Genomic DNA, 121,896 nt, shown 5'->3' with positions numbered 1-121,896 from the left:
AGGAACTCTGAGCAAGTACAGTTGCATTTCAATTTGTCCTCTCACCTCAGTGTTTCTTCCTGGTGCAAAACAGTCAAGTGTTGTCCTGTATATATGGTTCCCTGTGACCATATGAAGTAGCCATTGTTAGGCAGCAGGGCAGTAAAGCAGAGAACAGGCTTATAAAACAGGAATTCAGTCCTTAGCCATGTGACACAGCTTATTCCTGTGGAAAGGTTTAACTCAAGCTCAGTAACAAAGTTAGGAAGTTTGAGAGGCAGTTTATTTTTTCCTTCTCCAAAAGTGCAGCAGTGAACAGGGTCCTCTGGAAGGGCACTTTCTAAACAGACATTCAAAACAGCAGAAATATGCTCACAACATGCTACAGCAAAGTATGCTCACATACAGAGAGAGTAATACAAAGAAAATTAATTTTAATCAAATCACAACAAATGAGAGCTGTTTCATTATGTTGAAATATTGTATTCAGCTTGTTGAATCAGTCTCAAATTTAACTTTATTGAAAAGGTATTATAACCTGCTTTGGCTGTGTGCTTCCATGTATGTGTCTCTGTTACAGCTTTATTCCTCAAAATGAAGTCTGCTTTACTGGGCTGATGCTGGGTAAGCTGTATTCACTTATGCTGAAGTGATGATAATGTTTTTTGATTTAGGGTAACATAATGAAGTTATTAACTGCATTTCTCCCTGTATAGTATCTACCTTACCAGATCAGCTCACTAAAAGTTCACAGCTCTACTTTCACTAATAATGATTTTTAAAAAAGTAAAAAAAAAAAAAATTATCACATTTTATCTAAACCCAACTCTGTACCAGTAAGGCCCTTTATTTAAAACTGTACATTTAACATGAATGCCTTTGGTAACGAGGTACAGGTACAGCTGCAGTCAAATAACACATGAAATGGAATATCCCAAAAGACCATTTAGTTTTAAAATAACTTAGTTGGAAATTAGATCTGAGTAAGAGTCAAAAGTTCCTTCATAGTGGTTTTTTAATCAAAGATAAGAATTAACACTGTTCATTTGAGGCTCTTATGCTTTATGGCAACAGTTATTGAGCCTCATTATAAAATGCTTTACAGGTATGTGCAGATAGCAAGAGTATTAATTTGGGTAAAACATCTGGTTACTCATACTGACTAATCTACATCTGCATCAATTCTGTCAATTTTCATATTACTTATTAGGCAAAAAGTAAATTTCAAAAGAAAGTTTCCTTCTTATGGCTTAAGATTGCTTTAAGAAAAGACTGTATAAGAGTTACACATCTGTACCCATAACAAAGTTTTCTATTAAGGAGCAACAGAATGCACATTACTTGCACTAAAACTTAATTCAAGCAGAAACTTGACATATGACCCAGATTTGCTAGAACTGTTGAGGGTTTAATGTGCAGCTGTTTCACACTAGCCTCCATACCACTACCAAAACAAAATTCAAGCAAAGAACAAGTCTAAGTTGCTAGAATTCTCTGAGCAAAACACTACATACATGAGCTTTAGGTTTAGCTCAGTGTGCAAGAGAACACTTGAAAACAACTTTGGGGTTTTTTTCTAAAGACAAAACAGTTTATGAAGGATACCAATGGGCAATGCTAAGGTTTAAGAAACAAAAAACCAAGATAAAGCTATAGTTGTAGTTAAGGAAAAAAAACCCCAGTCCTGAGTATTTGAAAGCATGGAAGTAGTTTACATATCCAAAAACTTCTGTGTTTATACAGATGCTCCAGCTGAAAAGTTACCTTTCAAGCAATTTTTTTCCCCTCAAAATATTTGGTCACTTTTAGAGATTTGAAATAAAAGGTCTATAATATCTAACCTGGAGACCACCACAGAAGTTTGCAGCTATAAGCTACATGAAGGACAACTGGGGTATGCACCTTCACAGTTTTGAAAGAGTCATACTTTGTTGCCTACTTAATGATTACTTACTACAAGGTATTATGTGACAGAAGTTGAAATAATCATGCTCTTCTGGGGTAAGAGATGTGAAATAACTGAAAACTAAATAATTTCGCCACGCTTTGTTTGACAAGGGAACAATTATCTTGCTGATAACACAGTTTATTTGCCCACAAGCAACAGGAACTTGTCTTGCAGAAGACCCACAATTCAGTGTTTCCAGACAGTGTTTTGCCAATGAATCTTTACAGAAGTAGTACGGTAATGAAAGTTTGGGTGTTTTTCAAGATCTAGAAAGATACTCAAGTTTGGGTACATGTGATGGCTGCATTTCAAATAAGCCTAATCAGAAGGTTGAAAAGACAGCATACTTTCAGAAGGAAACAAAGTGATTTCTGACGTGTAGACCTTTGGTGTGAAGGCCACTTATTGCAGGTTCCAAGTAGTCATGTCTCAACCAAAAAGCAACACTGTGAAGCACTTAAACTGCCTAAAATAGCTCTCTTAGCCTAATGTCTAGTGAGCAATGATTCTGTGAGTTACTTTTAGCTAGTTTGCTTTCAAAATAAATTACCTTCAAGAATCTAATCAACATAAGATGTTAGACAATTTAAGACATTTGGAAGTTAAAAACAGATCAACTCTACTGTGGTGCCCTGGTTGTTGGATTTTGTTTATTTTAGTATTACTTCTGTTTGTGTATTAAAAACAGACTTAAGAGTTAGCTCAAAGCACAGGCACACTTACTTGAATACTTACTAGCCTCAACATTCTCTTGTTTAAACTAACTAGGAAGCCTATCTTAAACAATAAGAGTTTTTTCAGTACCCCATTCCAGCATTTCAAACTAAAAGGAGCCTGACATTACATTCTTGTTTGCAAGCTACCAAAGCTGTCCTACAAAATTCATTGGTCTCATTTGAAGTTGTCTCACTGAAAGAGACTACTTAGCAAACAGATTTTAATTCTGCACAAGACACTTGCTAGTCAGATCCTACAGTTTTGACTAATGCCTTCCTACTCTATTTTGGGCTAGTTTGCTATTGTCATTAACAGCTTTGAGCTCGATACAGGAAACCTATAATAAAGTCTGTGACACTGAATATGGGTGAGCATTACTGTGCAATAGCACCTGCCTATCTAACCTGACTCAAATACACGCTTACTGATTTTTTAAAACAAAATCAACTGTTCAGATTCATAGGCATAGGTATACCTCTGTGCCTGTGATATGAAAAGGTACTTGAAAGACAAAGGTGATAATCAACTATTTGAGCAAGACAGATTAGCTGTGTCTAACGATTTACAGTTAGAGTTCAGCTGTAAAATATACATATTGCACAAGGCAACCAGCTAAAGACAAGGGGTTTTCTTCCAAACAAGGTTTGAAAAGCCCATTAAAAGTCTTCCAGCTGTGATCAGCAAGAGTTAACAGAGACAGACCTGCTGCAGCCACTGGAGAAACTGGTCAGTAGGAGCTGATTGCAAGAGGCTCTTGATGGTCTTATAAGGACTGTGTAGAAAACCTCCGAGCACGTATGCCGTGATTGCTGAACATGAGCCGTGGGTCAAACCTGTACCTATAGGAAGGAACAGTCAAGCCTGAGCTAGTTGTCCTGCAGTGACCAGCACTTTTAGAAAAAGCTTATTGCTAGAATAGCTCTGGTACAAGGCTACTGAGTAGTTGCTTTCTCAACTCTATGCAGTAGCAACAATTTCTGTCTGTAAGGAGTCTTAGGCAACCAAGGAGGGGATGGTCTCCAAAGAAATAAATACTAGCTACAATGTACCAACAGCCTACAGGCACGTATAACAAACATTGAGGAGCTGCATTCTAACAAAGCTTTGCTGCCCCAAATTACAAACTTCTGTAGCACAACTGTAAGGACATTTTAAATAGTGCTTAAAAAAGCTTTGGTGTAAATGATAACTGACTGAGTTTTGAGGCAAGAAGTGCTATTTACTTACAACAACTGACTAATACATACAGCTTAAGTCCTGCAGGAAATGTTCTTGCTAAGAGCATCTCCAGGACCAATCAGAGCAAGTATTTGGAAAATGCCTGCCTGTAGAAACCAGCAGAGCTTTTCCTGGTTTGCAGGCAAACCCAAGGTCACTGTCTCTGACTACTCAGCACAGCTGTACTCTTCAGCTGTTCTAAGTCAACAATGGCCGACAACATTAAAGTAGTAGTAGTCATACCATCAAAGTTATGTTTGGTAAGTTAAATTAAAATAGAGATTAAGCATTAAAAAAATAGAAGCATCAAGAAAACGTCTCTATTAAAAGCAGTACTTACATCAATAATATATTCCATCACAAATACCCTTTATAAAAGCTTAATTTTAAGAATATACAGTTATATTTAAAAGTATTATAATAATTAAGTGGAGCAGTGTTTACCCGGGATCAAAGACACCTGGTGTTCGGCAAGTTGCTCCTGAACAGGACTGCAGCATCATTAATCGATAGTTCATCTTTTCTAGAATTTCTTGATCAATTGTTTTAGCAATGTTATTGATCTGGTGTGGATCTGCAGTCAAGTTGTACACTTCCACAAACACCTGTAGAAGAAAGTTCTTGCACTGTATTAAGTCCTGAATGCTAACTAACATTTAGTCATATTATTTGGGAAAAATGCTTTATGGCAGCACAGTCTCAAATGTTATTTTGAGCTCCACTGCAGCAGCCCCACACATAAGGTATGTTTAGCCATGCAGCTAAGTGGTCAAAGACAGTGTGCAAGCAAAGCAGAAGTGTTGAAGTAACACAGTATTGTTGGAAAAGTTTTCACTTTCACGTGAAGGACTCACCTGCTTCACTGCAGATTCTTTTCCAACACATAAATGGAACCTGTCTTATGACTGTAAGACCACAGTAAGAAACCAAGGCTAAGCTGGCTGTCTTTTCACTAATGGATCTCAAAATACACACTTTTATGACCATCACATCACCATTCAAGGTTCATCAGATACTCAGAGCTGTCAGACCCAAACAGGTGTCTTGACTTCATGTACAAAATATGCTGAACACAAGTATGCTATAGCCACAAAAAAGAAAAGCTTATTCTGTATGTGTGTGCTTTGAGGTTTGTCTGGAGGATTTTAGGGCAGATTTGGTTTTTGGGACATTAAATCTCTAGACCATTCTGTGGGACAAATACTGGTCAGACATATGTCAAGAATTCAGCTGCTGTTTTGTCTGTGCTAGAGTAGGAGGCCTGACCGCAGATGACATTGATAAAAATTGGTCGAGTTGTGTCTAACATAGATAAAGACATATCTGGACAGACTTTGGCTGCAGGCTTTTACAAGGTTCACTTTTACAAGGTCATAACAGTCACATTGCTGCACCTTCCCAATACTGTTGGTCTTACTTTAGCTAACCCAGGTAAGCAGTGACCCAAAAATGCCACAGCCACACCTCCTCAGTAGAAAAAAAAAAACAAAGTGACATGAATTGTATTACTGAATCAACTTTGGAGTCTACTTTTACCAAGAAAGCTGCAAAACTTATTTAACTTGATCATGAGTTGTCAGAAAGCGGAAAAAAAAAGGGCAGGGTCTGCTAATTGGCATTTTGGTCTCCTGTACAGTTTTTCACACTATCTAACTGCAAAAGCATCTTGTGGGATTTACTCCCCTGGTTTAAGTTGCTCATTGTAGACCACCATAAAATGTGTTTGTGGTGCACAATTACTGGGGATACCTGCTGTTCATGCTGTTATTGCACATCTGCTGACAATACAGCAGATCTGTGACTCAGCTGCCTCAAACCCAACATGCTCTAGAAATAGAGCAGCTGTGTGCAAATGGGCACAAGTAATGATCAGCTGTGTAACACACCACCTTTTGTGTGTACAGTGTGTGCTCCCCTAGTGAGATCTGTACAGTTTCTGAAGGGGGGACACTAGGTCCTTTATAACCAAACAACTTATGATAAGCACAGTTGTAACTTAAGTACCCAAACAAATGAGTAATAGAAGACAAATTATTAGCCTGGAATTTCAATTCTTCACAGGTAAAAGAGTTGCAGCTGAACATAAACACACCAGAGGTACAGTGGAGCAGAAAATATTTATAGAGAAGAGACTGCCATAGGGAACTAAGCTAAGAGAGAGAACTGAACCCGGTCCAGCAAAGCTCCCTGAGAGGCTATTAGGTAATACCAGAAGGTGTTAATCAGAGTTTAGGCCTCACTTCCTTCCCACACAGCCCCTTTTCTTTTTCTTTTTTTTTTTCTTTTTCCCAGAACCTCACTACAGTTTTGGTCAAACATTCTCACCAGGAGATAACTTTACCCTGCAAGCAATGCTAGTCTGCTTTTCAGGGTACTTCACAGAAACCCTTAGAGCTGATAAGACAGACACTCACACAGCTGTGAACAGCTGACATCTGCTAGTCAGACAGACTTACCTCCCGGTCATCAAACTCACAGTACTGCAGATCCCAGGAAGTAGACAGTGTCCTTACACAAGCATATGTGTTGTTATAGGAATCTTCACAGACGCAGTCTGGGAAGCAGTGCTGTGAAGTGAGCAGGGAACAAAAACTTCAGAGCAGGAGAAGAAGGTGAACTAGCAATCCTTTTCCTAGAGACTATACTATACTCATGCCAACAGCAGTTAACTGACAAACACCCAGATCTTAATTTAATACACACAAGTCTCCACTGGGGATTTTAAGCAAAAACTCAGCTCTTCTGAATTTGAGAAAGTGTTATTAGAGCCAGTATAATTAAGTGCATTATGTACAGGAAGCTAATGTACATACACTGAACAAAACAGCACAACACGCTACTAAAGACAACACCAAAGATATGCTTTACTTAAGTAAAGCAAAGCAAACCTGCTTTGATTCAAAGAGTAGCTAGTGACTGAAATAATAGTCACAGACAAGAATTGTGCAACAAGGTCACTGCAAGTTTAGAAAGAACATTTTGTCACTGCCACACACTTGGCTAAGCCCACACCTTCCTGCATCTTTCTCCAGCCCTGGGGCCCAATAGATTCCTGTTGAAAGGGTTGCTGTGATCTCCATGGTCATATGGAGATGTTAGTTCCGCATGGCTGGATGTCTCCCTCCAATTCTCAAGTGCTGCAGAGGACCTACAGAGCTCCAACTTACCAAGACACTTGGATTATGTACAGAACCAGGTTAGCCCATACAGCAAACAGGTTTAATTCAGCAGCTATATCCTAACATTAACAGATCTTGTCTTGCTTACTGTGACTCCGGGTCCTAGGCCAGGACAGGTAGGATCACTGCCATTGTATCCTTCTCCTTGGTACTCCACCAGGAAGTCTGATCTCCATGTGACATTTTTGTCTCCTCTCTACAACAAGAGGTTAACACAACTTAGTATCTGCTGCACTGTGAAACAGAATAAATTCTCCATGCTTGGTATAACACTAACACTGCTTACAAGGCAAAATCAGTCTTAAATAATTGACTTTAAGGTTAGAATGTCTTGTGTAACTGGAAGACAAGAATTCAATTCCAAAAATATTAGTGCACCTTCTTGTGAGGGTTTAAAAATACTACCTTCAATTTATAAAGGATCATGCAGTAATACCAAGTAGGAGCCACATGGCCAGATATTACAATCCTGCAGACAATATCCCTGTAAACAAGGTTGTTTCTCTTTAATTTATATCACACTACCACAACAGATGCAAAAGGATATCCCAGCCATAAGAAAAAAAAACCACCTTTAAGAAACAATTAAGTTTTAAGCTGGTCAATTTGTAGCTGCATTTTAAAAGACAAAGGAGACGAAACTGTAAATTTAATATACAGCAGCATCTCAGCCATATGCAGCAAAACACTGAATTTCAGTTTTGATTCCATCAGTTTAAACTAGGTGCTTTTTACCTGCTTCTGTCTAAAGAACAGCTTAAGGTTTTGGATACAAGGTTTTAAAGCAAAGCACAGTTTTAAATCTGGATGATCTTTCCAAGCTTACTTTCCAAGTAAGCTGCATTCAATTTATAGACTAAATTTAATTAAAACTAAACAGATCAACTGCAAGCAGCTTTATTTAAATAGGCTTCTGCTCACCTATTGGAAAGGTCAAGTTTACTTTATAAAACCACATGCATTTTTCCAGAGCTTGGCAGGAAACACTAGCTCTACTGAAAATGGAGTCAAACTAAAGATTTAATAAGAACAGTCTGCTGTTCTCCTATGTCTATGCAGAGAAATGCTAAGAAAAGAGGAAAGAGGATGCAAGGTGGAAACAACTCAAAGGCTTCAAAATAGAAATTACTACAAATGGCAGGATTAGCCAAAGGATGAAACAATTTTCTATTATAAAATGATCGCAAAGTTGTAGTGCTTATGAAAATACATCTGCATTTAAACAACATACCCACTTTTTCCACTAATCGACGAACATCCCATGTGAAAATTATATCAAGGGAAGAATCTGGGTTATGAGTTAAGCTAGTCTATCAAAGGAAGTAGTATTCACTTTGAAGAATTACCCCTGCAAGAATTATCAGTTACTATCCCTGTTCATCTACTTACCAACAGTGGCAACAGTGACATCCCATCCATCTGGGTTTTATTCAAGTCATATCCCGCAATATCCAGAATAGTGGGACCCAAATCAATATTTGCAACAAGCATCTGCAGAGTGAGAAAAACGTAACTTCAGAAGATCAGTATCTAACAGATGTAATAATAGGACTTTGGTATTACAAGTATTTGTAAATTTAGGTACATCTAAACACTACTTAATTTCATCTTTATAGGCTAATGGACCCTGTGACATTCAAAAAGCAACGGTAGGTACTTTGGAAAGTGAGTTCAAAATTCATTTACTCTGTAGCTTGGAAGTGCTTAATTTCACTGATTCAAGGAAGAACAGATAGTTTTTTATAATGAGGTCTCTGCACTTTCTACCACTGTGTATTTAATTTCATTGAGATATATATATATATATATATATGCAGGAGGATAAACTATTACCTGAAGTTGATAACTGTGAAACAATAATAAAAATAAATCTATACTCTTGATTTCACTTCTTTCTTACCGTGTTTGTCTGATTTGGTTTTACCCCTGGTCCTCGAACTAGCAGTGGAACTTTGATATCAAACTCATAAAGCTGCCGTTTGTCTATTGGCAAAGAAAACTGGCCTATACAACAGAAAAATGGAAAAAGTTAAATGACTGTTTGTTTCATATTTTACAAGTCTTTTGTTACATAGAATCACAGAATGGTTTGGGTTGGAAGGGACCTCAAAGATCACCTAGTTCCAAACTCCCTGCTGCGGGCACATAATTGCCAGCAGCCAATTTTTAAAGAAGTCAGAAGAGGTTCTTAACCTGAACTGCATTAACAAATTGGAGGACAGGAACAGACAACTCCAAAGTATAAGCCATATCTTAAAAAGTTTAAGAGCTTACATACTGCACTTTTAGTTGTACAACATGATACAGATAGGTCTTCAACAGATTTTTATCTTATGCCAACTCTTTCTACAGAACATAAAGACCCTTCCTCCATTTCTGTTCTAATTTTATGTATACCAGGATACACTGGTAGAGATTAATGCTGAAAACCACAACCAAACAAAACCCAACCAAACTATAAAATCACCAAACACCCCACACTGCAACTCCAGATTGTTTTGCAACTCAAATCAGTACTTCTTCTGTCTATAGTTTTCCAGAGCTGCTTTTCCATTTTCTGGAGTGGTCAAGAGGGTGAAATGTTACGTGATTCCTGGATCTTCTACAAATATTCAGTAAGCAGTAAAAATTTTACCAGTGTGGAAGCCATTGTCTGATGTGTAAAAGATATATGTGTTGTCTAATTCTCCATTCAGTTCCAGTTTCTTCACTAGTTTCTCTACCAGATCATCTACTGACAGCAGAGTTTGCCACCTATACAGAAAAAGTACTTCATATTAGAGTATGAAAAATTTAGAATAACTCTGACTGCAGGTAGGCCATTCATATCCTGCTTCCAGTTAACAGTGTATGCACTGTAATTGAATTATTTTGCTTACAAATTCTGAAAACAAACTTCATAGACTACTACACTGTTCTTTTTGAGGCTGCAATTAAAGATAGAAATAAGATTGTTTGTCTTGAGTTCTTGTTAATTTTATTTTGTAGTGTCTGCAAAAGACACCAAAATGCCGATTACTTCTTATCTGGCGACAGTGAAGACCAACTTTGAAGCAACAATTATCTCCTGCAAGGTCAGTTGTTATTAGTTCTTTATATGTAGTTTAATATTAAAATGCAAGACTGCCATGAATTCAGTTGTCTATAAGAGATACTTTCTGTTTGAAAACTATAACAGCTATTTTGTATTACTCATGTAATGTCAGGGTCTACTATTTCAGGGTATCTAAAGCCTTCAATAGCTACAAGTTCTTTTTTTCTTTGTCATGGGGTTTGCCACTGAGAAAAGCTTCCATAAGCTTCCACAGACTAGTATTATGCTGAATTAACTACAGCTATTCAATACTTGGATGCTGTTTTCTCCAGGCTTTATTTAAGATTTTGTTGCATAATTTTACCTTCAGGTTTTATAAAGCAAGAGCCTAAAAAATCTTGCTTTTCCATCTCCAAAGTCCCTGATAACTGCTCAAAATGAAGTTCAACACTTAAAGTTAAACTAATGTTTATTTCAGAACTTTTCAAGAAAATACACCTGCAGTCAAAGCAAATGCTCTTCGTTTCTATTAAAAAAGGAAACAAGTCATATCTAGACATTACTCTCCACATCCCCTTTTATAAAAAGGAATCAAGCACCGCCCTTGGCGAGGCAGGTATTCCCATGTAAGACTACAAGCCGAGGTTAATAAATGAGATTAGCTGGCAGACAGATCAATCACATTCGATGTACATTAGGCAAGAATCCAGAATTAAGTGAAGTAGAAGGTAAGGCCATTTTTTAAATAAAAACCTCTAGTGCACTGAAAGAAAAGCAATAGAAAAACGAAGTGTGATTGGTCTTTTTTGCGATAAATAGTGGCACCATTTGTGAATAAAATATTTCTGAAGTCAATGACAAGTTCATTTGCAAAAAGTAAACAAAGTCAGGTTGGCTGAGACAGATGCCAGAGAACTATTAGAGGTAATATGATTTTGATTGTCAGACTTACTACAACATTTTTAAAAACCCACGCTTTTTAAAAAAAAAAATTACAAGTTCTGATCAGAAACCTTGACAACAAGAAAATTCTTACCGCTTTCTATAAGCATCATCAAGAAACTGTATTGAAGAGTTAGTCATTGGAGTCTTTGCTTGTCGAATTAACCAGTGCTTGTTCTAAAGGGAAAAAAATAGAAAAGATTAGTGTAGGAGAGAAATATCAGGTTTTAAATCTTTCTTAGACCAATTAAAATAGAAATTATTCCTGTGAAACAGCCAGGCAATGCTACCAAACTGACCTGTCTCAGATTTTACATGAACCAACAGGGAAGATCAAAGTTTCAAGAGCAGAATGCATTACATTATGCTCAGCCCTTGATGAGAAGAAAATAGCTGTGGATCTTTTCAAAGCAGTTCAGGGAAGAAAACTGTGAAAGGATTTAGGAATGCTCTCCTAGAGGTAAAAGTGTGATAGCCAGAGACAGGTCTGATGAAAACAATCTAAAGTATTGAGCATCTTTGTAAGACTGGACTTGGTTGTCAGTGATGGACCTTTGCGACTAAGATTAACGAGCATCCTAACGAGTAGAGAGGTGGGAAGAAACTCCTGCATCAAAAGCAATTGGAACTACTTAAGTCATAGACAGGGGAGGACAAATATCTGTAACAGTGACACTATCAGATTCTTGGCAGCCTATGAACTTGGGGTTGGATACTATGGAGAGGACCAGAACATTACCATTTTATTTGGATTTTGACTTCAAAGCAGGAGCATTTATTTAGCTGCAGCATCATCAATTCTTCTAGCTGGATCCCCAACTTTCAGAAACAGCCTCTCCCTTTCTCCCCTCATCCACCCCCCCAAAGTAATGAAGACTATGTAATTCATATAAAATATGATACTCTCACATTGAAGCACCAGTCTGAACCGGGTCAGCTGCTGTACAAATACAAGGGAAGGTCTGTTGTGAACAACCTGAAGGTTAATATTAGTGGGAATCAAAACAAAGAAGAAAGTCATGTCAATGCAGCTTTACACTTTTTCATTTAGTAGGTCAGAGATGACCCACACATCATCCTCAGCTTGAGCCTGCATTTAGCTGGTCCCTCCTCTCCGTAGAGCCTCTTGTTATGCAATTTCCCTTCTGTCACGAGCAAATGACTCTGAATGAGCTCAGGCTTTAGGGACTCACAACGAAGCGACTCATCTCCTGCAACTATTCAGTTCCCCTGTTTTTTGTTCTTGACAATCAAAGGAACGATTTTTGGCATAAAGACTTAATGCCATGTCCACTTTATTTTAATTCAGTTGTATTCAGATTCTCTTTTACAGTAGTTGTAAAACAATTTTCTGGTGAGACACCATGTCACTATCTCAACAAGAAACACAGCATAATCAACACCAAACATCTGGGACTTGTGTGTTGGCTGAGAGAGGAAAAAGGGAATACATCACAAATCTTATCTCCAGCTCAGCAGAAGTTCTTGCAAGAACAGAGGAGCTGGCAACATCACCTGTGCACCAGCCACTTTTCACAAGGGTGTACTTTGGATAGGAGCTTCATAAGGCTGGAAAGTCACCAACTGCAGTAGAATCCTCCTCTTTCACTTGAGTATTTTGTTTTTCCTACCTTTCTCTGAAATTTCAAAAACTTCACACAGAACCTAAACACCTTTGTGGATTTCAATAAACTTCACACTGACTCAGAGTCCTCAAATATGCTTCCCTGTCAAGTGTCTCAGCATTTACATACAAAGCTGTCCACCAGTCCTGCTGCCTCTCTACGTTCCATTCTCAGAGAAATTTTAGGAGATTGAGACAGTATACCATATATTGTCAGCAGAATCTGAACACAGCTGTGCTCTGATTTTGCCTGAAAAACAATGCATGCAAGAGAAATACCCAACACGTATCTTAACTTCTCTCTCAGAACAGCTTAGATAAAACACTCATTTGGATATTTAACAGTCCTGCCTGGGAACCCAGACAGGTGCCCATCATTCCCCACAGTTCATAGCTGAGGATCCGAAGCAGAAATTCAAGTCAGATTCTGAGCAGTCATGTACACAAGAGCTTAACTCCTATTTTTCATGCAGAGATTCTGCCTAAATGGCTCCTTTTAGTAGTCCTTGCCCATATACTGCATAAGGAAGTGAGGCAATATTCATTTAGGAGTCAAGACTGTACAATGCAAGACTGTCCAGCAAGCATTACAACATCAGTGAGGATCTGAGCCTATGTACATGTTTACTGCTACTGCAGGAATCATGCTTGCCCTAAAAAACAGTGAAGCTCAAAGAAGAGTTAGGCTTCAAGACTACAGCACTGCCAACTGCAGAAATGTACATTGTTAATGACCTTAGCTACTGTGTCTAGGAAGGAGGGTAATGCTACTTTGTTCCTATAAGAAAACTGCTGTTTCCACAGATATTAATTACCAAACATTAAGTCTATTGTTTTGCTTTGTGTGATACAGGCATAGGCAGAGCTTTTGCACCACATAAGGGAGCTCCACACTGTATACTAGCTGCTGACTTCACTGACCAAGTTATTTCTAAGTCACTATTTTAAAAGCACTCAATTATTACAGTAGTGGAATCTAAGCCAAAGTTAAGGATCCTTTTACAAAGGAAAAGATCCCAGTCTGATTCTTACTCTCTAGTTTGAAACTTAAGAAGTACGGCTGAAGTATTTATTACTGCCTGCAGCCCTTTTCTCCCCTTTCATTCATGTTTTTATATCATACTGATAAGTACATGGTCATTTTGCAAGCTACAATCCACAGCAAAAACCAAGTTTCATTCTGTATCACATGAGTCACAGTGACCTTAGAAGAAGTACGACTGGGCTCCTGATAGGCATTTCAGCAATGTTATCTCTCAGTCTTGAGATTAGAAGCAAATCTTGAAGTGAAATAATTGAACACTGAACAGTAGTGGGTTCTATATTTCAAACTACTTGAATCAAAAATACAAAACTTCTGTAAATTAGGTATCTCACCAGATGAACTGTGAATTTCACTTATTGGCAGAGTAAGTTGCAGCAGATTAGTGTGAGCTAGACCACAGCTGGCCAAGTTTGCTGGCAGTGGAAGATACTGCCCTGTCCCAAGGATGTCTGAGTTTGTAATATTAGGCTCAGTAATTCTGTTTGCAGGTTATTTCAACAAGTGGAAGTTCTCAAAGTCCTTAGTGACCCTGGGGCCTGTGGTTCATGATTTCACTAAGTCCTCTGGTTAGTCTGACATGCTTGTCACCTCAGGGCAGCTTTACCATGAGCTCAAGGATTGGAACACCCATCCACACCAGCAGATGTGCGTAAGGAATTCAAGGCTCTCAACATTTTTCACCCGAGCCCTTGAGTAGCATACTACCTAAGTGTTCTCCCGAACTCCTGGGAATAAGAAAAGAATTTTTTAAGAGCTTCACAAGAATCTGGAAATTGGACAAGGAATTCACTTTTTTCCATTTATCAGTCGTAATTCCATTGTACTACCATATAATTTTGTCACTACATTTTTTATTTACAAGATATTGGTATGCAAATATCTTAAAAATCACAATAAATGTATCTGACCCTGACAGACTGATCAGAATCATTAAAAACCAGTAGTCATGGTATTGGCCTATTCTCACTGTTTAAACCATCAAGTTAGGGCACTGCTTACTGCTCTCACAAAGTAGAACAACCTATAGAGATTCTTGCTAGTTAGCTTACCTTGCCATGAATATTAAAATAGTTAGCTTACCTTTCCATGAATATTAAAATTGCTGTTTCTTGGTGCACTGACATTCTGAAAGCTCTTCGTATACTGTGGAGCAGGTGTCCAAGGGGAGTGTGGTGCTGGGGTTGAGATCATCATAAAGAAAGGTTCGAAATTAGATTTGTACTCTAAGAAGTCCAATGACATGTTGGCCTGCAAAGTGTTGTTGGAGGAGAGAAGTCATGCCTCAAAGGAAAACAGTAAGTATTTGAAAAATCCAAACTAAACATTCGTAACTCATTTAGGGCTTGGTAATACTGGGAACTTTTAAACTATTTCAAAAACTTACTGTCTGCTCATCTACAAATGTCTAGAACAGCAGCTCATAATAAAACCAATCCCAAGTGCTCAGGTTAAACAAATAATTTCTCCCACAACTCTGAACAACTTTCTGCTTCAGAACTTTGCATTATTTAAACTTGGAAAGCTCATCAGAAGTTTGCGCCTATTCCAAATATCAACAGAATCCACCTAAACAGGTTTTATCAAGTAACATCAGAGCTTTCTTTAATACAATCAGAATCCTTCTGAGGCTTTCAGATGCCACTTGCTGTTTGACAGGTACCAGTTCAGCAGCTTCAATTGTCTTCAGAAATAGCAATAGTTCTGGGAAATAAAAATGTCACCCCCACTGTTTATAGCATATGCTCATTCTACAGCAAGCTCCTAGATCACAAGGGGTGAAGACAGCAGGTCTGGTGAAGAACAGTGCCAAACTCCACTAGCTCGTGCCACTTCACTGCACTTTCAGTTTCATTTCAGCCTATACACAACTTCAAGTAGCAAGTTAGAAGAGATTGTGAGTTCCATTTTGGTCCTCCCTTGGTCAGCCTTTAAAATTAAAGCTTCAAAGATATTACTCGTAGATGAGTTCTTCAGTATTCAAATCTTACAGCATTTTTCTTTCCTGTCTGATTAGTATACCCCATTTTGGATATCCTTTTTCTTTCTCTAGAAAAAAACAATACACTAGGAATTCTCCCTCTTCCTTCCTCCTAACTTGTACATCTAAGCAAGTAGGGCTTGACTTCAGTTATATGACAACAGAGTTAAGGAAGGATAAGAACCATTCAGAAACCAGTATGATGTAGGTAAACTCATAGAGGTAGCCTTTGATTTCATTAGGAGCTTAAACTGCAACATGTGAGGACTGCAGCAGAAAGATTCAGGTGCCCTTAGTCAGGACCAGAAAGCTTGTACATCACATCACATCAAGCACAGGAACTCCGCACAAGCAATTTATTCCTGTGCACTGCCCAGCACGTGAATTAAACTCAAATACATCTCTGAAATGCTGAATACGTGTTTGGTAACTACAGGCAGAAAGCAGAATGCAATACACTGAAAATCATAATACACTGCTGTGCCAATACGTAACATACCACAAGTAAGCAGTTTATGCAACAATGACCTGTTGGACAAAATGCTTACGAGCTGCTGAAGGATCAAAAAAACCCAGTACAATGCCAGTAATAGGATAGTCTCACTTCTGGCCTATCAATTCCAATCTAGCTTTAGAGCATGTAAATCTAAATTTAATCAGACAGCTGTTCAGTACCCTAGGAAACATCAATCAGTGCTGTTGCTAGTAAGCAGCTGCCTGTTCTAGCACCCACTGGAATGAAACTCTCCAGGGTCTCCGTGAAAGACTACAACACTGCACGAGGAGACATCTCAGAGAAGAACTTTTGCAAGTGCTGCATGTGAGCTCCCAGCAGTACCAACCCATACACTGTAACAGCAAGTCAGATTATGACTCCAGCTGGGCAGGAAGGGGCAACATCCTCCCTTTCCCCCCCAGCTACCACTACTTGCCAAATAGGGCCTTAAGAGAGCTAAAGTAACTCTTCCAACTTTCCTTTAAGTCTTTGAAACCTTTGTTACTTCTCTATTTTAGGAGGGTAAAGAGGCGACAAACTCCCTTGGTCAGCTACACATTGCCTTCTCATAATATGAAAGACTGATTAGTCTCTAATAATTCCAAGTTATCAGACCGATGTAGCTGGAGATTACAATACACTAACACATCATAATACCTAAGAAACAAAACATGCTGTAAAGCTATTCTTACATGCTTAACTTCCTACTGAAATCTTGGCCCAGTTAATCTGTTACAGAAGTTGTATATATATAATGAAACATCTCCTTTTATGAAGTAATTTAAATCACTGCCTATGTGTTCCTCATGCACCCCAGCAGTAAGTATTAACCTCTCAGTTAGGCTACCGGCTGGCAAATGGGCAGCTGGAATCCCTTTCCTCTCCAGAGCTCAAACACAAACCTGTCATGTCTAAATATACTCAGAATCTTGCTCTGCTAATTAATGCCTACCCATCATCACGACAGCATAATTGTGCATGTATGAAGTAATACAGCCTAACAAATTATCATCCCACCCTTCCCCAAGCCCTCAGCATGAGGCATTATCTGGTCATAAGCAGCTTCTGTACCAAACGTTGCAAAATTTCTTACCAGGACATCTGTCAGATAATCTACACTGTAGTTCTCGCCATGCCTTCGTGCTTTGCCATTTACTGAAAGAGTATAGTTGTAGTACTTTGAATTTTTCTCCTGTGGAAAAGAAAAGTTATATGGATCTTTATACAAAATAACATGCACATTGATCACTTGAAGTAATTGAAGTGAGCTGCCCACAAGCATTTGTCAAAAAGGTTATGAGCATTTGCCATAAGGTTACTGCAAGAATTCTCAGAAGTTTCCAACACCAAAACTTATTTTGGTGCAATCTCACACTGCTTTGGCTTTACAAACCAGAGTTTTCAACCAGGCACTCAGTAGGAGTAGCCTTTGTGAAAGCCAAGGATCTGATGTGCAACAGAAGAAAAAAGGGAAGAAAATTTGCATTGTTAGATGCTCTTTGCCTGCTCTTTCATGATCAGCAAAGTTAGAATTCAACTAGGATTACAAAACCAAATTGAATTACAAGCAAAATTAAGTATTTAAAAAAGAAAAAGTCACATACCAAAGCATACCAAAAACTCCATCCAGGAGGGACGTGACCTACTCCCCCTGCATCCTCTGCTCCGTACTGCAAAAAGACAGACCATGACTCACAGTTTCAATTAGGATGAATAAAAGCTAGAAATTATGTTTCATATTCATGTGCTTTATTCAACACTAGTCAGAAACCATGTTAGGACAAACTCGATTTCAGAATGGGGAAAAACAAATATATACACGTATAAAAACACATGTAGAGCCAGTTAAAGAAACTAGGGTTCAGTAACTAGAAAGACAGTAACTGAAAGCTTGGTAATCACAAAGAAATTTAAGTGTTATTCCCTTCTCTATTTTCTTGTGAAAATATGCAGAAATCCTGGAGAACATCTGGTACGCCATCAGGTAACGAGAAGTGATCAAAACATCTACATGACAATCTTAGGCTTTGTGACAACAGTTCATAAGATACTAGAGAAAATTTCATATAGACCAACAGCTTCCTTCATTCTCCACAAATGGGGGCGTAGCCTCTTATCACCTCAGTGCCAAATAATCTACAACAAGCAGCCTTTAAGACAGCAAAAAAGGGAAAGTAGGTGCTGAGTCAGTGCCAAACTCAAAACAGAGGGTGCCTCAGAGCAACACAACGGGTTTTCTCAGGGCTGCCCTCTCCCATCTTCATGGCTTGCCTAACTGCAAGGATGGGAGACTGCTGAGTCAAGGGATGCTCAGAGGAAGACAGTTAAGCTTCCCTTCCCCTTGCTGCCTCAGGAACATCAGCAGAAACAAATTCGTGCATTGCTATGAAAATTCACGTTCCATCATTCTATTACACCACCAGCATTTTCCACCAAGAGATGCAAGGAAAATAATGCTGTTAAGAACCCTGTAACTCATCTAGCTTCAAATCCAATTCCATCACACAAGAGGAATACCTAATTTTAGAGCTTTCGGTGCTGAATTTTACATCTTACCATAAACTACTAGAAACCATAGGCTAGTTAAAAAAGAGAAAAAAACAAAAGCACACATATAAAAGTGATTTAATGATAAAGTGTTGGGTAACTGCTATAAAGAGCTCTAAAAATATCTGTTCTCCCAATGAATTTACCTCAGTGGACACTTAATTTTTAAAATATCATATTGACTGCTAAAAAGAAAATAGTCCTCTGATGGAAGAGGATATGTCAGTCAGGAATACTGAGACAAATCAATTTTTTTAATGTTATTCTAACATCATGCATGGTCTGGCATTGGTTTGATGGGTTCTTCAGTACCACAGGCCAATCATCTATCCATTTCCTCCAGTCATTAAAATCATCATCTCTAAAAATTAACACATTTGAACATACTAAAAAAAAGTTTTTGGATTCCATCATTCTTTCAAAATCAACTTTAAAAACATTCTGATACAGAATGATACAGAACCTGAATTTAACCAAATTAGAGATCTGAACTTTACATCATATTTATCTCATCTGAGCAAAGGGAAGCATTCATCCAAGTTACATCATATTATACATTTTGGGGACCCACGAAATAGAAAAATCATGGAATGTTTTAGAAAGATACACAAATGCAAATGAACTGTAACATTAAAAAAAAAAAAAAGGCACAAAATACCTCATTTAAATACTTCCCAGCAAAGAAAGTTTGATAACCACACATAGATTTGAGCAGCGCTGGGAAGGTGTATGGTTCTTGAATCTTCTGCCATAACTTGCTGCTACAGTTCCCTTCCAGAGTGTTATTAACAACATGATGATTATGTGGATATTTTCCTGTTAAAATGCTAGCTCGACTGGGACAGCAAAGTGCACTGGGAACATACTGGAAAAACAGAATGAAGAGAGATAAGACTGGCATAGTAAAACAATTTTATCTCAAAATTTGTAATTTTTAAATATCAGCTAACAGGTTGATTAACATGTTCATCAACATTAAAACCTACTTCTTTCTGGACAGACAGAATTACGCTCCAAGTATTTTCACTAATGCAAAGCTACACATGAAACCAGTTTCAGGTCTGTAGCACATGCCCTTCAGCCCCTCAATGCAAGATTAGATGTGGTTCTTACACAGGAGCAATTGCCCATTGACTCACTCCACTATTTTAGCCATGGAGATATACTAGAATATGAAAAGAGTGAAGCGGATTTTCATCGGGCATGAAGCTGATGAAAGTTTCAAGTAGCTACTTTTAATGCTTCTCAGTTTGTAATAAAAATATTCAGACTACATGGCTTTACAGTTAAAGGAAGTTAGCACAAGTGTTTTCAGGAAGTGAAACTTTCCTTCACAGATTTTAACATGGCCTTAAGTTGTATTCATTCAGAGACCTAAAAGTAGTTAGAGATTGAATTTAAAAACCCCTACAACCACAGGTACAGGCTTCATAAAACTATTACCAGCTTTGAGACCTCAGATGACCTGAGATACAGAGTACACAAATGCATGCAACCTCAGAAGCTCAGAGAGTTAATGCAAACACTTACTGCATTTAGGAAGGTTATTCCCATCTGTGCAATGAGAGCATTAGTCTTCTTTAGGGGAGTCTGGAAGAAAAATACCCAAAGGGTGTCAGCTAAAAAGGCAAGGATGCCAGGTAAAGCAGGGGACTTGAAGCAGACTACGCGAAAGAAGTCCCACTATCAGAGTTTTCAGGCACCACGCAGGCAAGACACTAAGTGTCCTTTCCTTCTTGCCGGGGCCTGGAGCGGCCACAGCGGTTGCGCAAGGTGGGCCCAAGGGAGCAGAGGTGCGGGGAGTTTCCAGGGGTACTCGCAGCGGCTGCATTGGAGACGCCCCAGCCCCAGCCCGATCGAGCTCCAATGGCTCTGCAGAGCAGCTCATCCCACCCGTGGAAGCCCCACCGTGTCGCTCCTTCAGCAGGGCAGTTCGGCCCGAGGCCGCGGGAGCCCATGCCCGGGGTCGGGCCGGGCCCAGCCCACCGCCCCTCGCGGCCAGAGCGACCCCTGCCCTGCCCAGCCCCCGAGCCCGGTCCCGCCGGCCGTCAGCCCCGTATGCGCCTCGGCGGCCGGGCGGCGAGTCCCCCTCTCTCTCGCCGCGCTGCCACCGGCCCCGCGCCCGCCGCGGCGGGGTTACCATGCCGCCCAGGCAGACATCCTGGTCATCGGTGAGGATGAGCACCACGTTGGGCCTCCGCGCCTGCTGGGCTGCCCGCGCCGGGCTCAGCACCAGCAGCGCGGCCAGCGCCAGCCCCCGGAGCAGCGCGGCAGGGGTCATAGCGCGGCGGGACGGACGGGCGGGCGGAGGGACGGGACAAGGGGTTCGGTGCCTCCCGGCGCCGCCGCCGGTCCCGGAGCAGCAGCGCGCGGGCCCGCCCCGCCCGCGGCATATGACCCAGGAGCGCGAGGGGGGGCGGCGTCACGTGGCCCGGGGACAGCCCCGGCCCCGCCCCGTCGGGCTCGGCCCCGCCCTGGACTGCGCGCGGGTGCCTTTTCCAGCGGGGGCCTTTTCCAGCTGGGACCCTCGCGCTCCACTGCAGGGATGTGTGTAAATGTCTATAGAGCGGGTGCCAGGGGGATGGAGCCAGGCTCTTCTCAGTGGTGCCAGGCAACAGGACAAGCGGCAACGGGCAGAAAGTGATGCACAGGAAGTGCCACCTGAGTACGAGGAAGAACTTTACTGTGCGCGCACTGGAACAGGTTGCCCAGAGAGGTTATGGAGTCTCCCTCACTTGAGATACCCCAAAACCGCCTAGACGCATTCCCGTGCCGTGTGCCCTGTTTGAGCAGGGAAGTTGGATCATTTGATCCACTGTGGTCCCTTCCAACCTGACCCATTCTGTGATTCTGTGAATTTCTGACCTGAATTACCGCGGCTGCCTCGCCTGTGGCCGGCCTGTAGCGCCATCGGTGCCCAGCGAGCCCAGGCGGAGCCGTGAGGATCCCGCCATGCGCTCCGGGCCGCGGGCTGTGCTACAGGGACCCGCCGCAGCCCAGGTACTGAACTGCCGCAGAACCAGGCCGCCGCTCCAGCTGGGAGCAGGAGCAGGACGACGGGCAGGACGATGGCGCCCGGGTACCGCGCCCAGTGTCACCGCCCCGAGGCGGGGCGAGGTCACTTGCCCCCCACCCCTCCGCAGGTGCAGCGCCCTCCTCTCCCCGCGGTGTGTGCCCGCGCCCGCGGTGCGCGGGGAGGGGGCGGAGCCGGGCGCGGCGCTTCTGCGGGCAGGGGAGCGTCCCACCCGCCTGGGCTTTCCTGTCCGCCCCCCTTTCCCCTGCCCGCCCCACTCCGGCGTGTCGCTGTGGAACGGGCCGGGCCCGGAACCCGGTGGCGGTGTGGAAGATGGATGCAGGGGAGGCCGGCGCGGGTGGCAGGGCGGGGAGCAGCGCCGACAGCCTGGCCGAGGAAGAGGAGGAGGACGACGACGAGGGTGGTCCCGGCAGCGGGCGGTCCAGCCGCACCTCGTCGCTGGTGAGCGGGCTGCTCACCGAGCTGTACAGCGCCGCCGAGGCGGCCGCCCCTTCGGGCAGCGCCCGCTCCCGCGCCCTCCGTGAGCTGCAGCAGCGGCCGAGCCAGGTCAAGTACCTGCGGCTGAAAGGTACAGCCCGCCCCGCCTGCCCTGCCCTGCGCTGCGCTGCCGGGGCTGGGAGCTGCCCCTGCCGCCTCGCTTTCTCTCTGTGCCTGCTCGGAAGTCCTGACCAAGGGTGTCCTCCGCTCGCTATAGTAGCCTTTCTGCATGGCCATGGCTCCCAGAAGCTTCCCGTGCGCTGTTAGCTGAGAGCTCCTTCAGACCAGGGCCTCCCGTGCTGTTCCTTCCTCCTTTGTTCCAGGTGCTGTAGGAGCAAAAATGGGGTCACCTGCTATTAGTTTCTGTGACAGATTGCACAAGCTTTTGTGTTTCTGCGAGTTCAGTGCTTTTCCTCACAGTAATGAATCAGTGACCAGGTTTCATTTCTTGCCTTTTTTTTTCTTAGTCTAGCAGACATGCTAGGCATATGGTGTCATAAGAGGTAGTTGTTTTTTCAGGTCCTTTTAGTTCTAGTGAACCTAAACTAAACCAGTCAGTTGCAAGGCTTATTTGCAGGTTGGCATGTCTTCCAGAAAAGAAATAAGTGTAATAAAAGGTGTAAATGCTATAGTCAATTAACCAAAATCTAAATGAAATTTTCATAGAATTCTCCTGAAAGCTAAGGAACCTCAACAGGGCATGTTTTTGAAGGAATAAGACTTGCAACTCCAAGTTGATCAGATGAAGAGGGCGGCACAAAGGCCTCTTGTCTCCTGATGTTTAATCATTCCTGCAAAAAAAAAAGAGGTGAATAAACGCACCTGTTTTTCAGACCTGTGCAAACACCTGTCTGCTTCCATGTTTGGCTTCTTAGTGAGATGAGACACCATCTGATGTTACTAGGACGTAGCTCACGTTCTTCTTTGTGTCCTATAGCAACTTGGGACTCAAAAACCCCTTGTTTGTTGAGGAATATATTTTGTAGTATTTCAACTCATTACTTTTGCTGCAAAGTTAATTGTTTTTACAGGGACAACTAACTGGCATGAGTGAGAAAGAAGAAAACTCAGCTCACTGCTTGTGTGGTGACTGTAGAAGTCAATAGGAGTGCAAATTAATTTTTTTGCTCTCAAAATCCACGGATTTATTTTTAAATCCCCTTGCCTGGTACAAGTGATTGGGAGTTTCAGCTGAGCAGCAGGTGCTGAAACAGGGTAGTGTCTATAAAATACAGGTGTGGTTTACCACTGGTTCCGCTCCCCTTGCAGTCATACTTTGCTCTTCACTAGCCCATGATTGATGGTCATTTCAGCCTAATTTGTCCTTTTCTTTAAGCTCTCCAGAATTACTGAAAAAGTTTTGCCACATGAGCTGAGCCGTTTACCATCCCACTAATAGTAGGTTTTTCTGGGTGCATAAATATTTTTCTCGTTAGATCAGGTTACCAAAGTATGGATTTCTTGCACTGATTTTCCTTCTAGCATCAGGGGAGCATGGTTGCATTGAAAGTGATAGGATTTGAAAACTTAGCTGCAGGGAGCACACCTCTGTGTAGATGCTGGTGACAAGCTGTGCCAGGCTATTACAGGGGAGAGCTGAAGAGGTCAGCGTGTGATAGGCAAGATCCAGGAATTTCACTGGTGGGGTGAGCCTCTGAGAACAGAGCAGAGGACGCAGAAAAATAAATGGACTTAGGATATCTCCCCAACAGCTCCCTCTTCTGGACCTGAAGCATGTCACATAGGGGGCAACAGGAATATCAGAAGTAAGCTAAGACATTTTGGTGAACTAAGAGGCGTCTGGTGACACTGTGACTGACCAGTGGAAATAGCTGAGGCCTGGACTGAAGCTGTCCAGTTGTGTCTTAGTGGAGATTCCCACTTTGCACTCATTCTGGACTCGAATTTGTAGCTTTGCAGGCAGCTTCTTGAATGTGTTCCTTTGTTACAAATGCACATCTTCCCCATGCACAGGCAGCTTTTTGAAGATACTGTATTTAAAATTTACCCCCGGTTGCACTATTATTGGATATTCTGGCTACATCTGTCACAATTCTATGAATTTATAATAGCATAATTATTAAGATTCATATGCTGTGCAATAAATGGAAGTAGTTTAAAAGAAAATTAAAGACTTTGGCTCAGATCCTGAAAATATTTATAATTGGGAATTACCCCAGTCAGTAGAACTTGTAATTTATAGAAAGCTTGTATATAGATGTCCATGGGGCACGTCTCTTTGTACGTCAGCTACAATGGGCTGTTTGTAAGTGTTTTGGCCTGTACTGAATTTGTTTTCTCTGTTTGTTGGCAGATGTTGATGAATTAACAACTATAAAGCAAGAACTGAATTACAGAATTTCTATTCAATCAGAAAAGTTGCTTCGTCTTCTGAAGCAGAAAGACAGGCTTGTACAAAAAGTCCAGAAGAATTGCGACATTGTTACAGCTTGTTTGCAGGCGGTTTCCCAGAAACGGTGTAAGTACTTTCTGTGTGCTAGTGTAAGTAGTTTATTTCATTAACATGGGCAGTATTTCATTCAAGCCTTCACACTTCATTTAAAGTCAGGAGGCCAGGCTGTGCTATTTCTTAGATATGACTGGCTCTTAGTGATGTCAGTGGCACCTGGAAACAGTCAAAGTTCAACTACCTCGGCTGGGTAAGCTGCCGTAGCCTCAGCTGTGTGTAGTGCTGTGGCACCCTCGCTGTAGGTTGTCTGCCAGGCTTTTTCGGCTTTAATTAAGCAGACAACCTGAGCTGAATTTGTTTGGTGTGCTTGCTGTGTGGAGCTGTCTGCTTTCATAGTGTTATAAGGGAGATGCTAGAAATAGAAATTATTCTCACTGGCAGCTATAGACAGCATATGGAATTGTCTTCCCAGAGCATTGTTAATAGCGTGTAACTCATTTCTGTCACGTTGATCAAAGACGAGGAGTATTAATAAAAACAAGCCTACTTCCCTCAAACCCCTTTATCAGTACCAGTGTTTTGGGAGGTTCTGCGAGAGTGCATGTGAAAGAGGAGAGAAGTTACTCTTTAGTTGTTTAGCCTTTTTTTCCAGAACAGTGAAACCTTTTTATTTGACTTGGCAAAGTTGTCATCTTAAGATAGGCTGAAGTGCTTTCGATAGTTCTGCTAAAGTAAAACTGCATGTAATGTCATGTGTAAAAATAAATAGGAATTATGCCTTTAGAAGGGACATGTGAAAATAACCTAATATTCCCTGTCTTATTTTTTCATTAACATGCAGCGTGACAGGTACAGAAATGTTCAGGTACAGTAAATAAAGCATGGTCTTTTCATAAAAATGTCTGCAGAAGCTTTGAGATGCATGTAAAAATTTCGTTAAAAGAATTTTACTGTAGTGGCATGTGCTAATGTAGTTTAGTTACGGGCTTGTCTGTTAATGTGAAACTTCACTTTTAAGCATTTAAAAGTGTTCTTTTGTTTTACTTAAACCTGGCACGTAAGTTCTTGGCTATCATGTGCTATGTAGGCATATTTCTTCTTCTCGAAAACTTTTTTTTATTAACATCAGCTTGATAACCAAGTCCTCAGTGCCGTTAGCATCTAAGCATATACTGTAGTCTCCTTTTAAATGAGACTTCTTGAATTTTGTATATGTTTCAAGTATTTAGAGGGTTTGACTGTAAGTTCTGGGGGTCTGAGCCTCATTTGTTAGGTAAAAAGATGTTACTGAAAGGGATGTGGATTTCATGCTAAATATGAATGTGATTTTGCAAGTTTCAGGTACCATTTTACACTGAAATTAATGGGGCATTATGTTTATGGTGTGCTGAGATAGCTGAAGTAATGTATTTTATTGCCTAATATCCATGCATATGCATGCAGGTTTTTTAAGACTGTGTAGATTTGGGTATTACATCTCTTTGAGTGATATATTTTGATTATTAATATAGCATATTTACCTAGTGGTTATTTTCAGCTTATATTTCTCAAAAACTAGATGCATGTGTTCCACAGCACCAAAAACTTAGTTTTTTCTTGCCTTAATGTCTAATCCAAAGCCACTGGGATGTGGTGAACAACTTCTGATAAATGCAGTTGCTTTGGAATAAATCAAGACTGTGTTTTTATTGCCCAGTGTAGATGTGCTAACATTCCTGCATTGTCTGTATAATAAGCTTTTGCTGTAGGATGTATAACTTGAAATTTCCTGGTAATCCTGCCTTTGAGGCAATGTTTGATAACAGCTGTCCAAAGGCCAGCACAACTGATCTTCTTCCCTCCAACTGTTTATTCTTGTCTTTGTACTATTTCCTGTGTAGCAGTAGGAACCCCTGTATTGGAATATAATGAGTCAAATTGGAGAGGTGACTGGGTAAACTAATTTCTTTTCTGTAGCAGTTCCCTGTTTCCAGTTTCTTCAGGGCGTGGTGGAAGTGGCTGTACGGGAGAAGTGATTGCTTAGAGTAGCTTGAATATGTAATTACGTTCTAAAGTTTCCACAAAACTTACGCTAACAGTGGAAAGATCTATTTTCTCATCTCTTAACCATAAAAAAACCCCCGAACATTTAATGTGACGGAACATTAAAAATTGCATACCTCCTCCTCTGCCTCAAAATGTAATTTTTCTCTTCACTAAAGCCCATGGAAACTAAATATCCTATAGACTGCCCTCTCACTTTTAAAAATTCAAAGCATTATTAATTTCCTGAAGTTTTCATTGTTCTAGGTTTTTCTGATGAAGGTAAATACTTGCAGCATAATGTTATGTGCTATAAAGCTTTATAATGTGCTTTCATGTTGAGCATTCTGTAGAAGTGACAAATAATATTTCTTGAAGTTGCATTATCATTAATTCTAATGTTTCAAAATACAAGTGATTCTTCACCTGATTTATATAGAGTTTCATGGTATGTTTATACTATTGTCACACTGGGAATTTTTTTCCCCCACATAGTGAAATCTCTGTGTAGAGCTAGAACTCTAGTTTTCAATTAACCCTAAGTTCACATCCTTATGTTTGAGTGCTACCTTTAAGCAATCTGTACAGACCCATTGCAAACAATACTTTTTCATGAAGTTATGTCAGACCCTTTTTGAATACTGCTTGACAAATTAACTCTTAAGGGTAACTTCAGTTAGTTTGGAAATTACAGGGCTGATAAATTTGATTATTTTCTGATGAAATGTCTATTCTGCTTTAGTCTGCTTTTACAGAGAGAAAAAACCCAGGTACTGTTTAAAAAACTATGCTTAAAACGATGTTCAGTGTCCGAAAGCTCAGGGTCTGTGAGTTTTACAGCCCACAAAGGAAGGCATCCACTGCTCAGGCTTTGACCTCTGCTGGCTCTTGGTCTCTGCTGAGTGCACAGGAGAGGCCTGCCCCCATCTTCCCCCCGGCAGCTTTGGGAGCCCATATCTGACTTGCTTGCCCTTCAGACCCACCAATACCCAGCACAGGGCCTGCAGCATTTCAACCCCTGAGTGGATAGAGTAAATGCGGAGGAACAAGCAGTTGCCAGGAACAACTTCATAACTTATTGTGTTTCTCATTACACTGTTGACCCTTGTCCCTGGTAGGTGATGTGCGTTTTGCATACAAATAGGTATTACCACAGAAGATAAAATTCACTGCAGAAATGCATTTTGGTCAGATGCATGAATGGCTATGGCTCTGAGGGAGGATAAATTGTTCTGCTGGATATGTGATAAAATCAGTACACTGTGCTGTACTTCTAGTTTGCAAGATATATGACTCACTAGTTCCATTTCAATAATAATTTTTTACCCAAATTTAAATAAAATACTCCAATGAAGAAAATCAATAGGAGAGAAATCACAGTCATGGCCTCATGACAAACATGGCACATGTTTCTCTTACTCTTGTGATTTTGACTTATTTGGAGTAAGAAGATATAAGTTTGTTCTGGAGCATTGTGAACTATTTCATGTCTGCCTTAAAATCTAAGCAGAGTGCTCTATGTACTTAATTATATCATTTGAGAAAAGCAGAATTCGGTAAAAAAATAAATTCAGGTTTTGCAGTTGTCATCTAAAGAATATGCAAAAGGCATCTCTGTCTTTTATCTCCCTGTATTTTATATAGTGCCAACTTGCCTACATTACTAAATATATTTTGACTGATTGAATTGCAAACCAGAAGTTCCTTGAATCACAAAATTTCCTTGCCTGTCATTTTAATTAAAACAAACAAACAAATAAACCCCAACAACCCAAACTAAAAACATGTATTATCTATAAATTATTTAGAATTAAAATAATCCAACTCAATTGTAACTCAGTCTGGCTGGAGGCAAGCAGGAATGCTTAAATCTGATTCAATATAAAATAAGCTGAAGCTACAGTAACAGAAAGTTAATTAATATTCTCTTGTATTTTTAATGAAGAAATAATTTTAGTAGAAGATTTCCAAAATATATCATTAATTTGGTGCTGTATAGCTATGGTGCTATGTACCTATAATAACTTTAAATGGATTTCATGCCATGTTCAGAAAGACTCCTAGTATTGTCTGTTGTAATACTTGTTTAGAAACTATGATTAAAGTATTATTCTTCTGCTATTTCAGCATAGCGTCCTGTATAGATTTCTCTAAGATAACAATAAGCATTAGCTTTCTAGTTTTTCTTTTCCTCCTCCTGGTTTGATTTAATGCAGAGCCAGTAGAGGGAGACAGAATATTTTATTTTGTGCCGGAATAGAGGTGTATCTCTGGTTTTCATAGGTTGATGGCTTTCATATCCTTTCCTTAAACATGAAGAGAAGTGCTTTACAAATGTAGTCAGGCAAGAATTGAATGAAAAGATTTAGCATCTGGCTGTCAAATAAATGTTATTCACAAAGGAAGTATTAGGTTCCGTATATGAAGTGGTTGAAAAATGGTGACAAATGGATTTTTAATTATAACTGAGATCATTCATTCCCACATGGTTGTGAATGTTATTTAGAAGCTCCTGATTGAGTGAGCTGAATATTTTGGAGTCCATCTACAGAAATTTAGAAGGTTATGTTTATACTTATTAGCCCTGTTAGTGGTCTCTTTGAGTGCATCTTAATTGCACAGAAAGCCAGCGTGAACTGCGCCATCTGGGCACAGATTGGTACCCTGCATGTCCTCGAGGGGTGGACAGTTTCCTGGTAGAAGATTGGACTATGAAGCCTCCTCAACTTCTGAGAATGAATTACTGTCTCTGTAGCATCAACTTTTCTCACAGGCTATGGAACTCGGAGGAAACTGGGAAAGCATTGCCTGCTGTTGTTTGGTTAGGAGAGAACTGGGCAAGGTCACCACGATCACATGTCTCTGGATAAGTGTAACTTAGATATGTTAAAGTACTCACATATCTAGATTAAACTTCTGTTTTCTATCTCATTCCCTTCCTCCATTTAGCTGTAGTCCTGCAGCATTTGTGTCTTGCCCTATGTTTTTTTTCCCTTCCAAACTCTTTATTAGCTTTTCTTACTTGACTCGGTCTTTAAATATTGGACTCCTCGGCCCTGTTCCATTTTTTCCCATCCCTGTGTCTTGTCTACCCTGCAGTGTCTACCCAGATGACTCCCCAGTCTTGAATTTTCTTCACATTATTCCTTGGTTGTCTTCATATGTTCTTCCTTGTCTTTTTTCTGCATGCACTAATTATCTACTCACACATTTTCTCCATCCCTCCTCTTCCCTCAGCATTTGTTACAAAACTAAGGCAGAAATTCACAAATTTTAGTTCATAGGATAAAAGTTTGGTTAAAGGTGTGAAAACAACTTTAACACAATATACTGTGGGCACAGCTAATACTGATTTGATTGAACGTGAACTTCACAAGGTTCTTGGAGGAGAGGAGAATTTTTCACAATGAAAACAATCAGCCATTGAAATAACCTCCCCAGGGAAGTGTTGGATTCCTCAAAAAGGGATGCTTTTAAGATTCGGCTGGACAAGATGCTGGGCCATCTTGTCTAGACCATGATTTTGCTGAGAAAGGTTGGATCCTTGAGGTCTCTTTCAACCTGGTATTCTGTGATTGATTTCGCTCTGGATCAGATGCCTCTTAACATGGCTCTTAACAAGCACTTGTGTATATGTGTAGTGGGTTTCTGTGGCTGGGTTTTTGTTTTATTTATGTGCAATAATTCATGCAGATCAAATTTTGCCTGTGTCTTATCTGTCTTTTCTCACTCGTTTCCCAGTAATTTGATGTACTTTCACAGTTGTATAAATATACTTTAACCTGGAACACCTCAATTTCTCTGGTTTAATTTTTTAATTTCTTTATGAAGAGTTGCGTTACTCAATGAATGTTGCTACTATGGCAGTTTTGACCTACCCTTCTTCCCCTGCATCTCCACTGTTATAAATTAGGGGGCTATTTTTTAGCTCATATTTACTTTTCATGTTCTTCACTTTAACATCTGAAATATATATTAAAGAGGAGGATGTTCTCTATTAAAAAAAAAAGATATTAATGTCTGTGTGATTTCCAGTGTTGCGTTTGCAATTAAAAGAGAGACTATCATGCATGTGCTGTGCTGATCTCCAACTCTTATTTAGATTTCCAAGTGGCTGTGAAACAGGTCATTCATTTAAAAAATCATTTGTCATTTTCAAGGTGTTGATATAATAGATTTTAAATCTTACTCAGTAGCTCTGATGTTTGAAGGCAGATGAATCTGCTTCAGTAACTTTTTATAGCAAGAGCCATTTAATTGATCTATCAAAAGTGCATTCCTCTTTTGATGCAGTTAACATAGGAGGTTTAGTTCTTATGGAGTCTGATTTCATGTGAGTCATTCTCAAATGACTTAGTTGGCTGCATGTTTCAGTTCAGTAGCTTTCCTATTACCTCATGTGTATTCGTGTGCTTGGCTACATTACTAGCCTACCCTTTGTGGGTGCTAATGAATTTGATCCTTTAAATTGATGCTGTGGCTTTCTGAAATGCATGCTTAAGAAATGTTGTTTGTGGCTACTTCTTTTTTTTTCCTAATAAATTGTTGTTAATTTAGTTCTACCTGATCTTTTGTCCTTTGAAGTCTTCTGGTGGCGAAAGGGAAATGGAATGAAACATAATCATGAGCTTGAAAATGTCATAGTCATCTTGTTTGTTTAAATTGTGTGCAAAGATAGGCTGAATTTTCTTTATGGTCACTTGCCTACTTGTAGCAATACATGTGGAAATAAATAGAATATTGCTATTCATTTTTAGTTATTGCTGTTTTCATCAAACTGTTAGTTGTGCTGCAGAGAGCAAAGGCTTTCTCTATTTCTTATGACTCCAGATGTGGAAGCGGTCTGAGCACTGGTTAGCAAGGATTTTCTGATCTGTTTTGTGTCCTGTGCTGGTTTGCAAAGAGTGAAGTTATGGACCAGTTAGAAAAGGAGAGAACCTGTATTCAGGAATGCTGAAGCTTGGCTCAGCAGGGATGGTAGCTATGTGCTTGGTCCATAAGATGCATTGGGCCACTGGGCAGGAGTTCTTTTGATCTGGATGGTGAAGTTCACCTGCTGGTCCCTTGGAATGGGCTGTGCACAAGGACAAATGGCTCTAGATGTAAGTGTGATCTTAACTGACTTGTTCATTGTTATCCAGTATTATTAATAAATTGTGTGATGTTAAAAAATATTACTGGAGAGCCCTTCAGAAGGGCATAAAATTGGATGCCATTTGACTAACATGTTTCATTCAGCTTCAGCAAGCCAAGGTTTTGGGAAATGTGAAAGCTTATTCTGTTGCAATGGGAGCTGGACTGAGAAGGATTATTTTCTTGTTAACACTAGACTTGGAGGAGAAGGACTGCAAACAGTAACACTCATTGCTGTGCCTCAGGTCACGAAGAAATGTTTCAATGAGTAGGTGTGTGTCATGTTTAGTATTTGCTAATGTAAATTAGATTGTATATTCTGGGTATCAATCACTCCGGGAGAAAGAAAAGTGTTATTAAATATCATACCAGCTGTGTGGATAGCAGACTGACAACTAATCATTAATGGAATAATCCTGAGGAGTTTTTACTTAGTGAATTCCATGGTTACTGTCTTTTGATGAGAGTATCATCTTGGAACTGGACTTTGAGAGCACAGCCAGGATGCTGGGACTCAGGGAAGTAGTTTAACAGAGCAGCAAGTTACTAATATTCTGGTACAGCACTATCCCTCTCACAGGATATTCTTCTGGAGAACTATCAACTAAGTTCCCAGACTTAAAGTGTATCTGTGCTGCTGATGGGATGTGCACACAGAGCATGATCTTGTAAGTAATGAATTTTGACATCTTTGATCATTTGATGAGCAGTTGCGTTGGTAAGCCCTACAGGGAGAGACCACCCTGTTTCAGTCTCCAGCCAGCTCTTCATGATGATGTGTGCTAGCTCCAGAAAGCTGACTGATGTGTGACTAATTAAAAATACTTCATCTGACTGCCATCTTCTCTTGCCAGTATTCTCCACTGTAAAAACAAAGCCGTAATATGAATTCTAAATTGACAAACTGTCCAGTCAGTTTCCTTGCAAACCTGGCAAATTTTGTGATTGTTCAGGTTTGGTATCCGTCAGTGGCCACTTTGGTGCTAATTTCAGTTTCTTAACTCCCAAGATGAAGCAAAATTTCTTTTCTGATGTTGAAAAGAAACATGTGGTCTGTGCCACTGTAGAATATCAGATTAAAAAGATGTCAAGAACTAAGTGATTAGACCCTTACAGAACCTGGAATCCTTACTCTAAGGGAAATTTTGCTTTAAGGATACAGCAACTAAAATATATTATTCCAGCATGAAATAAAACACCCACTCACAAAAGTCAATTGCTTATGAAGCAAAATTCTGAAAGCTTATATTTAGAACCACCATGGTTTGTTCAGATGCCTTTTTCATTTCATGTTAGGTAATGAGCCATTTTCAAGTAAGGTGATAAAATGTTTAATCCTTAAAAAGAGTCAAAATTATGCTTTTAGCATTTGGAAATATGTTTTAATCAAAGATGACAATTTGCTGTAAAGGACTTTGCTTTCCACAAGCTGTTATTTTATGGCAGAGCTTTTCATTAAAGTGGTTCGAACCAACTTTGTTACAGAGATCTTCCTGGGATTGTGCAGCCAGCCATCTCTGCAGCTCATTCCCTGACTGCTCAGCACTGGGATTGCCAGGCTGGTTATGGAGCTGAGGACCCCACATGCATTCCTACGCCATATATTTTCCTTCTGAGTCTTTAGGGATTATATGAATCCTTACTTTTTTGTGTCATGTACTTTCCTAACTTCTTTGTTCCTAACTCTCACCACTGAAATGTTTTACCTCCATGAAAAATACCTCCTGGCTCCCCCAGAACAAATATCATATTCCATCATTGACTAAAATTTGAACGGTTCTTGAAAATGGTTTTTATTATGGGCTCCTTTGGCTACATTCTTCAGGATTTAACTAAGCTAACTGTCCTGGTGGCTGCTTCAGCTGGTGTCAGGAGCCAGAGATAGGATTGCCTTTGCTACAAACCCTGGGAGTCTGTTCAGGATCTAGGTGCTTACAGTTTCAAGTGACACTGGGCAGTGCTCAGTATCAGCATGGGGGGTATAAGACTATACCTGACTGACGCTTTTTTTCTTCTAAGTATCATTCCACTGCTGCCATTAATAGGAAATTGTCTGCATTGGAGTTGGGGTCACTGCTGCTGGTAAATTCCTGGAGACAGTGTGGAGCCTGCTGACTAAGAGACCATTATGTCCTTGAGGAATGTGCTGCCTCCTGACTCACTGCTGCTGTTCCTTTTCCAGTCCAGTAAGCCACTGTGTCTGGAGAGGTGAGACTTTCATGGGAAAGGTGTTTGGGACTAGTTGGAAGCTGAGCAAATGAGCATCTGACCTCAGGCACTTGCCTCTGACAGGAGAGAGCTTTCAGTTACCTGTTCACTTCTGCCCACTGAGCATCAAACTTGGCCCCAAACGTGCCTCACACAGAAGCAAGTGGACGTTGATTGCAGTGACTTACTGTTTGGGACATACCAGCCCTTCACCCAAAGGAGCGTGGTGAGATCTGGGAGACACTGGTCAAACAGCTGTGGTGTCCCACTTCTGTATAAGCTTGTGGGCCCTGTGAAATGGAGAGCCATAACCCTGCATCCTTCCATCTCGCCCCACGTTGAATGCTTGTCCTGGGAAATGGCAGACATCTGGGGTGAGGGTGAAGTGGGGCTAAATTGACCCATCTGAAGTGTGTTGTGTAGGTGTGTTCTGTAGCTGGCCCCAGCTGCTGAGGTGGAAGGGGCACCCTGTGACAGTCACCTGAGGTGGTGAGAGAATCAACCACTGCTTACCTAACTACAACTAGTTTTATTTCTTCCCTCCCTCCCTAATAAATAGTTCAGCAGTATTTTTTAATGATGTAGAAACTTGATGGAATAGTAATAGCTGAATGTGGTTACAATGTAAAAAATTATTCTTGCAGAACAAATATTTCATTGTGTGCAGAACAAATATTTCATTGCTTATCAGGGAACCAAACAGTAAATTCAGTAAATCGTGCTGTAAGCACTAGTCTGGCTGCTGAATCTAGGCCTAGTTTGCAGCATAAAATGCAGATTCTTCAATATAAGGATGTATAGATTGCAGAGTCACTATTAAATTCTTGTTCTGCAACATTTGGTATAGGTGTTGTAACTACTCTTCGTCAGTGTGCTAGCAGCTGTGACAACAGTGAAATTGGTTGAGTTAGTGCTACACCCGAGATTGTGTTTGTTTTGGGTATGCATACAACTTGGACATTGACTGCTTAGCTTCCTTTCTGTATTCTTCTGTGTGACAGTAATCCTGTCACTGTTGCAAAGTCATAGCTAACTTTACAGGATTAGTTTTGTAATTAATGAAGAGTTTTGAGTTCGCTGAATTACACTTCTCACAACAGCTGTGCCATGAGAACAGTACTTGGGACAGTACTTGTTACATAAAATGCTCCCTTAGTATTAGAAACAGGAATTAATGTGATAGATTATTGTGCGTGGGGCTTTTTGTATTACTTATCAAGTACTATTTGTAGTACTTATATACTAATATGCCTGGGCAAAGTAGTTCTCAAACCAGTGATGTCTTATTTCTGTAGTACTGCGGTAACTTTGGAAGGTGGTATTTGATTAGCTCAAACTGAAGAGGCATGCAGTCATCTGGAGCAAGGATGCTGCTGTTTGCTGACAACAACCAGAACAGCCTGTTCTCTGTCTACAGTCCCTGTCAGTCAGTCATGACATCAGAATTAACTGTCAGACACTGCTGTGGATATCCGATCAGTGGTAAAGTTTGGTTAATCTAATAGTTCCCTGAAAAACTGGAAAACCTTTTATGTAGTCACCTAGGGATTATTGTAGTTAAATGAGAGGAGGTGCCAATTTCCACATAGGTTCAGGAACAGTGTGAAACAACTCACCATCCTGCAGCCCAGCATGTCTGTCTGGGCAGGGTGAGTGTTGGCCATGGAGGGAGGAGTGGGGTGCAGGGCCCCCACTGAGCAAAGGGCTCAGCCTGAAAAGTGCTTGTGTGCTTTGCTGGGAGGCGTTGTCAGCATCCACAGTATAACCTAGGAGTTCATTTTGTTAACTGGGAATTTGTGAGGAAGCTGGCTGCACAACCACTGGTGCCAAAGGCCACGTGGGAAGGAGTGTTGCGTGAGAAGTGCGCCTGAGTGTATTCACATTTCACAGATCTTTAGACACTTTTGAACTGACGTAGATCCTGCTCCAATTCCTGCAGGTAGTGAAAAGCCATGGCATCTGTGACAAATGTTGGACAATCAGGATGTTAAGATTGCTCTTGTGTATAAGCTCGCAGCAAGGGTTGCTGTGTGAGCTGCATAACTACAATACCATGTCATTGCAGTCTTTAATCTCCCTCTGACAAACATTTGGATGTAGAAACAGCCTGAGAGAAAAAGTTGTGTGATTAGATTGTATGCATAGTCTTTGACACTTGCCTAGCTTAGCACTACTTCCTCTTTTATTCTACAGGGGGTTACACTTCAGTACAAGTAACTGCGCTGTTCTTTTTCCCACTGAAACAACCTTTCTTCTTTTTTTTTTCTTAAACCATTGTGAACTTGTAGGAGGGTTAATGGGGCTTCACTGAAAATACCCAACAGGGTACATGGCCTTTAAGTAACACAGATGCATTTTATCTCCAAGTGGCACATGCTAAACATTCTTTGGTCGAGTTAGTCTTTGAAGAGAAGATTTCCTGAGTACTAAAGATCAAATGGAGGATAACAGCTGCCTGGAATAATTAGTGCTAGGAACAGACTGATTTATGGAGCATCAGGCAGTGCCAGCAGCTATGTTTCTGCAGCTTTGTGAGATAAGCTTGACATTTAAAAACAAGGTGCTAGAAAAATGGGCTGTGAACTTGGGCTATTTGGATCAATAGTCCTGCTTATAGTTAAGTGCTGGAGCATCTCTGGAAGAAGAGTTAAATGAGAACCTCAGATTTTAAAATGCTTTTCTGCTTGAAGCTGTTAATAACCTGAATGTGACTTACTGAGCAGTAAATGAGTGCTCTTCATATATCCTTGGAATTTGCCAAGGAAGTCAAGTCTATGTTCCGTCTCCATGTTACATCATCTTACTTGCAAACCTATCATTTGTATCTTCTTTCTTAGTAAAAATTGGAAACTTCTTGCTATGTTTTGCCAGCAGTGAAACGGCCTCTAAATTTATTTCTCTATAAATTATTGTTACCTTCCTAAAATCACAGCAACCTGGTACTGATCAGTGTTTTCCCTGCCATCCATACAATACATATGGCCAAACTACAGAGCATGAACAGTTTTTGGTTCTTGGGTTGGATTAGGCATCATTGATAGCTAGCTAACATTTTAATGTGGTCTGGGGTTTTTTGTGTATGGTTTTGGTTGTCTGGTTTTTTTATGTTGTCCCCCCTCCCCCCCATGTGCTGGTTTAAAGGTAAACCGGCAGGGGAAATGAACCCAACTCAAAAAAGATTATAAGTCAGAATAACAATTTAATAAAAATAATACAATAAATACAATTACACAGACAAACAATTGGTTTTAACCCACAAAACCCAGATGTATAACCCAGCACCCTGGGGCATGAACAGAGTGGTGTTGGTTGGGCCTCCCTTCCCATGCTGAGCCCCACGTGGTCCTCCTGAGTCCAAAAGTAAAAGGAGAGGGAAAACCTGTTGGTGAGAGTGGTGATTGCAGTCTGGTCGAGAGCAGTGACTGCAGTCCAGTTGGGAGTGGTAGTCGCAGTCCAGTCAAGATGCTCTCAGTCTGGATGAGAGTGGTGGTCGCAGTCCAGTCCAAGTTCTGGTCCTTCTTTGGATCCCATGGGTGGTACAGAAGTCCCAAGACTCCAAGATTATATATCCTCAGGTTCAGGCAGGAATGCCCAGTACCTCCCTCAGAGCAGGGAGTTCCACAATGAGTGTGAGGACAGGAGCATCCTCCTATCTCACAGGCCTCTTAACACCCAGCTTATAGCCTGAGGAGTCAGGTGTGCTCTGGGCAGCTGCTGCAAATGGTCTATTGTTAAGTGTTTCTGGGAAATGACACAGAGGTTGTAGAATACACAGTTTAGGTTACACCCACACAGTGATGAACTGGTCCCAGCTGTTCTAACTAGGACACCCCAGTATGTTACTGCCAAGTTCTTGTCTTGTCCAGCATTCATTGGCAGCCTTAGGTCCTGAAGGAAAAATAATTATACAGTGGCGCTAAAGGAAGTGAGAGTGGGGGAGTAATCAATGTACATAGCTGATATATTTTTAAAACATATACTAATATGAATAATTGAATATTATTAACATTTATAGTAATGTCAAGAGAGGTCCAGTGAAGTCAGGAACCTGTTGAGCTGGACAAATTGGACATCATTGGGCAAACACATGGTACAAGGCTCTTTGAAAAACATAACAAGACAAGACCACTTGAAGGCTGGTAGGAGAAGCACATAGTCAGAGAAGTGAAGCGAGTCTTCCAAAGATACGCAGTAGTAAATAAATGAACAGAGCTTTACTGTTAGCAAACTCGTGCTTGTATGGTGTTGTACATGCTCAAAATCAATTTTAATGGCTCAAGGCTTCAGTACTAAATGAGCCTTTGATTAATCCTAAATACATATCCAGTTCCATAAACTTGTCCTGTAAGAGTGGGTTATGAACTGAAATGTTGTCATTTAACTGTTGAGTATAAAAGCTTGGTGTAGTAATGTTGTTGGAACTGATAACTATTTTTGCCTCTTCATCTCACAAATTTCAGCAAAAAACCCATCTGTGTCAAACTTGCTTAAATGACCAATGTATGTACTTTTTTCAGGAAGGAGAGGTGGTAGTTTGAAGTTCTTTTTCTTTGTTAGTTGCTTCTGTTTCCAAGATATGGGAACAGAGACCTCTCTAGACATTACTATAAATATTAGTAATATTCAATTATTCGTATTGGTTAGTATATGTTTTAAAAATATATCAGCTATGTACATTGATTACTCCCCCACTCTCACTTCCTTTAGAGTCACTGTATAATTATTTTTCCTTCAGGACCTAAGGCCTAGTATCTATTGCTGCCAATGAATGTTGGACGAGACAAGAACTTGGCAGTAGCATATTGGGGGGAAGGGGGGGACCAACTTGGAGATATGCTCTGTGAAGCTATGGCCCATGTGGGAGATGAAAAGAATTATGTCATCTGGAGGACTTGGGGTTGCAATAGCTTCATGTACACACAAAACTTTCTTTTAGGAACTATTGGCATCTGCAAATGGGAACTAATGTATATGTGATCAAAGAACTTGAGTGGTGGTGTAGGACTTCCTGTTAACTGGTCAGGGTTTGTGGTTCCAAGAGCTTTTATGAGCTTCTTTTGGAGTCAGCACCATTACCCTCCCCAGCCCCAGAAAGGGTCTTGTTTCTGTTTCTGTGTAACAGAGCTCTGTCCATGGAGGCCATGTGTAGTGGGAGAGGGAGGATCTGTGCTGGAAGCTGGACTCTTACCCTTGGGCAATGCAGGACCAGTCTGTCTCTTTGCTTTGTGTCTAATGAAAGCCTTCCATGATTTGAGCCTAATCATTGATGGATGACCTTAGTGTTACTGCAAATAAGTACTAAACGTATAAAACCATCTATGTATAAAAGTGGTCCTGTTTCCATAATGTTTCCTGGTCCAAAGCAAAGACATTTTGTCATTAATAATTTTTCTGACTTTGGCAATTACTCTTTAATCTAAAATCTTTCAAAGTGTTCAGTCTCTGAACAAATCTTGTCTTGGGGACATAGGATTTTTTTGTTTTCTTTCATTATGTTGGGGGGATTAGAATCTTGCTGTTTCTGAAATAGCAGTTCAGATCAATGAAGCTGGCAATTCACACTGTAAAATTCATTTTCTATACTAGGTGCTAAGCAAATAATCAGATTCTAATAAAGGAAGAGCAGTTCAGTTTTAGAGCTGGGACCTGCAATGACTTTCATTTTTCTGCAACTATTATCTTAACATAACTACAAATCAAACCTGTCAGAATTCTTTTTTCATGTATTGGGTTAGATTTTCTGCTGACTTGGTGATTTATTTTTTTACATTACCATATAGCATTTAAACTGGATTCTGGGGTGTGAATACTGGCCAAGATATGCATTTACTTCATATTGTTTAGCAAGGTTAAGGAACAGTTCTTAATTTTTATAATCATACTTTTCAATTTTTTTTTTTTTATATAAGCCTATTCAGCAATTTTTTTTCTTACTATTTTGGTAAGGAACATATTATTTTTAATTCTGTGCTTTGGTAGAGTCAAATAATTTCTCTGACAAAAAGAAGGTAATTTGCTCTTTGAGACTTCAAATCATTGCTTTGTATTTAATTTTAAAAGTGTTTTCTCTATATTTTATCGATCGTGTAAGTATTGCTGTGGCTTTTGTTCCAATTGGTAACTCTAGACTTTATGGTACTGGTTACTGCAGCAGTTAAAATATATTGTTACTTTAGCATTGTGTGACATGTCTTTTACCTTGTTCATGAGATGCAACTATCAGCTTAATGTAGCTGCATATGATCTGCTTTACTGTTATAGCTGGCACATGAAGGCAGTAAGTAAAATAAATTGATTCTCTCCCTCCTTTTACTTTCTTTATCAGAACAATACAGATCACTGCTCCTCAAGTGGCAATTATAACTTTAGAGTTTATTTATGCATTTGAAGCAAAGTGGAAAAAGATAGTAAGAAAACTAAATGCTGTTGTTGAATTGCACACACACCCAATTTCACCACGTGGAAAGATCTATCCACTTACTTGTCTATAATTTTTCTCTGATTAAGAGCTTGTTGGGAGCATTTGGGACATAGAAAGCTTCTGAAGTTCTTTTTTTGTTGGGTGTACTTTTGTCCTTTTGGAAGACAACATACAAAGAATTAAACACAGAGGTGAACTTCAGTGTTTGATTAATCACAGGTGTTCACGAGTGCTTGTGACTTTATTATCATTTTAGATCTATTCTATGTCTTCCTCTCATTGCTTTAATATCCAGAACTCTTCACACCCTACTTTTCTCTCTTGTCCCATCCTTATAATTTCTTAGTATTCAAGGTTAGCTCGTGCCTCCTACCTCCATCCCACATGTTTTAAAACAAGTACCTTCTCAATTTCCCCCCATGTTGGCATTTTCTTATAGATGTTTAACCATGTTAAACATGCTAATGATTAAAACCTAATCTCTCAGCCTTCTTATTGACCTTATGCCTTCACAGTGTCCCCTGGTACTCAACTTTGCCATAAGTCTACAGAAACAATTGCAGCTCTTTTGTTAAGACTATTGCCCACCATGCTTTTCAATATCATCTGGCTGTCTAACTGTGCTCCTCTATATGCTAATGTGTTTTCTTTTCACTTATTTACTTTCTTTTAAAGCAGGCGGGCTGCTTTTCTGCTGTGCTTTTCTACTGTGCGTTGCAATACTACTGCAGCCCAAAATTAGGATTCATGGGCACTGCAGTGAGTACAGATAGCTTTTATGGAATATCAGGCATACTCAATTGTATAAGTTTGTTGTCCTCTATTATTGGCATAATAAGGTGAACTTACTTCTGTCTTGTGATCAAGCAAAATTATATTTAATCCCCTTTTTGTTTCCCTCATGGATAGTTCTGCGTTAAATCTCTGCCTTGTCCTTTCCATGCAGCTGTTGAACCTTACATTAAGGTAAAGGTTTCCACATCACATCTGTTTTGTAATGTCAGTAGGGGGTTTTTTGGTTGTTGTTTTTCCCTGAAATATTTGAGGTGCCTGTGATCTGTGGTGCACGATGTTTTAAAAACAGGAGTCAGTTTCTACTTTTCAGGAAGTTTTTCAATTCTTTCCTTTTAAGCTCTGGGAACAGCCAATTCTCAGTGATGGGCCTAGAGTGAAATAGGCCACCCTTTCTTATTACCCAGCACATTGACACGGTTTGCTGTTACTTGTGTGCTCATGGTTATTGAATTATCAGCAATTTTAATTCTTCTATCCTTAGAACCAGTTTGACATAGGAAGTCCAGTTACTATAGAATACTAGCTGATTAGTTGTGTGGCGATGAGAGTTGGTGGCATAGGAGAGTTAATAATTTGTGATGTAAAGCATTTGAATATTAACATATTCAGTGTTAGGTTGATGTGATTATCTTGTAGACAGGTTTAAGACAAGCTTCTGGCTTACTGCTGAGTGATTTTCTAAAGAACTCAGGAAAATAGGGGCTTTGTGCTCTACTGGATTGAGCATAGGTCTGGGAGATGGGTTCATGCAGTTCTGCTGTTGCTGCCCTTAGACCTGGTACTGTAACAGATGTCAAGTCTTTCTGCACCTCCTTCATTAATTTAAATAGTGATATATCTGCAAATGGAGAGGGGTTATGGGCAGGTTTAGGGGGTTACAGGCATGTGTGTACTTCTCTTTTGGCAACCTGCAGTGCTTTTGAGGGCTTTCATATTTTCACCTACGTGATCCAATGGCATAAGCATCTTGTGCAACTCTGTGAACAACCAGTGGATCAAGGGACTGCAGATGGCCTTACCTGCACTGATTTACTGCCTACGAATGTGGTGCCTCCCTAGACTGGAAACTGGTCATCACAGGTCCACCCCATTGTGCTGTAAACTGCCAGAAACTGCTTTCACAACTGATTAATGGATGTATTATATTTTCAAATGTTTTCACTAATGCTGGAAAATTTTGACATACTTCTCAGGGCATATCTGCCAAAAATTTCAAGAAGGGATATGACTATGAACATTATTCAACTTGTAAATACACTTACTAGTTGTAACTGTCCATCAGTCCGGAAGGATAAATTACAACGTGCACTTGTGGGCCAGTGATGCTGGGGTCAAGGAGACCTGGCTCTATGGAGGGGACTTTCTTTTCTTGTCAATCCTGTCCTAGTGTATGCACGTGTGTAGTACAAAAGGCAGGAGTGCATAGTATGTATGGGAGGAAGGTCTGAGAATTAGAAAAAAACCAAATCAGACCACTGCAACCAAAGATCATAAAAAAGAATCTTGAGTATGAAGTTGTCTTGGCTGAATCCTGATTAAGATAAGCTGAAGGATAGTGCATATACAGTAGTGAGCTTTTTGCAGGAGTTACAGTCTTGTAGAATAATTTCCTGTTAAAAGATATATACTATAGTGAGCAGTACTATTGTAATGATGGTCTCTGGATCAGTCTTTAATAGATATGGCTAAACAACGTGCAAGCAATATTCTTTTTCAGATATCTTAGCTATAAACAAAGCCCCATGGCCAGAGATCACTCTGTAGTGAGAGAATTCCCTGGATCCTCTGTCTTACACTCTCCAAGAACAAGTGGGCTGTTTTAGGGCTTCCTTCAAAAGAAGACTCCGTTAAAGAGTAATTATTGTGCCCACAGTTTTTGAAGGGGGAAATAAGTAATGAGGTTATGTGCCTGAAGTCTAAAGGAAGAGGAAACATTTGACTAGCTGCACTCTTCCTGAGGCTAAATCATGCAAATTTTAGCTCTCTGTTTCTGGAAATCACAGATGTTATTTCCTGTCCATTGTGTAGCTTAAATTTGCACTGAATGTCTTTGTAGGCAAGGATTGGCTCTGTGCTTTTTGTCTCTGATATCTAGTATAGGACAAGTGAGGTCCTGACCTTTTTTGTGACATTTTATATACAAAGTGATACAAATGATGACTAACGCAATGGAAAAGTTTAAAATATTAATGCTGTGTTGATGAGACTGTAGCTTGCCAACAATTTGTACCATTTTCACGATTCCTACTTGTTGAAAGTGCATAGAATTAACCTTCTCTAGGCACAAGTACAGTAGCAAAACTTCATTTTTTTTTTTATTGGTTCTGGAACCATCCTCTGTGCAGTAAAGACAACCCTGGATTACTTGTCTGACAGCAGTAACCAGATTGGTGGCAGAACAGAACCTGTTAGTCCAAAGTCCCATTTCTCCTTCTGTATAACACAAATCTGCCCAGTCTTACTGATGGGCTCCCTTGTCAGGTGCTCATGCTGTGGATATGCAAAACAGTGCTACAGACTCTGTGCTTGGCGGTTGACACAATAGCTACAGGCAGGGGGTGGATCACAGCACCCGCTCACCTGCACTGTCTAAGGTAGCACGTGAGTACCAGAGCCTGCAGACAAAGAAGTACTGGCAGTGCAGGAGGGCGTGCTCTGCTTGCAGGCTGAAGTGGGAGGTGTGCTGGGCTGTGCCACCTCACAGACTTTTGTGGTCAAGGGACACGTGCTGTAGCATCTCTGTAGTGCCTGTGCCCCTGCAGTGTCAAAAACCCAACAAGCCAGAGACCTCTTTTCAAGCTGTCAGAGGTGGCTCCATCTTGTGCGTTGGAGGCCTGTGAAACTCCAAGTGGGTCGTACTTGTTTTTAGGCCTCTAGGATCAAGCAGAAGGAAGCAGGGCTGGTTTTGACAGAGGGGATATTTATTAATAGAACACAGAATTGGGTAAGATAGGAATCTTGTGCTCCAGTGGTGAAGATGGTTTAATGGGCTAAATGTATTTAAAATAGTTTTGCCTCCTGGGAGAATCTCGAATTGCCTTACCCTTTCTTCCTTCCAACATGAACATATTTCGTTCCACGTGTTTTCTCTTGTACATTACAATTTGCAAGTGAAATCCTTTTTTCTTTTGAGCTCATGATGAACTACAATACACAATACAATCAGAACATGTGTTGGATTTAAAATGTCTTTATTTGCGAACTCTGTAGAGCTATTTAAAACCCAGTGGTAATGGGGTCACATTTTCTGGGTACATTTTTTGGGCTCTTAAAGGTAGCATATGAGGCTATGATTTGGTCAATATAACAGGTTTTCCCTTGTGGTTACAATACGTTTTCCCCCTTCATCCTATTGATAGATATTTCTTCCTGATATTTGCTGTATTGGCAGCTGCTGTAGTGATGCTGCCTAAGCGTAATTTCTAAAATGTGTTTGGACGAAACATATTACAATATTATCAGACCATATATTTACTATAATGGGTACATGTTTTTCATGAGTACATGTTGCTTTAAGTATTTTTACCAACATATATGTCCAGAAGTGTGGCAAACAAGCTTTTTGTCCCCAGATTTTGACTATTTTACTGGGATGTTGTGATGCAAATCAGAATTAAGGGAGATCTGTATGCTTTTTTTGTGAAATGAAGGGGAGGATGTGGACTTAATGAAATACAGTCACCCAGCTAAAAAAATGTCTTACCATTTTTAGTCTTGATTACAGTAGTCTTCTTAGCACACATCAGAAGAGAAGCAGTAAACTATGGCTTCCACTAATCCTGGGGTTGGTAATTAAAGCTCCATGCAAACAGATATGTTCTTTAAAAGCAAGATTGATCTGTGGCCCCATTTCTGCTACTGTTCCTGTCACTGCCCCATCTGTTTGTGCTCATTCTCCCTTTCTAGCTGCCTCTGTTTTACCTTGTTGTCCCAGTGAAGACAGAAGAGGGCTGAGGAATAGAGAGGTTTAAAGTACATGGAGTTTGTAAAATCCTGGCAGTGATCATAGGACCGACCACCATAAGGTTGACTGTAACAAAGGAACAAGTTATACATATGAACTAATATTTCTTAAGTTCTCTGGCTTTAAAATGGCATGGGTAGCAGATGGTGGTAAGACTGCAAAGAGGTACTATATGAGGAGGTAAGGTTTTTCAGAAAGTGACTCTATTGTGTGGGAGGGAGTACATGAACTACGGGGCGGGGGGAGAAACAAAGTCTCGGGTTGATTCTTACGAAATACTGGAGCTGAAATATCTTGCTTAGCCAAATGCTTTGATATTTTTTTTCCCCTCAAAATCCTTTCTGAATGTCATCTCTCTTGTCAGTAACTGCAGGTGAGGACTTGTGGATGTGAGAAGACTTCTGTGCATTGGCGTATCAAACTAGATTTGTGATGGCAAACATGTCTTGCCAAAGGCAAATTAGAGGCTTTGACTGATCAGTGGTTAAAATCCAGTGCCATCCACTTTTCTAGAAACTAGGCTCTAGCCCTTAAGATATGTATATGTATGCTTAATGGAAGGGTTATCCCTGTCTCTAAAATCCATCTGTGCTAATGATCCAGTGAGTCATCAAACCCATTAGTATGGTTTGGCTTCTTCATTTTGTCTCCTGAAGTTCAATTTTGCATTTTTTTTCTTCAATGTTGTGTTTATTGGCTGGCATGCGGGAAAGCTCCTTAATGGTATGCTGGTAGACTTGGAAGTATCCATGTCCCGAGTCACAGAATGATTGTCCTGATTGTTTCCAGTATTCTTATAGCAACAAGATGACAAGTAGGAGAAATACCAGTAATGGGGATACCTAATTCTCATTTTGAGAGCTGATTATCCTTATCAGTTAAATATTGATGTCTTAGAGCTGATTGGTAATTGTTTAAAAATTGAAGGTAACGTATGATTATGTTCAGTTTAGTGTGATGACTGATTCTCACTGTATGGATAAGGAGTGGTTTCTGAAACTTTGGCTATGGCTCCTGAGACTTTGGGCAATGGCATGTGGTGTTGAGTTAGTCAGTCTTGAAATGATCCAAGAATGATATGGCGCTATTTGTGGATGGTGCTCAAGCAAGGGAAGAATAATATTAGAGACATAATATGGCTATTTCTGTATTTAAATGTTGCTGGTACAGTCCCATTGGTCCATTCAGTACACCTAGGGAGACTAATTGATTTAAAATTTGATGCTTTAACTACTAAATCATCATCTCCAGCTGGCACTGAAAGAAAGTGATTTGCATATCTACATCAGCAGGGAAGTGTCACCTTTGATAAAAAAAGAACCACCGACACACAGACTTAATTATCTATTCAGAGTGCAAGCTAGCAGCTCAAATGTAGTGACTTTTCTCCAAAACTGAAACAGATATTTAAAGAGTCGTGATCAAAATCACGCTTCTCTGAAAACGTAACAGTGACTTCTAAAGATAGCTATAACTGATCTTAAAAAAGGCTTGATTCTGTGTTTTATATTGTGTATCTTTTATGTAATTGGCTTCACTGCTTATCTGTTGCCAGTTTTCTCCTCTCTATAATGCGATTGAGTAAAACATCTTTTTAAGAAAGGAGCAAATTGTTTCAAAGCTACAAGTTTCTGGAAGGTAGACTCAGACTTCTGGTAGTTTGGTCTTTCAGCCTGACTAATGTGGTGTGATAAATCTGCTCTCCTTCCACAGAAACACTGCATGGTTTAGGTTGTAAAAGCTGTGATTATTTCAAATGCTCTTCTTTCTTGTCAATCGAACCACTAGTTTGAAATTCTGTATTAAACCCTTTTAAGATGCTGTTAGACCAAATAGTAATGGAAAATGCATCTAATAAAGTGCTGTTGAATAGCTTCTTTTAACTATTTAGTGCATGGCACATCATTGCTTGTAAGTGCAGTTGCAATTTAGATTCATAGAAAAGGCTGTTATTTTAGCTGAGAATGTCCAAAGGCTCTGTGCTGGAGAGTCAGAAACAGATACTGCACAGCCCACTTGCTTGTGCTGCTGCTGAGGCTGTCCATAAGCAGCTCTGGCTGCAGGACCTGATCCAGCTTGCCCTGGCATTGAGATGCTGTTATATTCTTCACTCTCCCCCTGTTCCGTGGTCTGGTAGTGCTTGTGGTATTCCTTCCCAGGACAGCTTTTTGAAAGGGGCATCAGGACTATCTATATGTGTCCAGCTGTAGCCCAGAGAACTACACGAGAAGACTCTTTGGTGGATATTTAGCTAATTTCATTCTCTGGAGAAATTTCAGTATTGCCGCCTGTTAACAAGCGTCAAGCGAGCTGTGTCCGTACTGCTGTCGAGTGTCTCCATGCAGCCTGGGGGGCTGTGCAGCTGTCCTGAAGCCCTTTGCCAGCGCTGAGCCCCACCACCGCCGCCGGGGCTCCCTTCATTTCTAACCAGAGCTCTGCTTCCCTTTGCGCGCTGCATCCCAGGTGGTGCTGGAGGAGGAGAGGCTGCTGCTTTACTCAGGCAGTGATGCTACGATTGTGGGCGGGAACAGCTTTTTTTTTTTCTTTCCCCTTTTTTCCTTTCTCCTCTCCTTGTCCTCCCTCTTCTCTCCCGCACTTGGACTTCGCTGTCTGCAGTGCAGATCCTCGCCTGCCATGCCCCCGGCCCCGCCGGCCTAGGGCGAGCCCCCGGGCACCATGCGGCAGGACAGGCTGACGGGCTCGCTGCGGCGCGGGGGGCGATGCCTGAAGCGGCAGAGCTCGGGCGGCGGCGTGGGCACCATCCTCAGCAACGTGCTCAAGAAGCGCAGCTGCATCTCCCGGACCGCGCCGCGCCTGCTGTGCACCTTGGAGCCAGGTACCCGCGCGGCCGGGCGAGGCAGCGGCTGCCGCCCCGTAAGCGGCTTAGCGGGGCGGGGGAGCGGCCGGGGCCGCGGAGGCGGCGTGGAGAGGAGGCAGGCGGCCGGAGGGCGATGCGGGCTGCGGGTAGGCGCGGCGGGGCGGGGGGCAGCGCCCGGGGGCAGCCCCGGGCCGAGGCAGGTGCGGCGGCCCCGGCGGGGCCCGGCCGGCGTGGGGTGCCGCGGTCGCGGCCTGGGGCCGGCGGGGTGCGCGGAGCGCGGACTCCGGGGCCTGCGAGGGGGGCCCGGGCTGGGGAGCGGCGGAGCCACCGCGGCGGGCGCGAGGAGGCCCCGGCGGGAGGCCGGAGGCGGCCGGGGCCCTGCAGGGAGGCAGCTCCGGGGGCTCATCCCGCCCGGCCGGCGGATCCTGGATCCGCTCTCCAGCTCTCCCATTCCTTTCCCTGCTCCTCCCGCCCGGCGTCGCCGCCTCGCAGCGCTTTTGTGTCGTTTGTCCCTGCTGCCTCCCTCCCTTCTCTTCTCCCCCGGGCTCGGTGCCGCAGCTTTCCACCAGCCTCTCCCCGTGGTCCCCCTCAGTCTCCCCAGATAAACCTACTAACTCTTGACCTGCCGAAGAGCCCTCCTCCCACCCAGCCTTTGTCTACTGTAGGGTATTGTCTAAATTCGCAACCGTGCCTTTCCCAAGGGAAAGGCATCAGCTGTGCGGCTATTTTTCTGGATCTTGCTTCAGCACTAAAATCTTTTAAGAACCAGGTGGTCAACCAACAAAGTATGTTTGCTCCAGAGAGGTGGGCTCTCAACAGAAGCATTGATCGGTGATCATTACTGAATGCTAGATTCTAGTTGCCTGCCATCAAAATTTTGGATTTTCTTTTTTATGAAATATTAGAAATTTAAATTCAGTTTACAGTGTTAGAGCTGTCACTTGTGGGTAAAATGTTGTTGATCTGTTGCCTAGTCATAAACATTTACAAAGCATGGAAGCCAGAGATCCACTGAAACATAGAGCAATACATGGAAATATGTGAGGATCACTTTCCATTGTGCTACCTGTGTGTGCATCAAGCACACAAAGCTGACTACTTCCGTGTCTGAGATGAGTTTCGGAGGCTGTTATTAATTCTGGTACAGGTTTATGGGGTTGCTGTTTTCCAGATTTCCTGACTTGTAATTCTCACAGTCCCCTGCTGCAACAGTAGTCTTATAATATCCCAGGTTATCTGGATAATGACATTCTTTTATTTACACTCGCACAAAGACCAGGGGATGTGATCAGAGGCATAACCACAAATGCCATAGTCTTAAAAATCCCACTGACTGGGGTTTCCATATGTAAGTAAAGACAGTAACATTCAGGATGCATGCTTCCATAGAGTGATGGAGATGGGGCACCTGATGAGCCCTTAAAAAATATGCTGGATGAAGTTTCCTTCAGATTTACTTAGTGTCTGTATTGAGAAGTTTCTGTAGACTGGAGGTTTTAGATTTGCTTTGATACATCCCAGTGAGCTCTGGCTCCTGATAGAAGTGATTTCATGCAGAGTTACTCAGAATGTTACTTTTCTTTCTCTTTTTGCAGATGAAAACCTACATTTAGAGATAAATTGCAAGGCTAAGAATCTTCCTGAAATAACAGGCAACAGTACGGTGGTAGTTTACATGGTCACTTTTCTTTTCCCATGTGTGGGCTCCCACTGCACACGAAGTTGCTTTAGGCCTTTTTCCTCATATGTTTTTTTATAAAATATTTATGGGCTTTCTGTGGGAGAGGTTTCAACAGCTGTGAAGTACAGCCAAGAACCTATAGTAGTGTACTTTGTAAGTTTAGTTTAAAGCTATGGCTTTATAGATCACATATGTGCATCAGAACAGATCATCTTCCTACACTTCTTCTGGTTTAAAATTTCTCAAAAAATCCCAGAGTTTGCCTCATCCTTTTCTTTAATGTTGCTGCGGGAGAACTGGGTATTTGATTCCTTCACCCAGGTGCTTTTCTCCCCTCTTGTGGTTCTGTGCTACATTTTGGTCATGCAGTGGAAGACAGCTAGGGTTTGGGAATCCTAGGGGAATAATCTTCCCTCTTACAGCCTTTTCTTGCCAGGAGTCACTGTATATTTTACATGGAAAAGCTAATAGGACTGGGTTTTGTGGGGTTTTATCTTTTTCTCATTTTTTTTCTTTTATTTTTTACATAACTTTTCTGCAGTGGTTTCTGGTGACCTGCTTGCAAGAGCATCGAACAGGCCTTATTTTAGCATACCCCTACCTTTCAGAAATTTGGTGCCAAATTTACCTTTGTGAGTGCTTGTATTCGTGGAGCTAATAATTCAAATGTGTTCCCAGCATATTCCTGCTTACATGAGCTAATATGCTTCTCAGGTATGAAGAATCAGTTGAAAGTGTATGAACTGGTGGTGATGTTTAATATGTCAAATGACACTATAGCCTGGCTGGTTTGATGTAAAAGGGCTGAGTTGTACAGACAGCACTTAGAGTAGGAACTATTGCCGCGTATGTGGTACATTTCTGCCAGGCTGTCCATGTAAAGGAGCTGGGAAGAAAAGTTTTCCTAAGGCCCCAAAGGGTCTTTTCTGCAAAAAGCATATGTTTACATGATGGAGAGGAATGTGACCCAGAGATGGAGGATTGTCAGAAAGGGGAAAATCCAGTGAAAATGGGTGCAGACCTGAGTAGGGTTCTGTGGATGTGGGGTACTGAGGGGGAAGGAAGCTATTGGGGAATCTAAGTTAGTTTGTGGAGAGGAGGCAACTGAATGCAGAATTAAAGGGAGTTGCTGGTAAGATGTAGCAGATGATGGAAGATTGTATGTGGAAGAAGCCTCTGGGGAAAGACTGGCAACGATCCAGGCAAAAGTAGACAGGATGAAAATGATAGAACAGTGCAAAAAAAAAAATAAAGTTGTATGTGCAGGGGTGGGGGATTTGTTAGGAAAAGGGGAATGATGGAGAAAGGAGGTTTAGGAAACCAGGAGAGATTGGAATAGGGATAGGCTCTCATTTCCTTGAAGCTCTAAAGTCCAAGGACAAATTCCTTGAGAAGAGCGTAGAAACTGCATGTAGCGAGATGGTTCTTGTGCCAGAAGTAAGTGACAGACAATGAGATGCTGCCTGCAGTTTGCTGGTTGCTGTCCTGCAGATGCCCTGAGTGGGCATAGCCTTGCTTTGCTCTCTGTACTGTTTGTGTTCCAGCTTTTTTTACTTGCTTACTCGCTGTATTTTTTTATTGAACAAGGTTGTAATTTTCTGGTTTTAGGAAATTTATGGGTGGGAATGAGGAACCATTCCTGTATGGGCTGTGGCTCACTCCCCATGGCAATTCTCCTCTCCTGTCACAAAATTGTCATATAATTTGATTTTGAGAATATTTCTAACAGGGAACAAATAAGGGAAAACAGATTCCATGGCTTCTGCAAGACGTCACAGTGCATGGCCCGACTGAGATGTTCCTTGCCATACTGAAGACAGTGTACTGTGTAGTCTGGTGTTACCATGTGATGTTATTCTCATTTATTGTAATTTTCACACCTGTCTTAATTGTCTGCCATAATTTAATAAACTTTTGTAGATGGAGGTTCAAGAATCTCATTTTAGTCTCATTTAATCAAGAGAGACAGCTACCTGGGCCCTGGTGTGAGCTCCCTGGTCATGATGTTCATGTAATTATAGATAGATTTTTCCTTACTCTGAGGTTTTGTCTTACTGTGCTTGATCTTTTGAAGACCTGGCAGGAAGCTTATAAGACAAAGAGAGAAGTTGTTACTGGGATCTTTAAGTCTTAGAAAACTGTGAAGTGATTAATATTTGGTTGCTGAGTTGGAAACAAATACATGGCTATTTTGGAAGGCTGTTAGTTCTTTGCTACAAGATAGTGTTAGATAATGTCAGCATATGTTTCCTTAACAAAAGGAGTTCCCTGTCATGGTATCTTTTTTTAACGTATTAGGGTCTTTTGCAGTACTTATATTTTTTTTTTTTGCTTGGGAATGAGACTCACTTTTTTCTGATTTCAGCAAACGTGATACAATTTACTTTTAGTGGGTTACTGGCATTGTTGCATTGCTTTGAATTACTTTGAAGAGATTTATCTTTTTGGAGTCCCTGCTGAGTGCCTTAGCGTTATGGGAAGGAATACTAATAAACAGTTACTTCCAGGATTAGCTGTTAATCCTTTAATGTTTTTCAAGACATATATATTATGGTTATAAGCCTTTATTTTTTTAGATCTAACAAGCATGTCTTTTAGATCTGAAGCAGGGAAATGAGAGCACCAATCCCCAGGTCTCAGTGATGCAATTCTAAAACACTAAAATTCTAAACAATATCAGGGTTCATGTGATTTTTTTATTTTCTTCACTCGTGCCCAACAAAGAAAAAAAGAAAGCCTTAAAGAAGGCAGCTTTGTCTTCAAATATATATTTATCAAACAGCAAGGCTTTAAAATTACCATCACTTCAGTATGCAAATGCTGAAAGGCATTTTACATTCCATAATTAGCAAATGCCACTACAGTTTGGATTTCTGTCAGACTTGCAGGCTTAGTCCTCTAAAGCACTGAATATTACTGGTGAGTTGGTTAGCATGGATTTTATATACTTAAAACCTTGCAGGATTGTAGTTTGGTTTGCCTATATGTGTGTATATATATGTATATATGGATATTTATATATTTAAAATGTTTGGCTTCATATTCTGAAAAGATGAGAAGCTATGCATAATATGTTTTTAAATATGGAGCAATACATTTTATTAAATTATGGAGGGAAAATAAAACAAGGCTTTATTCTTTGTGCCAGCAGACTGGAGGGAGGGGATGCAGTGTAACACTGTGTTCAGCACCTGAGCTCTGGACAGCGGCATTTGAAGGACCAAAGAATTGTACATTCAGATTGTGGGATAGAAAGCAAATTAAACGTGTTATTCTTTGTGTTATGGCATACTCTGGTGCCATGTTGGGATCCACTTGAGATCCTGGTATTTTATGTAATATTTTATGAACTATTAGTAGGCTTGCTTTATAACAATTAAAATTATTTGTTCACGTGACAAAATAAAATCTAAGCTTAAATGAGAATACTGACAAAATGTGCTTTATGTTCTGAAGAACTATTAAAAAAATTACATCCTGAACAATAATTTTAGCATCCCAAACTTATAAATGAGTTTTGAGTGACTTAATGTCAAGAAGTTGACATAGATGAAATGAAACTGTCTCTGTACATGTATTTTTCTGTGGATGCGTATGACAGGTTGTAGGGTACTCATATAGTTTGTAGAATAGTGGACTACACAAATTTTATTGAAATGAGTTGTGCCAAACCACATCATTAAAGAGGATATTACTGCATTTTAAAAACCTTCGTCCATGTACTTCTTAATATGTGCCTTGAATCCACTGTAAGGACAAAAATTCACAGAAACCAGTTGAAATGTAATTGTTGAAGCAGAATTTTGTTTTCTTGTTTCACCTGTGGGGTTTTTGTGTGTATTGGTTTTTTTCCCCTTTTGAGCTAAATGAAAACAATGACCTTTTTTTTTCTTTTTGTTTCTAGGGGTTGATACAAAATTGAAATTCACTCTTGAACCATCTTTAGGTCAGAATGGTTTTCAGCAGGTAATTTGATTCATTTTCCTCTTGAGTTTGTGAAGGACTGTGTTCTCTGCAGTCAAGGTGCTTGCCCTAGTTCAGAAGTGCACCTGTCATCATAATGTCAGCATATTATTTGCAATTGCATCAAAAACTATTCCATTCATATTCAGAAAATGCAATAGGCTTTCATTGTTTACTTGAGTATCTCATAAGTCTTTGAGTCCAAGAATGTAATACTTCTGTTACATCATTAAGTAATAAATCTATATTTTCCCTGTGAGTGGATTAAGCAGTTAAACTCTGAAATATGTGCAGTAAGATGAAATGAATGTGCATGTCTGCAAGGTTGTAGATGTTGATATACTGCTGCATTAAACTAATGATGAATTTCCTACATTTTTGGATGCTTTTGCTTTTAGTGGCACGATGCGCTCAAAGCAGTGGCCAGACTGCCGACAGGCATCCCAAAGGAGTGGCGGAGAAAGGTAGGTACACCTGCGTGCTTTGTGGGCCATATTGCCTGTAGGTTTCTCAGGACGGGTGAATGACATCATTATTATCTGTTGGGATATTTTTTAACGAATATTTGGACCTTTTAAGTTGTACTGAGGATTTTTCCTAGTTTACATTCTTCACTGATAACCTTGCAGGACAGCTGGAGAAACAGAGGTGACAGTTAAAGATGGTGTTTTCAATGGTCGGGTTCTTTCTGCTTGAGGCTTAGGTAACTTAATCTGGTGCAGATATTATTGCTTCATTCTGTCAGTCTCAAGGAATCGCTCTGGTGAAACTGCCCCCACAGCTGAAGATAACTGAAAGGAGAACAAATCTGCAGTGTAGGCTGTCACACTTATGGAGGTGAAGTTGATAGATGCTAATGCTGGCAGAATGCTCATAGAAACATTTGATGGGGAAAATGAAGATTGTGTAAATTAGGGAAGTTCAGAGTCAGGAGTGATATAGAATGGCAGAGTGCACTGTTAGTGGGAAATTACACTGAGTTAGTGTTGTAGGAAAGGGTCCATTGGGAATTTGCTAAACTTACTTTATTGCTTTCTTCAACAATGTTTGAAGTTCCCTAGCATAAAAAGAGGCATGTCTATTCAACTTTTCTTTAAAACTGAGTCACACAATCTCAGCTTTAAAAACACTATTTTAATAAATAGAATATTTTTTAAGCTTTATAAAATATATGTAGTTCCATACATCTTTGATGCATCAGCCTAAATTCCTTTTTCAGTTTTCTTTTTGCTGTCTTTCCAACCTGAACTGCATCTCCTTACAAATCAGGGGAGAAGGAAGCAGAAGACTTAGTGGCATTGTTTTCCTCACACCACTATGAATTTATTTTTAACCTACAACTAAAGTGAATCGTTATATCCATCTAACAGCCTTTTTTCTTTCCTGAAATATTCTTTTCCCATGCTCTAGAAAGTGTCCAAGACACTTTACTGTGGTACATGAGTGGCACAGATTGCAGAATCACAGAAGGACTGAGGTTGGAAGGGACCTTGGTCCCTTGGTTGGAGGTCATCTGGTCCAAGCCCTCTGCCCAGTCAGAGGCACCTAGTTGCACTCTGCCCAATCAGGGGCACCAAGGAAGGAGACTCCACAACCTCTGGGAAACCTGTGTCAGTGCTCCGTCACCCTGACGGTGAAAAAGTGTTTCTTGATGTTTGGAGAAAACCTCCTGTGTTTCAGTTTGTGCTCATTATCTCTGGTCCTGTCATTGGGCACCATTGAGAAGAGCCTGGCTTTGTCCTTCTTGCACTCTCCCTTCAGGTGCTTATCCAGGCTGTTAGGATCCCCCCTGAGCTGCCTTCAGTCCGAGTGATCCCAGCTCTCAGCCTTTCCTCTTGGGAGAGATGCTTTGCAACTGGGTGGTCCCCAACATATACTGCTGCCTGGGATTTTTTTCCCCGGATGCAAGACTCGTTGAACTTCATGAGGCTCTTTTCAGACAATTTCTGCATCCTACTGAGGAGCCCTTGGGCTTAGTGTAATCAGCAGATTTGCTGAGGGTATGGTCTGCCACATCATCCAACTCGGATCTCTGTCTTTCCTTCTTGTTCTGCCTGCCCATCTCTGTGTTTGCTCACATGTGACCACACGATTCTACCCAAAGACGTAGCCTTGAGAAAAGGAATGTGGTCTTTTCATTGCCATTCCCTGGTTTCCCAACGATTTTAAGATAGATACCAAAATAAAGGAAGGATTTTGTGTTGGCAGCATGCTGATTGCCTCCTTTGCTGTCAGCAGAAGGAACAGGATGACGTCTGCATTATTGCTGTGGCATGTGACATTCGTTTTTTGGAGCTGGCAGAGAGAAAGAATCCAGTCAAACAACACCATAGGATGTCAGCAGAGCCAAAGCTGCTGGGAGGCGGAACAACAGCATTCCTCTGCATGGTGGCTTTGCAAAAGTGTGGGAAGGGACATTTAAATGCAGAAAACATGAGATTCTGGGAGCTGTCTATAAATTCCTTCATCATGCAGCTAAGTGTTTAAATCTGTGGGAAGTGTCTAAATTGCTTTTCTCACTTGAGTGAATTAATGGCTGATATAAAACTTTATCAATTTGCTTTCATGATATCTTTCAGTTACCTGGAGAAAGATCCTTTATTGTTACTTGTTGTCATTGTATGATTTGTCATGTGTCTTTCATGTTTCAGGAATTTTTCAAATCTTTAATAACGGTCCGGCCTTTGTCATAGGTACACATGCATAAATCTGTTCTGGTAATTATTAGGCTTTCAAAATAGTCAAATTGTTTGTTTCAGAATTCCCTGTAGCACCAACAGGTTAGGAAGCCCTCTTGTAAGAGTAAGTTACTCTGATCCAAGTGATGCCTTTAGATCAATCCCAAATGGTTAATATTAGATACTGTTTCTTCTGCAAAGTTGATCAAAAGAGAATTCTGGTAAAGAGAAGCACTAGCACCTTTAGATTTCTTTTGTGGAGTTTCCAGGAGATGTATCCATGGTTGAGTTTGAGGAAAACCAGCAGCAGTGTTACCCTTTTGTAAAACTCCTTGTAGGTTATGAGGATAGAAAGGCTGAACTGAAAAAGAGGGTCCTTGCCTTGTGCTTCCATCATGGAGGGCCCCTGTGGTTTCAGTGTCTGACAGTGGACTTACATCTTTGTAAGCAGTTCACAGATCTGGACACTTAATGCTGACCTTTTCCTTCCTTTCTGATTTAGGGATCGAGGTATTATTTTAATGATGCAAAAATTGTTGTAGATATAGTCCTCTTCTGCATATTTCAAGATCACACATGGGTGAAGCTGATGAGGTTAATCTAACAATATATATCAAAACTTTATATTTTAATCCAAGAAATAATTAATTTTGTTGACTTTCTTTGTGTATTTCTAGGTTTGGCTGACCCTAGCTGATCAGTACTTACACAGTATAGCAATTGACTGGGACAAAACCATGCGTTTCACATTCAATGAAAGAAGTAATCCTGATGATGACTCTATGGGCATCCAGATAGTAAAGGTAGCCAGTAATTAATTTGTTGTTGGTGGTTTTTTTTAGTGAAAAGTTGAAATTTGAATTTGGTTTTATTTTCTTCTCTGCAACTGCTTTGGCAAAAATTACATCTTAATTCCCTTTGGCCCATCAAAAAAAATTTTTTTTGGCTGCTTTGGGCCTTCTGCACTGGTCTTGTTAGTGTCAGCTGAGAAAAAAATGGCTATTAGTGATCTTTGTTCCTCAATTTTTACTTTTTTTTAACTTTGAAAGGGGTACTGGAGTTTAATGGAGACAAAGAAACACAAATGGTTTTTTTCTTTCTCGCTAAATAAACACAAAAATTTGAGATTTAAAAGCATGTTTCATAATATAGCAATTGAATGTTTTTCAGTTATTTTACAGGAGTGAAACATGCTTGTCCGTATATATTTCTCAGCTAATGGATGTTTAATATTTAAAGCAGACGGCAGTTTTAGGGAAGAGCTTAAGAGACTTTTATTGCTGCAGTGATTTAAATATTGGTCTGTTTACCTATTTAGGGAGTATTACTCTGTTTGGGAGAGATTGTGTTCTACAGTCGCCCTAATTAGAGTACATGAAGCAAGATACTTTTTGTTCCTGATTATTACAGTTTTTGTCTGTACTTGGTAGTTTGAGCTTATAGATAATACTTACTAAATATTAAACATTGTAGTAGGTGTTTTGTCTTTCACTTATAAATCGCTTAGATCTCAAGGACACGATTTCTGATTTTTGTTTTGAAAACTTAGTTACCCAGTACTTCTTTTATGCTTTGATAAAAACAGCTGCTCTTTTTTGTTCAATTAAGCAGCTGTTATGTCTTGCCTCTTTGAAACCCAGAGATCTGTTAATATCTTCTGTGACAACTTTGCATGAACATCTTTTAGGTAACTTGTTTACTTCAGAGCTTGCTGAAACTATTTCTCTTGGCTAAAGATTTACAGATTAAAAAAGAAGCATTGTCATCAACTATGAGAGTAGGTATTGGGAGGGCAGAGGTGGAAGGAAAACTGGGATAAGCAGGAGAACTAAAGGAATACACATCTTGTCTGTCCTTGTTTGGTTTGTTTGTTTTTTCTTTAAAGGACCTTCACCGAACTGGTTGCAGTTCTTACTGCGGCCAGGAGGCAGAGCAAGATCGAGTGGTATTAAAGCGTGTTTTGCTGGCTTATGCCAGGTGGAACAAATCTGTTGGCTATTGTCAAGGATTTAACATACTAGCTGCACTTATTCTGGAAGTAATGGAGGGCAATGAAGGGGATGCCCTGAAAGTGAGTAAAATATTTTTTTCAGTGTTGAAGATTGCTTTTAATTAGTGAACTTCAGAATAAGCCAGTAGATGAATTTTGTAGTCAGCCTAAAAGAGCAGCACTTGAAGGAGTTAACCAGTTTGTATCTGCGGATTTTTTTTTATCCTATCTGAAATGAACAGTTTGAATGTTATCACTGTTAATTTTTTTTCCAACAGAAACAAAATATGGGTTTGGCTGTAATAAAATAATAAAAATTAATGAAATAATAATTAATAAAAATAAATGGCAACACTGCTACTTGCTTCAAAATATCTTATTCCATGCTCCCAGGTCTGCTTGCAGACATCATAGGTAGCTGAAACTTTAAAATTCTAATATCAACCTCTTGTGTGGCATGCGAGGCAGTTAATAAATCTGCTATATTTTAAAGCAGATCCTAGGAAAACATTGAATATTTAAAAGACAAGTAAATCACCTTGAAACTGATTTCTGGGCTATCTTAGTCATACAGTGGTTTATTTTCTTAGGCCATTTTTATTCTAATTAAAAGAAAGCTTTATGAGATTTATAGTATGTCAGAAAATGGAAGTACAGTTTATTTTAAACTAGGAAGTGGTTTAAGGTTTGCCAAGGTTATGTGCAAATTTCCTGAAGTAAACTCGTGTGTGAGTTGGGGGTCAGATTAGTAAAACATAACTATGAGTCTTGAGATACTGAGCTGTTTGCCTTAGGCAGTGATTTAAATTTTATAAGTATTTAAATTCACTCAGAGCTCCTAAAATTTAAAGCTTGTGGTAGTAGAGTTCAAGTAGCTGGTATTTGTTCCTGCATTCTAGAGAGCTGCCTGTAATAGGAAGAAAATACCATGATATACCTACTTTATATCAAAAATGCATTATGGTAATATAGGAAATAGGATCACCTGAGGTTTATGAAGTCCCAATTCATTGTAAGAACTGTGTGCATCCTTATGTTATTGTATTGTCTTTTATTGTGAGTGGTATTGGGCTCCTTGTGGGAAGGAGACAATGGAATGGTGCCAGACTGCCCCAGGGATATAAAGCACTGGAGGCTGTTTGCACTGAAACAGGTCTTACCTGATAAAAACAAGAATGAGAAATAGTGTTTCTTCTCCAAACTTAGTGTGTGGGCTTTGCAGGATTGGAATTTTCCCAGAAGAGAGAGGGAAGAAGGAGGAAGGAACTGGGGGTGTGGGGGGAGGAGTAGAAAATAGTTGGGAGTTAGTATGTGACTGTTTTGGTGTAGTCACTGCCACCTAAACCAAGCGATGAGTGACTTCAGAACAGCTACAGATGCTGCTGCCTATAAAGGTGCCCTCAGGTCTGGAGCTATGGAGTAACTATGTTTGAATTATTGTAGAGTCTAGGAGTTAAAGGAGTAAGGGCATTCTCAGGGCTTGCCAGTCAGGTCCCATTTCTGGGAAGGACATTACAAACAAAAGCTCTGTGGGAAGTGTCTTCCAGAGGCTGGGAAATGGCAGGTACTACTGACACCATGAGGCTTTAACAGCATAGGACCCAAGGTGGTAGCTTCAGTGAATGCTTGATGCTTGAGCCAGTGATGCTTGAGCCTTCACTAGTTAAGGTAAGCATGTTTAAGTTAAATCCCTGGAATTGCCTTAAAGTTAGCCTACGGAAATTAGGGTAAGCAAGAAAATCACAACTTGCATGTGTAGAAGCTATCAAAGTGTGCATATGAGTCTCATAGATACTGAAACTTAAAAAATATTTTTTCTTGCACATTATTGTGGGGAAATATTACAGAGTCAAATAATAAAAATAAATATGTAGAGATGTGTAATGAAGAAAATATCTATTGCAAACTGGGAAATACATGAATCTGCTTTTTAAAAAAGCATTCTCAAAGCAATTTGCATGTTGATGAAACAGAATGAAGTTCTGTTGAAGTGTTGAAAAAAGATTTCTGTTCTTTTCTATACTTTCATATGTCTGAGATCTGTTAAGTAATATGATTCAGTGGGAAGGGGGCAAAAGCCTTTATAAATTGGTTTCTTTATGGCTTATGTCATAAGTAGTTAATGAAAGCAGAAATAGCATAGTTGTCAGTTGATGTTGCTTTAATAAATTATTCTTCCATTGGTTGAAATATATCTGAACAAAATAAAGCATATTTTTACAAGTGCATGGTAACACATCACAGTAAAATATATGAAGAATCTCTTTTTAAAGAACAGTATCTTGCATTCTGGGGAGGGAAAAGAGGTGATTTGGACAATCAGTCTTCTAGCTGTGGCAGTTAACCAGAGAAGGGACCCTGAAACTGTCCCACAGTATGGAGAATGTCATAAACACATCCAACATCGAAAGTGCTAAAAGTTGCCTTTGATTTGATTAATGCTGCCAATTTGGCAGCATTAGTGTGACATTGATTTCAGTCAGTCACGGTTCATAAATTGTGGGCAGCTTTAAGAGGCCTTTGCATTTTGATTGCTTGTGAATACTTAAGAGTACTTGTAGATGCTTAAAATGATAATGTTTTCTCCCCATATAAATGGAGGTGCCAGAGGCATGTGTTGTCACAGGCTCTGAGCTATTCTTTAGTGAAGAGAACTTGCAAATTCTCTGGTTTTATTTTTGTTATTCCTAGAAAATAACTGGCTCTGTAAGTCTTACATGATGATCTTTCATTTTCCCACAGATCATGATTTACTTGATTGATAAGGTGCTTCCTGATAGCTACTTTGTCAATAATCTCCGTGCTCTCTCTGTGGATATGGCTGTTTTCCGAGATCTTTTACAAATGAAGCTTCCTGAACTGTCCCAGCACTTAGACACCTTGCAAAGAGCTGCTAACAGAGAAAGTGGAGGTATGTTCAACAGAAAATGCTATTAACTCTGTCTTGCTATTGTTTCATCTGAGCACTGGTTTAAAAGTACAGTTTGTTTACATGAGCTTATTGCTTAGAATATATTTTAAATTGTTAAGGTGAAACACAATGGTTTCAATTATTGATGATAACCTTAACATAAATAGGTGGTGCTTTCAGGAAAAAAAAAGGGGAAATAATTTGGTCCCACCACTAGATGCAAACAATTGTGTTGATGAGACTATATAATGCATGGAGTGACAACACTAACACATAGTTTAGTACAAGGGCTATGTTGAAAAGGTCATTTCTTGCCTTAGCTCAAAATACCTGTCCTACTATTGCTCCTTGTAGCTGCTGGCTTATATAGCTATCCTGGGAAGATTTACAGTGGGAGAGCCAGTGGGGGTAGGTTAGTATTTCTTCACCTAGATGCTTAGCAATACACAGCTGCAAAACTGAGAAGTACATCTTGAGTTGCTACCTGGAAACTGGCTTTTCACTGTGATTTTTTTCTTTTACTGGTGTAGCACTCCCTCCAGACTTTCAGTTTTTTTATTTGGGAGTGTTTTGGGAATCATGTTTTGGTTTCTTTGTTAATTGGCTGGGTTCCTTTTTCAGTCAGGAAGCTAAGTGCACCCTGAGTTACATCTTAGAAAAGATCTGCTACTGTGTTCCATGTGGCTATGTCCAAACTATAAAAAACAAAGAAAGGGTGTCAAGGAAGTATTTGCTGTTTGAAAGTGTTTTCACAGACCAGCCTCTCTGGTCGTGGCCTTCAGCGCACCAGTTAATACTGGGATGCACAAAGGGTACTCTGAGCGTAACAAGAAAGTAAAACTTCAGAGTTTCAGGCTGAAATACTGCATCTTGTTTGAAACCTAACAAGTGCATGAGGATATTAAAATTATGCATAAGACTTTACACAGACAGTCATCTTCACCTTGATGTAGATAAAGACTTATGCTGTCAATTGCTGAAGAAAGGCAGCAAATGTTTTGGGGGGAATTGATGGGTTTTGGTTTTTTTGTTGTTGTTGTTGTTTTGGGTTTCTTGTTTGTTTGGTTTTGTATGTTTAGGTTTTAGTTTTCTTTTTAATAAATGTTTTTATTTCATATGGCTTCTGGGAAAGACAAGCAATCTTTCTGATACAAGGGAAAAAAAGTGTGGTAGCTTATTCCAGGGTTTACAGTCCAAACCCAGTGTTGCTGCTTAGTTTTTGCAGCAGCAGAATGAAAGGTCACTGTGTCATTTTTCCATTGCTTTTCTCAGCTTATCTTTGGACAGCTGCAGCCTAAGTAAGTTTTGAGTAATGACAGAGGTACTAGAATGTCTGGTGGATTTGAGAGTGCGGTTTATACTTCTTGTAAAATAATAGTAAATTGTAGTATTTCAAGTTTTTTGTTTTTTTTTTTGTTTTTTTTTTTAACTTCAGGAGGCTACGAACCCCCACTTACAAATGTTTTCACAATGCAGTGGTTTCTGACACTCTTTGCCACTTGTCTGCCTAACCATACAGTTCTGAAGATCTGGGATTCAGTATTCTTTGAAGGCTCTGAAATTATCCTGAGAGTAGCTTTGGCTATCTGGGCGAAGCTCGGAGAGTAAGTGGTCATTTTTATGTGATTTTTCTTTTCGGTATGAGCCGCGTGTAACTTTTATTTTCCCAAAGAGCGTGTTCTCAATTCTAAACAATATGGAATCTTTCAGGAGAATGATTTTGTTTTGAAAAAGCTGCACAAAGGACCTCTATGGTTTCCCAAAAACACATTATTCTGACATCATATCAGAATGGGCATGATAACCAACCTTTGCTGCAGGAAATGTCTCCAGTTGTTTGAGTTGTCTGTGTATAATGTCTTCATGCTGTGCTAAAAGGTTAGTTGGACTTTCCAGAACATAAACTTCTGAAGGAACTGGTAAATACTCTCTGGAAAAACACACACAGAGACTTGAGGGTGACTAGCTAACTTTATTGGGTACCTGGAGATGTTAATTCTCTTGTTTTCACTTAAGGAGACATAGGGATTTGAACCCATTTGCTACGCCCAATAAAAGAGTTCAGTGTTACTAAGGGAATGACTTAGTGGGACACAGGTCTTTTCTGTTAAGGACTGAAAACAAATTTTCCTGAAATTCCCTGCTTTTAAGCACATTTGAGCCAAGTTTCTGTCATAGTCCTTTAAGGTCTTGGAAACTCACCACATAGCCAAAACACAAGAGATGGTTAGTTCTTCTAAACTTCTCTGTTGTCACAGCAAATATTTGCATTCCAGAGAGTTTACAGTGCTCCCAGAGAAATGAGTTTTGTCGCTGGCTTCAGTGGGAGGTGTGAGCTCTGACAGGTCAAGCAGATGTTAGTTCAGCTGGAAACATTTTTCAGCTGGCATCAGCAGCTGCCTCAAATTTTCCTTGTGATGCCTTTTAACACTCACCTTCCTTTTTTCCCTGAGACCGAAACACTGGGATTTATGTTCGGCTCTGTTCTTGGAGGTTTTGCTTCATTTTTCTTACTGAATAAATTAGCACTGCAAGCCAGTAGCATTGTAAGAGGCTTTGTTTAGTACATTTAATTTTTAATCTGAAGAATAATTGTAATAATAATTTCCTGAGAGCATTTTTAATGAGTTCATAAATGAAACTTGCACAAATCATTTGCTTTAGGATTAAGCTATATGTAGTCACATAGGGCTTTAGACAAAAGGTCCTATTGCAGTGAGTCTCTGTGCACTTAAAAGCTGTAACTGTGAATGTTACAACCCGTGATAAAAAAGGAAGTTACTGCTTTGAAGATTTTACTGTAAAGCTTGAAGAAAAATTTAACATGTTTTAAAAAATGGAAATAAAAAGAATCAAGAAATCTATAAGAATATGTCCAAAAGAATAAGCTGATCAGACTGCACATTTTGTAACTGTTGTTTGTGGTGAATGGGAGAAAGTCTGGTGAAAAACTGGGCATTATGTTTTTGCTCGGAGAAGATTGTGGTTTTTCTGTTTCTCTTTGTCCACCATTGGAAATAGAACAGGGGAGGTTTAAAGAAGCGGGGCCTGAAATAATGATTGTTGTCTCATGATCTTCATAGTTTTCAAGACTGGTTCTAGAAATGAAAATGTGGTGAGAAGTGCATTTTAAAAATCTTGGTGGCTCAGTTGTACTTCTGTTTTGAGGGAGGCTGAAAGAACAGGGAAGTTAAAAATAGATGCAGTGGAATAGGTGCAGTATGTGGAGGTCATGAGAGAGAAAAGGTATCGGGGAAGGTAAGCAGTAAGTTTGTGAAAATTGGCTACATACCATATTAATTTTTTAATTATTTTTTAGCTACGTAATCATTATTTTAACTAAAATATGTTAAGATTTCATTAGGAGTTTCACAGTTCAATGGTTGTTCTGTACAGAGGCTGAGGATCAAGGAAGCGTCCTCTTCTAAAGCTCAAGAAAAATGGCACTGTATTTTTGTCATCATTCAAGTAGCTGTATTTTAGAGGAGCGGCTACGGTATGTAGCCATCAATGCAGTTCTTTGGGATAGAAGAAAAACAAATTTTTCGCTTGACAGGAGAGATTTTTAGCAGCTGACCCTTAACATGTAGAACACCAACTCATGAAAGCATATTACTCATATTTCTCTTCCTCTAGTAGACACTGTGGGTGATTCTGTGTTTTTAGAGATTTAAAGAAGACTTTGGGGGAAAAACCTCAACCAATTGACTCCTCTCCCTGTCAAGAAAAACCCCCAAGACGAATAAAAACACACTAGAAAGCAGACAAACAAAAAGGCAAAACAAAAAACTCGGCATCTTTAATTTAGAAATAGGATTTGCAAATATGATGAGGGAATTTTCTTTTATTCTGCATTATGCTAGCTTAGTTCTTTTTGAACACAATGACATGTATATATACACCTATACTTAATTTATTCCACAGGAATGGTTTCTGGTCAGAGAATATGTTCCTGTCTGACAAAAAGACAGTTCAACCAGTGAATTCGCCATCTGGTGCATGGTGAAGAATGGGTGATGAGGCAGTCAAGAAATCCTTATGCTCCCTTTTTGAGCTGATGAGAGGATGCCCTTGTGCTAATAGGAGGCAGGATTTACTGATTCTTGTATTGTAGAAGTGAAAGGGACGGAAGAATAGCCTGTCTGGACATACATAAATACCTTATCATGAGCAATCAGGACAGTAAGCTGTACTCAGTACGTCCTTTTTTTTTACTGCACCAGCTTTTCCAACATCATGTGTGCAATTTTATTATTTGGAAGTCTAAGCAGGATTGCAAATAAACTTAAAAGTTAAGCTGACTAATGGAAACGTGTATTTTATAATGATAAAAAGGCAGGTTTGGTTTACATATAATCATATGTAAAAGTAAAATAAAAACCAACATGTATTCTGATGTAGGCAAATAGAGTGTTGTGAAACTGCAGATGAGTTTTACAGTACCATGGGCAAGCTGACCCAGGAGATGCTTGAAGACAGTCTGATTGACAGCAATGAACTTATGCAGGTGAGTAATTGTGATATAATTATAGTTTGTGGGTTTTGTGTCATCCTTCAGATGTTGACTCCCAACAAATTCCATTTTTGTTCAGATACTGCAGAAACCTAAACTCTCCCGAGAATAAAAGTTTCAGATAACTGGGTTGAGCTGGCACATTAATGAAACAAATAGATGACCTGCAGTTAAAGCTCTTATTTTATGCATTAAATATAGAGAACCACTAGACTTCATTTGATAAAAATTGGTTCTATGTTGACATCTGAAAGTTTGTTGTGCTATAATGCCCAATTATAAAAATCCAATAAAGTACAATAAAATTTGATTTACAAAAGTGAGATATAGAATCTTTTAGTAGTCATCATTTTTAGGGTGTTCTTTTGTCTTATTTTGATGTTTTGGTCAGTTGTTTATTACACTGTGTGCTTTTCATTCTGCAGACACTGTGGGAAGCAAGAGTTTATGCAGTGAAAAGGGAATAAAAAATCCTTCATGATTTAAAAAAAAGCGAAAGGCCATGAACAGTTACATTAGTGAACTATAAACAAAGACATTTGTAGATAATTGCAGTCCCTGAGTTTTCATAGCATACATCATTGTATGAGAATGAAGATCCACATTGTTCTGGAAAAATAAAGAGCCTTTAATATCGCAGATAAAATTTATTTATTCATGGTTACACTTATTCTTGTGATATCTTTAAGGTGTTGTTTACTTAGATGTTTTATGAAGATTTCATGCTACACTCTTAGAACTTTCCTTTTGATGAGTTAGAGCATTGTGATTTAATGGGTGCAAGTACAGAGCAAATAATAAACCTGAAATTTTGTACCTACCTTGAGGAAGGAAAAAAGTTGGCCTATGAAGTTGCATGAGTTTAATAACAGTAGTTAGCAGGTGACTTCTGTTACCTGTTATTGGAAGCAAAACTTACTGTCTGGGATAATACACTTCCCTAGTCTGGTAAAGTACTGCCCCGAAGTGTAAAGGATTATTTTCAGATTTATTATTTTGGTTATTGTTCTTTTGTCTAATGAGAAAGCTCTAGGAATGGGAGAGGTGAGCGCTGTGGCTTTGTTTTGCTTCAAAAATGGAAATGCAGCTGGTCAGAGCTACTCACATGCTTTTTAAAAGGAGTGTTCAGGTTCCTCTCAAGACGGTTCAGATACTGAGGATCTGTGAGGAGAGCAGTACAAGCTGAAGCCTTCTCATATTCATTGTGTTTCAGTTCCTGGTCTCCAGTGTGGTACAAAATCAAGATGTGATATTTGTGACAGAGAATATTTTTGGGAAAAGTGGACTTCAATGGCTCAGTGTGGATTTCTTTCTTTGCAGTTGTGTGTAATAGAAAATAGGGCATAGTGAACTTATTAGTTGTCGGGATGGAAGGATCATTTTTGTTTTTTAACTGTTGCAATTACAGGTACACTAAATTAGCAGTCTTTTTGTGCTTCAGCAAAAAAATGAGTACTTGGTGCAAAGTACGTGTGTATTCATAGCATATGTGTGTATTTTGTGACGCTGACAGGAATGCTAAGGTAGGAAGGCATTGCCATTGATATGGAGGGTGTGGCAGGTTGAAGTTTTGTCCATAGAGAAGAAATGTGTTTGGTTTATGTGTGTCCTCTTAGTTGAGGAGACCACAATATAGTTTGATAACATTCTTCAAGTCAAAGGCAGACACTGGCAGTGTAGCCATCTCTGAGGTCTTCACTCTAGGCCCTCTTTACCATAAGTGGAGAGAAATAGGTACTACAAGAGTTTACCATCAGGGTAGATGAATTCTATTTATGAATGCTATATTTGTCTGGTTAGAGAAGAAAATTAAGAAATATGAATCACTGCATTAATGAAAAGACCTAGGCTGCTTGAACACACTGCTTTTTAAATTTCTTTAAATTTTTTCAGTGGAATCAGACAGAGACGAATGTTTGGACTGCTTTATTTTCAATTTTTTTTCTTTTCCCCTAATAAAAATCAGAATTATGAATTTACATCTAATACTTTTTACAAGGTGGCTCAAGGATTAGTAGCCTACTGCAGGAAAGGACTAATATCCCACTCTGCCTTCACTGTGTGTTTCAGGAAAGCTTGCTAGTGGCAATCATCTCGCTTTTCTTTAGACTTGCATACTTACATTTGCATCTGAACTACTTGTCCAGGCTCACTTAAGCCAGTGAAGACTAACAGGCACTTCTCAACCACTGGGAAACAAATTGTGCTTTAAAAGGCTTGTTTCCTTTGGGAGTTAGAGGAGGGAGAGATAACTGATCCTTCAAGGGAAGTGTTGACAGAGCAGATGTCTAAAGCAGGTCAGAGGACTCTTGTCCTCATTCTCTCCACCAGCATATATAGTTGCTGTAAGTTTATCCCTCCTATGCAAGCAGTACATGTACCTTGGATTGAGGGCTTAAAGCTTTTGTAGATTTGGCCGTTGTGTTGCAAGGGTTATTAAAATGTTTTACTGAGTGGAGTGTGGAGGGATTGGAGGAGGAGGCAAGCCTACAGCTTCTTCTTTTTTCAGATTGAACAGTTTGGGTAAGTAAAAGGTGAGTGCTATACATCAGATTCTAGACAGAGTATTTATTCAAGAGTAGGAGTTAAATACAGTATTCAGTAATGTAATTTTATTGGCCTGTTTATAAGGGAGACAGAAGGCTGTACACCAGGTGTCTGCAGATATTCTAAACAGCCTGCACTAGACTGAATCCATGCTTCCATGCCTTCTCAGAAAGCAGGCATTTTTATAAGCAGCTAAACTAACTCAGTTTGTACAAAACAAAAAGCAAATGCAAAAATAAGCCCAAAAGATAACACAAAAAGTGCTTTTCAAGTAGGAAGTTAACAGTGAATACCATCAAATCAGGGTAACTGTCTAGGGAGATAGTCTAAAATGCTCTTGAGATGAGTGTGTTTGAGCTGTCTGCAAAACAGCTTACTCTCTTTTGGAAGCTGCAGCCTACTGTATGGTGTGCTGCTGAGGGTGCAGATGCCTTTGAATTTTTAGAGTAAGGCAGAGAATTGTAAAATGATTTAAGGTGAAAATAGAGGTTTTTTTCCTTGTCTCTTTTCTTATTCCCAGAATCTGTCCCCTATCACCATAAATAAGATACTAAGCTTGGCTGCGTCATGCTTTGTGTATATAGGCCAATTCCCTCTGACGCAGTTTTCACCAGAATTAACCAAGTGGCTTCCAAGGCTGTGTACAAACTAGAAACAGAATACTTTGACACTGAAATGTTGCTGGGAGGATATCACAGGTGTTGATTGACAATAATTTTTTAATTTCCAGTGGAACTTGCATCAGCATAAAATTTGTTTTGTGGATCTCTTAGTCAGGTGGCAAGCAAGGCCTACAGTTATAATCTGATAACAAATAATTAAGCTAAAAATGTGTATGCTAAATGAAAAAAGTTGTAGAGGATCTAGAAGATACACTGAGTGGAGACAAGCAAAAGCTAAAACATAATCTAAAACAGTAGGTACAAGGAGTAAGTGGAAGACTTGGAGTCAATGGTTTCACTTAGAGGGTAACTATCCTCTGAAAAGGTTACCTGAAAAGGCCTAAAGAGTAGAAATAAATTCCAGACAAACTTCCTTCTCTATGAAGGGAGAGAGTTGAGACTTATGGAAAAAACAAACAAACAGGAAAGTATGGTGGAGATCAAACGAACAGGCAGAAGTGTTGGGCCAGAGGTAGGTCTTTCTCTGGATCATAAAATGCCTTTGTCTGTTAGACTGGCAGGCTATCACTGTTCAGGCCCTAGAGAATATTTTTCTTTCACAGTAGCACTGTAGTTTAATGGAGTGGCAAAACTTCAGTTCATGCTCTGGGTTTTTTCTAGTGAGTGAGTCTTGCAGGAAGTACTGACTGAATCATAAAACCTGACCGTTTTCTTAAGCACGTGAATGTGCAAGAATGTGCATCCTTTAATCCTGCAAGACTCTGAAAGTCTTTTCATGGAGAAATCTTTTGTGGGACTGTTTGTTAAATCAACCATTTTAAAAGCTGCTTTTTCCCCCCCCCAGACTGTTTATACCATGGCTCAGTTTCCCTTCCCACAACTGGCAGAATTAAGGGAGAAATACACATACAACATTACTCCTTTTCCTGCAGCAGTAAAATCAACTTCATTTTCAGGGTAAGTTTGAAATGTACTGCTTATGTCATATAGGGTTATTGTTTATGTAGAATTGAAAAGGCAGGTGGCACCCTCCCTTGTATGCTCTTAAAGAAGATAAAGATGTTTGGCAATGTTCATATTTAAGAATGTCTCTTTCTTAACTTCTCTTATGTTCTCATTTGACAGAAGGTTAGGCAGAACCAGAGACAGTGATGAAGAGAATGACTTAGATGATGAAGACTCAATTGCAAATGCAATTGGCTGTCTTGGACCATTAAGTGGGTTTTTGGCACCAGAGCTGCAAAAATACCAAAAACAGATGAAAGGTAAAAGTGATTTTGTTAATTTTGGAAAATGTGGTTAAATCTGCATGGCCTTGCAGAAATTGTCTGTACCTTCTTCTGTGAAAGCTGCTATGGAAAATGTGTTTTATATGCACATAGAGGTTACAGCAGGTACCAAATGACATGCTCTGCAGTCATTGAAGATGTCCTCAAAGTCGAGTTGGAAGGCTGTAGGTATACAGTAAATGACAGTGTGAATTAAGGACTTGGCTACAGTAATGGTTAACAAAACAACCTCATTATGTTGCCCACCGACAGAAAACCAAAGCATGGAAAACAGTCCACCCTAAATCCATGCATATTTCCAAGACAGCAGTCAAGTAGTCAGCATTTTCTGAAGAGTGTACATATAATAAATGATCTTGACCTTTTTTCATATATGCATGGCTAATACTGGAACCTCAGTATTAGTATTAGTATTCACAGTGAGTGAATTCTGCAGGTCATTTCACTGCCCTTTTGTCCAACCTTCAGATTGTTTTGGTTTTTTGATATATTCACATTTTTTAAAAAGAATTGGTATGATTTAGGATGTTCTGACAAAATGCCACTACTTTTCCAATCCCTCCACATTGAAATAAAGTTTCTTGACGGAATTGTATGTATACCTGTGCATACCTCCTCTACAAGGAGAACAAAGTTCTGATCCATACAAGAAAAGCAAAGATGATTTGTTAACTTGTAGCAACCTTTCTGAAATGGTACTGGATTAACAGTGATTTCCCAATATCCTGGGGGAGGCCATTGTTACTTATCCTCAACTCACCTCCACCTTACCACCAAAAAAAGCCCAGACTGATGTAGCAGTTGCTGTTTTCTGATTACACTTCGTTGTTCCTGTGTCTTCGTTTTGCTGAGACCTGTGAGCTGCAATTTTCCTCTTGATTGCTGTGGTGTTTTGTTTTTCCCTTCCGGAGGGACTGTAAGACTCTACCTGCTGTTTCAAGCTAGCATTTAGTCAGAACATCAAACTGCTGTTGCAAACTAAGCCAAAGACAAATAAACATCCCTTGAAAAGAATTATCCCCCTGACCCTGGAGCGCCAGGTTGGTGATGCATCAGAAACAGCTGCGAAAATAAATTGCCCTGCTGCTGCTGCTCTGCAGCTGTTGATTAGAGACGCTCTGAAGTTGTCTGACCCTCAGCTGCTCTGCCCCTATCCCTTTTGTTGCCACTAGCAGCTTTCACCCTGTGGTGGTGTAACTGTTTCTTGATCCTTCTTGATGGTATCACTAGGTCAGTTGTTTAAGCTCATGCCTGCTTGACTGTAAGGTATTTTATAACTTGCATTGTTGGCCTCTTCTTTGACCAGTGGAGTGTCTTTAATAATCAGTTACTGAATTACTTCAGTGATGGTTTGATATACTTTTGGATATTTGAAGAACTGTGCTTATAACTTGGCATTGCCATGTTAATCAACTTTTGTACTCTTTAACCTCCCCTCAAACCCTTGCTATTCTTAACCAGTAGTAATACTACTTATTGTAAATAGCACAGCTTAGTTAAATGTACGTATTATAATAACTTTTTAATTTAAGAATACAGTAAATAAGATGATAGGAATCAGATACAGAATTCCCCTGTAAATAATCTGTGGAACTCTCGAGTAGGCCAATTTACTCCTCCCCTTTATTCCCACCTTGTGCAGATCAGAATGAAGAACAAAGTCTCGGTTCCAGTAACATTGCAGAGTTAAGTCCAGGAGCAATAGACTCTTGCCGAAGCGACTATCATGCTGCTTTTAACAGCATGATGATGGAGCGTATGACCACTGATATTAATGCACTGAAAAAGCAATATTCCAGGATAAAGAAGAAGCAGCAACAGCAGGTTCACCATGTATATATCAGAGCAGGTAACATAATCAAAATATGCGTCATTTACTGATTTATTGCAGGCTAGCTTCATCAGTGGAGACAAGGCAAATGATAGTTTTTTACATTTAACCAAATAGACAAAACAAGAAAGACTGATGGAATATCTAGCACATTAGTAGTAAAGTGGGTATGACTTCATACAGACAGAAAATGAGAAGGTGATGTTTTTTCTTCTTTTGTCAGGATCTGAAGATGATGACCCTGGGATTTTTTTAGGTCCCAGGGACCAACTGAACAATGGTATTTAAAAGTGTCTTTACTATGTGGGTGCACTGTGTTGATCTCTCTGATCAAAAACTTTAAATCTTGGGCACTCTTGGAATTGACATACTGAAGCACTGAAAAAAAGTAAATGGAGAGATGAGGATGCTTCAGACCATGTGGTCTGTATTATCTGAACTCTGAATTTATCTGGGCCTGGCAAATTATGCAGCTCAAGGAACAGGCTTAGGTGTTCCGTTGTGGCAGTTTACCTAGCTATAATGATACTGTTCTGAGGGCTGAGCTGGATGTCAACCTGGACTTAGCAATCCAGGTTGCAGAGTCTATTTCCCTTATTGGTAGACTCAACAGTGCAGAGGTTGGCATGAACAGCACAGCTGATGGTTTTAGTGGGCCTGCAAGCTGAACACAGCCCACTCCACTCATTCTACCCCGCTTGGGTGTCATCTTTCTAAGTCAGGATTCAACCATGCAAATAGGTCACTGTGGAGAACTTTAATTTCTATTCTAGATTGTCTAAACCTGTGCTAGCAGAAACGTTGCAATACATGGAGCTACAATTTTTCATTAACATAATTTGTAAGGAATTTTTAAAAAATATTAATGAAGTATTTGCTTTGAACAAAGGCTATATCCAACAGAAACAGTGCAAACAGTAAAATGTTGATTCCCAAGGATTGCCAACCCTTACCTTCCAAATACAAACCTTTCTAATCTTACTAATCATGATACAGGGCTGGGCTTCTACTTTAATCAAACTTTCATCTAATTTCTAATTCTGAGTCTACTCCTCTGGTTTAATAAGATATGGTTTATCCATTAAAAGTACTTTGATTCATTCTCTAGTCACACAAGCCTCATGGAGAGGCTTATTTTATTGACCTTGTATGGAGACTGAATTGCCTCTTAAAGTTGGAAGAAGTGCAATTCCAAAAATCAAGAAGCTAATTTTTTTATGATTTATTTTTATGGTCTTTCTGGCTCAGGACTTACCCATAGGTGCAAAGCAGGGAGGGAGAACAGAAAATCTTTATCATAGAAGGTACAGCTTTGTGTTCAACTCCAAGACATTAGTGAAATTCAGTGATGATTCTTAAGTTTGGGTTTGTTTTTTTTAAGTAAGCACTTAGTCCTACAAACCTTTGCTATATCTCAAGAAAGGCTTACAATTTCGTGCTTAATCCTTAGAACACTAATTTGTTTTGTTCTTTAACAATACTGTGCTTCTTTTAAATGCTTTCTTTCAGACAAGGGGCCAGTTACCAGCCTCCTCCCTTCTCAGGTAAACCATTCCCCGGTGATAAACCACCTCCTTTTAGGAAAGAAGATGAAATTAAATAACAGGTCTCTCAAAAATGCTGTTATTCACATCCCAAGTCATGCTACAGGGAAGATGTCTCCCATTCCCCAAGAAGATCTTAAAACAAAACTGAACTCTCCATGGCGCACTCACATAAGAGTTCATCGGAAGAATATTGCTAGGGCCAAAGGCCAGCTGGGCTATGGGGATACTGTAGGACTGATAGATGAGCAGAGTGAGAGCTGTAAAACAAATAGTCCTGGTGCAAAGGAGGAGACTTCCGAACATTCTGACTTTGGAGAAAGAGAAGGAAGTGGTTTGGATAACAGGACTACTCAGAAAGCTGATCAGCAGTTGTCTGAGCAGCTCTCTGTGGACAGCAGCACAAACATGGCAGTGATTCAGCTAAAACTGGAAGCACTTGAACTCACCTCAGATAGCAAAACCGATGCTGAGTCAACACCCTGTCAGTCCAGCCAGCCACGTTTATCAGAGTCCTCCACTTCATCCAGAGACAGTGGAAACCTGGCTAAATTGCCCCAACCTGGGAACCCAAAGCCACAAGTCTTCAATCCTTTTCCCAGTGTCAAGCCTCTTCGAAAGTCAGCTACAGCCAGGAATTTAGGGCTGTATGGCCCCACTGAAAGAACACCAACTGTACACTTCCCACAAATGAGCAGAAGTTTCAATAAGTCTGCCAGTGGCAACAGTGGGACCAGGAAACGATGAATACAAAAACTACAAAAAAATTGTATTACCTTTTTTTTTTAACGTATGCATGTGTTGTGTATCCCAGAGTGTTTCTAATCTTTAAGTAACGGAGACAAAAGTGGTTACCAGATGCATAAATAGGTGTCTTTGAAAATTGTGTTCCTGTGTTGTTTTGGGATGGATTAGTGAAAATGTGCTCTGGCACCCTATTGTCAATTCTGATGGTCCTGTGTAAAATAAACATTAATTTGCAGTGCAAAGCATGCCGTTTCTTTAAATCTAACTCAGATATTAAATCACCAGCTGCCTTTAGCCCTTCAGCCCCCCATGGCTGCCTCCTGTCTTTCTGAGCTCGAAGGACAAATTGTCCAGTGCAGCAGACGGGTATAACAGTTTTCCTGACTGTTACGCAGCTTTCCCATTAGACCTCATCCTCATGCTCCATGAGAGCCAAAGAAGCCATGACTTAACAGAAGCACAAGCAGTCCTAGCAATCAAAAGTATCACTTCATGACATCTGGCTTCAGATGTTCTTTAAGCAGCATTTTGTGCTTCTCTTCCCACAGCAATTCTCTGCTGATACTGTTTTTAATATAAATGTAGTCAGTGAGCATGAGAATAGCAGACATAAGTCCATCCGCAACACTGATTTGCTCCTTTTCTGTTACATGTGTACATACATACATTTCTGTTACTTACTGCTGGTGAGTTGCAGCACTGTAAAATTAGGAATTAGGTACAACTATATGTGTAGTTGTATGATTATTATTATGGCACATCTTGGCTTCAATGGATTTAAAAGCTATTATCTAGATTAGATTTGTAGTTAAATAATAATTGCCAGCTTACCAGTAGGTAAAATATATGAATGTTCCAAAGTAGTTTAGGGTTTTAAATTCTTTAAATAGAGTGATTAGATACTTAGAGTGCCGCTTCCCATTAGAAGCCAACACATCAGCCAGTATGTTAATGGGATGGACCCACGGGCTTCCATGGCTTGGTTCCTTTTTGGTGTGAAAGAGAAATGGCAAAGTGATAAACTGAATGTTTACTTCCAAATTAAAAAGTGCAAAGCTGGTGAATATCATAGGACAAGTACTATGTATGTGTATATATACATATATATATGTGTGTGTGTATGTATATATATATTACAGAGGCAGGCAGAGAAACTAAATGTGGATAATTCAACTTCAGGGTTGCAAAATCAAGCACTCAAATTCCAAGAAATTCAGATTGCTCTTAAAATGTTGTAGCTCTGCTAAATTGTGTGTACTGACTGTGATTCATTACCTTACTTCCTAGTTTTCTGTGGCATGGAAGGGCCATAATTTGAAACTGGAGTAAAAGCTGTAATGATGAATCAGCCCCATTGTATGTAATATCTTACTTCCTTTTTTAAAGTCTTTGTTAAATTTGAAAATTAATTTATTATTGTGTATTTATTAATGTATCCCATAACCTGTAGGATGTGATATCAATTTTACTGTATACCATAACTTATAAGCTGTACAATATACCCTGTTCATTGTTGTGGGGACAACAATTTTGCTGTTTTATGCAAGTGTGTGCATAAAAAACAATATTCAAGAATGAACACTATAAATATAAAGCAGATGTAGATCAGATCTTGCCCCTGCCTTATTTCCAGGTTATAGTGGTGTTGTCACTAATGATTACTTTTAGCGCTAAGTAAATTTAAAAAAATGTAGAATTTAGTCCCTGATCATGAACTGTATGTGAATTGTTTCTGCATTGATTTAGAAGAAATGGACTTCTCAAAAATTTTACTTTGAATCATCCTCCCCAGTTTTTCTTAGCTTCAGTGTATCATGCAGCTGTATGCTGAACCAGTAAAAATAAAAAGACTGTCAATCTGCAAAAACTGCTAAAATGTTGCAAATACATACATGAATTTTCAACATGTTAAGAAGTGATTAAGCAGTGGAAAAGCAGCAAGTTTTGCATGGATATAGGTCTTGGGAAAGAAAGCCAACAGAACACATTCTAGTGATTCAGAACTATTCGATAATTGATGAGTGTGCACTCAGGGCCCTGTACTTGGAATGTTAGGATTGAGGCAAAGGAACCACAGCAACTCAGTGCATTAGTTTGATGATGCTTGCTGCAGGACATCTTCTTTAAGTACTGCTCAATGGGAAAATAGAATTTCAGTTTAGCTACCTCAAAGATACATTTCATTACCTCAAAGAATGTTCACTCTCCCTCTGAAATCTGCCTGTTGAACATACAACAAAGACAGCCTCATCACTTAGCATTGAGATGGAACATTAAGATGAGGTCTAGGGAACTCCAGAGAAGTTTCCCTTATTTTTCCCCAAAGAATCCCTTCAGCAAATGAGGTCTGACGATGAACTGAGGATGTTGGGAAGCATGTTGGTGGGACTCTCCTCCACTCCTCCATAAGTATTTTGTTCTCCTTGAGACCTCCTTGTGCTAATGCTCTCTTCCATATGACTTTTTTTTTTTTTTTGAGAAAATATTAGGATCAGATTGACCTTCTGAGAATGTGTTTCACCATCATCACATGAAAGCTTTCAAGGAAGGAGCATTTGATTCTATTTTGAGGACACTTAACAGTCCTGCAAGTGGAAACAGGTCCAAAGCTATTCTGAGGTTATTTGAAATTGTCTGCACTTGGGTGGTAAAAATAGTATATGGTAGAAATCAGTTGTTCAGAATTACTGTCAGCAAACAGTTGAGAATACATCCTCAACTGCAACTATAGCAAAAATTCGATTCTGTGTACTTAACAAAAATCCCACCAGAAACCATTCAAAAAATCCTAAATGATTGCTAGAAAAGCAACAAAACATTATTTCAAGCAAAAGTAAAATGCAGCCCTTTACACTGATATTTCCAATTCAGGTAGATGTTCATGTTCAAAATTCAAGACTTAAAATCTGTTTCAAACCTCCACAGCATGTATTTTAAATGATGTGAAATTGTTAATACAGAAATAAGGTGAGTGACTTCACCATACTGTAGTTTTCCTTGACATTCTTTGCAATGAGTTACCTCGTGCCCATCCATGGGCAGCAGTTACATCTGGCTGAGTGGCAGGGAACCAATATCATCTGACACCAGCTCCACTGAAGCAGGAAGAGACAGAAACTCATCGTAATGCATCCCTACCCTTGTCAATTCTTTGCTCCAGTTTTACTCACTTTTGTTGGTGAAAGATTCGTTCAAGGCAGGGGGTTGTTGTGGAGTCCTGCAAGTGATGTGAGATGTGCAGTCATCCCGGACTAGTGCCTTCAGCCCATGTGTCATCAGCCAGCAGACACTGGCCAGGCGGGTGGTTTCGCAGACCACCTCTGTGTTGTTAACAGCATCCTTGGGAAGGTGTACTCCTCTGGGAGGGTCATGTGTGGGAGGGGTGGATCCAGCACACGGCAGGAAAGTGCCTATGTGAAGAGTGTCTTCTGCACATCCTTCCCCATTGAAGAGCCTTCCTTCAGGGCTTGCACAAGCTGACTTGGCTGATACAAGATATTTAACATGGTTTAGACATAGAAGTGGTTTGTAGTGTCAGACCATGTCCAGGCCCAGCCTCCCCTAGCCTGCAGAATGCTGCTTCAACTGTGCTTCATCCTACAAGCAGTACACAGCATTTACTGGCTCACCACAGATTTAAAAAGAACCACAAATGTTTCCAAGTCTTCTTCTGATAAAACCTTATCAAACCACACTCTCTTACCACAAATAAGTGGACAGATGTGGTGGTGGCATGGGAGATGATGTATGTGGATGGAGAGGGTGGGAGGAGGGAAGGAGCAGCCTATCCAGGCAAAAAGTAGAAGTAGTTTTGAGGGAAAGCAAACTCAGTGCCTGTACTGCTTTTTAGATTGTTTATTTGTGAACAACAGATCAAAAGATCAGATCCATGATGTGCTGCTCCCTGCTCATCCTTCCTGTGTTCAAAGTGATCATGGACTTGTGTGATGACAGCAAGATGCCACACCCTGTAATGATGTCCACCCACTTCGTAGTCCAATGGTGCTCCCAGCCTGCCCTGACAGGAGGGAGATGCCAGTGGAGAGCTGTCTGATGAGGTTTGCCGTGGCTCGCTTGACACAGTGAACCATCGAAAAGGGAGCAAATGCTCAAATACTAGCCGAGGTAAAATGTGCAGTCATTGCGGCACACCTGACTTCTTTTCGCCTGAGCCAGCTTTGTGGGGAGGATGTGGTTGTGACGACACTGCCCCAAAACTAGGCTAGTAAGTGTTGCTGACTGTCAGATGTGCCAGGCCACTGCTGGATGGATGTGGCTGTGCAATCCCAGGCAAAGCTCAGCGAGCTACTGCAGCTCCACAATGCAGAGCTGACTTGCTAGCTCAGCCCAAAGGCTCTGCAAGCCTATGTTTGCTCAGAGCATGGCTTGCACCAGTTGGCAGGGGATCTGGTGTATATGTGCACTGCTGAAGCCCAGTAGCGCTGGGATGTAATTCTCTGTGTCTGGTGTCCCAGCAGCAACCCTGATGTCTGATGGAACGGGCTTCTACGTGGTATATTTTTTCTTCTCTCAAGGATGTGTATGGTGTTTCATTATCATTTGTTGATTTTCTGATGTTTTTATAATTGTAACATTGGGAAATTTTTTGAGCAGTGCCTCATTTTTTGAATACTGGATCAGGAAAGACAGGTGCTTTCTGCATCACAGCACTCAATAGTTTTGCAACTATTCCTCTTGCTTGTGCCCTTTGTGAACACTGAAATGTTTCTTGCATTCATTGCCTGTGTTTGTGGTGAGAGTTTTCAGGATAGCCCTGCTGCTTGTCTTAGCCTAGCGTCTTTTCTCTGCCCAGTAATGGTTGGAAATGCCTAAGAAAGGAGTTCTGTAGGAATACAGTACATCCAGATACAACCTTCTCTTGGGGCAGTCATCCGATTTGTCCTGGGTTGAGCATATCACACAGAGATGAGGTGGATGGCCGGGCCAGCAGCTTATCCGCAGCAAACTAGTAGCATGCTGATCTGGGCAGCTGCACGCACAGCAGGGACCACAGAGGTCAGCAAAATTTCCTCCTTCACGTGAAAAGAATAATAATAATGGAGATATGGCCAAGAATGAAAAGAATAATAAACACCAGAAAGTGTGAGCCCGAAGCAGCAGATCTCTTGTTTCCTGCTGTGCGCCTGTTTGCCTCTGTGGGCACTGCTTGCACTTCCAGCCTCATAGTTATTTCTCCCTTCCAGGCTGACTGTCCTTCTCTGGCTGGGGAGATACTATGGGACTGGGCTGGAGGGATCCTCCAAAGGGGCAGGAGGTAGGAACAGGCCGGAAAGCCTCACAGGCCCTCAGAGGATCAGATGTGGCTGAAAGCCCAGATCCAATGCTTCACACAGGCCATGCAGTGCTGAAGGACTCGCAGCCAGTACTTCCTGACTGGTTTTTTAGCCCTGTTCAGACACACACAATGGTGTTGCTCTGCTCTTGCACTCACTCCCTGTGATGGCTCTTCCACCTTGCTTTCCCTTCCTAACAGCTCCAGGGGAATCTCCAAATGACGCATGGGTACAAACATTGATCCAGACTGAAGGGCAGGTGCCAGTCAGTACAGATATACCACAAGGACACTAGTGGAAGGAAGGGGTTTGACTAGCAAGAAGGAAGCAACTTTATTCTTAGGAAAAGTATTTAAGGTCTCTGTCAACCACCTAGCATAGGTATAGAAGTCCAGTGTTAAGACTTTGAAAGGCCAAAGATTGTCAGCTTGGCAGCAACCAGTCACAGGGAGAGGAGAGCTGAGCGGAGCCTTACAGGGTGTGAACTTGTAGTTCCAGGCAACGAAAGTGGTGTCAGAACTTGTACAAGTTTTTCACAACTGGGACTTACAATTGCAGCTTCCCTTACTCTCTTAATGAAATCTTTTTGTTAAACTGGTTTTTTTGAGGGTTGTTTGTTTGGTTTTGTTGTTTTTGTTTTTTGGTTTTCTGTTTAAAAATATATGTGGATCTATTGCTCTGTTTTATCTGCACCAAAATACAGCTGTAAACCTGATCTTGTTCTCACACTGCCAGCCAGCTACGTTAGACATACATCATGCCCTTTTGAACTCCTGATTACTGCATATGATAATTTTTATACTGCTTCCCCTGGACTAGTAAACTTTTCACCCAGCTGCAACAATACTGCTCACTGTCTGGCCTTTGGTGCTCTTGGAGAAGAGGCTTCTCCAGAGGGAGCAGAAGGACTATTGCCTGCTTGGCAGAGTGCCAGGCGACTTGATATTGCTTGACACATTCTCTATCCCCACCAGCCAGCACTGAGTCACTGGTTTTCATACAGACTGGAAAGTGTTCCACTCATGCCCAAGAGACATTTCTGGCATGTGTGAGACACAGGTTGTCCCACATCGCTGCTGAACCTCCAGGGTGATGTGATGGACAGAGTTGGGGGGATTTCACTACTGCAGTTCGCAAGACATGATAGCATCTTCTGTGAAAGTGCTACAACATCTGGCCACAAAGATGCAATACTGCTGATAGAGGTTAGACCAGGTTTGCAGCCATGACCTCCAGCGGGTCAGTGCTGTGAACACTGCCTCAGTCCGCACCACGTATTTCTGTGTTCGTATCCATTCATGGTGATCTTCTAAATATGGCCGCTAGATGCCACTGGTGCTCCACGCAAACACAACCACTTAGCAATTCCCGTGAAAGGAAATACAGCCGCAGCTTAGTCTTTCCAATTCTTACTCGTTTTCGATCAGATGTGAAGCAGTTTCCCAGGCCGTTCACTTTTGATTTCAGATTGCAACCTCTGTTCTCTATTTTAGAACTCTTAGTAAGGTTGCTAACCTTGCACAGTGATCCCAAAGCACAGAGACAGCCTAATGGTATGTCGTTGGAAACGGCCCATAGCAGGACTCTAAAATGCTCTAAGGGCTCTCAGTCAGTGGTATAATACATTTTCTCTCTGAAGGACAAGCTGGAAAACACAGTTCCAGTGACAGGCAGGTGAAGGAAGCTTGCTGGATTCACGGATGCCTTGTTGAAACTTCTTCTGTTTTATGGATGCATCAGCAATGACAAGATACTGCCAGTCATTAATCAGCTGAAGTATTTCTATCATAAATACTGGAGCTGAGCTGTTCCGTGCTGAAGGCTGAAAGAAAAAAAACGCACCGTTTTGTCAAATTTGTTTTAAAATAAAAAACAACCAACAAAACATAGCTAAACTAATAAACTAATGAGTACCTCCTCTCAGGTACTTGCCTGCTTGCTGCCCTGCCCTGGAGATCTTACTATTGAATCCCTGAATGTTTTAAGCTTCCAGAACTTGAAGAAAAAACACCTTCATGTCTCCACATGTGGATCTTGTGGAACCTTGAAAAATTACTTGTCTCTGCTGAGAACTGGAATTTGAAGTCCACATGCCTGTCATCAGCAATCAGTACTGACTTGAGCAGTGGGCCTGTGGGAACCTCTTAAGCTTTAACAAAGCCAAGAGCAGAGTCCTGCGCCTGGATTAGGGCAGCCCCCAGTGTCAGTACACACTAGGGGATGAACAGATTGAGAGCAGGTAGCTCTGCAAAGAAGAACTTGGGTGTCCAAGTGGATGAGAGGCTGGACATGAGCCAGCAATGTGCACTTGCAGCCCAGAAAGCTAACCATGTCCTGGGCTGCATCAAAAGCAGTGTGGCCAGCAGGACAAGGGAGATGATTGTGCTCTGCTCTGGTGAGAACCCACCTGGAATGCTGCCTCCAGCTCCAGGGTCCACAGCACAGGAAATATGTGAATCCGTTGGATTGAATCCAGAGAAGGGCCACAGAGGTGATCAGAGGGCTGATCAGATCATCAGAGGGCTCCTGTGAAGTCAGGCTGAGAGAGCTGGGGCTGTTCAGCTAGAGAAGGATGTGGGGTGACTTTATAGTAGCCTCTCAGTACCTAAAGGAGGCTTATAAGAAAGATGGGGACAAAATTTTTAGCAGGGCCTGTTGAGATAGGACAAGGGGGAATGGTTTTAAACTAAAAGAGGGTAGTAAAACGGTGATGCAGGTTGCCCAGAGAGGTAGCAGGTGTCCCCTGCCTGGAAACATTCAAGGTCAGGCTGGATGGGGCCCTGAGCAACCTGATTTAACTGAAGCTGTCTCTGCTCATCGCAGGGGGGGTTGGACTAGATGGCCTTTAAAAGTCGCTTCTAAGCCAATCTATTGTATAATTCCATGGTGACTTCTTAGGTACATGTGTGATAAAGACACAGCCATTGCCAGCATCCCAGCAAAATGAGATGAGACTTAGATTTACAGTTCAATTTTTCAGCAGTATACTCATCAAGTCTTTTTGACTGGACACGTGCAGCAACACACAGGCTTGACACGGCCTGACTGAATGTGCACCAGACTGTCAAGAAAAAAGAACCAGTTGAATGTAAGTCGCTTAAAAAACAAGTTTCCTAGATACAGTTAAGGACTAAGGCTCTTAAAATGGGAACAAGATCTTATTAAGTTCTGGCCACTCATATGGATGAGGGAGACCTGGGCCCCACCACCTGTGTGTAGATAAATCTTTCATTCTACAATAATTATGGGGGAAAAAAGATTGACCCCTGTGCAGGGAATTGTCTCAGCCAGAGGCTTATTTCTTTGGATTAATGGAAAAAGGTTGAAAGATACCAATGACATAATTTAAATATACATTCTATGTTAAAGATAACCCATAATAAATCTCCTGAGTCATTTTCCAGCTTGCTTTTATGTTTCTATTTTCCAGTGAGTACAGAAATGAGACCTGAGCACTTTTGGCTAAGGTACTGACTGTATATTGAGCTGAAGTGGGTCTGTTTTTTGAATATACAAATTTTGCATGCCCTTTTCCTTCGAGGACACAAAGTGCATCAAGCTTTTAGCTGCTATATTTGTTACCTTACAGGTATAACCAGTCGGTATGGTGAACACTGACTGCTGTTTGAATTAAAGTAATGATAAGCTTTCCCTAACCATTCCCCTCTCGGTGTATGAAGTGACAACACCTCAAACAGCAGCCAGGAGAGAAGGTGTTGGTCTCTGATCTCTGAAGCCATGTGTAGCCTCGATGATACGTCAGAGGGACCAGAACACTACAAACACTTGAAATGCTGGTATTTGCTGAAGTTCAGCATCAGGAAAAAAGTGGTTTGGAAGTGTATCTACCATAATGAAGCTGTAACTACACAGTTTGTACAGGCAGGTGACTGACTTTTTGCCACGCTCATCTGTTAGCAGGTTACCATACAGTGTTGTTGGTGCTGATACTGACTGTTGATCCCACAAGGTATTGCTGGTCTCCAGAAAAGGACTTACCCCATAAACAAGGGTTTGGCTGGGTTTGGCTTATGCCCTTCTGCAATGTCTCCATGGCAAACAGGTTGGTGCCACCACTGTTAAAGCTGGCAGACTGAAAAATTTCTACTCCTCTTTCCTTCCTTCCCTCCATTCTTCTTCTCTTCCCTCCTGCCTGCCTGCCTGATCTTTTCTCCCTTCTTGCCTGCCTTTTTCCCCTCCTTCTTTCATTCCCAAACAGACCAAGAGCATTTTCTACAACTGGTATTAAAATAAAAACCAATGAACCAACCAACCGAAAAAACAAAAAAGCAGCACAGTGGTACCTAACCTGCCTGTGATGTTTCATTTATCCACCTTTCCATTTCACATCCATTTCTTCTTACGCAAGACCTGTGATGTGCCTCCAGGCTTCCAGGAGAAATTACGGAGAGAACTGAATGGTTTATCTCTGTTTCAGTACACTGCAGGGACTTGAGTGCACCACCTGGTGATCAACAAGGCCACTTTTGATACCTCCACTCCTACTGCGAACCAGCCACAAGTTTCTTTTTTTTTTTCCTCCATGTCTACTTTTCTCCTCATCAAATTTGGTTGTGTTTTTTTCTTTCTCCTGTGTTGCAAGCTTTCCCAGTTAGATACTCACTCTGTGGGGGTTTTCTCTGTTATTTTTTCTTTTGAAAGCTTAGCTTCTAATATTACAGTATCCCAAAAAAATCACCAAAAAAGCCAACCCCAAAAAACACCCAAAACACCACTCCAGGCCCCTCCTTCAGTTTCCTTTGCAAAACTGAAAGAACACTGTGTTTCTAACTCTCTTAGGTCTGAGAAGCTTTTTGTCAAAAGTTTTAACATCAGAAGCAAAAAAGTTACCCAAAGCTGTTACTCCTGTTTTGATTCTGAATACTTTTGGAAGCTTATTGTGTGATTTCATAGCATTTTGACATGAAAAATGTTGCTGTTCTTCAAAAGTGAGAGAGTAGTAGTTATTCAAGCTGACAACAACAAATAAATTACCTGCCTCATGAAGGCAACTTTTCTCAGAGTAAGATGAATCAGAAACTGCAGAAGCTTAACAGAAGTTGAGAGCAAGGCTCCAGCCTGGAAAGGATTGGGGTGGGCATGGCTTTCCTCTTCCCTTCCTTTCCTGTACAGGGATCTACGCTCTGCCTCCCTTTCTTAGAAAACAAGTAAAGTATATATCTGAGACTATATTTTGCCACTCACTGGAAACATTACAGTAAAAGACAAGCCATATGAGGGTATTACTACACACCTGATGCTACTGCAGAACTAGTTGAAGGTTAAAATTGCTCACTGTCAGTGTACTTCACTGCTGTTCAGAGAAGATGGAGGCACTGGGAATTTGCTGCAGTCAAAACTGAATGTGAATAGTGAATGAGTGAAATACTGTTATTTTTCTTTCAGAGGTATGTTCTTCTCTGAGGTCCCATGGGAGGGTATAGAAAGCTTTGATGAAGGTACTTTGATGATGATGAAAAGAACCATCACATATGTGTAGAAAAAAAGGAACTTCTTCTTTTATCTTCTTCTTTTCTCACACAATGGACTGACTAACTGGAAGTGGGATTGATAAATTGCATCTTGATTACTCACTAGCTTTTAAAATCCGTCCAGGATAGCTGAACAGAAAATAGGTCCAGCTTTCTTTTCTGTCAGGTGGAACATGCCCACATGATTTTCAAGCTCTACCATTCACATATGCAGATCATTACAGATGAAATGTATTCTTCATGTTGTTTTGCTCACTTCCTATGCAGAGGACTGGAGTGGAGAATGCCTTGAATGCACTAACCCTGAAGTTATTACTCTCAGAATAAGTGTTGTAATATGACTGTTTTCTGGGAGGTGTTGCCAGGCTCTCTTTTTGGCTCTTGAAATTGTATGCAACGTTGCCGTGACGCAGACCTTAAGTTTGCTTGTACTACGGGCTCTTGTTTGAAGTTAAGGTCACCTCAGGATGGGAGGACAATATCAGCTCAGGTTCTCAGCTGCCTTCAAATGGTGGTCTCAGCTGAAGAAGGATGGATTCCATCGTCCCTTAGTACTTGGAAGATCCTTGAAGGAAGGATCCTATTGAAGGAAGCTGAGACATGACAGCAAGGTGCCCCTTGCCCATCCTCCCTGTGCATAGTGTCTCTCTAAATCAGGCTGTTTCCAGCTTGAACTGCAGGTTCTGTGTAGCTCTTCGCCTATGACAACTTGTCTGCAGGATGCCTCTGCCTACATCATTGCTGTTTTCTTTGGAGGAGATGGGGAGCTGCTCTTGAGGCTGGGAATGCTACCCTAGCAGGCAAGCACCTCCTTCTCCTGCATTTTCTGTATGTTCTCATAAGAGAGCATAATTTTAAGGCTGAACTACAGGAAATCTGCCCCCTAGGCTTTAGCCTCACAACACCTTGTAGCGGCTTAGACCCATCACCCAGACAGCACAGGCTGTAAGAGGTTGAACTGGACAACAGGGAAAGGAAGAGGATCTGTGAGGAAGGAGCATCCCATTGGCATCCAGCCAGCCAGGAGCTGCCACCATCAATAACAAAGCCTGCTGTGAGTTGTCATCCCAAAACTGGCATCCAGCCCCCATGACAGCTACCCTGGAGCCACTCTGATCTATGTTTTAGTTTGAGACCAGAGTGCTGAACAGCAGAAAGTCGAAAAGAATCTGGGCTATTGTTTGCTGCTGTTCAGAGCTAAATGGAAAAGCAGAACCAAGCTGATGAGCAAAATCACTTTATCTGGAAGTCACAGAACTCTCTGTAGGGAAGTCGTACGTGGGGGAAGGTCTCCGTAGGGCTGCAAAGAGCTTTAATACTTGTAAAAAAGAAGGGCAGCTGGCAGTATGATTTTGAGCACCACCTACTGCTACATTACTCACCAACAGATTATATGTGTATGAAAGTGTAACACTGAATGAAAAGAGTCTGATTTGATCCCAAAGAGTGGAGTATAGAGCTGACAGGAAAAGTGCACTTACATTTTGCAAGGAAGGGGGTTGAAACATTCTGAGTAGATTTTGCTAGATTTAGTTAAAGTGAAACTAAGCAAAAAAAACCCCCAAACAACACCTCACAGTGTTAACAACACTTCATACTCACGTTTTTAATGAAACATTGTAATTCTCAGTTTCTATTTTTACAATGTTTACATTATGTGATTTAACTCAAATCATATGTCCTATATAATTGAAAAAACCCTCCTCAACTGACTTGGAACACCGTAATCCTCTGGCATTTTACTTTTGAGAGAAGTATGGGGGTGATTTTTTCTCCCTAAACTTAACTGTTAAAGAAGGGAGGGGGAGTTTGTCCTTCCCTCCTTTTGGCACACAGTATGTGAGTGCCTTTATGTAAAGATCAGGTTTCTCTGAGCACTAAGCTACCCGCAGAATGCACAGGCTCCTGGCATTTGCTAACTGGAGGATAAAGGCTCAGTGGAACAAAAACTTGTTGCCTGCAGAATACCCACTCAGATTCACCTGAAACCTAAGGCAGGTGATGGTCTTTCTCAGGAAATACTAGTGCTTTTCTGATGTTTGTTGTTGTTTCTAACAAAGAATTGAAACTGTCTCCTGAGTCAGGACGCTCTGAGATGTGCAAGATGCAACTACAGTGCACAGATTAGGTACATAAGGAAGTCATTAAGGGAAAGAGAAGGCCTGAAGAAATGGAGTGGCTTTTTGTTTGAGGAAGAACAGGTGTACACCTCTCATTTTGCATTATATACCTCTCATTGCATACCCCTCCTTTCTGCAATAAGCCCTAAGCCAGTTAACTGTTTGCTGTGACTTTAGTAAAAAACAATCTCTCTGTTTTTTGTTTTTTTTTTTTTTGTCACTCACAGGCATCTTGGGTTCAGCAGAAAGCTTTCTGACTTTGATCCAGCTATTTGCTCAGTTTAGTAGAAGTTTCTGATGTTATTCAGCATACCACAATGGCACCAACAGGAAATTTATCGGTACAGGGATTCTACCTAATTAATAGGTTGTCAGGAACATCCCTGGGACAGGAGAAGAGAAAGGCCACAGCAAGGCTGGCTGGAACGTGAGTAGGGGAGGTGAAGAAAGATTACGCCAGGGGAGGATGTGTGGCAGTAGAAGAAATGTAAAGGAAAGAAAATAAATCTGAAGATTAATAGGAAAAAAAAGGAAAACCAAAATTAATTATTCAGTTTTTTCACACATTCCTCTGCTTTGCTTGCCTGTTGAGCCCTGTTAGGTACCTTGCCTCAGAGCTGGTTAAACCAGAGTATCTTTGTTATTTAAATATGTCTTTCTCCCCTCCCCCTCCGCCCCCCCCCCCCCCCCCCCCCAGGGTTCTTTGGCAGGGACATATATCTGAAGATGCTCCGAGGACAAATATCCCCCATTACCATTTTCAGGACAGTTGTACAGTTGTAGCTCCCTGCTGCATGGAGCCTTGGAACTTCTGAAAAGTTTCTCTGTCTCCCCTCTCTGGAAGGAGTGCCTGTCTCCTAAGCGCCCCAAAATAACAAATGACAAGACCTTCTCCAGAAAGCATTCTTAGATCCTCACTTGGTTCAGATAACATGTTCTGGGAATGAACTGCAAGGTGCCTCTATAAGAAACTAGACCAGGAGTTCCTATTCTGTGGTCCAAGAAAAACTGGCAGATCACACAGTAAGCAGCAAGGCTTGTCTTATGCTGCTTTGAGTTGCCTCTAAAAGGCCTTTGCATTGCATCACATTGTATATATCTTCAGGTGTCAAGCCACAGCTGGAAGAGAAACCAGCTTCTCCTCGTGCCTCCTGGCAGGGGTGGAGCTATCATTCTTGGCTGAACCCCTAAAGGTATCTGTTGCCTTTGCAACAAACTCCACTTTCTCTGGAGCTCTCCCTTGCATATTTGCTACCCATGAGCTTTTCTCCCAGTTCTCTGTTTCTAGCTCTTGTCTTCCATGTCCATCTTGGCTCCTCTGACACTTTCTGTCACTCCTTACATTATCATTTATGGTAGCTGTGGATAGAAACCTATCATTAAATACTTAATTAAATATTGCATAATGAGTGTATAACAGAACAACAGATAGGACAAAAACACTGACAAAAATAGCTCCTCCCAAACAGAGGAAGGTCACTCATGCTGATAGTAAATGATAATCAAAGAATTCGCAGTACAGTCTGAAGGTTGCACTGATGTTTATTGTTTAAGAGACACAGGCAGAGCGAAGTTCTTTGCTCAGTACAGCACAGTGAGCCAAAACCAACAAAAAGTTGAACCCAGTCACCATCATCTCCAGGCTCACATACAACCATGAAAATTGCTTCTTTTCTTCAAAAACAACCAATTCAAAACAACAAAACCAAAAAAGATTCCTCTTGGGAATAGTAACCTCTAGTGTCCATAAATGGTGCTGTCTTTTAGAGACTTTTATAATAACTGTGGAATTTTGTTCCTTCCAGTGTCTGATTAAGTACATTTTGTTGCTTGGGTACTAAAGCTGAAACTGTCAATTATATATATATCTTTATTTACTTTTGAAAAACACATCATTATTTTATTTTAATATGTACCCTATTGGTAAGAGTTCTGCATTCAGTCATGCTTCTGGCACGTTAGTTATAATCTTCTGCCATTTCACAATATCTGAATGGTCCGATATCTTATGTGAATAAACTTACTTCTCCTGAGCACATCTCAGCACAAATCTGCTGTTCTAATCCCTGACCTTTGACATGTGCATTTTGTGCGATTGTCTAAAAATGGAATGTTTCAGGTTTATTTCTCTCCTAGCTTTGACCAGTTTCCCTCAGTGTGTCAGTTTCTCACCCCCATAGTGCTTTTCTTTGTAACCTCTCCACTTTTTCTTTAAAATTCAGTTGAAAGTTCTTCACTGGAAGAAATGAAGATCCTTCCTTGTCATAAAACTGTTGCAGACATAGAAACCCAGGATATTTGACTTAAGGGCAAAATTGTCTCTGGTGAATTATCCATCAGAGGATATAGATTTGGGCTTAAGATTTTGTCTATGTCTTTTATGAGGTAGATATTCCTTGCTGATTTCCAGGGGAGTAGCAGGCAGAGTAGAAAAGGAGGGTACTTGAGTAGACATCATAATATGAAATTTTTAATAGAATTTTGCTTTATGCTTTCAGTGTCCTGGAGAGTATGGAAATTATACCAATGTCACAAAGTATTCTTTACTCTTTGTTAAATGTTAATGAACATTGGGGCTGTTATGCAGTCATGACCTTTCCATATTACTAAGTCCATCTGTAACTGAAAATGGAGAAGTCAGGCTTAGCCATGTGGCTCTGTTACACTCCATCCCTGAGGTTTTAAAAGGCAGCCAAATTTTTCATTCCAGAGGAGAGAAAACTTCCACTGGAGTGAACAATGGTTGTGAAGGTGCCAAAGGTGTAGGATATTGTTAGAAATCGTTCTCCCTCACAAAAAAAAAACTCCAGTGACTGTCAGCCCAAGAAAACCCTTTTCAAAGAGGGGTCTTTACTGGGTCCCTGCAATGTGGCAGCAGAGTTTATACAGTCCATGTATTTCTGGGGTGGTACCTACCATTCTCTGAAGTTTTAGCATTCTGTTCACAGTAAGGCTGAATTGGATTTTGTCTGTGGGCTGTAGTTTTGTGAGTTAAAAGCAGTACAATTTGGGTGTTTAATTCAGGTTAACTGCTTTAAACACTTTCGCTGTTGTGGAAGTGTAAATAATTGGCTAGTTTTTATAGTTCTCTTCTTACCTCCAAAATTTCAGAAATGCTTTCTTTATCATTTGTTGATTTATAAATCCAACTTAGAGAACTGAAAAGGAGACAGCCAGACATGTTATTTACCTTCCTTGGCACCCTGAGCCTCCATCTAAGTCATCTATTTAAATTGTCCAATATTCCTGTCAAAGCTCTGCTCAGTTTTCTGGTTGGTTTAGTCCAAACTCAAGGATATTTTTTCTTTTATCTACTCTTTCTAAATTTCAAAGCTTTAACAGATGGATGAAGGACATTTTCCTTGGAAGAAGAAGTGGAGAAGCCAGAGACAGGGAAAGGAGCTTGCTTGCAGAAACTGAGAATAGCTGGGAATATTTCTGAGTGTAAACAAGGTAGGGGCCTACAAATAAACAAAATGTTAAAAAAAATGGAGGGGGTTACTTGAGTGAAAGATTAATTGCTTGTTACCTAGGTGAATTGCTTCTTATCCTCCACCACATATGATAAGTGTGATAGAATAGACCACTCTGATAACCTTGTCTGATTCCCTGTCTAACATACTGATAAGGCCTCCCCCTTATAACCATAGAAGAACACAGGGGCAAATAAAGCCAGCACTGTTCTGCAAAGACTCGTTTCCAGGCATGGACAATTCCTTCAGATGATGGCAGTTGTGTTATTAGGACTGTGGTCGCTATTTTCTGAATTTATTTGAATGGAAATTCCTAGCATCATCTCAAGAGGAGAAACACCTTCCAATTTTATGTGCAAGTACACACACACAATTTCAGCTTTCCCTGCCTTAATCTAACTGCAAATAACCTTTAGTTACTCTTACAGCTCATCTCTGAATCTTCATGCTTTTAGTCCTGTTCAGACAAATATATAATTAATTTAGGCGAATAGAAACTCTTTCAGCAGGAGAGCCTGAGAGAAGCCCACAATCCTATAAGGTGCGAAGAACTGCACTCAAACACATGTTCTTTGCTGACAAAGTATGAGAAACCCTGTGGCTGGGCTCTGTGTGAGGTCCAACCCTGTAGGTGTGTCCTGGGGAGGTCTGTCCATCAGCTTTTTTTCCCTCATCTGCTCTGTGACTTGTGCTGTGGCCCTGCAATTAGGAACTTGGGGCTTAGGAGATTTGGAAATTCAGATTCCTACAGGATTTTGTGTGAAGGAACAGTACCCACAACATCAGCTCGCAGAGGAGACAAAATCTAGCTACTGCCCACAGGACTCAGTGTGCCATAGTTCCTCTTGGTGTCAGTGTGATTTCTGAGACTCCATCTCTCATTTTCTTTCTTTTGGTCATAACTGAAAAAGCTTTAACCAGAGCATGGTTGCGCACAGGACCTTGCAGTACTGGACAGTCATTTGAAAGCAATGTTTCCACCTTCATTTGCACCTAATTTATAGTATCTAATTCACTTATGCACCGCCATATTCCCTTGGCACTGGTATGACACTTTAACCAGTCATTAGTAATACAGAGGAAAATAGTGACCTGGAAGCCTTGAGGTCTAAAAATGGTGGCGGGATCTGTTTTCTGGTAGCCTGTCTAGGTCAGTTTTAATTACAGTACCTTCAGGAAAGTGGAGTATACATCCCACACTGGCAGGGAAAGCACAAATGGATCTGCAGAGCCCTAGTGCTCTCCTGGTATCACTTGAAGCTGGGCAAGAAATGGTGTGAGCAGACACTTGCCAAGGGCTTAGTTTTCTTTCAAAAGGGTGCTGGCTGAACTCAGCTGAGTCTTTTGAAGGCAGAAAAGTTATGTGAAGGCTGCATGAGTAGGGCAAGGAGTTAGCCTTGTGTTTGGCTTTCCTGTCAGCAACTTATGGCATGAGACTGAGGTAGAAAGTAGAAAAGTACCAAGCATGACTGGTTAAGCGTAGAAAGGAAAAACAGAGACAAGAAAAGAGATGGGAAGAATAAAGTCTAGATATGGGAGGATTTAATTCTTCAAGCTCAAAAGTGTTTGTGAAAGGGTTGGGAAACAATTGCTCTCTGTGGACTCTCTTCCCAAAGAAATCACAGTCCTCTACAGCAGCAACACCACCACTCCCTTTCAGTAATAAACCAGCAGTATGGTTAGGCTTCTTTGTTTTGGTCTATTAAGGAAAGTCCTTTTTTTTTTTATTTTTAGACATGCCAGCCATAAAATTCTACCTATGTATATTTGTTTCTCATACTATCTTTTTATTCCTAATCCATATTAATTGTTATCAATTAATTCTTTCAGTCATGTCTTCTTTCTTTTTTTTTAATACTTTTAGCTTATTTTGCACTCCTACTAAGTCACATTATTTTGTAACCAGCACAGCCTTCTTTCCCAGTTGTGGTAATGTGGCTTTCCTAGCATCTACTGAAATATTCTTAAATATCTCCTAATTAACATTTTTCTTTTTAGAGTCATCTTCTAACTGACTTCAGTCAATTGTTTTCAGCTTGGTAGAAAGCTGGCACTTTTCAAGTCCAAGGATATGTATAGCTTGCTGGTTTGGACTCTGTTCTAGGTACACAGAACAAAGGTAATGAAATCATTATCACTGGGTCCTAAGCTACCTCCTACTTCTGTTAACAGCCTCTGTGTAAACAGGAGTCTACATTTAAATCCTTCCCATGTTGGATGCAATGCTTGAATTCAATGATGCCTATGATTCTCAGAAATTAAGGAAAAAATCATATTTGCAGGATGATTTGCATGAAGTTGACCAGGAGGCAGCAATGTGCCCTTGTGGCCAAGAAGGCCAACAGCCTCCTGAGCTGCATCAGGCAGACCCTGTCAGCTGGTCTAGAGGTGATCCTTCCCCTCTACTCAGCCTGGTGGGACACACTTGGAGTGCTGGGTCTAGTCCTGAGCTACCCAGTGGAAGAGACACATGGACTTCACTGCAGTGGGTTCGGTGAAGGGCCATGAAGATGTTTGGAGCATCTCTCCTATGAGGAAAGGCTGAGAGAGCTCAGTCTATTTAGCTGTATTGGGTGTGGCTTGGATGGAGTTAATTTTCTTCATAGCAGCCCATATGGTACTGTGTTTTGGATTTGGGACTAAATCAGTGTTGATAACACAGCAGTGTTTTGGCTACTGCTGTGCAGCGCTTGGCAGTATCAGGGCTTTCTTTTTTTCTGACTCTGCATCCACGGCCAGGAGACAGGGGATGGGCAAGACATTGGGAGAGGACTGGGATGGGACACCAAGGACAGATTCCCAATATCCCTGGCCACAGGAATATTCCCTACAATATAATATCATGCTTAGCAATAAGAGGTCAAGGAAAGGAGGAGGAAGCAGGGGCAGGCATGGTTATGTTGTTTGTCTTCCCAAGTAACCATTACACATACTGAGGCCCTGCTTACTGGGAGAAGGCGGATGGAACATAATGAATAGAGTGCATATTTTGCTCTGCTGGTATGTGCAGCTGTTATGTCTTGGTGAGCAAGAGAGCACTAAAGAATTGATGCACAACTAATACCAGTATTTGGGTTCCACCTACAGCACCTCGCCTTGGCTGTGCTCAAGTGCATTTTACCTGTTATAGTTTCCACACAGGTATGCCTGATTGCTCCTGCTGCAAACACTCCACTGCTTTGTGGGATCCTGCTTTATTAAACCAAACTCTGTTTATTCTGTGTTGTTACTATTTCATTCTGAATTTTTACTATTTTGCCTTTTACAGAACATCAAAGGATATGGTCCCCTCTTTTTACAGTTACTTGTACATATCCATGTTTTCCGTGATGGGAACTGGAGAACTTGCTGAAGGACTTCCTTTTCTAGGAATTTCTTTGTTTACAGCAAGACAATTTCTGAACTGTCAACTAAATGTCACTAGCGCATATAGCTTTTCAATTTAAAACCAGAGTCCTGCAGAATAGGAGGTACTTTAAAGTGGCAAGGGGCTTTTTTTTTTTTTAATTCAGTCTGCTGCTGAAGTATGTTTGGGAGCTCTAGTGAAAGTCTATCTGGATTTATAACATGATTTCTGAAGAGGAAGGTATCTGTTTTCTAGGAATGTGTGGGCTTAAAACAGTCTTACAGGGTTTCTGAGGTTGAAATTATTACTTCCTAGGCTAAGAAACACTGCTCCGCACACAAAGGTTATTGTAGGCTTCAGTTATGATAGAAATGTATGTATTTATGTTTCTCCTGGAGACACAAAAGAATTTTTTTACTTTGCTTTGCTTTGTGAACTCTTCCAAAATGTGGTCTCCACTTCAGAAACACTGTTGTAATGAAATATTTTCTGATATTCCATGCAAATATCAGCCTTTATATACTGAGGCCAAAGTAAACATGGACTAAAGACTACATTTATGCTTTCCTCAGGAGCAGGCTGAAGGCCTGTATTTCAGGACCCTGTTCTGCTGGCCACACTGCCATGATACTTCTGTGTTCTGTGGTGCCTCTTGGAGCCCAGGATTGGATTCAGCATCACTTATGTACCACCAGCAGCAAGCACTGTGGTAGGTCTTGTAGGCACTTGCTAAACGGATGCAGACCCTATGTGTTTCTGACCATAATCTAGAGTATATATCAGCCTGGGTTATCTCTAAGAGATGCAGGTAGTGAATGGAGGGCCAGTGTCTCATATCCAGGCAGAATGAAAGAGGGGCAAATTTTAGGGCAAATGCAGGCCCATAGTTAAAATTCAGCATAGAAGTACCTAAGATCTATCTTAGATTTGGAGTGTCTCAGCAGCTAGATAAAAAGACAAACACGCTTGAAAATCCCTTTGCCATCCTTTGGCAGTACATCAGGAACAGCCAATTCCCCTTCTACCCAAGACTTCTGTGAACTGTCATGCTCATTCCCCAAAACAAGAAATGCACACCTGGAATACAATCCCAGTAGTTTCTGTACTGAAGCATCCTTGTTTCCCAGGGGTGTATCTTTCTGAATGCAGTGTTTAAGACAAAATTTGAGATATTCAGTTCACCTGAAGGATAGAGTTGAAACAATTTCTGAATGTGTTAAATACGTTGCATTAAATGTCCCTTTGCCAATCCTGTATTGAAAGCCTGTGGAGAGGAGGAGCACAGTGTTCCTTCCTGATATGTAAATGTTGTTGGATGTTTGTTTGAAGTACATGACTCCCTGTAATTGTAGTTTTGACTTCAGGAATAAAGATGCATATTTATTTACTTTAGATTTCTAATCCTGTTCATTCTGTCATGGATTTGCACATATTATTCCAATCATTGCAGGGAAATCCTACATGGTAAATTCCTTACTTTGCGCTTACCATGTAGCCAGACCAGTTTCTCTGAAATCAAAGTCTTGGAACTTATTTTATTTATTTTGTTTCTTTTAAATAAAGAGACCTTCCAAACAAAGAGCCAAACGAATTTTCTGCTTCAGTTAAAGAATGATGTAGGACAAGTCAAAGTGTATTATAGAACAATGGAAAAACAGGGATTAATACACTTCTTTTTTCTTTTTTCTTTTTCTTTTTTTTTTTTTTTCCTGTGTAGAAGAACTCCCTAAACAAAAGCAGCAACCTTTCAGGGTTCAAATCTGGGTGTCCTTGAAATATGTGTCTGATCTCACCTTTCTGAACAATGAGCCTGCTTACAAAGAAAGTGCCAACTGTTTGCTGAGTGTTCGTTTGAACTTCCTCCAGCTCCAGAAGAAAGGGAAACAAGAAATTCCACTTAGGATGCCAGCAGGTCTAGTTCGTGTGGCTGGTAGCTCTGAGGGATTCCAGATGGCTTAAACCCTTCTTTTGAACATATCTTTTGATCTCATTTAAATTTCTTCCTGATTTCACCTGCTCTGTGTTTACTGACTGGAGGATATACAGGTGGACATATTAACTTCACCATAGGGTACAAATGGATTAAAGAGAATTTGTGTGCAGGAGGGAGGTTGTGTAGTACAGCTAATGCAGCTTCAGCTCCTCTCCATGATTTATGATTCAGAAACCACATTATAATTTTAACAGACAGAACAAACAGATGGAAAACCTTCTCTATTCCCAATGTGTGCTTTCTAAATGTTACAACATCTACCCTTCAATCTAGTGGTCACCTAGGAAGTCAAGCAAGAAATGTTTTTAGAATTAACTTTTGTAATCACATATTTTATCCCATTCTTTGTTTACATATTTATAGTTCTCTTTATTCACAAACAAGTTGTTTGTCAAACTTGCAAGCTATGTTTAGCTGTCAGACTTTTTCTATAACAAGTAGCAACAAATAACTTGTGCTAACAGAGGCATCAGTCTTACTATATTAACATTTTACTTGAACCTGCATGTTGTGGGAAGGGGGAGAGCCATGAGGATCACACACCAGTGCAGCGTAGACACAAGAAGACATCAGAATGCAGCAGAAAAATTAGACCGAGAGGCTGGGTTTTCATGGAGGAGGACTTGGAGTGGGTCAGTCTGCAGAGACACAGGTTGTATGTCAAACTTTGCTGGTTGGATTAGCATGTGCCTTCATCTGAGGAAGGATCTTCTTGGTCCATTGAAACTGATGAGTGTTGACCATTTCTTAACTTCAGTTTAGGTAGGTACCCCATCTGCATGTTGGCTGTGTCAAGTTGAGACTCAGGTGTAAAATTTTCTCCATAGTGTGGGGCGTGTGAGTTGGAAGAAATCTGTTTCACGTTTTTCCAGGTTTATGGTGTGCTGCCATGGACTTCAGACATCAATTTTTTTGATTATGTGTTTGCACATACTTAACACAGTCTCAGTCTCAACCAGGGCACTACAGGTATTTTAATCATCAGCCTACAAAGGTACCCTTGGACGGGCTCAGATTCTCGTCTGTCAAGACTGCACAGGATTCGGATACAAGTACACTAATTTGAATGGCAGGATCAGAGTGATATTTCAGTCTAACCACATTATCTGCTTAGCAGTGTCTGGTCGCACTTGATAGACACAGACTTTTACTGATACTAGTGGGAATTCATTAGATTAAGAATATCCAGTCAGTGCACATGTTTATATACATTTGGTTATCACTTACTCTTTAAAAAGTACTTGTAACTGAGAGGATAAGAGTTGGAGTTTTCCTACTGGGAATAGGAAAATCTCAAGGTTTAGTGTCATCAAAAAAACAATTAGAAAGCAACACCACAGCTGACATTATTCAGAGAAAATAGATCTGAAAAACCTCTACAGATGAGTTTTGCATCTCCTGTGTCCATGGTAGATTTCTCTGTGATGCAATGTTAGTGCTGAGAGAAATTTAATTCCCTGAGAAACAACTCTGGATATGTCCTGGGTTTGCCTTCTAAAAAGATTCAGCTTTAGTGAATGCTGTCACTCTACATTCATACTGCTCTGGGTGAGGTTCTCTCTAGAAGGCAGGAATGGCTGGGAACAAGTGGAAGCCCCCTGCCCCAGGGTACTCTGCCTTCTTAGCTAGCACGCATACCAGTAGCTCCCAGGTCTGGCTTTCCATCAGTCTCTTTGCCGGAATTTTGCATCTCCTCCACTACTTGTGCCATTCAGTGTCTCCATGTATTGGGTCTGCATGGCAAGACTCTGTTAGCTGCAGGGCTACAAACGTAGCTTCCATGAGAAGCTGCCAGAAGGTTCCCTTGTGTCCAACAGAGCCAATGCCAAACATCCCTGAGGCAGACCTGCCACTGGTCAAGGCTGAACCCATCAGTGACAGTGGAAGCATCTCTGGTATAATGTATTTAAGAAGAGGGAAAAGTTTCTGCACAGGAGTAATTGCAGCCAGAGAAGACAGGAGTGAGAATATGTGAGAGCAACAACTCTGCAAACACCAAGGTCAGTGGAAAAGAAGGGGGAGGAGTGTCCCCTGACTCTGGTGTCTACTCATCCATTCACATCACTTTTGAGTAACACGAGGCATCTTCTCCTCCCTCAAGGGTTGATTTTCCTATGATCCCAGCTCCTACAGCTGCTGAAGGGCTGCTGCAGGTTTCTCTTCTGCACAGCAGAAGACACACAGTGTCTTAATCCTAATGCAGCCAGAAAACATTCCAATGAAATCAGGAATAGTCAATGAATGGATTAAGTAATATTTGCAAAGGACAATTTCCCTACAGTTTGGTTGTATTTTGTTTATTTGCTTTTTTTAAATTTAAAGAGACCACTATTACACCCAGCTCTAGGTTCTCAACCCAATTGTGGGAAGGAAAAGCCCTAATAGGGCTTTGCTTTATTGTCCAGGTTTCAGTGGAGCTTGTCAATTTATGTATAGTTTTTGAACCTACCATCACCATCATAGAAGGTGACGTGAACTTTTGCTAATATGGACATTTAAACCTTTGGTCTTCAAATACACAACTCAGTGACAATGTCCTTCCTGTGCATGTCCTGGCTGGTCACTTGCTGGCAATCAGCATCAATTTTCAGCCTAGATAGACAGGTCTGGAAGAAATATTTCCACTGTAGACAATATTCCAAAGGTTACAGACAATTTGGAATGGTTTGAAGAATAGCCTTTTGAAACACAGACATGAAAATGAAACTCTGTTTACCTATGCTGTGTGGCAGATGTCTCTCAGCTTTAGGGTAGATTGCTGGTAGTAAAACCACATTCACTTCCACACAATGTCCCTGGAAAAAGCTCACACATCGACTTTATGTGCATGTAGATTGAACACAGCATGGAGACACTTTTCTTCCTCAGTATTCAAAACATTTTGTTAGAAGAAAAGTGGGAAAACAAATGTCTGAGAAGAATAAGCAGATGTTTGCTGTTGAAGATCAGCACGTTATACAATCAAGTTTACAATAACTGCTTTTAAATATAAACTAACTTCTGACCAGTGTTTTTCAATGTGCTGTGAAATCTGCATGTCATTCCTTTTGTCATTTGCAAGTAAACACCCAGTGGACCGTTTTATAGTTTGTAAAATGTGAAAAGGGCTTTGTTCATGAGAGACTTCTTTGATTTACCGTAAGATGAAAACCTACGTGCCAGAAGCTTTTTGGTACTCTTAATCAGAACTGAACAAGCTTTTCTTCCTCTTGACCGCTCTGATCTCATTGCCTAAACATACTAGCAAATAGCTAACAATTGTGGTGGCTTTTTTTGTTTTCTTTAGCATAGCTTTCCTTTCCTCTGGACAGGGCAGATATTGGAGACTGGCTTCAGCAGCCAGGAAAGGCCTCTTTTTCTCCTGACAGGCCTACAGTACTTGAACCCACAAGAACAACAATAATGAGGAAGCTTTCAAAAATAAACAGACAGTCTTCTTTTTCCCAGTGCCTCTGCACCAGATACTAATGCTTAGCTACTGTGCTGAGTCAGCAGTTGCAGCTATAAAAGGTAGTGTTAGATTTGCTAAGGTGTACAAAAAACCCCTCAGAATTGTTGACAAAAAGGTCAAACAAGTGTGAAGGACAGGTATCCCCCCAAGGAAGAACTCGTAAATTCACGAAGTAAATGGACCAACATAGAGGGAGGTATCCAGTATCTGAGGGAATTAAGAATGTTGAAGGTGATCTATAACAACCTACATGCCAACCAGCATCCAAAGACCAGATGAAATCCAGTGCATGTGGTCCATGTGGTGAAAGTTGTACAAAGTGCGCCAGTGTCACACACCCACACTCTGGTAATAACAAGCTGGACAGACACAGTGGCACCGACTACAGATGAGATGGCCAGATGACTTTGAGAGTATGAAGATTATCTCACTTCCCAGGTGGGCCTGCGTCTTAGGTGTGGAGAGACTGTCAGAAAAAATGTCTGACCAAGCTGAGGAGGGTAGGTTGTCCTCTCACACTCCTATCAAGGCCTCAGCTATGAAGAGTCAGCCTTGTTCTGTTCAAGAGAAAGGATACTGATGGCCCACGCCACATATGACTGTGTGGTTCCTCCTGTTTGACCAGGGGAAGGACATGAGGAAGTGGGGTAATGAACCTACTTGGAGACTAGAAACTTGGGTACAGGAACTGCAAGGAAAAATAACAGTCCAAAAGCATCCATCCAGGAAAATTACTGCTCCAGTGTCTGTTGAGTAGAGTAGGAGGGCTGATTGTACTTTTGGCCATGACAAAGAGGCTTCTGTTTTGCAGTTATAAATACTGGGTAATGAAGACTCCAGTCAGGAATAGAGGGACCTTGCCTTTGGCCAGGTGAAGGTGAGAGACAACCGGATTTAGTGGTCTATGTGGATCAGATGGCCTGGCTCATCAGCCCCACAGGAGTATAAAGCTCTAGTGGACACCAGCACACAGCGTAACCTAAAGCCATCAGATTACAAAGGGGCAGAATCCATTTCTTGAGTGACATGCATTTCTTGAGTGACAGGAGGATCCCAAGAACTGTCTGTGTTGTAGTCTGAGGTAAACTTAACTGGGAATGAGTGGCAAAAGCATCCTATTGTGACTGGTCTGGTGGCCCTGTGCATCCTTGGCATAGACTACCTCAGGATAAAGTATTTCAAAGACCCAAGAGGCTACCCGAGAGAGTACTGCTGGGTGCTTGGTATAGATGCCTTGAGTACAGTGAAGATTAAACAGCTCTCTAGCTTGCCTGGTCTCTCAGAGGTGGGGTTGCTGTGGTTTAAAGAAGAGCAGGTGCCAGTTGTTACCATGACAATGCACCAGTGACCATATCACACCGATCGAGCCCCCCTGGTTTCCATCCATATGTTAATCTGATGACTGGAGAGTCAAGTAGTGATCAGCAGGACCCCCTCACCCTTTTACAGCCCCCTTTGGCCAATGCAAAAATCTAACAGAGAGTGGAGCTTAACAGTGGACTATTGTGGCCTGAATGAAGTCACACCTTGGCTGAGCGCTGCTGTACTGGACATGCTGGAACTCCAGTATGAACTGAAGTCAAAGGCTGCCAAATGGTACACAACCACTGATATTGCCAGTGAGTTTCTTCTTGATCCCTCTGACAGCAGCAGGGCAGTTTGCTTTCACTTGTAGGGGTATCGAATACACCTGGAATTGACTGCCCTGGGGTGGTATATTTCGTCTGGCTGGGCTGGAGTTCATTTTCCCATTAATAGCCCTCACAGTGCTGTGCTTTGCATTGGTAGCTAGAAGGGTGTTGATAACACACCAGTGTTTTGGCTACTGCTCAGCACAGCATCGGTGCTGTAACATTCCTCCCTCAGTCGAGGGCAAGATCCTGGGAGGGGACACAAGTAGGCCAAAGCTGACCCAAACTGACCAAAGGGATATTCCAGACCATATGACGTCAGCTCAGATATCAAAGCTCAGGCAAGGAGCAGGAAGGCAGCCATTCATTGTCTCCAGTGGCTGCCTGCTGAGGAACTGTCACGTGTGCTGAAGCCCTGCTTCACACAGGCCAACGATCACTGCTGATGGGAAGTAGAGAATAAACGGTGCTATCTTTTGCTTGGCTTTTGCACGGGCAAACGTTTGCTTTGCTTCTGCTCTAATAAAGTGCCTTATCCCAACCCATGAGTTGTTTTCCATCTTACTCTCTCCCCTTGTCCGGCTAGGAAGGGGAGTGATAGAGCGGCTGGGTGGGCACTTGGCATCCAACCAAGGTCAACCCACCACATCTACCACAGGTAGAAACACAGCCCTACCATTTGTAGCCAGATACGTTGTTGGGCAAAGCAGCAATGAACAATTTTCATCAAGCTGCTGGAACTCCTTTGGTTGGTTATTAGTTGTCCAATAGCCACAGCTGTGCCAGGTGGCTCTTTGCAAGTCAGTTGTCAGGAAATAGCTGACAGGACCCAGGTCAAGTGGAAATTGAGAACAATCAAGTAAAAGTTTGGGTATTTTCTGGGACTGAATAACTGGTATAGATTGGAATGGGTGGGGGAGACATGGAATAAAAACACTATGTGCAAAGCTTTCTTCTCCACAGAGAGACTCTTTCAACTTGTTTTTTTTAGCAAAGCTAAATACATGATGTCCCACTGTATTTGAGTTTAAAAAGGGGAGATAAAAATAATCTTCTTTATGTTCTGTGGCAAGATCATTGAAAAAGAAAAGTTAAGCCCACTTTCCCAGCCATCCATGTGTTTATCATATGTACATATGACCAGAAGGACTTCTCACCCTAGAGGAAGAACTAAATTACAGGAGAAATTCCCAGGGACCTGGAAGAAATTTGGAGCTTCTGCTCTTTCTTTCCCAGAAGTATTATTCTCAGAAGTCCCCAGATAGACACAAAAAGGGGTGGTAAAAGATCAATTATGTACTGGAACAATAACTTTGCTTTAAAAGGAGTTTATGTTTGACTCAGTAGGACTTTGCATTAGTTCATTCCCCGAGAACCTGCTGGGTTTTACAGCCTGGCACCAGGCAGTTCTGGGTGTATGACTACAGCCATGAATAAAGCTAAACTTTGACCTAACATCTAAGAAGATGTCCAGGACTCTCAGAAGAAGAGCTACAGTAGCTAGCATGCTGGTCAGGATGCTAAATGCAGCAAACATAAACATCCTCATTATTTAGGGTTTCAAGATGTAATTTCATTCCTATAGGTAAAAAGCCATTTCTTTCAGTTGAGATGTCAGATCTGCTTAACCCCATGGTTTCCAAACAAATGCTTGCTGCTGTCTTTCCTTATTATTATAAAATATCTGCTAAGCCAGGTCATGATACCAGCAATTTCATGAAAGATTGATGTAGCAAAAAAGTGTGTGGGCTGGTGACCTGGACCTTCACTGAGAGGAGGCAGTCCCAGGGCTTGCTTATTTTCTTAATCCTGGTCCTGTATTTTATGTGAAACATTAATTGGATAGGAGTCCTTAGAAAAAGCACTGGAAATGGCATTCATAGGTGTCTGTGTTAGCCGTAGAGCTGGGTGCCAGCTGCCCCACAGAAAGCATGAACACCTAATACAGCCTGCTGAACTCTGCAGCTGGGGTGTCTGCAAGCCTCAAAACTAGATGCATACAGGCAAAGTCCATAAAAACAATGCAAGTGTTTTTTCAAAGACTTATGATTTACCTGGGGATCAGGGAAGCATCTCCCTTCATCTTTGTGATGTCCTGAGGTATTCAGTTTTAGGCTCAGGAAGGAATACATAAAGTTCCATGGATCCTACTCAGGAAAGTGCTAAGTACCTTGGCACTCTTGGGTGCCAAGCGTTATATTCACTTCACAGATCATGTCCTAAATCTGTTATGCATTTAGCTTTTAACTTTGGCTGGATCTGAGTGCTCTGTGCAGCTGTGAAGCTGTAGCTGATGACAAAAGCTTGACTGCTTTGGCATTTCTAATGAGAGGGAATCTGAATGTTTCAGGAGATTTACAGGTGTAGGAATAAGGTGGCACACCAGCCTGAAACTGACAAAAACTGTTCATGCAGTCACCTAAAAATCCTACTTGAATAATTTAAGAGCTAAAAATGAAAGTTTCCGAGCACTTTCATAGCAGCAGAACAATTTCAATATCTTGTTAATTGCGTATTTTTCAGAAACATTTGCTTTTGGCTCAGGAAAAGACCACAGAATGCAGTGATCATTATTGACGTTGCAGTCCTGCTGTCTTGGGTGCCTTACTTAGGAGGGAGATGCTTGATAGTTTTCAGTCAAACTCTGACCTTCCAGCTACCTAGTGTCTTCATGACTGCCTGCACACAGGATGTCTGAGGCTTTGAGGATTTGCTCTCTAAAGGGCTGAATGGACAAAACTAAGTCAATTGTTACCCTCATTTTACAGATGGAGATTTATTAATTTCCTTACCCTCACTATCTAAGTTTTCATGACAGCAGAGAGCCCAACCCAGTGCTCTTCAGTTCAGAGCCATCACCACAGTCATCCTGTTCTTATCAAACTTTCACTGTGTTGCAAAGTTAACACTTTTAGAACAAGATTGCTTAATTTTGCTATATTAGACTCAGTTTAGTACATTAACTCCTATGGTGAATCTTCCTGAATCTTTCTTCATTAAGAGGAAAAAGTGAGCTTGAAGCCTATGCTGCTTTCTTTTTTGGCAAGGTTTTTTAGGACAGCAAGGGAAGTGGGAGAATGTTTAAATTATATAGGTGAGATCTATCTGGCAAAGTTCAGTATATACACTTCTGTCTATGACAGATGCCTTAAAACTAGTTAATACAAGCAAAAGCTGTGCTATTAAGGTATATGGTTTCTTTGATCTTGTAAATTCCACCTAAGTTTACGTAAGGAAACTTTTGACTTCAATATTCCTGTTATTAAGGTATTCATATTATTTCCTGTTTGTTGTTTTGGTTTGTTTGTGGGGTGTTTTTTTTAAACAATTAATAGAAAAGGATGTTCTGAGTGAGGATTGAAATAGAAGTCTTCCTTAGTGCTCCAAAGCACTCAGAGGAGACAGATTATTGTGCAGTCAGACCTGCTCTGGGAGCTTGACTTGACTGATTTAACTTGAAAACCATAATGCACACAAATAAGAACCTGAACACACAAACAAGAACCTGAACTCCTTCCCCTAGGGAAGGATCTCTTGCTTGAAGAGACAATTCACATTTTTCATCTCTTAAAACAAATTAGTCCCACATGCCAGCATGACTTAGTGATTATGTAGTAATTATCTTGAATATTCATGAAGGTTTTCAGTAGATAAGCTTAGGATGAGTCATCAGAAGGATTTTATGCTTCTGTGAAGTTTAGTCCCACCTTATGCTTAAAAATGCCATTTAGTTGCTACTGAAATGGCTTCTACTCGGCTTGAATTTAATCAAGATTTTTGTGCTATCTGTATTATTTTTCTTACTGCAAATGAGAATTTTATGTGCATTTTAATAAATGTTTGAACAACTCGTCTAATTGCATGGGTTGAGGTTGTATTTTTTTTGAAAGCCACAGAATTTATCTTTCTGTGTTTAAACGTGGATATTAAATTATAGAAATGAAACTTGAGTTAAATAACAGAGTAAATCAGAGCTAAAAAGTTAGGTGCTGCCTTTGCATCACTCTCCATGCCAAGACAAAAAGAGTTTATGTGCCTATTTGGCTCACTTCAGTGTTTCTGATATCATCGCAATCTGTTTATTTTGTTGATTTTTTTGTTTGTTTGTTTGTGTTTCTTAAAGCAAGACCACTTTTGTATCTTCTACATGCAATTTCTGGTGTCTCTTTGTGTGAGTAAACTTTTGCAAATATTTTCAGATTGCTTTGCTTTTCGTGCAATTAAATATCAGTTTTCCTTGCGCAGATCAGCTCTATTCTGATATATTAACCAAAGGTCTGGGGTGACTTAATTTTGTAAGGAAGCTTTCCTTACTTTGTAAGGAAATTTTTGTTTGGGCTTCTGACCCTTTCTTATAACTCTAAAGTGTGTAGAAGTTTGATATTTTTTTTCCGCCTTGAACAGACTTTATCTGATACATACCTGTTAATCAAATGTGTATGTTTGTTTTGCTCTCTAGTGCTGCCACAGGGTACTGCTAAATTACTGACCCCGCATTTCTTTTTTCTTAAACAAAGTCCTTTTTCAGTTGGGTTTTTGTGGCAGAGCTTGCACACGAAGCATCTAGCACTAGGTGCCATGTGGCAAGCACTGTCTCTTCTAGCTGTGCTGAGGAGAGCTCAGCACTTGAACCCATGCCTGTAGCAGTTTAATAAGAGAAATGGGGATTTCACGTTTGATTGTAGCACAGGAAGCCTAAATTGACTCCTTCCAAAAGCTGAAAGCATGTGGTCCAGCTCTTGCCTAGTGAACTAGTCTGTGGCAAGTATTCAAGGAAGCTATCTTTGGCTAGTCCTTGTATTTTATTTTTTTTCTTTGCCTACTTTGTTTTCCTTCTCAGTGTCCTTAATTTTCTTTTTTATTTTTGCTTTTCCATACTTGCTTTCTATGTCCTTATATTCCTTTAACCTCTCTTTTTTCTCTCTTTTCCTTGTCCCTTTCAATTATATTCTTTCTCCCCTCTCTCATTCTTTCTTTCCTGTTGTTCCTTGCCATCCCCCTAACATGTCTTATTTTGGTCTTTGTACCCCTACACCTACTCCCTTCAGCATGCTCTGCTGCTGTAGTTGGCAGCCGATCTCTGTCAGCCAGCCCAGCAAAAATTGCAGCTAAAGATGCACATTTTCTTTTCCTTCCTTTCTTTTTCTTTCTTTTTCTTTCTTTTTCTTTCTTTCCTTTCTTTCTTTCTTTCTTTCTTTCTTTCTTTCTTTCTTTCTTTCTTTCTTTCTTTCTTTCTTTCTTTCCTTCTTTCCTTCTTTCCTTCTTTCTTTCTTTCTTTCTTTCTTTCTCTTTTTTCTTTCTTTCTTTCTCTTTTTTCTTTCTTCTTTTAAACTAACCCAACTAGTAATAATTACAGTTTGTCGCATGCTCCCGGTTGGAAATGTTTTGTGAGTAAATGTCGGTCAGTCATAATCTGGCACTGGAATAAGGAACTTGTTTAGTCTAGGGGCACTGAATAAATTGGCCTTACATCTTTGCTTTCAAGCTGTATTTGAGCTCTGTTTTGTAATTGCCATTTACATGCCAGAGGGATTGCGTAGGGGTGCTACTCAGATCAAAGTTGCATTCATCTGTGCTTGGGTGTATTAGCTGCAATTAGTAATGTAATTTTAGAAGACAATGACACATTTGTAGGATGAACTAAATCTACAGCAGCACTTTAGTAGAAAAGCAATGTTGATGCAGCCTGTTTCTCTCCCAGTAGCAGAGACTAATTGCAGTGGGAGGTATTTATATGATACATACAAAACCCGCTATGCTAGTATTTCCAAAGTAGCATGAAATACTAACTGAAACTTAGGTACTTTCGTGCTGTGGCTCTCACCAGGTAGAAAGGAGAGGATATTTGCTTTGTGTGCTATGTGGGGACATGAGAGGTAAGTGGCAACCAGTCAGAGGAAAAGGTAAGACGTCTTGGATTGGTATTTCAGGTTCCTGTCTGTCTGCTCATTAATTTGTTGCTGGTTTTGCCCTTCCAAGGACATTTTTTTGGTTTGTTTTGAGGAGAAAAAAAATGCCAACAAAAACCAAGTCAGCAACCTTTCATTTCACCAGTCCCCTTTTTAAACAAAATTTAAGTGTTACAGATTTTGGTAGGCAATTGTTTTTGCTCTACTTTCTCATCTTGGTCTTATCTTCATCCACTTTAATTCTTTCCGGCTCTGACCCAGTGAACAGCAGGGAAGATGGCAACAGACCCCAAGGGAACTACAAATCCAATGGTTACAGCCTTTGCAAAGTATGGCTGTGTGTGAAACAGGCCATTAATGATGTCATTAAAGATGAGATTGTGACTATTGCAGAGCATGGCAAATCACAGTCAAATTTTGCCTTACAATACTGTTTATAAAGGTAACCAATAGAACATGTTTTTCATGCACATCCAAGGGACTACATTGTTTCAAATTCTAGACATCTTGGATATGGAAAAAACCATTTTGGTTTGAGCTCTATGGTCATGCTTGTGTATACCAAGAATTGAATTGAACTGTGATGTATCTTTAAATGAACAAAACATGTCTGAGGAAAGTGTTCCTGTCAGACTGGTCTGACAGAGACAGTTTTATCTGTTGTCTCAAACCTATCTCCACATGATATGTGGAACTAGCACATGAACAGTAGGTACAGTGCATACCTGTCCATGACCTTATTACAGATCCCAGACATATGTATCTGTGTGTCTTTAATAAGGGCCATTGCAGAATCATAACTCAGGTTGGGAGTCACCCCAGAAGATCACCTGATCCAAACCACTGCTCAGAGCAGGGCCATCTGCAAGCTGCATCAGGCTACAGAATGCTGTGTCTGGGCAAGTGTAAACACCTATAAGGATAAAGACTCCATATCTTCCTTCAACATCTGATCCAGTGTTCAATTATACCCATTCCCTTTCCCCCCCCTTTTACTTTATTGGAATATCTCTTGTTGTGACTTACATCTGCTGATACTTTCTGTGTTGCTGTGAACCTGCAGGAATAGTCTGGTTCTATCTTCTCTATACCTTCCCTTTAGGTGCATCCATTGGAATGGCAGCCAAAAAAGAATAACAAAAGCGAGGAAGGGAAAAAGTGTTGCTTAAACCCAGTAATGGGACACACTGCTAAAGCAGAGACAGTACCAATGATTGTGTAAAGCCTTACAGAGGGGTTCAGATCATGCTGGATGGCTCCTTTCCTTCTAAAAGACCAGCATGAGAAAACAATGGAAATGCAGCTGAAAGAGCTGTAACTGGGATTAGATAGGAAGAGGGAAGGGAAAGCTGCACTCGTTTAATGAGTTTTGAAAATGGGTATATTTAGTTAGTGCAAATGTGCTTGTGGACTGGGTTTTTGCTCTCCCTTGAATGCACTCAACATAACATAAAGATGAAAATATATTGATGTTGTTCTCTGCATCTGGAATAAAATATGGAAAGAAGGAAAGGAATTGAGGAAAATGATTGTTATTAAAAATCAGCTTCCCTGAGTAGAAAATGTTACAATTTATTGCCTTTTGTACACAGATGCATTACTTTTCTAGTATGAAAATAATTTAATTACAGTACTGTTTTAATCTACTTATTGTTTTGGGATTTATATTTCCATTTGCAGGTTTTCAATTCAAAAATCTGACACTTGGCTTTTAAAAAATGTATTGTATCTCATGATTGCCAATTACTACTCAATTATAAACATTTTTCCTTCTTCAAAGGCCCATTGGTGGTAGAGGTATGTATGTAAGCCAGGCAATTTGGAACTAGCTCAGGGTCTGCAGTAAAATGTTCAGCCAAATAATGTTGATAGTAAATGGAAGGCTTCTTTCCCTCTTTTTTTTTAATATATTCTTAAATGGGTAGATCACAATGGTGGCTGAGCAATCTTTTTTGTTCCCCTCTCTCCCATCAGCAGCACTCATATCCAGGCTGAATAAATCCTTCAACGGCATTCTTTGCTCATGGCCGTTTGATGTGGTTCCAACAGCTTCAAACACAGGAGGCATCCAAACTGCTAGAAGTTAAAAAGGCTGAAACTGCACCATTGTGAGAGTTATGAGTGATGGTGGGGCAGCTTGGCAATGCCTTGCAAGACCAAAGATGCACACCCAGAGAGTCCTTCTGCTCTCCTGCTCTCCAATGCACTTGAAGCATCTCTTCTAGGGGTGGGGACAGCTGGAGAGCCCAGTAAGGTGGTGGCAGGGTCAGTGAGCATTGGGAGCACAGTGGGACCGACTGTTTGTTTGTTGGAGGGTAGCTACCAGAACGAACAACAGCGATACATGTGCCCTGGATCTGCTGAACTGAATGTTTATGTGGAACTGAGATCCCTGTCGTGGGTTGAGGTGGCTGGGTTTTTTGGTAGCAGGGGGGCTACATAGGGTGGCTTCAGTTAGAAGCTGCTAGAACTTTCCCCCCCAACAAAGCCAATGATAGCTGGCTACAGGAGGGACTTCCTGCTGCTGGCCAAGGGAGAGCCAATAATTGTGCCTCTGTGATAACATATTTAAGAATAAGTTTTTTGCGCAGAAGATTTTTCCAGCCGGGGAGAGCTGACCAAAGCTCCCGGGCAGCCCTGCCACCTCCTCTGCCCAGGCCTCTCAGCACCTAGCTCAGAGCAGGCAGCGATGCCCCAGCCGAGCCTCCCATGCTGCTCTCAGCAGTGGTGGCCAAGGCGAGCAGTGGCCCCTGTGAAGGGGGCCGGGTTGTGCAGTCCCACAGAGAGCAGCCCCGCAGCCCCCGGGCCTGCCCCGCAAGCAGCCCGTGCTGGAGCCCGTCCTGCCCGAGGAGCCGAACGGCACTGACAGCGCCAAAGCCCCCAAGGTGAACTGCAGAGGGCAGGTGCCCCACGGGCTAGGCCAGGGCGGCAGAGTGGCCCCTGCCGGTGGGCACTGCCCTCCCTTCCCCCTGGGCCGAGTTGAGCTGCGGCCCGGGCCGGGGCGGCCCGCCATGCTGCAGCCGAGCCTGTGCTGGAGCAGATGGATGCATGGAAGAAAGCTGTTATCACCGTGGAAGGCCCAGGATGGAGCCAAGTCAAGAGACTTGTGGCCCGTGGAGAGGAAAATCCACGCCGGAGCAGGTTATTCCCTGGTAGGACCCATGGCCCTGTGGGGGATCCACATCGGTACAGCTCACCTTACAAAGGACTGCATCCTATGAAGGACCGTCGGGGTGCAGAGACCCCCCCCTGCACCCCATGGAGAAATGACCCTCGGAACAGTAAATAGGGAAGAACTACTGCCTGAGGGGTGAACCCACATTGGAGAGGTCCATCAAGGACTGTTACTTGTGGGAGGGACCCCACGGAGCAGGGGAAGGACTCAGAGCTGTGGTCCCCCCTGTAACTGTGGTGAGGACCATGGTGAAGCAGGCTGTCCCCCTGCAGCCCATGGAAGAGTGACCTATGGGACAGCAGATTTGGAAGACCTATTGCCCAAGGAGTGGACTTGTCCCCCTGCACTGCTGCGGGAGGAGGAGGGAGAATATGGAAAGAAGGAGAGGTGGGTGGAAAGTGTGTTTAAGACTGTTTTATTTCTCACTCTTTAGATCTTATCCTGTTAGTAATAAATTTTAGTATTAACCCCACGTTGAGTCTGTTTTGCCTGTGTGACTTCTCCCAGCTCAGAGCAACTTTAGTGGGTGCCTAGAATCTGGCCAAGGTCAACCCATGACAACTAATGAGTCCATCTGCAAGAAGAAGGTGGAGAAGGTGAAGGTGATGGCAGAGACTTAGGGCCACTGGAGCAGGGTCATGTTGGCACTGTTGTGTCTGTGAGACTCTTTCCTCAGATGGTGTCTTGGGTTTTGTTGTAGTTTATGAGTTGGTTCCAATTGTTGCTAAGCCTAGAGGTTTGGTAACTTGGTGACTGTGAACAGGCTCTGCCTACTCAGAAGCTGCAGACAAGAAATAAATGGATGTCTGGACAGAGAAAGGCCAGAGGAAGAGATAGGCAGCCTGGTGGGTGTGAGCACCTTTCCTGGGCAGAAAGTGATACCTTTGCATAGCACTGGCCATTTGAGAGTGCAGTAACTCCTCCTGCAGCAGGAGGTCCTGAGGAGTTCAGCTTGATAGGCAAGTGGGTGGCTGGGTACTCCAGCCTCAATGCCATCACCTCTTTCCAAGCCCTAGGCTGGCTGCAGCATGCTGATGTCCCCTCAAAACAAGGCTTTCTCTCTGATGACTGTGCAAATGAAAAGCTGGGCTGAATTTGGGTGCAAAGCTGCTAGTGGATATAATAACTACTTCGTGTTTCAGTGTCAGGGTAAATCCATAAGCGCCTGTTGTCCCTCCTGCTAGCAGCAACATCTGCTCTCAGCTCCCAGGATGGCTGCAACTAGTCTGCCTTTAACAGCTGTCTTCTGCTTAGCCAGAGCTCTCTTTCCTTCAGCCTCTGGTTTTCTCCCTGGCTTGGTCCCTTTGACTTCAGAATATGGCTTACATTTTTGAGTTTATACTAAGCCAAAATGACTGGATGCTGGATGAGTATACTTCCTGAATAGAGTGACTTGGGAGTTTTTATGAAATAGCTCTTGTAGAAAATTCTGATTTGTCAGAATTTGTCAAACACAACTTTTTTTTCCCCTGCAAGAATGTATTTATATTTCAATAAAACTGTCAAGAGGAAGCACTTCTTGAAACCCAGAAGAAAAAATCATAGACCCTCCCCAAGATATGAAGAATTCAAGGATGAGAGCAAAAAGTGTCCTTGCTTTTTTGCTGTTCATCCCAGATTGTCTTTCTTCACCATTTGTTCCTTCATGGTGAAATCAGGGGAAGTGTGTGAGATTTGCTACTGCCCCTGCTGTACTGTGGTGTGGACAGATTTTGTCTTCCCCAGCTAGCATTCTGTCATCTTACAAGAGAATAAAATTCATTTTAACAGTAAAATTCCCAAGAGAGAAACCTCAAATGATTAGAGAAAACCACCCCAGAGGTATACAATATCCAGTTGAAGATCTTGCTGAAAGCTGAACAGATTATGCTCGTTATGTGTGGTTAAACTGGGCCATTAATGTTAAAACTGTTCAAAACACAAATTCTGATTTTCTTCTGTCAGAGCTTGTGGTTCAGTTTTCACACATTCTAGGCTCCAGTTAAATGATTTACTGTACAATTTAACGCCTTTCAGCTGTCACCCGCACAAAACGATCCCTTGAATGATCTGCCAGCAAATGAAGGCAACAGTTGTCCAGGATGGAATTGGGTCAGGACTACAAAACCCAATGTGCCAAGATACACAGGAGCAATCACATAACCCCCTGTGACCCACACTTGGTACTCAGAAAAGTGAAGGCCACACAGCTGTGACTATATCTGTAAAAACACATCATTTGAAATATACTGAGACATTCATTCTGCTGTGGGGCTTTTGCAAGTAGTTGCCTCTACAAAGACTTGCATCACAGGCATGCTGCTGTTCTGTGCCCTTCTTATGAACTCTTCTCTGTTTCTGTTCTTTAAATGGTGTGAATTTTTGAAGTGTTTCTCAAAACTTCACAATAGCTTTTTAAATTCCCAATTCTCACATAGCAACAGGCTGAGGAGAAACAATTGCCATGGGACAGTGAAAAATGTACTTCATGAGCAATGAAGGAAATAAAAAGCTACTGCTCTTCTCAAATTATACATTTGACACGGCCTTGAGTTCCTTGCTTTGTCACTAGCTGAAGTCATAGCATATGACCAAATAGCAGTGTATGAACAGCGCCCTGCTGTGACTTCAGTCATTAATCAGGTTCCTCCACCTCTGGAGTAAAACTGTAGAGGCACTCAGAAATGCAATACTTGCATTAGGATTTGGCCTTAGTTGTGAGGTTATTCAACATTTTATATGTTTAAGACCAGACCAAGCTATTAGGCGAAAGCTTAGGTGACTACAGTATGGTAGGAACCAAAACTTTGTCTTGCTATTTCTATATGAAATCTGTAACTTATTTTTTAGCTAAAAATATATCTTTTAGAAGGTTCTACTTCTAAGACCAGATGATAAAGAATCTGCCACAGCCCCAGATAAAACCTAACAGTTACTTAACACAGTGTTAATAACATGTGCCCTGGATCCAGTCTGAAATTTCTCTAGATTCAATTTTTCAGCCCAGCAGGTGTTTGTGTAAAAGGGAGTTGGTTTTGCAAACAGCTGAAGACTGTGGTGGGATACCTTTTGAAGATCTCCACCCTTCTGCTGATCTACTGGAGAGCTGGTCAGGCTCACTTACCCAGCAGAAAAGTGCTTTTTTTTTTTTTTTTTTTTTTTTTTTTTTTTTTTTTTTTTTTTTTTTTTTCTGGTGAGAATGGTGTGTGGGGTGAGGGAAAGACCACTCTTCTAGTGCCAGAGAGCATTTTGGGCAGCCCAGCCAGTCCTCCTGAAACATGTTTGAAGTCTCTCAATGTGCCACACACTTTTCTAGGATCCTGAATAGCTCTTGCAACTGTCACCTCAATTCTCACAAATGTTCCAAGATCAATTTTCAAATAGGGATACTGAAAGCAGACTTTTTTTCCTGGAACTAGTGCTACGCCTTCTTAATAACAAGATCTTTAATTCTGACATGGATAATTACATCAACCTGACTGCAAGGTCCTCTTGCCCTTTCATGTGAGCAATGATTCAGTGCTGTCGGAAAGGGAAGAAAGACACTATCAGCTTCTCATTACTGCTCCCCTCTGTACTTTGATGGGTAACTCAGATGCTAAACTGGGAAAAGCTTGAGATAGCTCTGAGCCTGGGACAGTCGTCAGGGCTTGGCTGACACAGCTGACCCAGAATGGCCTGAAAATCAAATAAACTTCCACACATTCAGAAGAATTTACTCCTAGGCTCCAAATACATCCTGTAAAAGAGCCAAGCTAAGTTTGTGTCATGTAGCTGCATTTTCAGATCCAAAGCAGTTGGGCAGCAGCTTTATAGCTACACTCCAGTTTCACAGCAAAATCACTTGTCTTTAATAATGACTTCAGAGATATGAAATAGCAGTGTTGTATCACCATCTGCTGATAAGAGGAGAAAATCTGAGTGGAGTGTTACACAATGGATAGGAAGGTGGTAGTAACAACAGATGAGATTATAATTGCTATTAATTGCTTACCAGGTTTTTAAAAGATTCTTTCCCACCCAACACCAAGTTCAAAGGGACATTCACTGGCTTGTCTTTTCGGGACCTTACTTGTTGTGTTGGGTATGACATAAAGCATACTTCCCAATTAGCCACTTTTTCCCGTGTAATTATTCCCCCTCTATTTTCTGGAATGCAGAAGGGGACACATACGAAATGAATGGGTTTTGCTAGGAAAGGAAGCAGAAAGAAACATGGGATTTTGCATTCCTCTTCCCATTGAGCAGATCAGTAGGTCTTTTTCTTTTATCTTAAACTCTTCAAGAACAACCTTTGTGATGGATATTAGAGTAGTGCAGTGTAGTCAGAGCTGTTGCATGAGGATATGTTGAATCCACTTCAAAAATGAACAGGAATCTAGATAACTGCCCTCATGGCACTTTACAGGTACCTTCTGTACTTAACAGCTCACTTTTTTTACATAAGTGTTCATGTCACTCCGGAGAAGACTGCCTTCTCTCAAGCAGAACAGACCTACCTGAGTAATCAAAACTTATTTCGGTTGAAATACTAATCAACAATTTTCTTATTGTCCCCTATATCCCTGAGGAAACATCACAGCCACGACATTCTGCTGGCCACATGGTAGCCATTCCTCTTGCTTGTGGGTGGCCCACAAGGTGCTCAAAAATGTTGTAATACTATTGTGGTGCCGGGGACAGGTACGGAGTTAAACTGTAGATTGAATGGCTCCTCCAAAAAGGCCAGAAGTGGCAAATTCTGAGCAAACGCAATTCTTGTGGATTTTCGGTTACTTGGGGTATATTTGACTATTTGTTTGTATGTTTATTTGACATTTCTGAGTTTTAACTCAAACCAAAAAAGAGAGCAGTAGTACAGGGGAAAAACCTAAATCAAATATTTGATGAAAGGCTGGGAGAGCTGGAGTTATTCAGTCTGGAGAAGACTCCAAGGAGACCTTATTGAAGTCTTCCCATATATAAAGTAGGCTTATAAGAAAGATAGAAAAAATTTTTACCGGGTCCTGCAATGACAGGACAAGGGGTAATGGTTTTAAAATGAAAGAGGGTAGATTTAGATTGAATATAAGGAAGAAATTCTTTATTGTGAGAAGGTGAAGCACTAGAGCGGGTTGCCCAGAGAAGGTGGAGGTTGAACCAGTACTACTGAATCAGTCTTATATGTGATAAATACAATGAAAAATACAGTGAAGCAGTACAGTCAATTGCAAGTTTCTGGTTCAGAAAATACCCTCTTTATTGTGGCTGTAAAAAGGGAGAAATCTTTACTCCTTTACATAAAAAAGTGGTTTAAAAATTGGATTGTGCTGAACATTCACTCAACTTTTTTTAAAGTGGCATCATCTGGAGATGTATAGGTGTAGCAATTACACTCCAGATAGACCAAGAGGTCAGCATGCTTGTAACAAACATGGGTAGAGCCCTCCCCAAATCTTCGTTCGCGAAGCCCAGCCATGATGAGACCAAGAGGTGATACCCACAGTGGCCACCCCCTTGCTGAAGGATGGAATTGTGCATGCTGAAACTGAGCACTCTGACATTCAGCAGGATTAGCCTAATTTGAAGCAAGCCAGAGTCCAGCTCACAAGAAGCTCCCATAGTAGCCAAGTCTGTCCAACAAAGTCTGGCAATTAGTAGTAGGAGGACTGGGGAAAATGCCAGCCCAGGGTCATGGCGGAGTCTGTTTGGGCAAGGCTGCTGCAAGCTAGAGATGATGGGTAACACAGAAACACAATGCATGAGGTATAAACCCTGTGGGATGGCCTTTCCAAATATTGCCTGCTGGAGAATTTGTGCAGTTCCACTGGTCCTTGCCTAGGTGTGAGGTTCACAGGGATCTCTGGGCAGGTAGGATGCAGTACAACTGGACAGTGCTGATTAAGGGATGTATATGATTAAAGGATGTGTATCGGCTTAGAAACAGTGCATCAAGCACTTTGCATGTGATGAGCAAGTTTTGGACTTTTATTGGAACTGCTGGTAGGAAGAACTGAAATGAAATGGAATGGAAACTAGGAAACAGCAAGTGAAAGGAAGAAACTGGGTGTGCTGTTGTGGATTATAAATCAGCAATAATGAACAGTTGGGCACTCAACAATGTCCTTAATTTTTTTTCTAGACCCTTATCAGTTTAATGAGATGATTCTCATGAAACTGATGGGGAATATGGGACGAGATAAAGATTATGTATTTGTTTGTCCCAGAGTAGTGGTGAACATGCCAGAGAAGGGAGTGTGGACAGAATGTGGAGGCTGCATGCAGAAGACCATGCAGAGGCCTGAGGAGCTACACTGTCATGGTGTGCACGGGCAGAAGCTGACAACCTTCAGGGACACATGGGTCCTTGTATAGTAGGGACACCACTGGGGCACTGTATAGGATTTACGGAGCCAGTTGGCTCTGGCTGCTCTATGTGTTTGACTTTAAAATGCAAATGATGTTCTTCCAGTGCAAGGATTTATGTGTAAAAAGTTGTAACCTAGAGCACAGAATTGGCAGGAGGATGGTAGGAGCACCTTCCTTGCAGGCCAAAGATGCCACTCCAAAAGCGGGGGGTCTGCATGTGAAGAGTGGGCATGGCTAGAAGGAGTCTGGGGAAGAGTGGTGCCTGTGTGCAGTGACTTTGGACACTTTGCATCCTTAATCTTGCAGTTGCAATGGGTGGGGTGTACTACAAAACACTCATTGAAGGAGTGCAGACACTGCAGGCTGATAGGATGCCACATTGGCCAGAGCAGGAGGAGGCAAAGACAGGGGTGTGACTCAAATTAAATACATCCTTTGCAATACCCAGTGGTACAAGAAACATGAACCTGCATTTTCCAGTCAAGTAGACCTTCGGTACAAGCGGTCAGTCTGCTGCTCCCCCATAATGTCCATTATTTGTGGGATTTACATAAACAGGGTCCCAGAGGGAAGGGATCTGAAAACTCATCCTCATCACTGTGTTGAGTGGGTTTAGGAGCTGGTGTACAAACTGAATCTGATGTTAGCATGACACACTGGTTTCCTGTTCTGCTTTTCAGGCACAGTGAGGTGTGTTGAGTCAACAGGTAACATGAACAGTACCACTGCAAGTTCAAGCAGTACCTTGTTCACTCAATAAAATCTGCTTGGACTTCAAATAGCTGAAATCTGCTTTGGAAGCACAGCTTCTCTTGAGCACAGACCTTTTTCCTTCTCTTGAGACATTTAGGTTTTTGATTTAGACACCCTGACAAATATTTAAATGGTTCTAAAGAAAAGCAAGCTTTTCACCACAAACACCAAGAGGTGTTTGTCTTCCATTTCTCTATTTGGGTACTTTGGGGCCTCATTCACTGCCATCCGTGGGCAGCATCACCTACTCCTCTGCCCAGGCTGTCCCCAGGTAGCACCAGCAAGGCCAGACACTGAAAACAGCACTATATTTGACAATTTCTCTGTTGTTTTGGGGCACATGTGCCCAGATGCATCTGGTCACCATGTGTGCCTGACATTTAAGCTTATCCCTGTAGACTGTGTTGGAGGAGAGAGGTCCCTTTGCAAAATACGTGCTTAAAGCACAGACTGGCCTCTCCTCCCTCCCCAGCCATAAGATCCCTCAAGGATATACTAGGAAAGAAAGTGTTAGAAAGGACCTGTGAGAATGTCCCTTGTAAGCACCTGAACTACTTATGACCTGTGGCTTGGTCAGAGAGGGCATGTGCATTAAAACGTCTGAAAAACTCACATTTCCATGGAAAGATTTGTGCAATGAGGCTGTTCCTCTCTTCTGATGGGCTATGTGGAAAGAGATTAAAATGCAATTTCTGTAACTAATATGAATAATAGAATAAGTTGCTCTAAGCCAAAAAATACAGTGGATTTTTTGTTTAACTTAAAATTGTGATGGTCCATTTAAATTAATATTGTCTGAATGTTGTGAACTTTAAAGACCCACTTTAAAGACCCACAGATATAAGCAATAAGTCTTCTCAGACCCGTATGCATGCCTTTTCCAAACTTTGCTGTACTCCTGACTTGTTTGTTCTGTGCCCAGCTCAGCTTTGCACTGTTGCTAAGTGCGGGTGAACTTGCTTGGGCTGCTGCCTCCAGCCAACACCAAGGAGTGTGCAGTCAGCTGTGCCCCAGGAGGAGTACCATCAGGAGCTGAGTGACTGGTTTGTAGCTCCGCAGCCATCCCATCAGAGAGTTGAAAGAAAAAATTAAAAACAACCGGGACTCATTTCACTTGAGTTTTTTTTAACTAGATGCTTTTTATAGCATCATGTGAGAAAATCTTGCAGGCTCATTTTAGGGCTGGAGACGGTGTCACTGATTTAATTATAATCTTAAGGTTTGGCTATGCCCTGGCTAATCATAGCACCTTGCCACTTCACTGGACATAAAGTCATATTCACACTGCAAGATCTGTGGGATTTAGTAGGATTAAATCCCTGTTATGCATGAGAGCTCTTTTGGCAGATGCAGTTTCTCTAGTCTTGAGATGAAATGACTGCAAGACTTGGAGCTGCCATGAAGCTGTGGTTATGAGGGATGCCTCCACCCCTCTCAAAACCACCCTGAGATTAGCTCAGTTGGTTAAAGCATGGTGCTAATAAAGCCAAGGTTGTGGATTTGATCCCTGTATGGGCTATTCACTTAAGAGTTGGACTTGATGATCCTTGTGGGTACCTTACAACTCAGATTATCCTGTGAACACATCCACCACCTCTCCCTGCCTCAATGCAGTGCTATGGGCAGTGCAGGCACCAGAAGAATCCTGACATAATTTCAGGCAGCTCCCACTCTGCTGCTGCCAGATCCCCCTTTAGTATCTGCAAGCAGGAATGTTTTTCTGTAGTAGGTAATCTCAATAGAACAGGTGATGTAGAGAAGTGAAAGGAAGGGGAAGGTAACAAATCTGTCCAGCAGAAACAAAGCTGCCATTTCTGAATTAATAGCAGTAGGTCTGGCCAAATCTTTGAGCCTGGCGTTTGCAGTTTGAATCTTAAAGGTAGCAAGTCATCTGGAACAACTCCGATTTTTTTTATCATTTTTTCCCTTAATATTCCTTGAAATGCAGCTGAAGCTGGAAGAACAACAGCTGGAGCACGCATTCACACCACATGGGAAAAGAGTGCTGAGTCCTGGCAGCCAGTGCTACCTCCTGGTCAGAAAGACCCTGTGAGCTGCACCCAATGTGTGTGGTGGTGCTGTCCCTGCTACCACCCTTCTACCTCTGCTTTGCAGGTTGTAACCGAGTCAGGCTGCTAATTTATGCATAGCACAAACAAAAAAAGGAAAAAATTCTCTCCAGCTCTGAAACAGTCAAGTGAAGAGGCACAGACAGAGCCAAGGGGATTATAACCTAAACTGCAAATTGCCAAAAAAAAAACCAAGCATGTGCCTCACTAATGGCAGCAGTACAAAAAAAAGGCAGTTTGCCCTTAGGGTGTCTGCCTCTTCTTTCTTTCTGTACCTTATGTATTTGTTCTTTGAACTGTTGTGCACACATGGACATAGCAGGATGCCAATATTAGATATCCAAATTATCAAGCACTATTAGAAGAACTTTGTAAAGCTGTAATTTTGTCAGTTGCTTAAATTGGGGTTTCTTGGGTAGTGCTATAGTAATTTAACACATTTGCTCATTTTGATCACCTTACAGCTGCTGCTCACAAATGTAATGTTTGGCATCTCACTCTGGCTAACTACAAACTCTTCATATATTGTTGAAAAGGCAGTTTCTGTCTGACCTATTACAGTGGATTGGTAGTTTGACTTTTTTTGTTATTTTTCTTTGACTAATTTTCATCTCTGGTATATAGTTTTGGGGTTTTTTAATGTGTATGTCCTGTCCAGTGAGAGAATATGATAAATTCTGTAGCTTATTTTCTAATAGCAAAATTGCTTCCAACTTTCTACTGGACTTTTTCTGGAGAATTAATGTTTTCCTTTAGCATTGTCAGATATCATGGACTTTGACTTAAAACTTCTCTGACATCAAGGACTGCCTCTACACAGGAACCTTTGTGCTCACACTGGCAAAGCGGAGGAAATTTTGCATGTAGAAAGTTGATGCTGTTTTAGAAACAGAGTTGTGTTATAGTGTTCACCTTCTGACACTACTCTTCTCATGATTGATGTTACTTACAAAAATCAGTGTTGAAACTGTGAAAACAAAACAGCAGCATTTAGTGTCTTTGGAACACTATAAAAAAATTTACTTCATATAAAAAATACACTTGCTATTTTTAAGGAAGTGCTTTCTAATAAATTTACAGGAGCAGAAAAAGTTCAGCCAAAATATCTGAGGAATTTTAATTAAGAAATTTCTGTGGTTTTTAGTTAGTGTGTGACCAGTTACCTGAGTCAATCTTTGCAAAAGAAAGAGCAAAAAGATAGCAATGTGATATCCGTGTTTGTACACAACTTCTGGGGCATCCCTGGAAATACAGAGAAGATACACATTTAACCTCAGCCTAATATTAATCTCCTTATTTCATCACTTTTAAAAAAAATATCAAAAATGTTTCCTTCATCAACACCTCCCCCCAGGTTTTCATCACCCAAGTGTTTTCTTCTGTGCCTTGCGCTGCCTGTTTTCTATCCGTTTTTGATCTGAAGAGGGTGCTTTTGGGACAGCACCAACTGTGGTCAGAGGCTGAGCACCTTTCCTGCCCACAGCTCCCCTTGCTGGCCCCAGTAAATGGAAAAGCCCCACTTTTCCCACCAGCAGCTGATATTTGCCACACAAGGGCCCCACGCCCCAGGCTCCTTACAGGCCCTTGGCTGGTCAGAGAGGTGCCAGGGGTCCCCTGGGAGACACAAACCTGAGAGCTGGGGACCATCACTTTGGAGCCCACCAGCCATAGGTGCTACACATCCATGCTAAGCAAGCTCCTCCTTCAGCAAGCCTGAGCTCTTTTACTTTCATCATCCCAGAGAAGGGTATCAGGACAGGGAACAAACCACCTTGTTCAGGCTGTTTCTCATTACTGCCCTGGGTGTAGTGGGGATGGCCTGGCCCTGCTCCTCCTTCCCCAGTGGTGTTTCTCCTGACAACGGACCTGGAAGGCTGCAGACATGGGTGGTGATGGGGGTCTGTCTCCTGTCAGATCGGGATTGCTGGGCAGTATCCACAGTCCCACTGCACAAAGGACAACAAAAGAATGGGCTGTCCTCCCCTCTCTGGGCTAAGCAAGTCTTAGCTTAAGGGTCCATTGACTAAAGAGACCAGGAAGGTCAGTTTAATACACTGGACTTCTTCCTTGTAACTCAAAACTTCTCACTCATTAATTTTATGCTTACAATTATGTGTTATTTATTTATTTATTTATGATAAGGTTGCCAGAACTGTAGTATAGCAAGGGTCTGAAATAATCTGTTGTATATTTATTGCTCTTCAGTGCAAACAGAAAGCATTTTTCTTGCTTCCAAGCCAGGTCACATTACAAACTGTGTGGCCCTCGACTGTCGCAACATGCAGCACCCAAAACCTTCTACAGTCCGACCACAACACAACGTGGGAGCATCACCCTTAAACAGGAAACACAGCCAGGGCTGGACTATTGCCTGCTTAGACAGAGGCTCTAAGAAGAATATCTTGAGTACCTGAGGCATCATGAACAGGGCACACCAGCTTGGCATGGCTGACTGGCAGAGCCAGGATAAAAGGAGGATGTGGTGGATGGCAAGGACAGGGAGAGAAACACCCGGCCTTCAGTGCTATCCCCTCCTTGGCAAAGGCACAAGAAGAAG

At 41.0% G+C, this 121,896-nt stretch overlaps 2 protein-coding genes across 6 annotated transcripts; one reads left to right on the top strand and one right to left on the bottom strand.

Annotated features, from left to right (window-relative positions):
• Positions 1-243: 243 nt before the first annotated feature.
• Positions 244-21,075, bottom strand: GNS (glucosamine (N-acetyl)-6-sulfatase). The gene is made up of 14 exons (XM_027738920.2): positions 20,848-21,075; positions 20,238-20,297; positions 19,366-19,572; positions 17,765-17,830; positions 17,254-17,352; positions 14,767-14,934; positions 11,112-11,194; positions 9,677-9,795; positions 8,942-9,045; positions 8,431-8,532; positions 7,130-7,237; positions 6,319-6,429; positions 4,307-4,467; positions 244-3,483 (listed from the first exon to the last, which is right to left on the bottom strand). The coding sequence occupies exons 1-14, from the start codon at positions 20,986-20,988 to the stop codon at positions 3,408-3,410; spliced, it is 1,605 nt and encodes a 534-aa protein (XP_027594721.1). The 5' UTR covers positions 20,989-21,075; the 3' UTR covers positions 244-3,407.
• A 928-nt stretch (positions 21,076-22,003) lies between these two features.
• TBC1D30 (TBC1 domain family member 30) lies at positions 22,004-76,173 on the top strand. Of its 5 annotated transcripts, none has more exons than XM_027738914.2 (13): positions 22,004-22,309; positions 24,533-24,697; positions 53,575-53,636; positions 54,032-54,097; positions 56,989-57,114; positions 58,197-58,382; positions 61,044-61,212; positions 62,648-62,816; positions 65,614-65,719; positions 69,740-69,852; positions 70,021-70,160; positions 71,827-72,033; positions 73,525-76,173. In XM_027738914.2, the coding sequence occupies exons 1-13, from the start codon at positions 22,054-22,056 to the stop codon at positions 74,304-74,306; spliced, it is 2,547 nt and encodes an 848-aa protein (XP_027594715.1). In that variant the 5' UTR covers positions 22,004-22,053; the 3' UTR covers positions 74,307-76,173. The 5 variants fall into 5 exon arrangements, with proteins under 5 accessions (XP_027594715.1, XP_039237851.1, XP_027594718.1 ...); XM_039381917.1 differs by having other exon boundaries at positions 22,010-22,309; positions 56,989-57,117; XM_027738917.2 differs by lacking the exons at positions 22,004-22,309; positions 24,533-24,697 and adding exons at positions 47,723-48,007; positions 72,239-72,295.
• Positions 76,174-121,896: the final 45,723 nt, after the last annotated feature.

The sequence above is a fragment of the Pipra filicauda genome, unplaced genomic scaffold (genome assembly GCF_003945595.2).
Source record: "Pipra filicauda isolate LSUMZ 115617 unplaced genomic scaffold, ASM394559v2 scaffold247_size1415610_pilon, whole genome shotgun sequence".
Classification (NCBI taxonomy): Eukaryota; Metazoa; Chordata; class Aves; order Passeriformes; family Pipridae; genus Pipra; species Pipra filicauda.
This window is presented reverse-complemented; position numbering and strand designations above follow the sequence as displayed.

Coding starts and splice junctions, on each gene's coding strand:
- GNS (XM_027738920.2), bottom strand. CDS start 20,988: ATGACCCCTGCCGCGCTGCTCCGGGGGCTGGCGCTGGCCGCGCTGCTG. Junction 17,353..17,764: donor GGAGTTTTTGGTATGCTTTG/GTATGTGACTTT, acceptor TCTTTTCCACAG/GAGAAAAATTCAAAGTACTA. Junction 4,468..6,318: donor GTGAGTTTGATGACCGGGAG/GTAAGTCTGTCT, acceptor TTTCTTCTACAG/GTGTTTGTGGAAGTGTACAA.
- TBC1D30 (XM_039381917.1), top strand. CDS start 22,054: ATGGATGCAGGGGAGGCCGGCGCGGGTGGCAGGGCGGGGAGCAGCGCC. Junction 24,698..53,574: donor GGCGGTTTCCCAGAAACGGT/GTAAGTACTTTC, acceptor TTTTGTTTCTAG/GGGTTGATACAAAATTGAAA. Junction 58,383..61,043: donor ATGAAGGGGATGCCCTGAAA/GTGAGTAAAATA, acceptor ATTTTCCCACAG/ATCATGATTTACTTGATTGA.